Source organism: Epinephelus fuscoguttatus, linkage group LG19 (assembly GCF_011397635.1).
Source record: "Epinephelus fuscoguttatus linkage group LG19, E.fuscoguttatus.final_Chr_v1".
NCBI lineage: Eukaryota > Metazoa > Chordata > Actinopteri > Perciformes > Serranidae > Epinephelus > Epinephelus fuscoguttatus.
The window spans coordinates 2,540,243-2,682,139 of NC_064770.1; the positions used below are offsets into that span (position 1 = coordinate 2,540,243).

General features: G+C 42.8%; 2 protein-coding genes across 2 annotated transcripts; one reads left to right on the forward strand and one right to left on the reverse strand.

Annotated features, from left to right (window-relative positions):
• Positions 1-49,041: 49,041 nt before the first annotated feature.
• On the reverse strand, positions 49,042-53,926 carry timm29 (translocase of inner mitochondrial membrane 29). The gene is made up of 2 exons (XM_049560334.1): positions 53,728-53,926; positions 49,042-50,976 (listed from the first exon to the last, which is right to left on the reverse strand). Exons 1-2 carry the CDS (start codon positions 53,831-53,833, stop codon positions 50,315-50,317), a joined length of 768 nt encoding a protein of 255 aa, XP_049416291.1. The 5' UTR covers positions 53,834-53,926; the 3' UTR covers positions 49,042-50,314.
• Positions 53,927-54,181: 255 nt separating this feature from the next.
• Positions 54,182-111,910, forward strand: yipf2 (Yip1 domain family, member 2). The gene is made up of 9 exons (XM_049560309.1): positions 54,182-54,423; positions 69,227-69,292; positions 71,065-71,240; positions 71,337-71,417; positions 71,592-71,679; positions 97,721-97,837; positions 97,930-98,096; positions 110,686-110,868; positions 110,956-111,910. Exons 2-9 carry the CDS (start codon positions 69,262-69,264, stop codon positions 111,043-111,045), a joined length of 933 nt encoding a protein of 310 aa, XP_049416266.1. The 5' UTR covers positions 54,182-54,423; positions 69,227-69,261; the 3' UTR covers positions 111,046-111,910.
• Positions 111,911-141,897: the final 29,987 nt, after the last annotated feature.

The following is a 141,897-nucleotide window of genomic DNA, read 5'->3' on the forward strand; positions in this document are numbered from 1 at the left end:
GAGATACTCAAAAGCATATACGTGGTTACCACTGCCGAAACTCGCCAGCACTCCTTTTAGCCTGTAGGGGCGGGGGTGTTGAAGCCAGCTGGCAGGTTTGCGCGGGCGTAATGCTAAGCAAATCCGCGGATACCGCTGATGGCTTGCCTAGTACACCTTTAAGCCTATAAAAGGAGGGTGTGTCTATAGGAGACATCAGGACTGCATAGGCGGTTTGCTGTAAGAATAAAAGGCCTAAAAAGCTTCTGTGGATACCGCTGTTTTGGGGAAAGTGACCTCCCAGCCAAGAAGGAGGGGGAGTCACCGTAGACAAAACGGGACTGAACGGGCAGAAAGCTATAAGTGAAGTTAAAAAGCTTCTGTGGATACCGCTGTTTTGAGGAAAGTGACCTCCCAGCCAAGAAGGAGGGGGAGTCACCGTAGACAAAACGGGACTGAACGGGCAGAACGCTGAAAACGTTGCAACCAAAGAGATAAAGGAAAAGAGAAAAAGACAAAAAAGAAGACAAAACAGTTAACAGATCGAAAAAAAAATCTAACTGTAAGCTATAAAGTTGTTGTACATACATTGTAGTATATCTAGAAGTAAGTTGTAGTAAACACAATATAATCTATTCAAAGTAATGCATGAAGCATTGTATAAAGTGTTGTAAATACAGTAAAGTGTTAAATAAAATGTAACTGTAAAAAGACTGACAATTCATTGGGAGACTGACTTAACAGAGAGTACAAAGGGTGGGGGTGAGGAATGCAGCCAGCACAGAGTGAGGAACACAGCCAACAGAAGTGGGCTTATACAAAAAGCAAAGCTTTGTTAAAATTTGATATTTTGGTTCTGACCTCTATTGGGTTAAAGGTCATTACAAAGAAAAAAAAAGACATTTTGGGGCCTGAATGTTTTATCATAATCCGGTATCTGTGTGTTTGTTTTATGTGATTTGTTTCAAAGTTTTGTTACATGAGGTAGTTATTAACAGTGTCTCAGTGAAACAAAACCAGACAAGGGTAACCTAACGGTGTCAACAAATTGTCTGGGGACTGGAAACCTAACGGTGCCAACAAAAGGTCCATGTTTCACTGATTGAACCAGTTGCTCGGGTGAACTCCATACAAACTGGTTGGCTGTTAAGGGGAGAATAAAAAATAAATATCTATTACTTTAATTTAATAGATAAATAAAATAAGTTATAAGTATAGTTTCATAAATAAATAGAATAAGTAATAAAATTAGAAATAAAATAAGTGATAAGTATAGTTTTATAATAAATAAAATAAGTAATAAAATAAAGAAAAAAGAAGTTGAGATCAAGCTGTTAAGAGCTGGGTGGAAGAAGATGACAGCAGTAGTGATGAAAATTGGGCTGAGCAACATTGTGTGACTGATGGTATAGTAGATACCAGCGGCATAAAGAACACATTTCGGGTTAGAAAGAACCTACATAGACAACGACGGTGAGAAGCAGTGGCAAGACGAGCAAGACATTTGCTAAAACTTTGGATAATTAGTAAATTTATCAATTGAAACAAGTGAAGGACGAATTTCAGGTATACAGTGGGAGACGATTTTAAATAATTTGTGGACTCCCCACTCTTTAGATCCACTGCTGCAATATTTGTGTGATGATTATAAAAACAGACCTGTAGCTTCACTTCCTCTGAACCAGATAATATTTCAAGATTTAGAGAACAGAGTGGAATTTAATCCAAGATTGCAGATTGTTGTCGTGCCCAGAAAAGCTAATTTGGGAGGAGATTGGTCACATAAATTAGAACATAACCTCTGAAGAAAAATAATACAAAACTGCCTTCACAGTAGGGAAATTACTAGCACTGATACATACAAAAGAAACAGACGAGCAACCACAAAATTCCAAGAGTGAGTAAAGTTAAACAAGGCTTCATGGGAGCCAACCAAGGACAGATGGAAAAAGGGTTTCTGACACCCATAGAGATAGTGATGACATAACACCCAAGGTAGGAGAAACTGAATCCAACGCTGTGTGACTAAATGGCACAAAAGAACATCTGAAAATAGGAAAAGGAAAAAGACGCACCGACGGATGTGATACCCACAGCCCCACCCCTGCCAGCATCACCACCACCATATCCACAAGACACATCACCATCAGAGACGGCACAATACCCACTACGTTCAGTAGGGGAGGCAAGAGCAGCAACAACAATGGACGGCCAAGTGGAGGGAAGGTTCACAGTGACCTTGGCCAGGGATACGAAGACCGAGAGCAGATGAAAGAAGACGCTCTCCTCACGCAGAACACTGCCAATGCAATGCCTCACATTACCACTACTGTTATCCAGAATGAGCAGGTGGAAACAACGATAGCCAGAGGCCCCGAAGGGGCGGGGTCGAGGCGAACCTAGGGGAGGACCAGCAGGCCGAGGAGGATGGAGAAGGGGACCGAACTTTCCTCCAGGACCCTAGCCACCACAACAGCAAACCTATCAGCGAGCCGCACCCTATCAGCAATCAGGCTCCCAGGAAGTGTCCGGTCAACCCATGGGAAGGTCCAGCAGAAAATTGGCTGAAAACGAGACAGGGTGCCCATGATAGGGTTGCCCGGAGAAGCCTGAAGGGGAAGTAATGTCACCAGTCATTTCATTACAGCCACACGACGAACCAGCTATACCTGTTGTCATCCATGAACAAGCATATCCCTTTATGTTGGACACAGGGGCTATATATTCATGTATTGGAAAAGAAGACTCTACACACCCCCTCTCTAAGTCATCCATCAAGACCATAGGCTTCTCTGGGAAAACACAAGTCATACCAATGACAGAGCTTGTTTCAATGCTCATCGCTGGTAAAGTCATCTTTGCACCCCTACTCTACTCAACTCATACGCCAGTGAACCTTCTAGGCAGAGATATATTGTGCCCTCTCAAAACTAAGATCATGAGTACTCAATATGGACTATATTTAGACTTCTCTGATGACCCCCCCACAAAGCATGATACCACAGCTGCCCGGGAACGCCACAGAGACATCACAGGCGTTGGTCTACTGGCTCCAGCTGACATCAGAAGAGTCTCACCTCAAACAGACATGGACTCAGTGGGAACCATGGGTCAGGTTACATTTTGACACAGCACATACTCCCAATCTGCCACTGCATTGCACGCTCATGTATGACGCGGACCAGACTCATGTAGATTGTAAAGAATGCAGGGACACAGTGCTCAAAAAAAAATAAATAAATAAAAATAAAATAAAAAAAGAAAATAAAAACCATGCCTGATCATTAGTGAAGACATGTATTCAGTACCTCAAGGTGTGGCGGCAGCTGTCTGCCTCCCAGAAGAATTAGCACGATGGTCTCAGGTGCCAAATTCTGCACCACACGTTACATTGATGATAGCAGAAAGTTATGAGTCTCATCATCTGGGTCCAATGGTCAGATGTGCACTGCAGGTGCGAGAGTGGTTACCTACCAAGAACAAATACATCCACATTTCAGATGACAAACAATACATCAGAATCTCAACTAAGACAGGTGATGAAACAGTCGCAGACAAGGTACATGTAGATGGTACTACTCCCACACAGACAGCAGTCACAGAAGAACACGCACAGTTGTTGAGTAAAGTTCCACCACATCTATGGACAGCACATAAAACTGATATAGGATAAGATCAGCGCAACCTGTTCGCATCACACTAAAACCACATAATAACCTATCATACCAGAGGCAGTATCCTCTCCAGCAGCATGCCATTGACGGTATCCAACCCACAATTGAAGGCTTGGTAAAGGCTGGAGTTCTGGTCAAAACTAGAAGTCCGTGCAAAATGCTCATTTTTCCAATCAAGAAACCAACTTCTTCAGAATAGTAGCTAATGCAGTGGTGGAAACAGAGACGCCGCATGTGCCAGATTCACACACGTTGCTTTCAGACATACCACCCAACACACAGTGGCATACAGTCATTTATTTATGTTCTGTTTCTTTTCAGTGTACCGCTACACCCAGACTCTCAATATTTGTTTGCGTTCACTTATGAATGTCAGCATTATGACCTAGCTAATTTGAACGTGCCAAGCACTGTATTACAATATGCAGATGATTTGTTTGTCTGTTGCCCTTCAAAAGAATAATGTCAAAAGATTCCATTGCAGTGCTCATAGCATTAGCAGAGGGGGGACACAAGGTTAGTAAAGACAAATTGCAGTTCTGCCAGCAGTCTGTAGAGTACTTGGGCAGACAGTTGAGTGGGGATAAAAAGTGCATTGCCCCATCTCAGATAGAGGCAGTAAGTAAGGCTTCTCAACCGCAGACGGTGGGCCAAATGCTGTCTTTTCTCGGCATGACAGGATACAGTCGGCCATGGATTTGTGACTATGCTATAAAAACTGCTCCACTCGGAGCTTTAGTAAGAGCAGCAGGACAGACAAACAACACAGCACAGCTGTCCTGGACGGAGGAAGCAGAAGGTGCGTTCCAAGCCTTAAAAATAGACATGCAGTCCGCTCCAGCGTTAGGCACTCCTAACTACTCCAAACCTCTTCATCTCTACGTAGCAGAGAAATCTGGGTTTGCGCGTGTCGTCCCAATGCAAGACACACCCACAGGTAAATAACCACTAGCATATTATAGCACTAAGCTCGATAACATAGAGGCTGGTTTGCCTCCCTGTTATTAGGGGCTAGCCGCAGCTGTCTTTGCATTTCAAAAAGCATCCTTGTTAACAATGGGACATCCTGTAACTTTGTACACCTCTCACCAGCTTCAGGCCCTGCTGACAAGTCCCAGATTCATTTTGACACAGGCCAGACGCACAGGATATGAGGTTATCCTGTCCACTCCTGAGCTCGACATTCAACGTTGTACCATCATTAATCCAGCCACCAAAATGGTTCTACCCACAGAAGGTACACCATGACTGTCTTCATGGCACAGACAAATTTATGCACGCGAAGATTTACATAATCAGCCCATTTTAACTGACCTCACGTTGCTCGTTGATGGCTCCTGTTTTCAGGACGCCACAGGTAGTCATGCAGGCTATGGAATTGTACAGCTCAATAACGATCAGAATTTTGTGACTATACAATCATGTCATGATCAACTTACTCAGCCCTGCTCTGCCCAGCTTGCAGAGATAAAAGCTCTAACAGCAGCATGTAGATTAGCAAAGGGAAAGTCACTGAATGTATATACAGATTCAGCATATGCATATGGAGTGTGCCACATCCACGCAAACATTTGGAAACAGAGAGGGTTTCGTAGAGCAGACGGCACCCCAGCTACACATGGGGAGGTCATTGTTGACTTGTGGGAGGCTATGCTCCTCACCAAAGCCCTAGCTATAATCAAATGTCCAGCCCACCAAATGACTGATTCATTGGTAGCCAAAGATAATAACCTAGCTGATAGCTAGCAAGATAGCAGCCAAACAGGCAGCAATGGGTGCAGTAATGGCACCCATGTTAACCATCCAAGATTGTGAAACCCTCACTACCATGCCTTCTCTTGTAGCCGCGCAAAACAGAGTAAGTGAAGCTGAAAAACGACTGTGGATCAAGCGTGGCGCTATCAGAACACAAGCACGGGGGCCAACAAATGGTCTCTGGCGAGACAGTCATGGCAATTTTGTACTCCCTTGTTGCTGCGACATGCTATAATTTGGGCACATGGTAATGACCATTGCGCAAGGGGGAGATCCTATGGAAATTGCGAGCAACATGGTGGTCACCATTCATGGCAGCCGACCAGATCATAGAACATTTGCAAACTTCCTCTGCCGAGAAGTCTTCCTGAGATTTGCGATGCCGGATACCATATCATCAGATAACGGAAAACACTTTGTATCTAATGTAATACGGAAAACACTTTGTATCTAATGTAATACAAGAAACACTGAAACAACTAGGCATCAAACAAAAGTTTGGCTGTGTGTACCACCCTCAATCACAGGGGGCAGTAGAAAGAGCAAATGGGATTCTGAAAACAAAAATAACAAAAATAGTAGTAGATAGTGGGGACAAGCTTAACTGGGTGGATGCTTTACCGCTTGCACTAATGTCAATGCGCTCACAAGCTAGCAGAATCACGCATCTAACACTGCATGAAAACCTTACGGGTTCACCCATGCCAATACCATATTTGAGGGGTCCCTAGGAAGGGCCCCCATTGGAGCAACTGCAAAATGAAATGTTTGACTATTTACGAAGTCTAACCCGTATCCATAGGGCTATCTTCCAGCAGGTGAAAGGCACCACCGAGGACAGAAGGGTCAAAATCCCAGAAGACCTTCAACGCATACTTCCTGGAGAGTGGGTGTACGTCAAGGTGTTCAAAAGGAAGTGGGACCAGCCACGCAGAGAAGGTCCATACAAGGTCATATTAGCTACACCAACTGCCTTGAAAGTTGAAGGTAAGGACGTTTGGTTCCATCTTAACCACTGCTGCAGAGCTAACAACCCAAAGAGGGTGTCGACAGAGAGCACCTCAGAGGAAAACACCCCATCCTCAGTGGCTGACGATGAACCTCATGAGTCGCCACCTGGTAGCCGCAGGGCTGATGATGAGGGCCCAAGCGCAGAGAGAACAGAGAGAGAAGAGAGAGCAGAGGCAGAAAGAGAGCAGGGAGAAGAAAGCAGCAGCACAGAAAGGTCAGACGCAGACACAGGAGACTCAGACCCCAGAGAAGGAACAGCCCAGGGAACAGCCCCCCAATAGACCAGCACAGGGAAAGGTTGAGAACACAGGCAACATGGGGGGAGGAATTAAAGTGGGAATAATAATACTACTAACCCTATTGCTTATCCTGGTAGGAGTAGAACAGAGTGAAGGGGCAGAACCAGACAGACAAGGCCAGGCACAACTAGGCAAGTGTGCAGTAGCACGAGGGACCATGGCCGCAAAACAGGGCAAGATACCTTACAGAGAGATCATAAAGTTAACTTACTACAAGTCGCATGCTTGTGACCACGTACTGGTGGAGGGCACAGGAAATGTTAGGTTGCATGGCCGGTCTATAGGACCACAATGTAGTGTAGAAGGGATGGTGACAGCAAGAGTCTGGTGTGATAATGAAAAATGTGCCAATGTAGACACCTGGCACACAGTACCCGTAGAACTAGCTCAGCAATGGCTCAAACTAAAACCGAAACCGCCATAGAAGAATCAGAAATACGCTGGTACAAGACACCGAACTAATTAGAAGTACCACATGGAGATCTAATATGTTTTATCAGTGGTTAGAGTACTCCGTCAAGCAGGTAACTAACAGCTCGTGCATAGCCTGCCACAGAAAATTAGGCCTACCTAGAGTTAGGCCCCTCCCCATGAATACAGGCGAAGACGACAACCTGACTTGAGCTTTAGAAAACATACGTAGATTAGGAGACCAACAGGTACAACACTCTAATTGGAACACTAAAACCTCATCAATTCTTGACTGGTTAGAAAAGTTCTCTGTTGGAAAAATCTTATGGACTATAGGAGTAATATTTGGACTTGTTCTATTGACTATTCTTTTGATAATCTGTTGCGTCCTTCCCCTAGTACAGATCCTGATAAGAAGGGCCATGAGAACGGCCACGGGACAATTTGTTATGCTGATACAACAGCAGGAAAAGCTCCCCGAGAAAGGCGAATTGTGGAAACTAGATAAACTGTGGGTAAGATCCTATGCACCCAAAAGATTGAACAACGATTTATATGAAACCATGACTGACAATATGGACGTATGTGAGAATATGGCTGACAGTATAAACTTATATGAGCCAATGAAGGGGAACCTGGAAGGGGAATACGAGGTTGTATAGAGGGAGAGCCGATTCAGGGTAAGAAATAACCAAATAATTGGCAATAGATTCAGGAAAAACCTTGCTGTTACCAAACCCATACTAACAATCGGCTGATTAACATATATAGGTTATCTATACCACAGGTGAATTAGGAGGAAAAGGAGGGAAGTGAATTGAACTAAACAATGTCCTTTCCAACACATAGATAGGTGCAGAGCATGGCCAGCAGTTGGAGATCCCTGTATCCAAAGCGGCAGAATCCAGGGTTGGCCTACCAAGAGCGCCCAGCCATGTCAGAGGACCAGCCCCATTTGAGCCCAGGCTAGGGATGACCTACAGCGACAACTGGTCAACCACCATGAGCTGCAACAGGAGATCGAGATGCTAAGGGACCAGGTGGCGTCCTACCGGCGCCTGCGGATGACTGGCACATCCACCTATGAGCCCGACAGATAGTAACTAGGCGGCATTAACAGCAAAGATAACTATGTACCTTGCTTACTGTGACCTGTATATGAGAAAGTTATTGTAATTAATCATGCATGCAATGGAAAATGACAGCAAAAGCACCCAGTATAACTCTTGTATCCAAACACCACTACATTAATAACATTTAGAGCAATCAGATTACGGGAATTATTACCGAGACTGTTTTATGTGTGATGTATACTGATGATGGATCTGTATAGTATGGGACTTTTCAAGTCCCACAGGAGGGAATATATATTTTTTCCTCTGTTGCTGATTCGTGTAGATTATAGTATGGGACCTTCTGGTCCCAAAGGGGGGAATATATATTTTTCTCCCTCAGTATTTAGTGGGACTATATAGCCCCAAAGGGGTAATGTAGTGTAAGATTTAACCACTAATCAGGTAAATGTTTCATTTTGCATAAGTTGATTAAGGTTGGAGTTCATGTAACCATGTTTTATGTATCCATGTATGGCAAAGCACTTTTACACAAGTTTGCGTATTCATATATTGAAAACACACACATACCATACCATGTATTGCCTGGAAGTGTAATAGTAGACAGTAGTAGTAGGCCGGGAGAAAAAGATTACACCATTAGGACATGCCTGGGCATGTCTGGGCATGTCCAGACGTGTCTGAACAAAGGCAAAAAGGCCTGCCACTAGAGGGGGAAAGACTAAAAAGTGCTGAGTCAGCAGAAATGTGACACCAATATGGTGGGAAGGACTAAAACTCAGCAGAAATGTGACACCTTTATGATCAGTGCCCAGTGGAAAAGTTTAAAGAAAAGAGATGACTCAGCAGAAATTCTACGATAAAAGAGCGAGCGCAAACAAAGAAATTTCAGTCTTGCTCCGGAGCTTGACTCATTGAGTTGTGATGTGTTTGTTGCCTGCGAGCACATTAAACTCAGTTGCATCTGATTCTACGTGTCTCCAGTGATTTTTTGACCTCTGAGTATTTGAGTTTTTGATATCTAATAGAAGACAAAGAAAGTCCGTTTGAGAAGAGAAGAGCGAGGTCGCGAGCTTTCTGGCACGGCTCGGGACCTTGACTTTTTTGCTTCGACATAACTCAACCCAGGGTTGCTTTATCAAGAGCCGTGAACGCGCACGCAGCGGACCAATCACAATCATGAGAGAAGCGCAGCGAAGCGTTTTAGTTTAGATTAGTTTATTTGTGCATAATGTTAAAAACAGACAGTATAACATTTACAAGATTAAAAAAAAGAAAAGTGCCACTTAAAGCTTATCAAAGAAATTCCCCTGTCAAAACATCAACGAAATCACATAATAGAGAAGAGAGAAAAAAAAAACGGGTCAGGAAGGAAGAAATAGAGGAGGATAGAGAGAAAAATCAAGACAAAACAAGGTAGCAAATAAAATGATGTGTAGGTTAAATTACTCATCACTGGTTCAAGTAGCTACAGTACCTGTACCTGTACATCTGACACTGATCACACCCTTGAATCCCATGAAATCAATGCTGCGCAGATGAATTGCGTGTATTACAATTATCGTCTAACATCATTGCGTCTGATAAATTGGTCTTCTTTGTCATAACGTTATATAGCCTATGCTACAATAAAGCCTAAAGCTGACGCCACAATTAAATCATATCAACACCAAATTGATAGTCTGAATAAAATCATCCTGATATTGAGCTGTGTTAGAAATTAACAGCTGCGCAAAAATATACCTGGTCTCCCTCTTTAAAAAACAAAAAGGAAAATCCCTCAAACACCATAAAGTGTAGACATGATAGGCTACTTTCCACATTTCCAGCAGCAAAGCTGTCAATTAGGCCCATTATCTTTAACAGGGATCAATTCCTCCAACAACAAAAAAATGTTGGCACTAATTAATGGTGCTATTAAGTGTCCGCAAATGATCAGTTTCTTTCTTTTGAAGGGGTGGGATGAAATTTCGACTTCTTTCCACTCCTGTTTGAACAATCTTTTCATTGTCCGTTGTTGTTGCTTTCTTTTCTTTTTTAATGTTCAAAATAAACTTTCAAATCAAAATCAATCAAATGAATTAAACTTCCCGTCAAGACTGGGCTGCATTTCTGTCAGCAGAGTCATTTTTTTCTGAACAGCTGATTGGCCAGTGGGTGGTGCTTTTTATAGGATCAGATTCAACCCTGAACTTACCCTGCTCCGGAGCAGGATAGCCATTCAGAGTAAGTTACCATGGTGATCTACCCCAGTAAGAACTGAACCGGCTTCGTGAGACCGAAAACCCAGGGTTAACCCTGAAGTTAACTTGCTAAGACATTAATCCTGCTTCGTGATACAGGCCCCCGGAAGAGGGAGATTATTTAAGTGTGGGAGTGGCCTATTTGAATCCATTTTGTTTGAGGCCATGCGGCAAGGTGAGTGTGTTTGCTGATCCTGTAAGTTCATTTAGCTCCTTTAACTTTAGCTTATATTGTAGTTATGCTATGTAGCGTGTGAAATAGAGTATGATGAATGTGCTAGGAAAGGTAGTATCAGCCCTGTTTCTACCTGGAGCTCGCATGTACGGAGCCTGGGTTTGGTTGAAGGTGGCAGTGCTGTTTGGGCTGAGACAGCCATGTGTAAGTAAGGTAAAGGAGGTTATTGGGTTGGTGCGGGGAGCAGTGAGACCTGGCATTAGGGGAGTGTCTCTGGGACGCCAGAGATCACTGTCTAGCTTCCTGGAGGTGTCGTGGGACCAACTAGACGAAACACTGGTGAAAGGACCAAAGACATGCTAGTTATCACTGCTCACTGGTTTGTATAGTTAAGCCTTGCCATATTAGCTTATCATAGGGCTTAGGTAATTCACTGAGTGTTGATCCTTTCACTAGAGCACAAACTTCTTGTGTTTATTTGAACTCATAAGTTCTTATGACAACTTATGCTAGCCTACAGTCTTGTTGGCAGCTTGTTTGCAGTTTGTTAGTCTACGCAAGGGCAATGGTTTTGAGTCATCATGGTTAGCCAGGGCAGGCCAAGCCAGAAAAGTCAGCTTTTAAATCAATCACCAACCTGAAATAGTGTTCGGCAGATCACTGGATGCATCAGCTGCTAACGACACGACAGATGGTGTTTTCTTGAAAATCTTTCTGATGTCCATGATGTGCAATCACTAGATGAAAAGGATAGAACGGTGACTGACTTATGACAGCAGGCTGACGTTAGGCGCCCCTGCCAGGCTATATTGTTTTCAATGTCAGGCAACCTGTTGGCGGTTTGATTTTGCTCATATTTAACTGATTGATCTGGTTTTCTTTATAATAGGGGGTATGCACAGATTGATGGATAGTGTAACGGACAGGGTGATGTGATTTTATGGGAAGTGATTCTGTTACTTAAGTGTGTTCAGCTACAGCAAAAAGTCTGTTACGGTAGTTACTGAGTTTTCCATAATGTCAGTGAACATCTCACTCCCAGCGGAGTTAAGTGTTTTAGACGCTGTGAAGCCTGTCAGTCAATACTGGCACCTATGACAGTGACCTGTGTGAGATACTAAACTGACTGGCAGAGGGTTGCTGTTATGCCTGTTTTGTGTGTGTGTGTGTGTGTGTGTGTGTGTGTGTGTGTGTGTGTGTGTGTGTGTGTGTATGCTAGGAGAGGGAGTTGTCAGCAGACAGGTTTGGTATTTTGGCGTTGGTTACAGCCCACAGTAACCTGTGTAAGTTTTAAGAAATAAAGAACCAGCAAAGAAGCTCATGCCTCGTAGCATCATTGTTAAGGGTCGCTACAATATTTTCCCTGTAATAGGCTTGGCTATGTGTTCCTGAGACATTAATCTCTCCGAGGGTAATGTTGTTAAAAAAAAAAAAAAGGAAAAAAGTAAAGCTGAAAAAAGATCCATGGCTTTTGACGAAAGATCCGAGGCTCAAGTCCTAAGAGCCCAGCCCTCCAGCTGCCTATGCTTATGCGTAGAGGGTGTCTTTGCTTCATTTATACAACTACAGTGGAAATATGGACTGGAGAATAATAACTGTTTTTGCTACCTACAAGTTTGAGATTATATACGGAAACACAATCAAAAATAGATGATTGTCTGAAACTGTCATCAAATGAAAGTAAGTTGCTTTCTCACATTTACAATACTCTCATATCAATAAATTCTCCCTCGTCCGAAAATTTAAAGCAGAAGTGGGAAGGGGAATTTGGTGAACCAATTCCAGATGATTTATGGGAAAAGAGCCCTGAGAATATACATACTCATTCAAATAATGCAAAACATAGCCTCATCCAATTTAAAATTATACAGAGGCTTCACTATTCAAAGGAGAAACTACATAATATATACCCAGAGGTGTTGCCTACATGTGACAAATGTTGATCTTTGAGCATAATGTCTGAGGTTATGAACACTAGGCTTAAGCCAGAACCTCTGCTCATTATTCTTATATCCGAGATTTGCAACTGCAAATCTGGCACAACAGTCCAACCCCAGCACACACTGTACTATAACTGAAATGACTTATGAGTGATGGTTCTCTGTGGGTGGAGGGAGGTGGGAGGAGTGGAGAAGTGATGTGGGTATGAGAAATGTTGGCCGTCAGCTGTAGTCTTTGCGGTGTGTTAATGTGCAACTTTTAAGGTGCAGACAAACCAAACTGACATCAAAGAATTAGCGGCGACGAAAGCCAACTGCTGCGTCGTCTATGTCGCCCGCCTCACGTCGCCCTGTGTCAGTTGCATTTGAACACACTACACAAACTACATCCGACGGCCAAGTGGCACGTACGTTCTGCGCCTGTGTGAGAGAGAGCGGAGTGACAGAGTGGTACATCCTGACAGCCGAGGTGTTACCTATCTGTGTAGCCCAGCACCTCCACTGGCTATTACATTCAGATGGTCCTGGTGTTTCCTCTGCATGCTACACTTCACTCAGCTTAACCTGAATAACAAACCAGGGCTCGGTTCTCTGGTTGGATCCAGATTGCTGTATTTTTGTTGTTAAAATATTATGTTTTAACCAAGTACTGTATGGTTTTGACACTTTTCTAGCTTGTTAAAAAAAAAAGGACATACAGTAAAAAAAAATAATAATAAAAAAAAATCTCTCAATCAATCTCACCCCCAAAAATGGGCTAGAGACGTCTTTGACCAGAACCATGCCATAAACAAAAGGCACTGCAGCTTACAAATTAGGACTGCAATCTGAAAACATGGACAACAATAACGCAGAAGACCACAAGCTAAGAGGGGCAAAAAAGAATAAAGGTGAGTACATTCCAGGTCTGAAATATCACAGTTATCACAATCACAACATCACACTTGACTACAACATTGTACAATCACGTGAAATATTTGAAAATCATGTGAATTCATCACATTTCCCATGAGGTTTAATGTGATGGAATAGGAGGAAATGTAAAATGATGTAAAATATGTGTAAGTTTCTGGATATTACATCCTCTCTCCCCGTCTGCCAAGCCCTTAGGTAATGTTAGAGCTGTCCTTAGGCAATATTAACCCAATGAGGAGTGAGTGAATGAGAATGTAACAATGTTGTAGATACTAATGAGAATGATATGATAAAGGTATACGTAATATTCCGTAGTTGAAAGACTATGGAGAAATCCCAAATGCTGTCTCTCCTCTCTCCCCTCCTCTCTGTTCTGCTATCTGTGCTCATCCTCTCTGGATTCTTTCTTCTCCTCTCTGTGCACTCGGTTCTCCTCTTGGTTCTGCTGTCCGTGCTCTCTCTCCTCCTGTGTGTGCTCATCCTTTCTGGATTCTTTCTTCTCCTCTCTGTGCACTCGGTTCTCCTCTGGGTTCTCCGCCCTGTTATCTCCGTTCTCCTTTCTGTCCTCCCTGTCCACTTAGTTCTCCACTCTGCCCTATCCCTTCTTCTCTCCATTCTCCACTCTGTGCAGTTCCACAATCCTTTCTATCCTCTTCTCTCTTCTGTCCATTCTCATCCTCTCTGTCCTCATTGTCACATGGCTTAGGTTTTTTTTAACAAATGAATCTAATGTATTCTGGAGAAAACACATCTTTCTTTCCCTCTTCTGTCACTTTCTGACTTTCTGACGTTTTTTTTCTGTAGGGGGGGATCAAGGAGGTTGATTAAACCCTATTAATTATATGACATTATAATGCTTGAAGATAATTTGGAATGAAGGGTTTGAATTATTGCATGTGATTATTATCAAATTCTAGGCTAGTAAGAGTAATGCAACAACAACAAATAAATAGTAGATGACACAAAAAAAATGTAACAACATTATTTGATGTGGTTTAAAGCCACAGTGTGTAGGAATTTCTCCCATCTAACGTTGAAATCATATATTGTATTCAAACAGATGGCGCACTCTAGCGCCTCACTGTTTCAAACACGTATTACAACAACTGTAGCCGCTGTGTACCAAAAAGCTATGATAACACTGATGAAACCATGTCATCCGATACTACATGGAGTATTCAGTCAGGCTCACAGACACACGCGACGCGAGTTAACAAACCCCCTCCTCACCATGCTGGCTGTGTTTACAACGTAGGACTGTTGGAGCGGATGTAAATTGAAACAAACCAATCACGTCTTGTCTTTTGACAACTGACAAGTGGCTCAACCTCACACATCTCATCCCTCTCCTCGCATTACTGCACCGCTAAGAGCTGTTAGTGGCCAGCGGCACTACTGCCGTATAACAAAGTCCCACTCTTTGAGCATAATGCAGGATCATGTATCAGCCATGTATCCATGTATGAATCCTCATCGCCAAGAAAGTGCAAAAGGGAATCAAAAAGGCAGCGTGACCGGCGAATTAAAAAAACAAGGGTCAGCATTGGGGTTGCCTTTCCCAGGTGGAGAGAGCTGCTGAAGGAGGAAGGTAATACAATCACAGGCCAGCGCTAACAGCGGCTAACAGCGGCGCAGTGATGTGAGGAGAGGGATGAGGCTGTTAGCGACCGGCGAATTAAAAAAACAAAGGCCCACATCGGGGTTGCCTTTCCCAGGTAGAGAGAGCTGCTAAGGGAGAATGGTAATGCAATCACAGGCTGTTGGCTGTTAGCCGCTGTTAGCGGCCAGTCGCTAACAGCCTCATCCCTCTCTTCGCATCACTGCACCGCTGTTAGCCGCTGTTAGCCATAGCTATATATACGTAGATGCCGCATTCAACGGTGCTTCTCATTGGAGCGATACGTCAACGCGGCTGCCATCTTGCCCAGGTGGAGCCGCGCTGCCTAATGCATGTACCGTAAATTACCAAATAATAGCTGGGGCGTTTATTTGTTTCAATCACTTAACAGACCAGGCGTTTATTTGGGACCAGGCGGCAATTTGGAACAGGCGTTTAATTCCTTCCTCACCAAAATCTTGCTCAGAAAAACTGGGAAAATATGGTAATTTATTCAAATTCTGTTCATTAAACCAGAATGACTTTAACTTTTACATGTTTTAAGAGTAAGATTACAGTACTGTAGTTAAACTTTTTTCTTCTTTTGTCAGCACAACACTCTCACAACACTTTCAGGAAGGTAGACAATATAAGGCCAAATACTGAACAACAATGGCCAGATCCTGTCTGTAGCTATATCAGCAACTTGTTTTCTGAAACACACAGAAAAAATAACATGTACTGGTACATGAATTTAAAAGAAACATGAAAGAAGGCAACCTGAGTAAGACAACAAGAAAACTAGTTCAACAGCCTGTTGTAAGACCAAGTCCATGTCCATCCTCTCACTCCTCCTCCTCCTCCTCATCATCATCATCATCATCATCCTCATCCTCAACTACCAGTTCGTTTTCAAACTCTTCACCCTCATCTTCCTCCTGCTGCTCAGCTTCTCCATCATCCTCCTGCTCTCCTTGTCTGGCCTGAGCCAACATCTCTCTCTCTGCAGCACATGGCTCTCCTTTGAAGCAGTGGATCAAATGGTCCTCACTGCCATCACTTGCCACTGTCAGGCCACACACCTTAAAGCACAATATTCCAAAAACGTATATTAAAATAATTATAACATTTACTGTTATAATAAATAAATAAATATATATATATAGGCGACACGGTGGTGTGGTGGTTAGCACTCTCGCCTCACAGCAAGAGGGTTGCCGGTTCGATCCCGGGTGTGGGGGCCCTTCTGTGTGGAGTTTGCATGTTCTCCCTGTGTCAGCGTGGGTTCTCTCCAAAGACTAGGTTAATCGATAACTCTAAATTGTCCGTAGGTGTGAATGTGAGTGTGAATGGTTGTTTGTCTCTATGTGTCAGCCCTGCGATAGTCTGGCGACCTGTCCAGGGTGTACCCTGCCTCTCGCCCGATGTCAGCTGGGATAGGCTCCAGCCCCCCCGCGACCCTCAAGAGGAGATATACATATACATATATATATATGTATATATATATATGTACTGTTACTTTCTCACACACACAAACAGACTCTCTCTCTCTCTCGCCCACACACACACACAAACAGACTCTCTCTCTCTCTCTCTCTCTTGAAGGATTTTTTCACCACCTCCGTGTCCAACTCCTCCCAAGCTTTAAGCACCCAGGCGACAAGTAGGCGGCGAGCTGGGGCTCTCATGTTTCCTCCAGCGGTGTAGGTTTTGTCCGCGTCACCAGCCATCCAGCTGTCATATGATTCATGCAGACTGGCTTTGAACGGCTGATTCCAAACAACTTCAGCTGCCTGGATGTATTTTGTACATCCTCTCGGTATCACAGCCATAGTTATCTTGTAGCCCCGCTTGAGCTCCTCTTTAGTGGCCTGGCTGATGTGGCATAGGTAGGAATCCCAGACGAGGAGACGAGAGCCAACTTCCCCACAACTTTCTGCAGCCAATCTGCAGTGAGGTCGTCATTCATCCAGCTGTTTTTAGAGGATGCTATCACCACTCCACCAATACTTTGCATCGCCTTGACTTCCCTGACACCTCCTTTGAAAACCACAAAAGGTTTCAGTTTGGTCCTGTCCGTTTTTGCTGCCAGAACAACAGTCAAGTGGCTCTTCTCGTGGCCTGTAGTTTTCAAAGGGACACTGCGGGCCCCGCGTGTCTCCACAGTAGTGGACCCAACCATGTCAAACCACACCGCAGTTTCATCCATAGCTATGATGTCTCTGTCCGGTATCTTCTTTGTTTCAATCATCCGGGATGAAAATGTCACAAACTTCACCAGCTTCTCGGTGAATTCTCTGGCATCCTTTTGGGCCATAGTTGTACGTCTTCTGCAAGTGAAGTCGTTGCGGCGGAGGAAATGAGCACTGGTGGCAAACTCCTCATCTCTGCTGTCACTCACGGTGGCGTACATTTGTTTCGCCATCGCCCGGATAATTTTACGGGACACTCTCTCGTGGCGTGCCCGTTTGCCGATAACCCATTCCCGCATGTTTATCTCAAGCTCCTCGGAAGCTTTCTTCCTACCTCCACCAGGCAGCCTGGCCCTTTTGCTGTCCTCCTCGGACAGACGCTGAAGCTCAGTTTTATTTTTTCGCCAATCTCTCACTCTCTTGGGATCGACAGAGAAACGTCTAGCGACGGCTTCTCCCGAGTTTTCCTCTGCATATTTTATGACAGAAAGTTTGAATTTCACGTCGTACTTTTTGATTTTTTTTTGCTGCACCGGAGCCATGGCAATCATTGATGTGATATTGACAGAAAGCAAGCACAATAGCCTTCCTGAAAAAAGCGCGAAGAAGAAAAACGTGCAGTGTCAGTGGTCAACGTCTTCTTCTTTGTTTTAAAAAATAAATAGCCTAAATTAGACCTGGCGTTTATTTGGAACCGGCGGTTATTTATCAAAATATACACCTGCACCTGGTGTTTAAAGGGGACCCTGCGGTTATTTGAAACCCGGCTATTATTTGGTAATTTACGATATGTCTATTGAGGCAGGAGACTATTTATGATTAAAATCATCATTACTCGCTGAATTCTCAACCAATTTTCATGCGGTTTGGTTTGTTACAATTGTCAGACATGTAGTTATGATACAGGATACTTGGTTAAATTAAAAATGCAGCTTTTCATACCAAAATATTTGATCTTATGTAGATAAAGTAACAGTAATAGTTCTACAACACATTTAAACTAAACTTTCCCCATGTAAATATTCCTTTTTTTTACTAGATGTCATTTAATTATTAATTTTGACTATAAATGTTTATTCACATTTCACGCAATGTGCAAAAAAATAGTGTATCAGCAGGGTTGTGCCGAGCTGCAGTGCAGATTCTGATTAACAAATGTTGGTTTTGTACAAGTGAAAATAAATTACTTAGAGCTGCATGTTTACACAAAATTTTGCTTTAATCTCATATGTATAACACCACAGTGCTCATGGGAGCCTGGACACAGAACTGTTTACATTAGCCTATTAGGTCATATTTACAAAAAATACAGTGTACAATAGCTAGTATTATTTTTAAGAGTCTGCCCAGTCCTGTCGAAGTCCTCACGTCTGAAGTGACAGCTGCAGATGACTGAGGAGTCACTCAGGACAAAGTCCTTTCTCCTCACTGCTGCTACCCATGCCCGTCTCCTATCTGTGTTTTTTGGGAAACTACACACAAAATAAGTGTGTCAGAAAAACACAGTTCCACATAATTTGTAGTTACAATTCAGGCCACAAGTTAACTACTAACGTTATGCTGCGTTATGTCACGTTGGTGCCATGAAACAGTTGACAATTTGGAATAACACATACACCGACATAGCTGTTTGACAAAGCATCATAATTTTATAAGTAATAACGTTATTATATAAAGGTTAACCTTTTTTCTTTAAGTTGTGTGACATAGCGTTAGCTTAATTTGGGATTAGGACCAGATCAGGACAGTTACTTTATTGATTAGCTTAAAAGAAGGATCACTTTTTGAGATATATATCTCATTAAACATGTTCGTAACAGTAAAATATTGTAAAACAACTTCTTACCTGTGGAATGTTATTCCCTTCTGCTTGGTTTTAACACTTTTCTCATTCGTACACCCAAATGCAGAGCAAAAATGTGGCATTTTTGCCGAGACTGACATGGGTCTGAACCGGTCAGAGCACCTAGGCAAGATGGCGGTGGTATTGACGCATCCCACAAGCCAGGGTGCGGCATCTATGTACATATATCTATGGCTGTTAGCGGCCAGTCACTAACAGCCTCGTCCCTCTCCTCGCATCACTGCGCCGCTGTTAGCCGCTGTTAGCGCTGGCCTGTGATTGCATTACCATTTTCCCTCAGCAGCTCTCGCTACCTGGGAAAGGCTACCCCGATGTGGGCCTTCGTTTTTTTAATTCGCCGGTCATGCTGCCTTTTCTATTCCCTTTTGCGCTTTCTTGGCGACAAGGATTCCGTCTCCCATGATGCTGCATATGCATGATCCTGCATTATGCTCAAAGAGTGGGACTTTGTTTCAAATTTGCCAGGGTAGTAGCGAAGCGCCTCTTGCTCCTCTCCTTTGGCTCCTCAGTCACACAGTGCTGGCCTGGCTCTCAAAGAAAACGCAGAAGGAGGTGCTGTATGTCCCTTGCTGGTGGGTGTATTCTCAAGATGGCGAAACGTAATGGAACCCCACAGACGACTTACCCGCACAATGTACAAACAAATCCGAAATTCTCCTTTTACGAGAATAAGTCAGATTATTGGTGGAGGTAATAGTACACCAGTGATGACATATTTATGAATGCAGACATCAATTTTTGCTAATAAACAACTGAAAATGTTACACAATGTCCCTTTAAGGCTTCAAGCCACTTAAAGGACAACTTCGGTATTTTTCAACCTGGGCTCTATTTCCCCATGTGTATGTGTGTATGATTCATGGGTACCACTTGTTCTAAAATTGGTTCAGTATTGAGCCGCGAAACGAGCTAAAACGGTAATGGGGGCAAATGCGTCCCGTATAAAAGTGCTTTTTTTCGCCACTGACCGGTTCAGATCACCAGTGTTATCTCTGTAGATAGCATATTGTAGAGGCCCTGGGGAAGTGGTGACTTTGAATGAGTGGAGTCAGCTGTCAGTCAGTGTTGGAGCAGAGAGGCGGAGGGCGGCCCTACTCGGTACTGTAAATGAGTATGTGTGTGTGAAGCGTGTGTTTTTTCGCCACTGACCGGTTCAGATCACCAGTGTTATCTCTGTAGATAGCATATTGTAGTGGCCCTGGGGCAGTGGTGACTTTGAATGTGTGGAGTCAGCTGTCAGTCAGTGTTGGAGCAGAGAGGCGGAGGGCGGCCCCACTCGGTACTGTAAATGAGTATGTGTGTGTGAAGTGTGTGTTTTTTGCCACTGACCGGTTCAGATCGCCAGTGCTATCTCTGTAAATAGCATACTAACTTAGCCTTTTTTTAGCCTTACCTCCGGGCTGTGTGATGTCACGAGCTTTGCTCCACTGTGTCTGTAGCTCTCTACTCGTGGGACAGCTGTTTTCTTGAGGAAGAGGTATTTGGGGATTGGATGTCTTCTCTTGTTCAGCTGGCAGTAGTCATCTTGGGAGAAGTGAGCACTGCAGACCCAATGGTCTGCAAGGCGCAGTGTGACATGAATCATACGCACACATACACGTGGGGAAATAGAGCCCAGGTTGAAAAATACCGAAGTTGTCCTTTAATAATGTTCAAATAGACAGAAGTTCAATATTTTTATATCTAAATATATACAGTACAGGCCAAAAGTTTGGACACACTTTGTCATTCAATGCGTTTTCTTTATTTTCATGACTATTTACATTGTAGATTCTCACTGAAGGCATCAAAACTATGAATGAACACATGTGGAGTTATGTACTTAACAAAAAAAGGTGAAATAACTGAAAACATGTTTTATATTCTAGTTTCTTCAAAATAGCCACCCTTTGCTCTGATTACTGCTTTGCACACTCTTGGCATTCTCTCCATGAGCTTCAAGAGGTAGTCACCTGAAATGGTTTTCCAACAGTCTTGAAGGAGTTCCCAGAGGTGTTCAGCACTTGTTGGCCCCTTTGCCTTCACTCTGCGGTCCAGCTCACCCCAAACCATCTCGATTGGGTTCAGGTCCGGTGACTGTGGAGGCCAGGTCATCTGCCGCAGCACTCCATCACTCTCCTTCTTGGTCAAATAGCCCTTACACAGCCTGGAGGTGTGTTTGGGGTCATTGTCCTGTTGAAAAATAAATGATGGTCCAACTAAACGCAAACCGGATGGGATGGCATGTCGCTGCAGGATGCTGTGGTAGCCATGCTGGTTCAGTGTGCCTTCAATTTTGAATAAATCCCCAGCAGTGTCACCAGCAAAACACCCCCACACCATCACACCTCCTCCTCCATGCTTCACAGTGGGAACCAGGCATGTGGAATCCATCCGTTCACCTTTTCTGCGTCTCACAAAGACACGGCGGTTGGAACCAAAGATCTCAAATTTGGACTCATCAGACCAAAGCACAGATTTCCACTGGTCTAATGTCCATTCCTTGTGTTTCTTGGCCCAAACAAATCTCTTCTGCTTGTTGCCTCTCCTTAGCAGTGGTTTCCTAGCAGCTATTTGACCATGAAGGCCTGATTCGCGCAGTCTCCTCTTAACAGTTGTTCTAGAGATGGGTCTGCTGCTAGAACTCTGTGTGGCATTCATCTGGTCTCTGATCTGAGCTGCTGTTAACTTGCCATTTCTGAGGCTGGTGACTCGGATGAACTTATCCTCAGAAGCAGAGGTGACTCTTGGTCTTCCTTTCCTGGGTCGGTCCTCATGTGTGCCAGTTTCATTGTAGCGCTTGATGGTTTTTGCGACTCCACTTGGGGACACATTTAAAGTTTTTGCAATTTTCCGGACTGACTGACCTTCATTTCTTAAAGTAATGATGGCCACTCGTTTTCTTTAGTTAGCTGATTGGTTCTTGCCATAATATGAATTTTAACAGTTGTCCAATAGGGCTGTCGGCTGTGTATTAACCTGACTTCTGCACAACACAACCGATGGTCCCAACCCCATTGATAAAGCAAGAAATTCCACTAATTAACCCTGATAAGGCACACCTGTGAAGTGGAAACCATTTCAGGTGACTACCTCTTGAAGCTCATGAAGAGAATGCCAAGAGTGTGCAAAGCAGTAATCAGAGCAAAGGGTGGCTGTTTTGAAGAAACTAGAATATAAAACATGTTTTCAGTTATTTCACCTTTTTTTGTTAAGTACATAACTCCACATGTGTTCATTCATAGTTTTGATGCCTTCAGTGAGAATCTACAATGTAAATAGTCATGAAAATAAAGAAAACGCATTGAATGAGAAGGTGTGTCCAAACTTTTGGCCTGTACTATATATATATATATATATATATATATATATATATATATGTATGTATGTATGTATGTATAGAGAGAGAGTAAGAGAGAGAGAGAGATTTATATGTACATATAGATAAATACATATTCATACATATAAATATAAAAGAAAAGTAAGGCACTAAATTGAATTACTGTACACACAAGACTATTTACAATATATACACAGTATAATAAAGATATGGGATATGGGATATTGCACAGAGTATGTAAATTGCACAGGGTCTTAGCAGGGATGGTATAAACATTGTTATGCAGCAGATGTGACAGTGCTACGTTACATCAGATGTTGCTGTTAAAGAGTCTGCTGCTGAATGGGCTGCTCAGTGCATGGACATGCTCATGTAGGGGGTGAGAGGTGTTGTCCATGATTGATATCGGCTTGGCTAACATCCTCCCCTCGCCCACCTCCTTGATGGTCTCCAGGGGACAGTCCAGGACAGAGCCAGCCCTCCTGACCAGCTTGTTCAGTCTTTTCCTGTCCCTCTCCGTGCTTCCACAGCTCTAGCAGACCACTGCATAGAAGATGACAGATGCTACCATAGTGTCATAAAAAGTCCTTAGCAGTGTCCTGCATACTCCAAAGGACCTCAGCCTCCTCAGCAGGTGGAGATGACTTTGGCCCTTCTTGTACAGGACGCTGGTGTTCGAGGACCAGTCCAGTTTATTGTTGAGGTGAACACCCAGGTATTTGTACTCCTCCACGACCTCAATTTCCAAACCCTGGATGTTCACTGGAGTAGTCTAGGGTGTGATGAAGCAGAATTCAGGGCCTGGTGGGTCCCGACCTCGTCTTCAACTTTTAGACTACTTTTGCTCTTGTCCAGTGCTGGACTGGCCATTGAGCATACCGGGCATTTGCCCGGTGGGCTGATGGTAATTTTGGGCTGGGCCGTTTTTTTTTTTTTAGTCATGTCATGATACCTATTGGTACACAAAACTGGTAGATCGGCCCATTAGTCATGATTGATTCTGGGCTGGACCAATTACAGCCGATGGCCGATGCCCCCTCCCACTTGAGCCTCGGCTGCCAGTCAATCAATCATATATAGAGAGAGAGGAGATTGACAAAATTGAGAAGAAACTCAAAGGAGGTGTGGAAAAAATAAGAAAAAGAGACAAGCCCTTTAGGAAGATGCTGCCAAATGTGTTAAAATAACACAGATGTTTGCTGGCTATGACGGAGCTTCTTCAGCGGCAGCATCAGTGACCGCACCCGCACTGGCATCCAAAGCAGCCGCAGCAGGTAATGATAGCGGAGGTGGCCGTCAGCAGGTGGATGAGGCGAAGGGGAGGCAGGAGGAGGAGGAGACCCGTGGCCGCCGCATTATATGACGACGGCACAGTTGGTGCGACTGGAGGGGAATTTGAACTTCAGGTAAGAAGTAATGAACAGCAGTCTACCTGGGTCAGATATGAATCAAGTTTGGTTGATAGTTTATTTTCGTTGTGCTTGCTAACTCTTAACACAGCATAGTTATGAGTAGGCCATTTAACAATTTATCTGGCTGTTGAGCAGCATGACGGGGTTTCTCTACTGCTGGGCTGTTTCTATGATGTTATACTAGTGATGGTGATCTTAGTGCTTCAGTAACTTTTTATTTTATTCATTTAGTTAAGTATAGTCTTTATTAGTTAGGTAGTAAAATATTTCAATGTCTATTAATTGATATAAGTGCACTATGCAGTAATTCTTTACTCTGAAACAGCTAAAGCTCAACAGAGCAAAAATATTCATGTAAAACCAAATGATTAGGCTAGTATTCATCATAAACCCACTTGCAAATATAATTTAGATTGAATCAAATGAGATGTGATGCTGCTCATTAACATAAAAGTGGCTTGGAGTTAAAAGTAACTACTTAAATGTATTTGTCTTTTATACATAAATATCCTCTTTATTCTAGATATGTTGTGTTTTTATCTTATTGTTTTTTTTTACTGACATGTAACAGCAAACTCTTGTGGACAATAATTACCTGTATTTTGTTTTATTGTGGGCATGTTTCCATTCAATTTAAAATATCCCTTCACTTTTTAAAGGTTGCCATGTTTGGGGAAGTATTATGTGTTGCTGTGCTGTTTATTGATATGGTGAGTACATAGTCTATGAAAATATTACTAAATCTGTCATTTATTAATTTTAATATTCATCAATGATCATGTCTCACCTCTGTTCCTCACTGTCCAATTTTCAGGATCCCATCATACGTTCATTGTTCAGGAGGTTCACTAGACCAAGCAGCCTTTTGGGTTCCTTTAAGTAAGTACTGTATAGAATAATGGGACTGGGAGGATGGTGTAGGTTTAAATTTATTAGACCAGTACATGTACACCAACAAGACAGTGTACAAGTGGTGTCACAAGAAAGTTTTGTGTGTATTCATTCATAGGCTTCATTGTCTTTCCATCAATACCTGGTGGGCTGGACTAGGCTCAAAATGCCGGGGTCGATTTTTTGTCCCAGTCCAGCCCTGCTCTTGTCCAAAAATAAGTATCTTTAAAACCAAATTCTCAGCAGTCAAGTAATCACTGGAGACATGTAGAATCGAGTGCAACTGAGTTTAATGTGTTCGCAGTCAACAACACATACAACTCAATGAGTCAAGCTCTGGAGCAGGACTGAAGTTTTGCTTTCTGTGTGCTCTCTTTTATGCTCTTCTCTTTAGTCCTTCCCACATAAGCCCGACCATAATGGTGTTATACATGGACATCAAATCCTATCAGATCGAACATAAGGGTGTCATACATGCACATCAAATGCTATCAGATCCTAGGTACTTTCCACTTTCGTCCTTGAACATCAGATACTATCAGATCCTGCATCCAATACAATACACCAATGTGTGTGTGTGTGTGTGTGTGTGTATGTGTGTGTGTGTGTGTGTGTGTGTGTGTGCACATTATGTGGATACTTGAAACAATAAACCATGGTGTGACTGGTTATGATCAAGCAGAGTATACTGCCTGGACATGTATTTTTAAAGGTCAACTGATACTAAAGCATAAGACTAAACAGGTACATTACACTACATTCCCCCCTTTGGGGCTAACAAGTCCCACTACATGGTGGGGGAGAAGATATATATTCCCCCCTCTGGGACTGAAAAGTCCCATTCTACATTCTACATTCTACACAAAGTCAGCAAGCTAGCAGAGGAAAAATATATATTCCCTCCTCTGGGACTGCAAAGTCAATCAATCAATCAATCAATCAATCAATCAATCAATCAATTTTATTTATACAGCCCAAATATCACAAATCACAATTTGCCTCACAGGGCTTTACAGCATATGACATCCCTCTGTCCTTATGACCCTCGCAGCGGATAAGGAAAAAATCTCCAAAAAAAAACCTTTAATGGGGGGGGGGGGGGCGGTAGAAACCTCAGGAAGAACAGATCAGCATAACAAATTAACAGTAATCCACATGACACAATGAGACAGAGAGAGAGAGAGAGAGAGAGAGAGAGAGAGAGAGAGATGCAGGTAATGACAGTAGCTTACAACAACATTGTTGAAAGTAATAATATTATAGTTATAGTTCTGGCTACTGTGGTACAATATGTTGAAAATATGTATTGATATCTGGCAGTATACATGTGTGACAATAGTCATATGTGTATAATAACAGTAGGAGTATGACTAATGACTAATGATGGCAGCAGCAGCAGAGGCATCTGGCAGGATCACGGCAGGACCACGGCAGCAGCACAACCACACACGTCATGCTGTCCAGGCACCGTTGCAATATGAGTTAATCTGAGAGACAGTGGAGCACAAAGGCTCCGGAGAAGAAGCCGAGTTAGTGACATCCAGAATGGCCGAGTTAGCAAGATGCAGTAATAGAATACGAGAGAGAGAGAGAGAGAGAAGGTGCCCGGTGTATTATAGGGGGGTCCTCCGGCAGACTAGGCCTAAGTCAGCCTAACTAGGGGCTGGTACAGGGCAAGCCTGAGCCAGCCCTAACTATAAGCTTTATCAAAGAGGAAAGTCTTAAGTCTAGTCTTAAATGTGGAGACAGTGTCTGCCTCCCGGACTGTAACAGGAAGATGATTCCACAGGAGAGGAGCCTGATAGCTGAAGGCTCTGGCTCCTGATCTACTTTTGGAGGCTTTAGGGACCACGAGTAACCCTGTGTTCTCAGAGCGCAGTGTTCTGGTGGGATTTTACAATTCTGGATTTTACAGGGAGCCAGTGCAGAGAAGCTAAAACAGGAGAAATATGATCACGTTTCTTAGTTCCTGTTAGTACACGTACTGCTGCATTCTGAATTAGCTGGAGAGTTTTTAAGGACTTACTAGAGCTACCTGATAATAGAGAGTTACAGTAATCCAGCCTAGAGGTAACAAACAAAGTCCCATTCTACTCAAGCAGTTGGCTAGGCATCACACGTGATTCAACTCTACTGGTTATAATTTATCTAGGCACGACAAGGGTAAGGCACACAATCAGTAGTGACACTATCACAGTGCTTGATCAGAAAATTACAAAGGTGAATAGTGCAACACATGAGATAATTCACAGTGGGATATATTAACACTCCAGTGTATTCATAGTGATATAACAATTATATGAGTAGGGCACTTCAGTGGCCCCGCAACTGTTGATATAGCACAGTCACTGTTCAGGGGAGACATACGCCGATGTCCCGGCCATACGCTGACAACGGTAGGCTGCAACTTGGTCCTTCAGCAGCTCGATCTCATGCTCCAACTCTCGATAGGTTGCCAGCTGCTTCTGCAGGTCACGGTTATCTCTCGTCAGGATGTTGAGCGCGCAGATTTACCTTCTCCTGTTGGTCCTGCTCGCACTGTGACTTCAGGGCCCAGTGTCTTTCTATCACCCAGGCCTTGTGGATGTCGTAGTATGTGGATGCGCAGTCCTGGGCGCAACTCCAGGGGGAGGCTACTGTTAGGAGTGATAGGGGGATTATAGTTCCTCTTTTCTTTCCTTTTCCTTTTCCTTTCATTTACATTTTGGACTGGTTTCCGCTGAGAAATAAAGGTATGGTTGAGCTGTGTGTTTGTGGACGTCACATCATTGAGGTGCGCACGCACCCTCTGGAGTTAGTTAATGAGGTGACAAGATTCAGGTGTGTGAGAGCGGCAGAGGAAAATGTTTGCTTCCATGTCATGAGGAGTCCCGCCATTTTTGTTGAAAGTGCCGCTGAAGAGGACGACAGCTACACCCACCCAGCCAAGCCACAGACTTTGTGAGAGTGAAACCAGTTTATGTTTGTTTTCGGATCCATTTTAACTACAAAAAAACCTGAACTATTGGGAAGAGCCAGGACGGAGCTCGCTGCTCACTGGGAGCCGCGGCCAGAGCTGGCGGTGCCTGGACTGACTGACCAGCCTCTGAATGCAACTAGCCTGCGGACCTGGTAAGCTGGCCTACCTGTATTATTTCTCGTGCCTGGCAAACCAGTCCGCTGTTTCGTTCTTTCCTCCATTTGTTTCCTTCAATCACACTCCAGGTTAGGGCTAGCCTCTCATTTGAGCTGTTGACATCCTTAGACTTGACTAGTCCGTAACATAATGTGGGGGCTCGTCCGGGATCCTATTCGAAGATTAATGTCTTAATGTTCGATAAAGCCTATTTAGCGATTATACTGTAGTCAGTGAGTTACATCCAAGCATTCTGTTTGCGAGAAGAAGCACAACGGAGTTGTATTCAGCTCGTTAAAAGCCATATGTTGCAAGGTTTAGCTGTAGGCCACGGACACACGGCTACGGGCAGATAAGCTGCACGGTGTTAACTTCTCGCTTAAAACAGATGGTTGTGCATGTAAGCAATACTTAGTTAGCTAAAAGGAAAAATGTTGTGTTGTGTGTGTGCCAAGGTTAAAACGGGGATATATCCTTACAGGATGATGATAGCATGTCGGTTGGCTGGTTAGCTGAAATTTCTATGCTAAATTGTGGTTGGTGTTTTCTGGCGTGCTGTAAACAGTGTATCGGTTTGTGGCTGGTTTGTGAGTTACGTAAACCTTGTCATGAGCGCTGTTTGTGGCTTATGTTTGCATCTACCTCTGGTAAAAGTTACTTCTTATTTGCAGGTTATACGTTTTGTCGTTAAGGCTATTTTGCTAATAGTTACCTTAGAGGTAATTTTGTGAGAGGTTTGTCTCTTTTGATTAGCCTGTTTGGTGAGTAGTTAACGGTAACCATGGCAACGTTCTCGGTAGAGGAGTTTTGCGGAAGTGATTTTGGGTGCAATGAGTTGCGCAAGCTTAAGAAGGAAGATTTGATTGCAGTAGCTCAGTATTGTGAGGTGGATATCATCCCAGAGACAAAAAAGCCAGAGATTGTGGAAACCCTCATTTCGGTGTTACATCTGCACGATCCTATACAGGAGAGGGAGCGAGCAGAGAGGGAGAGAGAGAGAGCGGAGCGAGAGAAAGGGAGAGTAGCCCGCGAGAGAGAGGGGGAGCGGGTGTTTCAACTTGAGTTGGCAAAGGTGGCAGCAAGAGAGCAGGAGCATAAGCTAGAGCTAGCAAGATTGGCACTTGAGCAGGAGAAGCTTAAAGTGACCAATAATGCATTACAACATAAGCACGAAGCTCGTTTTGATATTTCCAGTTGTTTAAGACTCATGCCAAAATTTAATAATGATGATGTGGGTTCTTTTTTCGATTCTTTTGAGAAAATTGCCAAAGAGCTAGAATGGCCTGAGGATAAGTGGGCACTGCTCATTCAGAGTGTACTTGAGGGTAGAGCCCAGGAAGTGTATGCAGCGTTAGGTGTTTGCGATAGTAGAGACTATGAAGCTGTGAGGAAAGTGGTTCTGGCAGCTTATGAGGTGGTGCCTGAAGCCTACCGACAGAAGTTTCGGTCTCTGCAACGAAAACCAAGTGAGACATTTCTTGATCTGGCTAGGCAACAGGAGGTTGTGTTTGATAGGTGGCTAACTAGTACAGATACCCACACCTTTCAAGAGTTGAGACAGCTGATGCTGGTGGAACAGTTTAAAACTAGTTTACCCCGGCATATGGAAATACATGTAAACGAGTTGGGTGTGACTGAGTTAAGAAAAGCCGCTATGGCAGCGGATTCTTATGAGTTAACTCACAGAGAAGCGCCTTTAAAAGGAAAGTTAACCAGACAGGACAGGAGGCAGGCAGTAACTGACAGGCCCACAGAAGCTGTCATAATGAACTCTCCTTCCCCTTCCGTTCAGTCTCAAGGGCCAGGGAAAAGATATGAGAAGCCTTATTTCCCTCGAAATGATGTCATCTGCCACTATTGCAGAAAGCCTGGCCATATGAAGTCTAGTTGTCCCAGTCTTAAGAGGAAGAATGGAGATGGGAAAGTAGTGGGGTTGATTAACACGCAGACTCAGGTTGGTTCCTGTGAAGTAGATAGTTTGAATGCGTCCTCCTGCCCAGTAGCAAAGGGATATGAAGGTTTTGTATCCCAAGGGGCAGTGGCTGGTGCACCGGATGGTGAAATGGTCCCGATATCAATCTTGAGGGACACAGGGGCCAACCAGTCCCTACTGGCTCGAGGTGTCATAGATTTACCATCTGCCACCTATTTAAAAGCCTCTACCCCAGTGAAGGGTGTGGGAGGTGGTTTTATTAGTGCTCCTTTACATAGGGTGTTTCTGGCATCTAATATTGTAAATGGGCCGGTAGTTGTGGCCGTTGTCCCCTCTTTGCCGATTGATGGAGTCGCCTTTGTGCTGGGAAATGACTTGGCTGGTAGGCGTGTTTGTGTGACACCGGTAGTGAGTGAAGAACCTTGTGAGGTCTCTGAGACCATGGTCCTGGAAAGGGAACACCCTGAAGTGTTTACTGCATGTGTGGTGACACGGGCTCAGACCCTTGCAGCGGAAAAGGGAAATTCCAGCGAGCGGGATGAACTGTCTGTTGACTTGGCTGATACCTTTTTTGCTAGGCTAGCTGAGGGGTCTCCCTGCTCCCAGTTTTCTCGGGAAGCCCTTATATCAGAGCAAGAAAAGGATCCGTCTGTTGCTCCGTTAAGACAGGCAGCTGCTAGTGCTGAGGACCTGAAAGACGTAGCTGAAGGTTTCTTTCTCCAAGATGGAGTCTTGTTGAGAAAATGGCGGCCTCGGGATCGCCCTGCGGATGAGTCGTGGACTGTTATGACTCAAATTGTGCTGCCTGAAAGTTTCAGAAGGGAAGTGCTGCATTTAGCACATGAAGTGTCCATGGCTGGTCATTTGGGCATCCGGAAAACCCAAGAGAAAATTAGTAGACATTTCTACTGGCCTAAGATGCACAAGGATGTGGTTTCGTACTGCCGTAGCTGTCATGCTTGTCAGGTTGTGGGTAAGCCCAACCAGACAATTCCAGTTGCTCCTCTCTGCCCTCTACCTGTAATGGAGGAACCCTTCTCTAGAGTACTGCTTGATTGTGTTGGCCCTCTGCCAAAAACCAAGAAAGGGAATGAGTATCTCCTGACCATTATGGATGTTTCCACCAGATTTCCGGAGGCTGTGCCATTGAGATCTATTAAGACCAAGGTCATAGTGGAAGCTCTGCTCCATTTCTTTTCTAGGGTAGGTTTACCACTAGAGGTCCAACATGATCATGGGTCTAACTTCACCTCTGGAGTCTTCCAGGAAGTGATGCATGAGCTTGGGGTTAAACAAATTATGTCATCTGCCTATCATCCCCAGTCCCAAGGTGCAATCGAGAGGTACCATCAGACTTTGAAGTCTATGATTAAGACTTATTGTGTTGGTTACTCTAATGACTGGGATGTGGCTATGCCATTTCTATTGTTTGCTATCAGAGACTCTGTGAATGAGGCTACAGGTTTTAGACCCTTTGAGTTGGTTTACGGACATCAAGTGAGAGGGCCATTGAAGATGGTGAAAGAACAGCTGTTGCAGTCAGCTTTGCAGACAGAAGCGCCAAGTGGGGTTCTGCAGTATGTGGCATCCTTTAAGGACCGACTGCATACGGCATGTGATTTGGCCAGGAGTAATTTGGAAGCAGCTAAGGGAAAGATGAAGGCTCAGTATGACAGGAAGGCGGTGAAGCGTACCTTTAATGCAGGAGACCAGGTTTTAGTTCTGTTGCCCATGGGTGGAGACAAGCTGGGGGTGAAATTTTATGGACCCTATAAGGTGGCCAAGAAAGTGGGTGATTGCAACTATGTCATTGAGACACCCGATCGGAGGCAGAAGTCACGACTATGTCACGTCAATCTTGTGAAGCCGTATTTTGCTCGTGATGCTTCATCTATTGTGTGTGTAACATCTCAGGTTGCTGTGGAAGGGGAGGAGAGTGAAGATGATGAGTTTGGGTCAGTTGAGCCAGTTACTGCTAGGCTTAAGAACTCCAGCGCCCTAGCCAATCTCAGAGATTCACTGAGTCATCTCACCACAGAGCAAAGAGAGGATGTATTGCATCTTGTGGACCAGTTTAGTCCCTTGTTTAAAGATACCCCTGGCTTGACAAACTTAATAACCCATGACGTAGACACTGGCGAGGCAACCCCCATTAAACAACATCCGTACCGGATTAACCCCCAAAAATGGGCTCAGGTGAAACCGGAGTTGCTTTATATGGAAGAAATCGGTGTGATTGAACAAGGCTTAAGTGAATGGAGTTCTCCCTTAGTTCCTGTTCCCAAGCCCGATTTAACTGTGCGGCCTTGCATCGATTACCGAAAGGTAAATAACGTGACTAAAACGGATGCATATCCTATACCCAGGCTGGAGGACTGTATTGATAAGATCGGAAATGCACAGTATGTGTCAAAATTTGACCTGTTAAAGGGCTACTGGCAGGTGCCGCTAACAGATAGAGCAAAAGATGTGTCTGCGTTTATGACGCCAGAGTGTTTGTATCGCTGTCAGGTTCTTCCTTTTGGCATGAAGAATGCGCCTGCAACCTTTCAGAGATTAATGAATTTGGTAACCGCTGGTTTGCAGAACACAGTAACATATTTAGATGATGTGGTTTGCTATAGTTCTTCGTGGTCTGATCACATGACACATATGAAACAGCTGTTTGAGCGTCTGAGGCAAGCGGGGTTGGTGATCAACTTGCCCAAATGTGAGATTGGAAAGGGGCAGGTTACATACCTGGGGCACCAGGTAGGCCAAGGTTCTGTGAGACCAAGGACTGCCAAGGTACAGGCCATTTTAGACCTGCCTGTTCCAAAAACAAAACGCCAACTAATGCGCCTGTTGGGCATGTGCGGCTTCTACAGACGGTTTGTTCCCAATTTTGCAGCTGTGACCACACCACTAACAAATCTGTTGAAAAAGGGAGTAAAGTTTAGGTGGTCCGCAGATTGTCAGAAAGCTCTGGAAATGGTTAAAGCCATCCTAGCCAGTGAACCAGTGCTGGTTGCTCCAGACTTCACACTCCCATTCAAGCTTGCAGTGGACGCGTGTGATGTGGGAGTGGGGGCGGTGTTATTACAGACTGATGTGTCAGGAGTAGATCGGCCTGTTGCATACTTCTCAAAGAAACTGAACCGCCATCAGAAGCGATATTCTACCATTGAAAAGGAGGCCCTGGCTCTGGTCCTGGCAGTCCAACACTTTGAGGTTTATGTTTCTAGTGCTGGAGGTGATCTGGTGGTCCTCACTGATCACAACCCACTTACATTTATGTCAAAGTTTAAAACATCCAGTCAGAGAGTGTTCCGGTGGAGTCTTATTTTGCAGCCCTATAACCTGACGGTTGTGCATTTGCCAGGCAAAGAAAATGTTATTGCCGACACGCTGTCAAGGGGATGAACCTGGATTGTGCTTGGGGACAAGTTGGAGTGCATTGTTGGTGTACAGAAATAAATGGAGTCAAAAGACTGATTAGATCATATTTGCATAATCGTTCAAATTGTCAGTCATGACTCATGACATGTTATTAAGAGGACGTTTATATTGTTGTTTTTTTAAGAAAGGAGAAAATAATATAAAAATGATAAAAACAAAAAGAAAAAAAAACAAATAGGTTGGATCCAGATGTGTTTTTTTTTTGTTGGAAGGGGGGAGGAATGTTAGGAGTGATAGGGGGATTATAGTTCCTCTTTTCTTTCCTTTTCCTTTTCCTTTCATTTACGTTTTGGACTGGTTTCCGCTGAGAAATAAAGGTATGGTTGAGCTGTGTGTTTGTGGACGTCACATCATTGAGGTGCGCACGCACCCTCTGGAGTTAGTTAATGAGGTGACAAGATTCAGGTGTGTGAGAGCGGCAGAGGAAAATGTTTGCTTCCATGTCATGAGGAGTCCCGCCATTTTTGTTGAAAGTGCCGCTGAAGAGGACGACAGCTACACCCACCCAGCCAAGCCACAGACTTTGTGAGAGCGAAACCAGTTTATGTTTGTTTTCAGATCCATTTTAACTACAAAAAAAACCTGAACTATTGGGAAGAGCCAGGACGGAGCTCGCTGCTCACCGGGAGCCGCGGCCAGAGCTGGCAGTGCCTGGACTGACTGACCAGCCTCTGAATGCAACTAGCCTGCGGACCTGGTAAGCTGGCCTACCTGTATTATTTCTCGTGCCTGGCAAACCAGTCCGCTGTTTCGTTCTTTCCTCCATTTGTTTCCTTCAATCACACTCCAGGTTAGGGCTAGCCTCTCATTTGAGCTGTTGACATCCTTAGACTTGACTAGTCCGTAACACTACTCACTAGATGACGGTAGGGTTTCGAGGGAACGTTGTGGAGCAGGGTTCGCAGATGGTCCATGAGCAGCTTGTATCTCTTTGTCATGGGTTTCTCTGTCTGTAGCTGACAAAGATGCCTCTCTACCTCTTCAGGACACACCTTGTAATCCTGCTGCAGCCAAGCTCTGATAGATCGGGACATTGGCATCTGGGGTAGGGGCTTATTTGTGTTCACTGACACCGGTTGCGGTGGGTCTGGCTTTGTCTGGGGCTCATTGACAGGTGGGCTGGTTGGAAAGTAGGACATGAGTGGGGGTAATGGCCCCTCTGCATCTGTTTCTGGCACTTCTTCTGAGGATGAGCCCATCTCAGAGGATGGACAGGACAGTGGTGCCATCCACCGCTTGTCCTCAGTGCAGTCCCTCTGCAGTGGCTGTGACATCATGGGGGTTGGTTGAGGCTCAGGCACTTTCGGCGTCATGTATTGAGATGGGGGAGGTGCCACGTTGCCTGGGTGTCCCTCCCAAAGATTTTTTACTTGGCTTGGTCCTGGCTGGTTTTATCATACAGGTTGATGTTGCTGGGGGGTTGATTGTAGGTTTCTTGGCCTGCCATCTCCCCAGTCATGGTCAATCCCCATTCTCTTGTGGCCATCCCTGGGCCGGGGGTTTCGAACAGGGGCTGAGAACCTGGCAGGGCACGTTATGAGTTGTCCGTAGAGTTGAAGAGGGGTTGGCTCAGATTGAGCATCAGTGGCGGCTGCAGAACTGGAGGCGTGTAGGTCAACGATGACGTCCCAGTGGTACCAGTGGGCCTCGATGGGGGCTTCTCATTGCAGCACATATGGGGGTGGTGGTGTGTTGATCATCGCAGGAGCCGGGTAGGGATGGTCTGCGTGATACTGCACGGCTGAGAGCTCTTGGTAGCTCGGCCCGGGGTGGCACCCTGGGCTCTGCGGGTATGGGTAGTGGGTTCTCCACTGGTTGGCCATACTCTGCACTTATCTATGTGTTGTAAGGGGACATTTTTAGTTCAAGTCATTTTTCTCTTTTCCCCTTGCCTTCTCCCTTTCCTTCCCACCACTCAGTGTTAGAGAGAAACTTTATAGGTTAGTAGAAAGGTTGTTAGTATTTTTGGGTCTGGTGACAGCAAGGGCTACCTGGGTGCTGTGTGTCTGACCATCACACCAGACTCTTGCTGTCACCTTCCCGTCAGCGCTACATTGTGGTCCTATAGACCGGCCATGCAACTTGATGTTTTCTGGGGCCTCCACCAGTACGTCGTCATACGCATGCGATTTGTAGTAGGTTAGTTGCACTATTTCTCTCTTAGGTATCTGTCTGTGCTCTGTGGCCATAGATCCTAATGCAAGTAGACATCTGTCTATCTGCCCCCGATTCTGTCTGCTGTGTTCTGTTCCTTCACCTGGTTTTACTCCTGAGGCAAGTAGTAGTGTTAGTAGCACTGCCGCTATTATTCCTGCCTGGATCCCTCCACCTATTCTGCCCTGGCCTCCTGCATTGACTAGGGGCCCGTCACTAAGGGGTCTGCTAGGGTGCTGGTCCCTGTCCTGAGTCTGAGTCTCCTGTGTCTGCATCTGCTAGGTCTGTGTTTCCTGTGTCTGCTTCTGTACTTTCTTGGCCTTCTGCTTCGCCTTCCTCTGTGCTGCCTCTTTCTTCCTCTTCTTCCACTGCAACTTCCTCAACCTCCTCTGTTCCTGCTGTCCCTGCACCCTCATCATCATCCCTGCGGCTGTCAGGTGTCGACTTATGAGACTCATCGCTAGCCACTGTGGAGGAGGTGCTCCCCTCCGTGGTACTGTCTGATGACACCCTCTCGGGTAATGACTCGCTGCTGTCACTCTGGACGTCGCTCTGGCCCCGCCTGGCTGCCAAGCGTGAGGAGCGCCTTGTCCCCTGACTCTGTGGGGAGGCATCACCTTCCCCTCCCGGATGACCCCCTAGACCCCTTGGGGCGGCCTCGTCTTCCCCTTGTGGCTCAGAGGGAGGTGCTCTCCGTCTGGTCCTGGGTCGGGGTATAGGTCTCTCCGGGTTGTTAGCTCGGCAGCAGTGGTTAAGATGAAACCAGACGTCCTTACCGTCAACTTTCAAGGATGTTGGGGTTGTTACTATAACCTTGAATGGACCCTCCCTTCTTGGTTGGTCCCACTTTCTTTTGAACACCTTGACGTACACCCACTCTCCCGGGAGTATTCTTTGAAAGTCCTCTGGGATTTCGACCCACCTGTCTTCTGTGGCCCCTTTCACCTGCTGGAAGATGGCCCTGTGAATACGAGTTAAACTTCGTAAATAGTCAAACATTTCATTTTGCAGCTGCTCCAATGAGGGCCCTTCATAGGGCCCCCTCAAATAAGGTATTGGCATGGGTTGACCCGTGAGCATTTCATGCAGTGTTAGATGTGTGATTCTGCTGGCTTGTGAGCGCATGGACATTAGTGCAAGCAGTAAAGTGTCTATCCAGTTAAGTTTGTCCCTGCTGTCTGCTACTATCTTGGCTATTTTTGTTTTTAGAATCCCATTTGCTCTTTCTACTGCTCCCTGTGATTGAGGGTGGTAGATGCTGCCAAACTTGTGTTTGATGCCCAGTTGCTTCAGTGTTTCTTGTATTACATAAGATACAAAGTGTTTACCGTTATCTGATGATATGGTGTCTGGCATCCCAAATCTCGGGAAAACTTCTCGGCAGAGGAATTTTGCAACTGTCCTGTGATCCGATCGGGCTGTGGCTGTTGCTTCCACCCATCGGCTGTATCTGCATATGACTACCAAAACGTATCTCATTCCTCTTACTCTGGATTGTGCTCCCATGTCTATGTAGTCTAACATGAGGTGTCTGAAAGGACCGTCTGGGGGTGGTATGTGCATCAGTGGGGCTGTGAAAACTTTCCTGATGTTGTACCTTGCGCAAGTTTCGCATTCGCTTAGTACTCTATCTACCGTGGCTGCCATGAATGGTGGCCACCATGTTGGTTGCAATTTCCAGAGGATCTCCCCCCTTGCGCAATGGTCACTACCATGCGCCCAAATTATAGCATGTCGTAGCAACAGGGTAGGTAGTACAAAATTGCCATGACTATCTCGCCAGAGACCATTTGCTGGCCCCTGTGATTGTGTTCTGATGGCGCCACGCTTGATCCACAGTCGTTTTTCAGCCTCACTTACTCTGTTTTGCGCGGCTACGAGAGAAGGCATGGTAGTGAGGGGTTCACAGTCTTGTATGGTTAGTATGGGTGGCATTACTGTATCTACTGCTGCCTGTTTGGCTGCTACATCAGCTAGATTATTACCCTTGGCTATCAAAGAATCAGTCTTTTGATGGGCTGGACATTTGATTATGGCTAGGGCTGTGGGGAGGAGCATGGCCTCTAACAAGTCGACAATGGCCTCCCCATGTGTGACTGGGGTGCCGTCTGCTCTGCGAAACCCTCTCTGCTTCCAAATGTTTGCGTGGATGTGGCACACTCCATATGCATATGCTGAATCTGTATATACATTTAGTTACTTTCCCTTTGCTAATCTACACACTGCTGTTAGAGCTTTTATCTCTGCAAACTGGGCTGAGCAGGGCTGAGCAAGTTTACATGATGAAATAGTCACAAAGTCTTGATCGTTGTTATTGAGCTGTACAACTTCGTAGCCTGCATGACTACCTGTGGTGTCCCAAAAGCAGGAGCCATCAACAAACAATGTGAGGTCAGCCGGAATGGGCTGATTGTGCAAATCTTCTCAAGCATGCATTAATTTGTCTGTGTCATGAAGACAGTCATGTGGTGTACCTTCTATGGGTAGATCCATTTTGGTAGCCGGATTAATGATGGTACATCGTTGAATGTTGAGTTCAGGAGCGGACAGGATGACCTCGTATCCTGTGCATCTGGCTTGTGTCAAAACGAATCTGGGACTCGTTAACAGGGCGTGAAGCTGGTGAGAAGTATACAGAGTTACTGAGTGTCCCATTGTTACCGAAGATGCTTTCTGAAACGCAAAAACAGCGGCTGCAAGCCCTAGATAACAGGGAGGCAAACCTGCCTCTATGTTATTGAGTTTGGTGCTATAATATGCTAGCGGTTGTTTCCCTGTGGGTGTGTCTTGCATTAGGACAGCGCAAGCAAATCCAGATTTCTCTGCCACATAGAGATGGAAAGGCTTAGTGTAGTTAGGGGTGCTTAATGCTGGGGTGGACTGCATGTCTATTTTTAGAGCTTGAAATGCACCTTCTGCTTCCTCCGTCCAGGCCAGCTGTTCTGTATTATTTGTCTGTCCTGCTGCTCTTACTAACGCTCTGAGTGGAGCAGTTTTTATGGCATAGTCACAAATCCATGGTCGACTGTATCCTGTCATGCCGAGAAAAGACAGCATTTGCCCCACTGTACAAGGTTGAGGAACCTTACTTACTGCCTCTACCTGTGATGGGGCAATACATCTTTTATCCCCACTCAACTGTCTGCCCAAGTACTCTACAGGCTCCTTAGAGGAGCTACAAACAAGCAAATCATCTGCATATTGTAGTACAGTGCTCGGCACGGCCAAATTGGCTAGATCCTGTGCCAACACTCGGTTAAAGATCAAAGGGGAATCCAAGAATCACTGCATGAGACGCAAATACGTATATTGCTGACCTTCGTAGGTGAACGCAAACAGATAACTGTGTACCACCAAGCATCTGGCGGTATGTTCGAAAGCAACGTGTGTGGGTCTGGCCGTCTCTACCACTGCGTTAACTGCTCTCCGATCGTGCACCAGACGATAGTCTGAGGAATTTGGTTTCTTGATAGGAAAAATGGGCGTGTTGCAGGGGCTCCTGGTTTTGATCAGTACCCCCGCTTTCACCAAGCCCTCGATTGTGGGTCTGATACCGTCAATGGCATGTTGTGGGAGAGGATACTGTGTCTGGTATGGTAGGTTAACATGTGGTTTTAGTGTAACGTGGACGGGTTGTGCTTATTTTATCAAGTCTACGTCTGTCTTATGTGCTGTCCATAACTGCGATGGAACTTCTCTCAGTAACTGTGCATGCTCGTCGGTGACTGCCATCTGTGTGTGTGTGTGTGTGTGTGTGTGTGTGTGATACCATCAACCAGCACTTTGTCTGCGGTTGCCTCATCGCCTGTTTTAGTTGAAATTCTGATGTATTGTTTGTCTTCTGAAATGTGAATGTATTTGTTTTTGGAGGGTAACCACTCTCGCACCTGCAGTGCACGTCTGACCATAGGACCCAGATGGTGAGACTCATAACCCTCCGCTATCAACAATGTAACATGTGGTGTAGAATTTGGCACGTGAAACCACCCAGCTAATTCTTCTGGGAGGTGAACGGCCGCTGCCACGCCTTGCGGTCCCAAATACATGTCTTCACTTGTGATTAGACATGGTTTCTTATTGAGTATGGCATCCCAACATTATTGGTAATCTGCATGAGTCTGATCTACGTCGTACATGAGCATGCAGTGCAGTGGCAAGGTGGGCGTATGTGCTGTGTCAAAGTGTAACCTGACCCATGGTTCCCACTCAGTCCATGTCTGTTTGAGGTGAGACTCTTCTGGTGTCAGTTGGAGCCAGTAGACCAACGCCTGTGGTGTCTCTGTTTCGTCCAAGGGCAGTTGTGGCATCATGTTTTGTGAGGGGACTTCAAGGAAGTCTAAATATAGTCCATCCTGAGTACACATGATCTTAGCTTTGAGAGGGCATAGGGCATCTCTACCTAATAAATTCACTGGGGTGTGAGCTGAATAGAGTAGGGGTGCAAATATGACTTTACCTGCGATGAGTATTGGAACAGGCTCTGTCAATGGTATGACTTGTGATTTCCCAGCGAAGCCTACGGTCTTGATGGATGACTTAGAGAGGGGGAGTTTAGAGCCTTATTTTCCAATGCATGAATATGTAGCCCAGGTGTCCACCATAAAAGGGCGTGCTTGTTCGTGGATGACAAGAGGTATAGTTGGTTCGTCGTGTGGCTGTAACGAAATGACTGGTGACATTACTTCCCCCTCAGGCTTCTCTGGACAGCCCTACCATGGGCACCCTGTCTCTGTTAGGCCAATTTTCTGCTGGACATTCCCATGGATTGACCGGACAGTCCCTGCGTCGGTGGCTGGGCTGGTTACAACCCCAGCACAAGTTATCAGGTGCAGCAGGAGTTGCTCCTGGATAGCCTGTGTTCATTTCTTGGGGGCCTGATTGCTGATAGGGTGCAGCTTGCTGATAGGTTTGCTGTTGAGGTGGCTGGGGTCCTGGAGGAAAGTTCGGTCCCCCTCTCCATCCTCCTCGGCCTGCTGGTCCCCCCTTGGTCTGCCCCGATCCCGCCCCCTTGGGGGCCTCTGGTTACTGTTGTTTCCACCTGCCTGTTGTGGATAGTAGTAGTAGTGGTGATGTGTGGTATTGGCAGGCTTATACCCCCTGGCCTTGGGGTCTGTGGGGGGCATTTGTTCAGCCATCTGAGGTGCTGGCAGGGGTTGGGCAGCTTGTGGCGTTGCCTGATTGGCAATGACAACAGGAGCCTGGATCTTTGTTTTCTCTTTTTCTTTTTTAGCTAGTTTACTCAGCTCCCCCAACTGTAACTGCGTCAGCCTAGTGGCTAGCTATTTGTTGTCCTCTTCCTGGTTTTTCTTCTCCTTCCTGTAGTGCTCCACATGATGGGCGATATGTTCTGAGAACATAAGCCAGTCCATCTTCATCAACCCTACGACGCCATCCAAGTGCCGCTGCACCTCTTCTGGCATGGCCTTTTTGACCATAGTTTTCAACAGACTTTGGGTGGTTTGGTTAGCGTTCCATGCTTCTCCTGTCTCCTTCTTCCACCTTCATTGGAAACTATGCAGGAAACTGGAGGGACACTCATCCTCGGACAGGGTCTCTCCTTCCAGTTTAGTAGGATCTCTTTTTTTGAGGTACTGTTTTTGCAGTTGCTGCCACAACCTGTTGCGGTGTTTTCCGAAGTCTCTGTCATTATAGGTGTTGCTAGTTACTGCAAGGCCCAAATGAGCATCGCTGAACATCTCATGGGTGGTTTGTTTACCTGCCACATATGTAAGTAGAGCTTTAATGTCTCCCAATGCCAGATATAGGCCAGCGGTGGTCTCTTCCAGGGCCATTATCCATTTGTCGGCCCCATCTGTGAGGGCCGGCAGTCGCTCCACCAGACCTATCATATGCTTGAACTGCCATGGTTCATATTGGGTTCACCCTGAGGCTCTTGTCACTAGGGGGCACATGAACTCTGACTCTGGGTCACTATCATTCTCCTTCTGAACCAGCCCTTTAGTTGTCTTTCCTCCCCTTAGGATCATCCCAGAGGCTCCGTCACTCTGGTATCCCTTGTTTCTTTTGCCATCACGCCCCTGTTGGTGGGCTTTTTTCGCCTGCTGGCTCTGCTTTGCTTGTCTCTACGGTGCCTTGAAGTTGCACTACAATGTGGTTTTTGGAAGCGTCTGTAGGGAGCTCACTTGCCCCTTGTTGGGAGGCTCTGGAGCTGTTTGGTTGTGCCTCCAGTAGGGTCGTGCCTTGACTTATCTGTTGTATTTTCTGCTCATGTCTGCTCACGACCTCATCCCACTTCCGTAGTATGTCCTTATCCTGCCCTTTTGCCTCTGCTAACCTAGCGGGGGTTGGGATTCCCTGGTGCCGGTCCCTCCCGTTGATTTGTGTGGCATCCATCAGCTGAGGCCTCTCTAGTAAGGGTGGGGTGAGGAGCTCAGTGCGGGTCGCTTGTGCCTCCATGTGCTCCAGCAATCTCAATTGTTCAAGGTCGGCCATTTTCTGTTGCCTCTTTATTTCACTTTCCTCCCTTTCTCTGTTATACAGCTCTTGCCAGTTCCATGTCTCTGTCCTCGGGGTGCTGGTGGCTCTACTTGGTTGGGAGGCTTCGCTTTTGGCCTTCAGAGATTGCCTCAACTGTCTATTATTCCAGGGGAGGCTTTTCCCCATTTCCCAGCTGTGATTTGGCTCTGTTTCCCCTGTCCTCTGGGTCTGTGTCCTCTGCCTCTGTATGGGGCCCAGAGTGACTCCTGTGTCCTTGGTCTGAGTCCCCTGAATGCCGTCCGCGTTGTACTTCCTCATCTGAGCCTCCTGTCTCTTCTGCAGAGGCGTCTTCGCTGTCAGCTGAACACCATCCTTCTTCTAGGTCTTCGTCAGTGCAGTGAGGTGACTGCATTGGCAGGGTTTTGCATGATGATGACACTCCTCGTCTTTTACTTATAAGTTTAGCTGTCGTGTCTTTAGCCAGGGTCATGGTAAATCTTCCCTCTAACTGACCCTTCATCCTTGTGGCTATCTCCGCTTTCCCTCTCTGACACACAGCATACTGTCCTGCCTCCAACTGAGGTGTGTCTTGTGGGTATGGGGGTGGTGCTGTTGGCAGGGGTGGTGCTGTGGGTACAACACCCTCTTGTGTTGATTGTTCCTGGGGGTGCTGGCTATGCTCTATCTGCACCATCTGCTTTCTACCTCCCACCTGTCTAAACCATCCCAACACTTCCCTTTCCTTAGTCCTCTTGTTCTTTTTCTTGTAGCTAGCTTTGGTGTCCCTTGCCTCCATGTATCTCAATTCTGTTTCCACCTCATCACAGCATGACAGGTTGAAGGTACCATCTTTAGGCCAACGATTTTTCCCTGATGTTCTTTTGTGCCACTTGGTCACACATCGTTGGATTCGGTTCTTTCTGCTCGGGTGTTGCTGCATCACTATCTCCACGGGGGTCAGAACCCCTTTCTCCATTTTTCCTTGGTTGGCTCCCATGAAGCCCTGTTTAACGTCGTTGGCTCTTGGAATCTGTGGTTGTTCGTCTGTTTCTTTTGTGCGTATTAACACTAGTATTTTCCCTACTGTGATGGCAGTGTTGTATTTCTTTTTTTTCTCTCCAGGGGTCATATTCTAATTTATATGACCCGTCGCCTTGGGGGACTTTGGTTAAGCAGCAAAATCTTCTTGTCTCCCACTCAACTTTTCTAGGCACGACAACAATCTGCAGCCGTGGATTAAAATCCACTCCGTTCTCTCAGTCCTGGAATACCACTTGGCTCAGAGGAAGCGAAGCTACTGGTCCGCCCCTATAATTGTCACACAAATATTGCAATAGTGGATCTAATGAGTAGTGCGTCCACAAATCACTCAGAATCGTCTCCCACTGTACACTTGGAAATTCCTCCTGTACTTGTTTTAAATTAGTGAATTTAGTGATCAGCCAAAGTTTTTAGTCGGATTTCTTGCTCGTCCTGCCACTGCTCCTTTCCCTCGTTATCTATGTAGGTTCTTTCTAACCAAAAATGTGTTCTTATTCCTCTGGTATCTAGTGAACTCTCTGTCATGCAATATTCCTCAGTCCAAATTTCATTTCCACTACTGTCACCTTCTTCCACCTAATTTTAGCAGCCTTTCTTTAACTTTTTCTTTTTATTTTATTCTTACGTTTTTGTTTTTTATTTTTATTTTTTATCTATTATTATTATTTATTTTATTTATTTATAAAGCTAAATAAAGATAATAAAAAAATTATTTTTTATTCTCCCCTTAACAGCCAACCAGTTTGTATGGAGTTCACCCGAGCAACTGGTCCGATCAGTGAAATATATGGACTTTTGTTGACACCGTTAGGTTTCCGGTCCCCAGACAATTTGTTGACACTGTGAGGTTACCCTTGTCTGGTTTTATTTCCCTGAGACACTGTCAATAACTACCACATCTAACAAAACTTTAAAGCAAATCACATAAAACAAATACACTGATACCAAATTATGATGAACACAAACAAACACACAAATACTAAGTTGTGATTTTGTCGGAGTCCCAGACTCCCCAGTATTATTTATCAAGTCCCTGACTTAGATTTAACTCTTTAATGATTAAGATTAATCATCTCCTACCCTTTTAATCGGGTCCATCGGTCCGTCTCTCTCTTTGGTTGACCCTGTCACTGTCTCCTCTCCCAGCCGGTCCTGGCCTCCTCTTGCCAAAACGGGGTTTTAAGAACTCCACGATGGAGGTCTTTGGTTGTTCTTGAAAGGCCTTTAACAGGTCCGTTGCCTTTTGAGGAGATCAGTTATTGGGGTCCCTGTTCGGGCACCAAAATGTCAAAAGAATTTCTTTGTAATGACCTTTAAAGCAATAGAGATCGGAGCCGAAGTATCAAAGTTTAACAAAGCTTTATTTTCTTGTACAAGAAGGAGCATTTCACAGTGCAACACACAAGAGGAGGTTATTTTGTTCTTATGTGCCTACTTCTGTTGGCTGTGTGCACTCTTTTTATCTACCTCCTACGCACCTCTTCTTAGTCTAGTCGTTAGTCTTACTGTATTTACAACAACTCCTGTCTTCTTCTATAATATTTACAATTTTTACATTTTGATCAGCAGTCCTATCGGCTCCTAGCGACTCTTATTTCTTTTACTATCTCAGTCCTTTAAGGCTCCGAGCAATTTATTTTTCCTTTACTATCGCAGTCTTTTAAGGCTCCTAGTGATTTATTTTTCCTTTACTATTGCAGTCCTTTAAGGCACCTAGCGATTTATTTCTCCTTTCCTATCGCAGTTCTTTAAGGCTCCCAGCGATTTATTTTTTTGTCAGCGTTCTGCCCATGCAGACCTGTTTTCTAACGCGGCACCCCTGCTTTTGAAGTTGAGGTGCTGCGAGATTAACAGCGGTATCCACAGAATGCTTTTATGTATTATCTCTTCTCACGTGATTTATGTTCTGCTGTACTGTACTTGGCACTCCTTTTATGTCTTTAACACACACACTCATTCCCTCTCTCCACACCAAGGTCATGCTTATTGCACTAGATTACACACACACTCTCATTCACTCTTTCCGCACCAAGGTCATGCTTATTGCACTACATTCAGTTGTCTCCAGCAATAAATCAGCTATGTCCCAATGTTGTGTTATCAATTAGCAACTATCACATCACACTTTAGGTTCTTTAGGAGAGGAATTTGTCAAATACCTCTGACCTGGGTGGCTCCCAACACTGCACCTCAGACGCACACCGGTCCGGTTTTAGGCAGAAAAAGGCTCTGCTTACGTTATCTGGTGGCCACCTGTACGTCTGGTGTGCAGCCCAGTGCCCCCGGTCTCAGGAGCTGACCTCTTTGCCCTCCTGGCTGGCTCACCACATGATGAAACAGAATTCGGGGCCCAGAATTAGGCCTGGTGGTTCCTGACCTCGTCTTCAACTTTTAGACTACTAGATACTGCTCAGATCCTAGGTACTTTCCACTTTCGTCCTTGAACATCAGATCCTATCAGATCCTGCATCCAATACAATACACCAATGAGTGTGTGTGTGCGCACATCGTCCTTGAACATCAGATCCTGCATCCAATACAATACACCAATGAGTGTGTGTGTGTGTGTGTGTGTGTGTGTGTGTGTGTGCACATTATGTGGATACATGAAACAATAAACCATGGTGTGACTGGTTATGATCAAGCAGAGTATACTGCCTGGATATGTATTTTTAAAGGTCAACTGATACTAAAGCATAAGACTAAACAGTTACATCACACTACAGGTGCTTTCCTGCGGAAGTCAGTCACTAACTCCTTTGTCTTGCTGGCATTGATGTGAAGACGGTTGACCTCACACCAGTTGACAAAGTCTGTGGTGACCCCCCTGTACTCCAGATCATTCCCCTCTGAGACACGCCCAACAATGGCTGTATTGTAATAAACCTATTTTGATACAAGAAGTAGGCACCTGCATGGGAGTGTAAAGTGCACAGACAGAAAGAGGGGCCCACGAAGGTAAGTCAAAAAAACAATCAATCTTTATTTCATAGCATTAAATTCATTTAAGGAACAGCTCCACTAGCAGATGAGATCCTGAATGAACCCTAGGCTTCTCCTGAGAACCACCTGTGGACCAGTAACATGCACGTATACAGGCACAAGCCAACAACCCCCATAAGGCACTGCAAAACTGTCACTGCACTGAAACTCAGTAAACACACTGCAACTCACACTGAGGATAAACCCCCGCAGAGCACGTCACCATATTGCAATACAAAACACATCAAATCACACTGTGGGCTATGGGCCCCCTAAGGCAACTCTGGATACGCCTGTGGCATGCTCGGCTCTCCCTAAGAGTGAAATGCTGCTCTGATTAAAACCACTAACAATAACACACACAAGAAAACACTTTAACATACAGACAAATGATGATTAAAAAGCTACTTATCTCTCCCAGGGTTTGAGACCCTTCCCCCGGGGTCTGAGCTTCAGCGCGGGATGGCCACTGGCAGTAACTGTGATGGGGGGAACCGGCCAGTCCAGTGCAGCGAGGCAACTCCACAGGCTACAGGAGAGCCTCTACACACAGCTGGAGAGCGGACAGAAGCACTCCTATGGTCCCCACTATCCTCCTCGTGTCCCTGTCGGATTCAGGAACCTCTCCCTGCTCCCCACTGACTATCTTCGCCTCCGGCAGCTCTAAACAGCGTGCAAACGTGCAAACGGCACCCTCCCCCGGAGATCGAGTGCACAATAACCACTGTTTGGCTGGGCTTTAGCCCGGTAACGCTCACCAAGCTCTGCTCCCCAGACACAACTGCCGCCCCTCTCTCCCCCTCTTTTCACTCTTACCACCCACACTCACAGCTGCAATCACTTGGCTCATCACCCTCAGTGCCAACACACTCTTCCCGAGCAACGCACCCAGTTCCTAGCAACGTCACTCACTACAGTATCATCAGAGAACTTCTGGAGGTGGCAGCTGTCCGTGTTGTATCTGAAGTCCGATGTGTACAGGGTGAAGAGGAAGGGGGCGCGGACTGTCCCCTGTGGAGCCCCCGTGCTGCAGACTACCACATCAGACACACAGTCACGAAGCCTCACATACTGTAATCTGTTGGTGAGGTAGTTGATGGTCCACGCAGCCAGGTAGCGGTCAACTCCAGCTCCTTCCAGCTGCCCCCTGAGCAGAGATGGTTGTATTGTATTGAAAGCGCTGGAAAAGTTAAAAAAAAAAAAAAAAAAAAAAAGCATGACTCTCACAGCACTTTCAGTGTTCTCCAGGTGAGACAGTGATCAGTGGAGCAGGTAGATGACTGTGTCATCCACCCCAATGCCTGTCTGATATGCGAACTGCAGTTGGTCCAGTTCTGTTCTAACCAGGGGTCGGAGGTAGTTGAGTATAATCCTCTCCATGGTCTTTATCAGGTGGGAGGTCAGGGCTACAGGTCTGAGGTGGTTGGGCTCCCTGGGGTGTGCAGTCTTTGGTACAGGAACCACGCAGGAAGTCTTCCACAGGACAGGAACCTTCTCCAGACTGAGGCTGAGGTTGAAGATGTGAAGAACCAGTGAAACCCTGAGTTCACCCTGTCTCCTCCCTACTGCCGAGCCTGAAGCAAGCTGTCAGACATGGGTTGTTCATATGTAGGAAATCTGATCGATATTGAGGCAGAATTAATTCACAATGATTTATGCCTTAGATGTGCTGTCATTTCCCAATGAATATCTGTTTGAACAGTACCGTTTTTCATTAGACTCACATGCCACACATATCAAATCTGACACATCGCAGATGTGCACTCTCATCAGAGCACGTGTTTTTGCGAATGGTAGCTTTTTATATGATATTGGTGATGTTTTGCGGCCTCTGCCTTCTTTCTGTAGGCTGAGTAGAACTCATATGTTACTAAGCAGGATATTAGGCAAGAGGACATATAAGTTGAAACAGTATTTTTTTGGTGGGGGGTTAAATTACTAAGACAAACAAAACAACCTGGAGCTCAACCCCTTAATATAGTTTTCCCCATCACCCTGTGTGATTCCCCAGCCAATGCTGTGGGGTCTTTCCTCTGACTCCTTCATTACTCAGGACCTCAAGTTGGAGCTGAACATCAGCTCCCTCACCAAGAAGAGGATACTCAGTAGAGGATGTGAGGATCCTGACTCTGATTCTGGCTCTGATTCCTCTGGTAATTAAGTTTTCCCATTGTATGCTTCTTTATACTTCTGTAATGCACCACTGTGGTTCAAAGTAAATAATTATACTTCTCAGGCTGAAAACATATGAGCTTATATTATACAACCATTGGTTCTCAGCCTTTTTGGCTTGTGACCCCCCAGAAAAAAACTGTGTGTAGTTGGGACCCCTCGTCATGTTTTAAAAGTCAGCGAGTTGTTGTATGTATGTGTAGACACACATATGATTGATGATTTGTCAAATAATGATTATGTATTTATTGATTCTGAATGTGCAAAGTAGTGATACATTCAGTGAGTTAAAAAATGAGTAAATATTTCCCACAGGGCCCAGGCCAGCTTTTCTACATTCACAGTATTCTGTAAGTTGTAGTGGCCTATTTCCACTGTGGAGAAAATAGTGTACATCTAGAAATTAAAAAAGAAATAAAATGAATGGTGTAAGTTTGTGTTACTGATAATATAGTTTTACTGACAAACTACTAACTGTAGCTCAGGAAGCACCTGCCAACATGACACACACTGACCTGACAAAAGTGTTTACCGACACAGTACCCTGTTTCTACACTCCAAAGGCCTGGGCCCTGTTTCAAAAAGCAGGTTTAGTGAAAACTCTGAGTTACTTAACCCTGGGATGAGGGAAACCCTGAGTTTCTCTGTCTCCTCACTCTGAAAAAGCCAGACATGCCATTTCATTTCCTCATTGATTCAGTCCATATTAAAGCATGTATCAAAGTGCATTAATTAGTGGACTTTTACTGTCCGTTAGAATCAAAACCCTGTTTGGATCTTAGTTTGTTATGAAGGACCATCTAAACTTACCACTTTTGTGGTAACACTGTCAGTCGTTTCTTTGAACAGCAGTTTTCACCCTCACATTAAAGTATTACACAGGATTAAGTCACCCCAAATCTCTATACACAGATATCAGCATATGTAGCCTGCTTGAGTACTCACAACAACAAAAAAATCAAACAAATGAACAGGAATATAAATTGGTCTACAATGGGAAATAAGTGCAATTCGAATCTGAATGATTAAACAGCAAGGCTTTAATTATCCTATTAAACCATACATTCAGAGTTAACATAAGAAAAATCAGCAATTTTTCTGTCTCTGTCATTAGGTTAGATGCAGCACTGCAGGACTGTCACCAGGGTCCAGAGCCACTTCCCTCCTAGTCAGTTTAACATCTGGCCAGTTATCATGAGCTAACACAAAAGCAGCTATCATTAGACACTGTGCCCATTAACATCCCATTGAACTTACACCAACACCAAAACGACTCAACTCTGTTGATAAACCTGTTAATAACCATGAGATAACTTTAGACTTTTGATGCTAAGAGTTAGCCCTGTCACTGTGTGCATGTGTGTGTGCAGGCGGACTATCAACTGTTCCCCGGCATGGAGCTCACACTTCTGCAGCAGTAGTCTCATATTAAATATAAAAAAGCAACAGCTAGACATGGAGGCGCTAAGCCAAGCAATACACTGCACACAGCTTTCCTGAAATTGGATTTGACCCATTTTAAAGAGTGAAAAATACAAAAGTCATGTTCACATGAAGAAGATTTGGCAGTAATTACTCAAAACATTGAACAAATGCTGATGTCCAAATCAAGTACTAGAGTACTTATTTGCGCATCCCTAATTGATTTACTGTATTTAAAAGATCAGAGGCAAAAGCCAGGTTTGGTGTCAGCGGCTCAGACTTTAAGAGAAGAGAGGATGCTTCCTAGAGACAAACATTTTCACACTCACAGCGCCAGAAAGTAAAGAAAAGGACAGTAAATGAAAATGTGTGAAAATCCTAAATTAAATAAAAGACAACAAGGCAAGGCAGGTTGATGGGATGGGGACAAACAGACATCACACATTGAAAATGCTATCTTAAAACAGCTGGTGGTCTGTATAAATATGTTAGAGTTGGGAGACAAGTGAGATAAAACAAAAGTAAGATATCTAGAAATAATTGACAGATTTATTGATACATGGTTCAAAGGATAAATGATTGCATTACTTTCTGTGATACAAAAACAGGCTGGAATAAATAAAACTAAAGACTTTGAAGAGGGCTGCTTTTACTATGATGAGGAAGCTGTGGATGTTTCCTCATTCCTTGGCCACTTGTGGTGGCAGTAAATAGTTTGGACAATTCATAACTGAAAAATGAGTTCTAAAAGTGTTTTTTTTTTTAAATCCAGTACTGTAACAAAAAAAAGAGTAACTACCCTTGTATAGTTCTGTATTCAGCATGTTTTTTCCTTGCAGCGTGAAATGTCTCCACAGCACTTCAGCTTGTTACTCTTTCAGTGTTGCTATTTGGCTCTCTTCACTGACACTCTCCTCCTTTATGTTCACAACATTTGTTTCTTCCCCCTCTTCCTCCATAGTCAGTACTAACCAGGACTCTTTGTGCAACCTCTCATTCCTTTCCACCTCCCTAACACTGGGTGGCAATGTCACCTGCATGTGTGCTGGAAGGTGCTTGAACTCTTCCTCGTTCACATCACAGTCCTTCATCTTTAAGTCCAGCACCCACCAGCGGCCAATGAAGCCCACATCTAGCATCCGCTCAGGGAGCTCCCTCCAGGGTACCGACAGATTGGAGCACTGGGCTTCATACAGTGTGGTGTCAGGGTCGTAGTCGGCACAGTACACCAGAGAGAGAAGACCCAGGCTGGCATGACGGAGCCGGCCCTCGTTACGAAGCTTTACTAGACTCTGTACGTGGCTGTCAGAGGTCCCGTTGCGTATCCACGGGGAAAGCAGGCCCAGCTGGTTGGAGCACTCCAGCAGGGTGGCTTCAAAGGACGAGCAGTCAGGTTTAGTGTAGAAGCAGGCCCATGTCCCAGCAAGCAGTGAGGCATATACAGACGCTTTGACCGGACGCTCCCATAAACCAGCAACCACCTCCCAGGATGCATCTTTGTAGTCAGAGAACAGGCTGCGACACCACACACCTACAGACAGAAGGAAGGATGCAGCACAACAAAGGACACTTAGTCCTGTGCGGTGTCTTTAACACACACAATTCAAAGCAATTTCAAGAGAGTGGTTGTACAGTTTGGTGGTGAAAACCCAGTTTCTTTGTCCTATTTAATATTTAGCTATTTCCTGGACAATATTTTTCAATTTCATGGCATTAAATCGATCCTCAGACTGAGCAGCACAGTCTCACAGATTCCATTCTCCTCTCTGACTTTAAGGGAACTAAATATGCTGTTGATAAAAAAATAAAGACTGGACACCAATTGTTTCTGTAGGTAAGCAATATTACAGGAGAGGGTGTGCTTTAACGTTATTTGTTGTACGACTGATGTGGTCAGGACCAAGGCACCCAAGGTGCTGTATTTATGTTGAGGGGCTCTCAAAATAAAAAACTTTTTGTGACTGTTTTCTCCATTTCCATGGTGTCTATCCTTTCAAAAACAACTTTTTCCACTGTGGTTACACTGTGACTGTCTGCACTCCAGCGGAGCACCTGCACTGACAAATAGCACCATCAATTATATTCCTTAAAGAAAGTTGATTTAATAAAAAATAAGACTAACTCATTTAGTTCGACAAATTACAAAGCCTAAATAACTATGTTGGTGAATTTCCGCAAATGCAGTGTTCAGTTCAAGTTCTGAAATGGTTTTATTAAAGTTAATTGTTTTATAAATGGGTTCCTGTAACAGCTGCAACAGCCACAAACATCAGAAGCATTTGTTAGTAGGGATGCACCAATATATATTTTTTTTCAATTGATACCGATAACCAATCGTCTAGTCACCTGCTTCTCATGGCCTATAACTGATAATTTCACATTTTTGTATTTTACAAAGTGTATATTCTGTAGCTGATGTACACCCGAGGGTAAGAAAGGCTAAGATGTGGTGAGAAAATATGGATGATTTAATATTCCATAGGCCTGACCTAACCACATTAAAATGACATCACTATTGCTAACACAACAAAAACAAAGAACAGTTCTGACTCTCCCAAACCTGCCAACATCTGGCTGTGAAAAAGAGGGAGATTTTCTGGGGTACTGTCAAATACTCTCAATGTCCCTGCCCCCATATAACCCTACACTACAGATGAACTTGAGGATGTGAATGTAAAATGACTTTTAATCAGAGAAAGAGAGGGAAATGATGAAGCCCAGTGTTACTGTGCAATTCTCTGTTGTATCAGTAAAGTGTATAAACTAAACTGCAGAACTGAGTCTCTACTAACAGACACAAACAGTGACAGGTGACTCATATGAACAGGTTGAATGCACAACAGCAGGTCCTCTTTACATCTGGCATGAAATGAAAACATGAAATGTTTATATCATCACGCTGCATTTTTATAAACACACCCAGACCCCATCTCAATGTCCCATGATAGATTAGCCTACAGCTACCAAGTAGAATAGCGATGTGCTATTGATTCACCTCACACATTAACACTCAACTCAGACAAACAAGCTGCTGTGTCTCGAACACACACGCAGCCAGAGAGAGAGATGTGCTCCAGACTGAGTTGCCAGGTATCAATACAAATAATCATTAATTGTAGCATCATATGGCTAGCAGTTTTTCACAAGTTTAACAAATGTCAAGTCTTTTAAAAGCTTGTTGTTGGATACAAGCATGCTGCATTTGTTGTTCTTCTACTCAGTGTTTACTGGTGGCTTGCAAACTAGGTTTGAAGGTATATGTACCACCTACTGTGCTGGGTGTGTAGATGCTGCTCTTGTTAAGTCAATGAAAGCAGTCTGGCTTTGTATTACTTGCGCTATTTATTGCTTATAATTTTAATTATCGGAATGTTGCATAATTATAAAAAATACCCCATTATTGGCCGATAATTTATCGGCCCAATATATATTGTGCATCCCTATATGTTTATAAGATATCCTGACAACCCATTTTTGGAAGCTTTCTGCTAATCCTCATTTCAGCTCATTTGAAATAAAGAACAGAATGGTTCAGATTAAAAATTTAATTAAATTGATTGATTAATTAGTTTCATAAATGTTAACTTCTATTGGGCTTATAAATATTTGTTTACATATTAGGCTTCAAGTTTTCCAGATTGTGATGAGTTTTACAATAGATTTTCACCCATATACATGAAAAACATGCGAAGCATATGTTCTCAGTATGTACGAAAGCAACAACAGCAGCAGCAGCAGCAAGATGTACTGACGAAGTAATACTTTCACCACAGCAGGCGAAATAGATTCACAATCACTTGTGGGCAGATTGATATCTCTGAAGTTTAACTGACTTGGTGTTATACTGTAAGTTAACCATCAAGTGTTCACTTATTTTTTGGTGACAGTGTAACAGGTGCAGGAGCGAGTGTCAGGAGACGTTATCAAACAGATTCATGATACACAGGACTGAAGTTATACAGGCCTGTATCAGCTGCTGCCATTAGTAAGTGTTATGAAAAAAAACCTTGACCTGATTGATAACAACTACACTAATGCTTTTATAGCAAAAATACAAAGGGAACATAGTCACACATATTTGTGCCAATATTTGCAACATGTACACTGGAACGTTTTTATGAAAATACGTAATCATATTTTCCTCTACAAACATTATAATACCTGTGGATGGTGCAGCAGGATTAACTATTGTTTACTTTGACATCATATCGAAAGCTACGTTGGCTTGTAGTGTCCCTGTAACCTTCCACAAACCCTAACGTCAGCTGACTCTGTTTCTCACCCGCCTTGCTGTTTTTCAACCTTTCCCATCTGCTGCCTGTGACCGGAGCTGCAGCTCTGTCTGCTGCCGTGCAGAACATCCTCCTTATTGCCCACAACGAAGCCATTTCACCTGGTTTTATTCACCGGTGCGGTCACCTCCACGCTGAAGAAACATCCGGAACTCACCTCACATGGAGCCAAAATGGCAACCGAAAAGCGACTCATTTTTTATCTTCCGACAGAAAGCAATACCTCGCAAACGTTCCACATACGGGCACTTGAACACAAAGCGTATTAGTAACAAAGAATACATGAAGTTAAGTTTTTTGTAAATTGGAAATGCATCCGATGTGTCGCTTAACTGTAGATCACACAGTACACACTGTATTTTAGTAAAAATAAATAAAAACTAATTTTTAAAAGAAGATCGTTCAAGTGACAGCTTTGTTTACGTGGTGACGTGTACCGGAAGACATGATAACCTGACCTGCGTGACAGACAGCAGCTGCGATAGTTATGAACTACAGTTGAGAGCAGTCTACAAATTTTTTTTGTGTGAGTTTATTAACACTACATGGGCTGTGGTGTTTTATATTTACGTCACCTACCTACACATCTTCAAACAGATGAGAAACAAGAGTGGTAGCGTCAGATTAGCATAGCTATTACCGTCACGCATCATCATCTCCAGGGACATCCTGCTGTACAAGAACAGGTTGGTTTTTATTTTTTTCTGATCAAGACGCAGAGGCAGAGTATCAACGTTAGAGCAGAACTGTAGGGTAAGATGGTAAGATGTCCTCACCCCATTAATTCCTCTCCTATCCAAAAAATGGCACAAAATCTGCTCTGAACAACTGCGGTCCATTGAGCCGTCATTTGTCAGCCGTCGTCAAGCCAGCCGCGACACGGATTTTTAATGCGTGTCTATTCATGGTATTACGGTAGGGATGGTGGAAACATCATGAGACGCCTGGCTGTTTCCACCATCCCTACCGTAATACCATGAGCAGCAACGCATTCTCCCTTGTTTGTCCCTTTGATATACCAGATATACAGTGCATTGTCTTGCACATTATATGAATTTCAATTACAAAGTGTCAGAAGTTTTTCTGCTGTACTGTAGAGCTCTAAATTAAAAATATCGACAAACTTTTTTTCCTGTCACTAAATAAAATGCTTATTATATTATTCGTTTTATTAATCCACTCCTATTCTGGGTGACCCCTACAATGGTCATATCATAATTTTCATGCAATTTTACTATGGAGTTTATGAGAAATTTAAAAGGTAAAATCTGCTCAAAATAAAACAAAAATGTAATCAAAGCTTCCTAATATTAAATATTAATTAAAAAAAAAATCCTAATGTCCTCATATTAAATATATTTTTTAAAATAAATCCCTAATAGGTTACATAAATCTTTAAATGGATTGTTGTTGTTGTAGGTGACCCCCACTACATCCAGATTAATTTTCATGCAATTTTATGAGAAATTTAAAAGGTAAAGTCTGCTCAAATTGCAACTGAATATTTAATAATTTCCTCTGTAGCTGTCTTGCTACATTCGTGAGTTTTCCCCAGCACAAACTCACAGATCCTCCGTCAGGTTTACAGACTTTTATACCCATTGTCTGCTCCAAACAATAATCATTAGCCTACAACAAATAATAAACACGTGTGCTCGCAGCTGCCCGGCTCCTGCAGTACGTGTTCTTCCATACACTGAGAGGCCGTTTACACGTTGCCGGCTATTTTCATAAACGGACATTTCACCGTCTCCGTTTTCAAAAAGATCTTGGTTTACACTTACCCGTGTATATATACACAAGAGCATGCCAAACCTGTAGGTGGCAGTGTAACGAGAGGCGCAAGCCTTCCATGTATCCATTGTCACCATAGCAACATAGGCCGCACTTTTGACACAGGCGCAAGTTACGGCGCATACTGTGACGTCGGCTGCCTATAACTCCGTTTATCTCAGTTTATATGCAAACGCGCAACCGGAGTTTTCCAAAATCTCCACTCTGGCCGGAGTTTTTAGAAAGACTCGTTTTCAGAGGAGAAATCTACGTTTGCGTGTAAACGAAGGGCACAAACGAAGGAAGATGTCTCCGTTTATCAAAATCACCGTGTACGTGTAAACGGCCTCTAACTGAAACACACACAGGCAGAAATTCCCTCTCTGTAGAGAGCAGATGTCTCTCTCCAGGATCAGCACAATACTGCATAAAAAAGGGGAGAAAGAGCAGTCAGATTAATCAGCAGCAGCTGTCCCCATCAACTCACCTGCCACTACTCTCCTGAGCCATCCCCCCCACCTCTCTCTCTCTCTCTCTCTTGCAGCCGACTGGTAACCACGCCCCCCTTCACATCCTCATATTCAAATTTTTTTTTTTTTTAATTTTTTAATTCAATTTTATATACTTTATTAATCCCCGAGGGGAAATTCAATTTTTCAATTTTACACTATGTTTGTCAATTACACACAGGTCCGAACACACACGTGCACAAACTGGACCTATACATGCACTAAGTGGAGAGATGTCAGAGTGGGCTGCCCATGACAGGCGCTCCGAGCGGTTGGGGGGTTCGGTGCCTTGCTCAGAGGCACCTCGGCAGTGCCCAGGAGGCGAACTGGCACCTCTCCAGCTACCAGTCCACGCTCCATATTTTGGTCCAGATGGGGACTTGAACAAGCGACCCTCCGGTTCCCGACCCAAGTCCCTATGGACTGAGCTACTGCCGCCCCAAATATATTAATATATTATTATTATTATTATTGTTGTTTTTATATATAATATTAATTTAAAAAAAAAGATCCTTAATAGGTTACATAAATCTTTTAATGCATTCTTGTTGTAGGTGACCCCCACTTTGACCAGACCAATTTTCATTCAGTTTTACTGTAGAGTTTATGAAAAATTTAAAGAGAAATTTAAAAAGAAAGTTTGCTGTGCACTGTCTACAGTGCATTTAGAAAGTATTCAGACCCTCTTCACTTTTTTCACTTTTGTTATGCTACAATCATTTAAATTCTTTTTTTTTTCACATTAATCTACACTCAGAACCCCATAATGACAAATTGAAAATATAATAATAATGGAGAAACTCCAAATGACAAAAAATATTGCCGTAAAAAGTGTAATTTGCGTCACAACAATATAAATGATAGAGAAAAATATGAAACAATAGACATTTTTCTCTCGTCACACGACATATATATCGTCATATCGCACAGCCCAATAAAACGATTATGCACTTCTTGTCAGTTTACTCTTGTTATCTTGTGTTGCAAATCAAATGCACCCGGAAGCTGCGCATGCGCAATACTGCAATACTTTTGGGATGGTGAGCAGGTGATGAGCTGTGCCTTGTTTCCTCCAGACATAAGGCTTAGAATTGAGGCCAAACTGTTTTATTTTGGTTTCATCAGACCAGAGAATCTTGTTTCTCACAGTCTGAGAGTCCTTCAGGTGCTCCTTTGCAAACTCCAAGCGGGTTTTCATGTGTTTTGCACTGAGGAGAGGCTTCTGTCTAGCCACTCTGCCCAGATTGATGGAGGGCTGCAGTGATGGTTGTCCTTCTGGAACTTTGTCCCATCTTCACACAGATCTCTGGAGCTCAGTCAGAGTGACCATCGGGTTCTTGGTCACCTCTCTTACTAAAGCCCTTCTCCCCCGATTACTCAGTTTCGCCAGATGAGCAGCTCTTGGTAGAGTCCTGGTTGTGTCAAACTTAGTCCATTTAAGAATTATGGAGACCAGTCAATCAATCAATTTTATTTATACAGCCCAATATCACAAATCCGTATGACACAATGAGACAGAGAGACAGAGACAGAGAGAGAGAGAGAGAGAGAGAGAGAGAGAGAGAGAGAGAGAGAAGAAGAGAAGGTGCCCGGTGTATTGTAGGGGGTCCTCTGGCAGACTAGGCCTAAGTCAGCCTTATAGCCTAACTATAAGCTTTATCAAAGAGGAAAGTCTTAAGTCTAGTCTTAAATGTGGAGACAGTGTCTGCCTCCCGGACCGTAACAGGAAGATGATTCCACAGGAGAGGAGCCTGATAGCTAAAGGCTCTGGCTCCTGATCTACTTTTGGAGACTTTAGGGACCACGAGTAACCCTGCGTTGTCAGAGCGCAGTGTTCTGGTGGGATAATAAGGCACTATGAGCTCTCTAAGATATGACGGAGCTTGACCATTTAGAACTTTATAAGTTAACAGTAGGATTTTAAATTCAATTCTGGATTTTACAGGGAGCCAGTGCAGAGAAGCTAAAACAGGAGAGATATGATCGCGTTTATTAGTTCCTGTTAGTACACGTGCTGCTGCATTCTGAATTAGCTGGAGAGTTTTTAAGGACTTACTAGAGCTACCTGATAATAGAGAGTTACAGTAATCCAGCCTAGAGGTAACAAAAGCGTGGACCAATTTTTCTGCATCTTTTCGGGTCAGGATAGGCCTAATTTTCACAATATTACGCAGATGAAAAATGCAGTCCATGAGGTTTGTTTTAAATGAGAATTAAAAGACAAATCTTGATCAAATATTACTCCGAGGTTTCTTACGGTAGTGCTAGAGGCCAGAGCAATGCCATCAAGAGAAACTATGTCATCAGATAAAGAGTCTCTGAGTTGTTTGGGGCCAAGAACAATAACTTCAGTTTTGTCTGAATTTAACATCAGGAAATTGGTGCTCATCCAAGTTTTTATGTCCTTAAGGCAATTATGGAGTTTAGTTAATGATTAGTTTCTTCCTGGCTTCATCGACAAATACAACTGAGTATCATCCATAACAATGGAAATTTATAGAGTGATTTCTAATGATGTTACCTAAAGGAAGCATATATAGAGTAAATAGGATTGGTCCGAGCACAGAACTCATGGAACTCCAAAACAAACTTTAGTACGTAAGGACGATTCATTATGAACGTGAACAAACTGAAAACGATCAGATAAATAAGATTTAAACCAGCTTAGTGCAGAACCTTTTAGGCCAATTAAGTGATCCAGTCTCTGCAGTAGAATTTGATGGTCAATTGTGTCAAACGCCGCACTAAGATCTAATAAAACAAGTACAGAGACAAGTCCTTTGTCTGAAGCAATCAGAAGGTCATTTGTAATTTTAACTAGTGCTGTCTCAGTGCTATGATGCACTCTAAATCCTGACTGAAATTCCTCAAATAAATTATTATCATGGAGAAAATCACACAGCTGGTTCATGACTACTTTCTCAAGGATCTTTGACATAAAGGGAAGATTAGATATTGGTCTATAGTTGGCTAACACCTCTGGATCCAGGGTGGGCTTTTTTAGTAGAGGTTTAATTACAGCTACCTTAAAAGACTGTGGTACATAGCCTGTTAATAAGGATATATTGATCATATCTAATACATGAGTGTTAACTAAAGGAAAGACCTCCTTAAGTAACCTAGTTGGGATGGGGTCTAAGAGACACGTTGATGATTTGGATGAAGAAATCACTACAGTCAATTCTTGAAGAGAAATTGGGGAGAAGCAATCTAAATATATATTAGGTTTTACAGCTGTGTTTGAGGTTAGATAGGTACTATCTGAGGACAGGAGGTCATGAATTTTGCCTCTAATAGTTAGAATTTTGTCATTAAAAAAGCTCATAAAATCATTACTACTAAGGGCTAAAGGAATACAAGGCTCAATAGAGCTTTGACTCTCAGTCAGCCTGGCTACAGTGCTGAAAAGAAACCTGGGGTTGTTCTTATTGTCTTCTATTAAAGCTGAGTAATAGTTTGCTCTGGCATTGCGGAGGCCCCTCTTATAACTTTTGAGACTGTCTGTCCAGATTAAATGAGATTCTTCCAGTTTGGTTAATCGGCAATTCCTTTCAAACTTTCGTGATATTTGTTTTAACTTACGGGTTTGAGAGTTATACCAAGGAGCGAATTTTCTTTGCTTTTTTAACTTCTTTTTAAGAGGAGCTACAGAGTCAAGTGTTGTTTGCAGCGAGCCTACGGCGCTATCGACAAAATGATCAAAGTCGGTACGGGAAACCTCTGTTACTGAGGGACTTGGTATTGAATTTAATGACGGAGTAATCTTTTCCTTAAATTTTGTGACAGCACTATCTGATAAACATCTAGTATAGTAACTGTTGCTGAGTGGCGTGTGATCGAGTCACAAGAAATCAAAAGTAATCAGATAATGATCCGATAGCGAGGGATTCTGTGGAAAGACTTTTAGGTTATCAATTTCAATTCCATACATCAGAACTAGATCGAGGGTATGGTTAAAACAGTGAGTGGGTTCATGTACACCCTGACTGAAGCCAATGGAGTCTAATAATGAGATAAACGCGGTAGCCAGGGAGTCATTATCAACGTCGACATGAATGTTAAAATCACCTACACTAATAACTTTATCTGATTTAAGAACTAAACTGGATAAAAACTCTGAGAATTCAGATACAAATACAGAATACGGGCCAGGAGCACGGTACACTATAACAAATAAAAGTGGCTGCGAGGTTTTCCAGGTCGGATGTAAAAGACTAAGAACAAGGCTTTCAAATGAATTATAATAATAATCTAGCTTAGGTTTAGGGCTGATTAACAGACTAGAGTTAAAAATGGCTGCAACTCCCCCTCCTCGGCCGCTGCCTCGAGGAATGTGGGTATTACTATGACTGGGAGGAGTGGATTCATTTAGACTGACATATTCATCTTGACACAACCAGGTTTCAGTGAGACTGAGTAAATCAATATGATTATCTGATATTAATTCGTTTACTAACACTGCTTTAGACGATAGATACCTGATATTTAACATATAATTCTCCTGTTTTGTCTTTCTGTCACAGAAGAGGTTTTAATTTTTATGAGGTTGTTATGCACAACTCCTCTTTGTTTAATTTTAGATTTAAATGATTTAGGTGGTCGGGGGACAGACACCATTTGTATAAAACTATGAAAACTATGGCTGGGTAACTGAACTAGAAGCTCAGAGAAGCGTGTAGGACTGCGTCTCCGAGTCCTGGTCTCAACTCTGGGTTGTCAGGGATTTAAATTACTAATAAAGTTTGCCAGGTTCCTAGAAATGAGAGCAGCTCCATCCAAAGTGGGATGAATGCCGTCTCTCCTCATGAGACCAGGTTTTCCCCAGAAAGGTTGCCAATTATTAACGAAACCCACATCGTTTGCTGGACACCACCTGGACAGCCAGCGATTAAATGATGACATGCGGCTAAACATGTCATCACTGGTCAGATTTGGGAGGGGTCCAGAGAAAACTACGGAGTCCGACATCGTTTTTGCATATTCACACACCGAGGCAATATTAATTTTAGTGACCTCCGATTGGCGTAACCGGGTGTCATTGCCGCCGACGTGAATAACAATCTTACTGAATCTACGTTTAGCTTTAGCCAGCAGTTTTAAATTTGATTCAGTGTCGCCCGCTCTGGCCCCAGGGATACATTTGACTATGGTCGCTGGTGTTGCTAACTTCACGTTCCTCAGAATAGAGCTGCCAATAACCAGAGTTTTATCCTCAGCGGGTGTGTCGCTGAGTGGGGAAAAGCGGTTGGAAACGTGAACAGGCTGGTGGTGAGCCGTGGGCTTCGGCTTGGAACTGTGCTTCTGGCGAACTGTAACCCAACCTCCCGGCTGAACGGGAGTTACCGGAGGACAGTTAGCAGAGGCTAAGGCTATGCTATGTGGCTCCGCACCGGCTACAACAGCTAAGAGATTAGCGAGAAAGTCGTAGAAAGGAGGAGAGCTATAACGTTAAGTGCTTAAACAGAACCAGTGTGGGTTAAGACTTGAAGTAGACGTTAAAGCAACGTTAAAGCAACTGAAGTGAGAAAGCAGGCTAGTAGAATCCACCAGAGCAGTACAGAGACGCTGTCACAGAAACACCGGAAATGACACAACTCGCTTACCGCAATACGTCAGCACGACCAGTGTGCTCTTGGAAACGTTCAGTGCAGCAGAATTTTTTTGTAGCCTTCCCCAGATTTGTGCCTTGCAACAATTCTGTCTCTGAGCTCTGCAGGCAGTTCTTTTGTCCTCATGGCTTGGTTTTTGCTCTGATATGCATTGTCACCTGTGAGGCCTTTTTATAGAGAGGTGTGTGCCTTCCAAATCATGTCCAATCAATTTGATTTGCCACAGGTGGAGTCCAGTCAAGGTGTAGAAACATCTTGGCAATGGTCAAGGGGAATGAGAGGCACCTGAGCGGAATTTCAAGTGTTGCTGCAAAGGGTCTGAATACTTATGCAAATGTGATATTTCAGTTTGTCCTTCTTAATAAATTTGCAAAAAATTCTAATATTCTGTTTTCACTTTGTCATTATGGGGCACTGAGTGTAGATTAAAGTGGAAAAAAAAAAGAATTTAAATGATTGTAGCATCAGGCTGCAACGTAACAGAAGTGACAAAATTGAAGGGGGTCTGAATACTTTCTGAATGCACTGTATATAAATTAAAGGTTCAACTTTTCAGAGCAAAAACAAGTGTTCTCTTACACCTCCTTTTACATTATAGTTTTGTGGATTTCTTTCTTTTTTCCAAACACAACCTACTTTTGTCTACAGGAGGACAGCATTTCAGTCATTGTATTATACCCTCTAACATCAGACTGCTCAACACCCTTGAAACACCCTGGAAATTTTTAAATTTATGCATGTGCATTACTTTTAGTAAAAAAATTACAACTATTGATCTGTCGACCATCTGACTATCTGATGTTAGTGGGTACAATACAACAACTGAAGTGCTGTACTCTTGCAGACAAAAGTAGGTTGTGTCTGGAAAAAAGAAAGAAATCTACAAAACTATGTAAAAGGAAGCACAAGAGAACAAATGCGACAGAAAACTTAAAAACCTAAAGCAGTACAATATAAAATATGAAGTTCACATAGGCTGAAAGACTTTGATGTTATTGTCTTTGTTTTTGACAGTGTTATTAAAAGTATTCTACAGAAAGATTGCTAAAAAAAAAACCCTCAACATTACTTAATTGAGGACAGGGAAGACATGCTAGCATAACATTGGATTTCATTCAGATTTAGATTATGAACATGACAGGTTATATGCTCTCAAAAATGGAACTTTACTTTCACAGAAAATTAGGTATATAAACAGTGCACAGCAAGCCGAAAAGGAAATTTATGGGTCAGTGACAAATAAGGGTTGGCAAGATGAGCAATTCAGAAATATCTTCAAAAATAGTTTTCAAAGCATGCATCAGATTTGTTAAAATGTGCATTCTGTATTTTTCTTGGTTTTATGTCATTTGAAATGACATTTGCACCATTTTTTATGAAAAGTAAGACTGAATGCTCCTGAAAATGTCAAATGGTGTAACCACGAAAGAATGATAAATATTAAATATTTTATCCACCTACAGTAGATTTAAGTGTACTTATAAAAAATATCTTTATTTGAAAAGCATTAAATTGAAATAAGATATTTTTGGAGTATTTCTATATTTAAATTTTAATGCATTTTGGCAATACTGAGCAGGACATTTCCTAGAAACACCCCTTTTTTCTAAATAACGTGTGACAAATTATGTAAAATTTGTTAAAAAACACAGTGTTACACTACAGAGGTGGATTACATTTATTCCACATTTTACTCCACATTTATTTTCCTGTATATAATCATATTTTTATGAAAAAATACCAGTTACACCAAATGACACTGGGTTGTGTCAATTGGTGTAACTGGTATTTTTCATAAAAATATGATACACTGCCTGACCATGTTCCTTCTACAGTCAAACACCACTGTTTGGTGAAGGAATTGACACTGAAAATCAAATATGACAGTCAACAAGGTTAAGTGAACTTGTTTTTTTCATGTTATTTCAGTTCAGAAAAAAGAACATCTGACAACAGTGAGCTAATTTCTTCTACTGTCAGTTCTTTGCTGAAAATACATTTTACAATCATGTTTCATTTTAAAATTTAACTCATGTTTTGTAACTTAAGTTCTGTTAAGAAAAAAGTCACCTGATAACAACTCATAAGGGTGAACTGGTCTACTATTGTGAATATGGTTGATAAAAATTTAATGAGAGAGAAAGTTCAGAAAAAAGAACAGCTGACAACAATTAACTAATTTCTTCTACTGTAAATTCTTTGCTAACAACAATCATTTAATTTTAAAATTTAACTCATGTTTCATGTTTTGTATTTTAAATTCTGATAAGGGAAAAAGTCACCTGACAACAACAACTCTTAAGGACGTAATTGGCCCTTGCTGCAGCATTAGCATTCATTAGCATTCATTTGCATTAGCACTCTATGACAAGCCACTTTTTCCTTGTTTGAAACTGGCATCTAATGGGGAAAAATGATTTTATTTATTTAGTTTGATTACTTTAGTTTTCTATAAATGTATCATATATTGTAATGAAATAGCAGAAATGTAAATAATTGTATTTTACAGACAGAAATTTTAATGTTTGAGTAACACTTCTACTTTAAATGAATTATTGGATTTTTAGGTATTTTAAAGCTACTGTACAAGATCAAAAGTAGGGTTTTTTTATAATACATCTTTAATCAGCATCATAAACTACTGATATCTAACAAATTACCATCATAAACTGCCAATATTTGACATAATTACCTATAACAGAAGGCTCTTAATAGGAGTCAAATGGTGTAACCAGTTACACCATTTGACATTTCATTTTAAAATCAAATTTGACAGGCATTACCATGGACACCTGTGTAAGCACATGGCCTTGGTGGCAATATTTCAAACATATTTTTTAAAGTAAATATTCATTTTAATGATTTTTATGAATTATTAATGTTTTTCTAGGGTCATACCATTTGACATGTAAACTTACCAAACCTGACCAGAGTCTAAAAACGTCAATTTATTAGTAATTTTAAGAGATTCTAACCTTTTCATGCAGCAGTTGTGATCATCAGGGGTCCTTCTCTGTAATACCATTTCCTGTTACATGGCCTTCTTTACAATATTAACAAAATGGCCTCTTAAACGGTGGTTACACCACTTGACACTTCATGTAGTTTACTTGACTTTCATGATTCCCCAAATTAAATTTCATATTTAGAACAAATGTATTCCATTACCTTTACTGAATATAAAAAAAGTAATAATTTAATGCAAGTTTAATTATTTGGTGCAAATTTTTATGGTTACACCACTTAGACATTTTTGCCATTATCCTCTATTATATTCTCTCAAAATATATTAAAAGCAGAAATTTCATACTGGATCCACTCAAAATTAAAGTTTGTAAGTTAATCATACATTTATTTTCAAATTTTAACCCTTTTAAATTTGACTAAACCATATGGACACAAAAAAAATAGCATCACGTCATGTGTTTGAGAAAGTTCATTCATTCATCTTCTAACCGCTTCATCCTCTTGAGGGTCGCGGGGGGGCTGGAGCCTATCCCAGCTACATCGGGCGAGAGGCAGGGTACACCCTGGACAGGTCGCCAGTCTATCGCAGGGCTGACACATAGAGACAGACAACCATTCACGCTCACATTCACACCTATGGACAATTTAGAGTTATCAATTAACCTAGTCCCCAATCTGCATGTCTTTGGACTGTGGGAGGAAGCCGGAGTGCCCGGAGAGAACCCACGCTGACACAGGGAGAACATGCAAACTCCACACAGAAGGGCTTGAGTTTTCTCTTGAAATTTCTCATAAACTCTACAGTAAAATTACATGAAAGTTGATATGGTCATAGTGAGGGTAACCTTAAACAAGAATCATTTTAAAGATATATGTAACCTATTTAGGATTTTTTGGAAAATTAATATGTAAAATGATGAAGCTTTGATCAGATTATGTTGCATTTTGAGCAGACTTTATCTTTAAATTTCTCATATATTCTACAGTAAAATTGCATGAAAATTGTCTTGAATGTAGTGGTAGTGATCTACAACAAGAATCAATTAAAAGATTGATGTAACCTATGAAGGATTTTTAAAAAATTAATATTTAATATGATGAAGCTTTGATTACATTTTGTTGTATTTTGAGCAGGCTTTACCTTTATTGTTTTTTTATTTTTTTTCAGGAAATTATGATTATACTTTAGGGTATTTTTTTTTTTTTTTTTTTTTAGCAGATTATACCCTTAAATTTCTCATAAACTTTACAGTAAAACTGCATGAAAATAGTTTTGGATGTAGTGAAGGTCACCTACAACAAGAATCCATTGAAAGCTTTATTTAACCTATTAGGGATTTTGTTTTAATTATATTTAATATGAGGAAATTATGATTATACTTTAGGTTATGTTTTTTTTTTGTTTTGTTTTTTTTGTTAGCAAATTTTACCTTTAAATTTCTCACAAATTCTACAGCAAAATTGTATGAAAATTAATCTGGATGTAGTGGGGGTCACCTACAACAAGAATCCATTGAAGGATTTATGTAACCTATGGAGGGTTTCTTTAAATCAATATTTAATATTAGGAAACTTTGATTACATTTTGTTTTGTTTTGAGCAGACTTAACTTTTAAATTTCTCATAAACTCTACAGTAAAATTGCATGAAAATTATGATATGACCATTGTAGGGGTCATCCAGAATAGGAATGCATTAATAAAATGTATAACATAATAAACATTTTATTTAGTGACAGGAGAAAAAAAATTGTCAATATTTTTAATTTAGAGTTCCTTTTAAAAAACAGTGCAGTAAAAAACTTCTGATACTTTGTAATTGAAATTCATACAATGTGCAAGAAGATGCACTGAATATTTGGTATATCAAAGAGAGAAACAGTGGAGAATGCATTGCTGAAAAACAGGCGTCTCTGTCAGGTCTGGCTGTTTCCACCATCCCTACCGTAATACCACGAATAGGCACGCATTAAAAATCCGTGTCGCGGCTGGCTTGACGACGGCTCACAAATTATGGCTCACTTGACTGCAGTTCTTAACACGTGTATTTAATAGATATGCTGGAGTGAATGTTGACATTTCATCTGAATTGGCGCATTCTTGAGATTTATTCCACTAGAACCATTTTGGGCTAAACCCATCAATTTTTTTGTCCTTGGAAATAGTACTTTCCTCCCTGTCATACTATAAGACCTGTCTTAATTGAGGAAAAGCTGCTAATTAAGTTTCGCTAATTTTGTAATAAACCTATTTTAATTCTTATATAGTCTTAAAAATAAAAGCCCCCCCGTTATTTTGCTTTGTAAAAACTTATTGTGAAGCAGCAAAATAAGGAAATGTTGAATTTTCTAGCAGCAACTTCACAAAACTTCTAATACGGCTGATAGCGAACATGAAAAAGTAAAATAAAGCAGATATGTAAAGTACAAACAGGATGCAGGAGAGAAACTGAACTCCAAACCACAGAGATTCAGTTAGAAGCTACAAAAGCACTGAGAGCTGAACACACAGAGGGCTCTAGTTTCCCGGCGCAGCGCAGTTTGGCGAACCCGCGCAGAGCTAGTTTAGAGCAGCGCAACCTGAGGCGCGCTCAGTTTGGTAGTTTGGCAGACCGAGGTGCACTGAGATGGGTGTAGTGGCGCAGCAGGGGGAGGTGTCGACAGATCCAGCTTGGCGCAGTGACAGTTTCGTGCCAAAAGGCTTCGCCGAAGGTGCGCTAAATGCTTGCCAGCTGAAACCACATCTACTGTCAGCGCAGGGGGAGCGCAGCTGGTGTAAGCCGAAATTTGGCTGACCAGCGGACAGTGCGCACACGTCACCAAAACCTCACAGGCAGGTTTCCAGAATATCAGGCACATTAACAATGCAATAAATACCCAAAAAACACTATTCAATGCAACTATCTGCAATCAGCACATAAATGTATCTCTATATCGACTGTCCCGTCACATCTGATGTCAGATCAAAGGGGATTGGCACCGTTTGGCATGCGTAATGGAAACCCAGCCTGCAAACTAATGAGTTCACATCCCTCTCAGCCAACCACAAACAGCCACAGCATCAGATAGGGAGTATATATTCAGCATCTGTCATCTTAGAAAAGTCAAAAGAAAAGAAACAGAGTGAGACTGCGAGAGAGAAAGAGAGAGCGCGCGCACGAGAGAAACGCAACATTGATTTACAGTTGTGGTGACCTCCTCCCTGGCTACGACCTCCCGTGGAGGTCTGCTCGCAGTTCCGTATATTCGGACACTGCGAGCTTGGACCTCCCGGACCAAAACATCAGTTTCCTCCTGGGAGAAGTCTGGCCCTCTGATGCTGCTGCTCTCTTCTGCCATGGCGAATTTAGTAAACTCTCATTACGCCTTCACGTGGCGCATTTAAGGGCGAGGAGAGGGGCTCATTTGATTGGTGTGATGTGTGTAAAACCCACTCCATGCCTTCTCTCCTCCCTCTTTCCGACTTGCGCAGGTAGGAGGGACGGAGGTGGGACAGACGAGTAGCTGCGCCAGCGCGCACAGTGTGCCAAACTTGCAAAATCGGCCTGGCCACACCCAGTTGGCGAAGCGCAGGTGCGCTGCACCCCCGCCTCTCCCGGTCTGCGAAACTAGAGCCCAAAGACTTTTAAAAATGCCTTTCTCACTGGTCTCCTGCAGACAGAGGTGAGTAGAGTCCCACAACACATGGTTAGTTTGAGGGGGAATAACAGGTCGGGCGGGGGATCGGCTGCAGTCGGTGAGACGTGACCGCTACCCCCTTGAGTGCGGGCGGCCCGGCTTTTGGACCTACTTTGGAGAACGAGTAGGTGCGCAGCTCGACGTGGCACCGCGCACCTAAACCGATAACAGAAACACAAATCAGTGCTTGACTGGACGCGGTTAAAAGTTACAGAGTAAAAGGCCCACAGTATTGTACCTGTGCTGCAGCAGTAACTTCATTCGCAGACTGATTTAGCATAGCTCCTGCACCATAAAGACCAATGTCACACTGTAGACTAATTAACAGACAGATTAAACAGAGGAGCAGCTCTGTGTCTCTGAGTGTTGATGGAGAACATGTGAGTGAATGTACGTGACTTAAGTGATAATGTTCATTAATGTGCACTGTCCCGTTCTAAATTAAATAAAATTTAAAAAAAAAAAAAAGTGCTACAACAACAATATTAGCTGCTCTATCAATTTAATTCTCCCAACAGTCTCCCACCATGGCTAGTGGATTCCAAAATCTACCAACCAGACAATTATTATGTTTTTGGTTGGTGAGTGAGGCAAATTTGCAGCCACTTGCATATTTTACCAGCATTTGGCCGGTGGCTGGTGCCTGCACACGCTAAAATCCTAACCAGATCTCTTTTTAATTTAACAGTAAATTGACTTTGTTCTTTGTCTGGATGACTTATGAGATTACTGAACATTTAATTGTCAAAGAACTTGATATGTGAGCTTTGCTGCTGCAAAGAGATGACCTAACTTTATCATTTCAGTAACATAGACTTTATAAAAGTATAGCTAAATTCATAGCCTACAATCTATCAGTTGACCAATAAACTCTGCCCAGCGTGCAGGGAACCCTAGTATGTGAAAACTGCTGTCAGTGCTCATCTGTATCCATCCATCCATTATCTTCTCCTAGGTCTTGCATGAGGTTGCTGTTTGATCACTGAAGCAATGGCCAGTCCTAATGATCTACAGTTCCAAGGTAAAGATTGTGTAATTCAACCTTAATCCATCAGTTTATTTTTTTGCATGAAATTATACAGGATACATGCATCCATCCATCCATTTTCATCTGCTTATCCGGGCCGAGTTGCAGGGGCAGCAGGACAAACAAAGCATCCCAGACATCCCTCTCCTCAGCAACACTTTCAAGCTCCTCCTGGGGGACCTCAAGACGTTCCCAGGCCAGATGACATATGTAATCCCTCCAGCATGTTCTGGGTATGCCCTAGGGCCTCCTAACATTGGGACATGCCCGAAACACCTCCAATGGGAGGCACGATGCTCGAACCACCTAAACTGACCCCTTTCGATGCAAAGGAGCAGCGGCTCTCCTCCAAGCTCCCTCCAGATGTCCAAGCTTCTTACCTCATCTCTAAAGCTGAGCCCAGCCCCCCCCCCCCCCCCCCAACAGAGAAACTCATTTTAGCAGCTTCTATCTGTGATCACATTCTTTCGGGCAGTACCCAGAGCTCATGACCATAGATGAGGGTTGGAACATAGGTGAACCAGTAAATCGAAAGCTCTGCCTTGCGGCTCAGCTCCCTCTTCACCACGATGGTCTGGCGCAGTGCCCGCATCACTGCAGAAGCCGCACCAAATAGCAAATCCATCTCACGCTCCATTCTACCCTCACTCTTGATCAAGACCTCGAGACATTTTCTGACAAAGGGTGATCTTGCTTCTTTGAACAGTAAGGGGTGAAATGAGACATCCCTTAAGATGGTGACCAGATCAATTTCTGGGTTACCAGTGGAGCAAGGAGCAGCACTGAGTGTCACTTTTTTATTTCTGTAGGACAGGGCACCTGGGTTCAGACAAAAGTGAAAGTGCAGGTTAATCTTCTCAGGGCAGCTGTTCTAAAATTCAATCCAGATCAGAATGATCCAGATTTGGAAATTCCATTTTTTGCTATTCAGAATCGCCTAATCCACTTTAATTTTTAATTTGGGTGATTATTATATTTTATGAATGTTTGACCAAATTCAAACCTGTGTTACATTATGTTCCTGAAATCCACCCTGAATCAAACCTTCTGCTGGGATCAGGATAATCCAGATTTTTTGCATCAGAGGTATCCCAATCCTAATAAAAAGTTTTCAACAACACCTACTGAAGGTTTTATTCAGATCAAAACCAAGACTGGATTACATGATCTAGGGATTTCAAAATCCTTTTTTCTTTTGAACTGCCCATTTCCAAGATTTGATCAATTTGATAGCTGAAATCCGATCAGATTACATTTTAAACAACTGGGCCTTGAGGAAACAGCAGTAGGGTTTAAGAGAGACCGTACCGTTTGTTCCAGGTTTTTGTTGATGTTTTCAAAAATACTGATAACCAATATTTATATGATGAGTTGGCTGTTAAGGAGCTCATTTTTGAATGCTAAAAATTAGCAAAATTATGTGACCCTTTTTTGGGAATAATTTTGCGTATTGTTTGTATTTCAGATGAGATTTTCTGTCAATGGATCCCCTCAGAAAATCAGACTGTCCTGTTATAAGCCCTCTGTTAATGTTTCTGTCCAATCAGCCAATAGAAAATAAGTGGAAAATTTGATAGGGGTTAGTTTACCACACTAAATACATATTGACCATTAAAATGCATATTAATTGTGCGAAGTGAGAGAGCCGGACTGAGTTGAACTGGCTTCAGGTACTGGCCTGAATGTGTATATATATGTACACAACCAGGCTTGTAGTAACACAGCCACTTTACTGTCTCCCTGTGTTTCTCAATGCATGTCTTAAGAGTTTGAGGAAGCAGCAGAGCTGTTGTCTGCAGACCCGGGAGCCTCTACACTCAGTATGTCTGCCTCAAACACCAGCACGACAGCAGCAGGAGGAGTAGGAGGAGAAAGAGAAAGAGGGGAGGATGTTAAACTAGACCTCTCAGAGGATGAGGAGGGTCAGGAGGAGAGTTCAGAGGTGTGTAAAGTATCTGTGTTGACTCATCATGACACAGTTTCTAAGAGAGTCTCGATGTTTTGAATGAACACAGCTGAAAGATGTGTGTGCTTCCAGCTGTTAGGAGGACAGAAACCAACTGGTGGCTTCTGGACCTTTGGGTATTATCAATCTTTCTTCAATGTGGACACAGTGCAGGTATGAGCCACTCCCTCTCTACAAATACACTTTTTATACAACGGCAGGTGTGACTGAACAATGGATACATGTGATTTTTTTTTTCATGATAAACCTAGCTCAAAGAATATATGAGTTTCTTTTAATGTGTTTTTTTTTTTTTTTTGTTGCTTGACATTCCTTTATGTGATGCAGGTATTGGACAGAGTTAAGGGGTCAGTGATGCCATTACCTGGAAGAAACTTTATTAAACACCACCTAAGGAGTAACCCTGATCTCTATGGTAAGACAATGGAGTTAGGTTTGGTTAAATATATCATATTATACATTCCCTTGTGTTTTTCTTTATTTTCTCTAGATGAAAGACCTTATGGTTAGATGTTTTATGTGATATTAACAGTCTAGTGTTGAGGATTTAGTGGCATCTAGTGGTGAGGTTGCAAACAGCAACCAACTGAAACTTCTGTGGCCAGCTCAAAAATGTTAAATGCAAGTGGCCCTATTTAGAGCCAGTGTCTGATATGTCAGTTCTTGGCTACTGTAGAATAACATGACGGACTCTGTGGATGAGGACTCACTCTGTGTGTAGTAGTTCCAAGGTAACAAAACACAACAATTCTTAGTTTTAACATATCCCCGTAAATCCTACACTGTGGAGCTTTAAAGCTAGATTTACAGTTGTGTGTGGGATATACATATATATGGGACATACACACGTCTGCGTAGGGTCCAGTGTTTGCATAGACTACTGTAATATTTCCCCTGTAACAGTATGCAATTCACATTCCATTCAATAATATATGGTCCGCATCCTTTTTATTTTAAAAAGTTGACTGCATTGATGAATTAATTACTTATCTGAAAGCACCTTATAGTCTCCTGTGTGTAGTGTAGAAGAATAACATGAGGAAGGAGTGCTCCGCCGCAGCCACTGTGTTGTTATTTAGGTTATGCCAGCAGAGGAGCTGCGAGTAGCCTCTCTCTCCGTTAGTTCCGGTGAAAGCCAAGATACTGGGCAGGCCAGGCACAGGATTTTAAAAGACTGAGCAAAGAGTTATTTTCTGCACTACAGAGGTGTTTTAATTTGGTTAATACTGCAGCATGTGTTGGTCACTGATCACTGCTCCTTTCATTATTGTTAGTCTCTGGGTAATGGTGTAAGTAAGTATTCACAATATACAATATGCCTCGCAAATGTAATTACTTAGTGAATTAACACAAGCTTGCAACTGCTGTCTTTTGTGAAGATGAAATACAACAAGTTAACTTTAGCTGGGGCCTGTATCACGAAGCAGGATTAATGTCTTAGCGAGGTAACTTCAGGGTTAACCCTGGGTTTTCGGTCTCACGAAGCCGGTTCAGTTCTTATCGGGGTAGATCACCATGGTAACTTACTCTGAATGGCTATCCTGCTCCGGAGCAGGGTAAGTTCAGGGTTGAATCTGATCCTATAAAAAGCACCACCCACTGGCCAATCAGCTGTTCGGAAAAAATGCAGCCCAGTCATGACGGGAAGTTTAATTAATTTGATTGATTTTGATTTGAAAGTTTATTTTGAACATTAAAAAAGAAAAGAAAGCCACAACTACAGACAATGAAAAGATTGTTCAAAAAGGAGTGGAAAGAAGTCGAAATTTCATCCCACCCCTTCATAAGAAAGAAACTGATCATTTGTGGACACTTAATAGCACCATTAATTAGTGCCAACACTTTGTTTTGTTGGAGGAAATGATCCCTGTTAAAGATAATGGGCCTAATTGACAGCTTTGCTGCTGGAAATGTGGAAAGTAGCCTATCATGTCTACACTTCATGGTGTTTGAGGGATTTTCCTTTTTGTTTTTTAAAGAGGGAGACTAGGTATATTTTTGCGCAGCTGTTAATTTCTAACACAGCTCAATATCAGGATGATTTTATTCAGACCATCAATTTGGTGTTGATATGATTTAATTGTGGCGTCAGCTTTAAGCTTTATTGTAGCATATATAACGTTATGACAAAGAAGAGCAATTTATCAGACGCAATGATGTTATTACGATAATTGTAATACACGCAATTCATCTGCGCAGCATTGATTTCATGGGATTCAAGGGTGTGATCCGTGTCAGATGTACAGGTACAGGTGCTGTAGCTACTTGAACCAGTGATGAGTAATTTAACCTACACATAGTTTTATTTGCTACCTTGCTTTGTCTTGATTTTTCCCTCTCTCCTCCTCTATTTCTTCTTTCCTTACCCATTTTTTTTCTTCTCTATTATGTGATTTCATTGATGTTTTGACAGGGGAATTTCTTTGATAAGCTTTTAGAGTGGCTTCTAACCTCTCCGGCAATTTTCTTTTTTTAATCTTGTAAATTTTATACTGTCTGTTTTTAACATTATGTGCAAATAAACTAATCTAAACTAAAACTAAACATTATTTATCCTGTTATGCGTTGCCACCAGGGCCATAACCAGGATTAGAGCAAAAAAATTTTGAGCACTTATTTATGAATAAAAAGTAAAATAAATAGTGTTTTAAACTGTGCAATTACACACATACACAATCACATAATGTTGTTGACTGGATTCTTTATTTTTTCTTACTTTTGGCACTCTCAGATATAGATATATAGGCTATTATTGACCTTTTGGAGGGCTGGCTGGATCCTGTCTCCAGAGGGTTCAACTCACTGAAAGTACATAAAAAGGACAGACAGACAGACAGACTTATGATCAGTTAATGCAAATGTGACAAATAATACTGTTTTTTTTTTTTCATCTCAATTTTAACCAGGTAAGCATTTGAGAACAAATTCTTATTTACAAAGGCTGTCTAACAGTATTACCTTTCGGAAGGCCAGGTGGATTCTCCTGTGTCCAGAGGCATCCCACCGCCTGAGTACGCTTTCCTTGTTGATCTTGATGTTGTTGTGAACATGCATGAGAGCTGTTTTTGCTCCCATTTTTCATGATCTGAACTCAAAGATCTAAAACATTTTCTATATACACAAAAGACCTATTTCTCTCAAATATTGTTCACAAATCTGTCTAAATCTGTGTTAGTGAGCACTCATTTTCTTAGAACATGGCTCTCTTGAATACTCGATTCTGATTGGTCAATCACCAATATTCTGCGGTGTCTATTTCTCGACAGACCACTGCTGCTCCGTGGAGCAGACCGTTGCTAGGGACTCCATAGCAACGGCCGTTTATTAAGCTCGTCTCGGTGGCGAATCCATGACACAGACGCGCCTTTCTTTTTGTTTCAACAAAACTATTATCATGACAGATACGCGAGCTGGCGAGTAGCCTATGTTCGTAGTTCGTTCCTTACCTCTCATTTAGGTCTCAGCACATGCGGAGAATCTCTTCTTCTTCACCCCAAAACATGTCTAGTCAGTGCCAGTACATGTGACGTGCTGCGGCGTGACTTGTAAGGCTAAAGGTTACGAGACCTCATAGGCAGAAACACAACTCCTTTTTTTTTTTTTTTTTAAGAAACACAACTCCTGATTGTCGGCTGTAGCGGTTAATATAATTTGTGATCTTTCTATGAATTTGATTTTCATATGTTTTTTGTAAAATGTATATGTTTCTAAAAAATCCCAGGAAATAGTAACCAAGGAATTTACCTCGGGTACCTCATAGCTAGTTACGGCCATGGTTGCCACGCATGTTTCCTCCTCCTGCAGCTGCCACGGTGTTGGCCTTTTCTGTAATGTTGCTTTTCTCCTCCTCATATTTTAGTAGAATTCATCTCTGATCCTCACGAGAAATACTTTTTTTCCCCCTCACATACGGCGCTCTGTGAGGGCGCTCAGTGATGCTCAGTGATGCTCAGTGACGCTGCGCTTCTCTCATGATTGTGATTGGTCCGCTGCGTGCGTGTTCACGGCTCTTGATAAAGCAACCCTGGGTTGAGTTACCGAGTTGATATCCAGCGTCGTGATACCGATTATCCTGATTCCCATTGTTAGGGTTAGTCAACCCAGGATAGGTCTGGGTAACCCAGGAAAGGTTGATCTCGCTCGTGATACAGGCCCCAGGTCCACATTGTAGACTGTCCTGGTGCTACACTGACTTCGCAGTTGAGTTCGGCCTCTTTTGTTTCGTCAACATCATGTTATGAACAAATATTTACAAAATTAACTTGTCATTTGTGAATCGATGCCGACTCGTCCACATTGCGATGCAGTTAAGAATCAACGCCCCCAGCCCCGGCGTTAGGGGGTTAATTAGGGGGGCAATGCCCCCCCGGCCCTGCCTCCTTGCCCACCCACTGGCTGTCAGAGGGGTAAGGAGTTTTTTTCCTCCTGAAAATAATTTAGACTAGTTATAACTTGTTTTGTGTGTCAAATTGTATTAATTCATATTCAGTTAATCAGTAAAATTTAAAATACAAAAATATTTTAATTTTATTTAATTTGATACATCTCGGCTTGTGTCACGTGACACGTGCGACATGCGTACTGCTGCAGTTGGTGCTGATGTAAGTATGTTTACGTTCACATTTTTCTACCGTCTATGAGCGAGAGGAGATGTGTGATTAAAAACGGAACGTAACTATGGATATAAGGAAATTCTTCCGACCACCAGGACCTGAGGAACAAGCGACAGTGGAGCAGGATCACTTTATCCCCGCGGAGAAGGAGAAAGCAGCTAGCAACGTTAGCTACACAGAGGCACAAGCCCCCCCAGCGGAGCCGGAGCACAAGCAAGCAGATTATAGCGCCAAACCCAGTGATAATGACCGGTGTCCTTTGCCATCACCAGGCCCAAGCTGCAGCGGACTTTCTAAAACACAAGGTCATGGTGGCCCTCCGGATGATCTAGGTGAGGACAAGCCCGCTCAGGTCATTTTGAATAAGTTTCCCTCTCGCCTTTTCAAAGGTCAGAAACATTCATTTGTTGCCCTGTGGTGCAACCGTAGAGACTGGTTAGAGTACAGTGTTAAAGCTGACGCGGCATTTTGTTTTGTATGCCGAAAGTTTGGGACCATAGATTCTGTGTTCACGAAAACTGGCTATTGTGACTGGAAACACGCAGCAGAGAGAGAATTGCGCAAGCATGCGGAGTGTAAAGAACACATGGAAAGTGCAGCAAAGTGGCGAGAGAGAGAAGAGGGCTGATTCAGGACAGGAGGTTTCCACCCTTGTGAATGAAGGCCAACTAGCTAGAAATCGGTATTACATCGATGCTATTATCGACATGTTACAATTCCTGGCCATAAACCAATTGCCTCTCAGAGGGAGTGTGGAAGCATTTGATTCTCAAGGTGATTCAAGCTGTGGACTTTTTTTGTCACTGTTTGAGTACACAGTGAGAAAAGACCCAGAGCTTGAGAAAATACTGCAAACAATCCCACAAAATGCCAGATATACATCTCATGATATACAAAACGAACTACTCAAGATAATGTGTGATATTTTAACTCAAGAAATTGTACGTGAAGTCAGTGATTCATGGTTTACCATTAAAGTTGATGGCACCCGAGACCCCACTGGCTGTGAAAACATTTCTATCGTGATCCGCTTTGTAGCAGAAGATTTGGAAGTTAGGGAGCGTTTTCTAACTATTGCTACTGCAGATGGGGGAGATGCCAAAACCCTTGCAAACACTATAATCACAGAGCTGCGAAGAGTTGGTTTAAGTACATCTAAAATCCTCAGTCAGGTGTATGACGGAGCATTGGTCATGTCCGGGAAGCATTGGGGTGTTCAGAAGATACTGCAGGACACGCTCGCCAGAGAGATACCCTATGTAAAGATAAGATAAACTTTATTGTCCCGCAAGGGAAATTTGTCTTGGGCAGTATAGTGCAAACAGCTGCAATATTCACATACATACATACATACATACAATCAATCAATACGGACAAGTTGCCAACATAGTGCGCTGACTGTGTTACAGTTGCAGACTACTGTTGCAAGAGTAGTGCAACCGTTTCCCTTGTTTGTAGGGTTACAAACAAGGGAACTACAGGTATTGCACTGGCCTATCACAAAGTGCAAGTGAGTGCATATAAAACAGATAAATACAGGGGTCAAATAAAAACACCAGTAAACCAATTAAAATTATATTAAATCAGTTGTGGGACCATAGTGCAAATAAGAACAATACTAGATGAGAACAACAAAAACCAGACCATTTAGGCATAAATAGCCCTGCACACATACGGCTCAACCAGGGGGGCATCGCAGGTCCAGCAGGTGAGCAGGCAACCACCTATTAGCATAATTGAGGAGAATTCAGTTATATGCAATAGTAAACAGTGATTAACGGTGAATTGACGGTGAATTTGACGGGCAGGGGATCAGCAGCCATAAGCCTCCCCCCTGCCCACATTATATGTTCCATATAGAATTACCAGAATGGAGGTGGGTCCACCACAGTGAGCCCTCCCCACCATCTGACCGAGGTCAGGTGATGGGATGGAGGGGGGGCTAGGCAGGAACGCTGAAGAGCTGGAGCTGTCAGTTCTGATAGGCGCTGACTGCTACTGGAAATTGGTGTCTGGCAGAGTAGAAAGACTATCAGAGTCCCTGGTTGCCTAGAAACCATATTCGGCTGGACAGTGCAGGGACCAGTGTCCATGTCCAGCATGAGTGACGCGTCCTGCATGAAGATTGGCATCGAGGAAGCCACACAGGTTTCAAACCAGCTACGAGCATTCTGGGAAATAGAGTCGCTAGGCATTTCCAGCAAAGGTGAGGAACAAGCTGATGACGTGGAAGCTCAGCAAAACTTTGACAGGTCAGTCAGATACACTCAAGGGAGATATGAAGTGAAATTGCCATGGTGACAGGATGCCCCAGAACTCCCAGACAGTCTGAGAATTGCCAGGAAAAGATTTGAAGGGCTGAAAAGAAAACTAAAAACTGACGTGACGCTATTCAAAAGATACAGTGATGTGATTAAGGACTGTCTTCAGCAAGGAATATGTTAAGATGTTCCAGACACCAGACACACAGCAGGCACTGAGAACAACAATGTCAAGTACTACCTACCTCACCATGCTGTAATTAGAGAGGACAGGGCATCACTCAAGCCTTCCTGCAAATATCTGTTGCTGATGAGGACAGAGATGCTTTGAGGTTCCTGTGGCTCACTGGACCCCTCGATGCTGAGGACACCAAATCACGCACACTGAGAATGACTCGCATGGTGTTTGGAGTGTCATCGAGCCCATTCTTGCTTGCAGCTACAGTCCGGAACCACTTGAAAGGGTACCAAACAAGTCACCCACATGCGGTTAACACTCTGAAAGACTCCCTGTATGTTGATAACTTTATCACCAGCTCAAGTGATGTTGAAGGCGCTTTTGCACTAACCACACAGGCAAGAGAAATCCTGTCCACCGCTGGCATGAACCTCTGTAAGTGGACCACAAACTCCTCGGAGCTGAAAGCTAAGTGGCTGCAAGGGGATTTCGACTTCACTCTAGAACCTGAAGCACATGGCTGTGTGTTAAAGGTGCTCGGCCTAGTATGGAGACCAGAGACTGATGACTTTGTTTTCAACCTCAAACATCTCATGGACAGTTTCAAAGACAGAGTGAACACAAAGAGGAGTGTCCTGCAGTCGTCAGCTAAGATATTTGACCCCATGGGAGTTCTGACGCCATTTACAATAAGAGTGAAATGTCTCTTCCAGGATATGTGGCAAAGGGGCATCAGCTGGGACCAGGAGCTGCCAGATGACCTCACTCAAGGGTGGCAGCAATGGTGTATGGAGCTGCTCCAGCTGCATCAGATAGCCATTCCCAGGTGGTATGGAACTGACGAACTGCAGAATGGACGTGGCCTTCATGTGTTCAGTGACGCAAGTGAGAGGGCCTACGGCGCAGTAGAATATCTCCAAGGACAAACAGCTGAGGGAAACACTGTGAGCAGACTTAACATATCCAAGTCAAGAGTTGCACCCATTAAGAAACTCACCCTTCCACGCCTTGAGTTAATGGGAGCTCTGGTTACAGCAAGGATGGGAAACAACCTGTTAAAGGCAATGGACATGTACATGAGCCAAATACGCATGTGGTCAGACTCCATGATAGTCATCCAGTGGATTCGCAGCTCAGCGCAAAGATGGAAACAGTTTGTTGCAAATAGAGTTTGATACAGAGATACAGTCACTGACCCCGCCAGAAATCTGGTCACACTGCAGTGGGAAGCTTAACCCCGCTGATCTCACCACAAAGGGTCAGACTGCCTCAAACCTGAAAGAAGAACCCTGGTGGTCAGGACCCCCATTTCTGAGTTCAGTAATTCAGCCAGAGCTATCTACTGAAGAGCTCTGTGAAGAGGAAATAAAGGCTGAGCTCAAGTCAAACCATGTCACAGTCCATCTGAGTAAGTCAGAAAATACATCACCAGATCCCCTATTAAATCTGGAGAACTACAGCAAACTAAGAACTGTATTCAGAGTCACGGCCTGGATTAAACGATTCATCCACAACTCTCGCTCAAGAGAAAAAATACAAGGAGAGCTGACAGCCAAGGAGCTGGCTGAAGGACACTGGATATTGGAGGCACAAAATCAGAGTTTCCAGTGAGAGATAAGTGAAATGAAAGCAGGACAAGACATACACAAAGACTCAAAAATCAGAGACTTGAAGCCGTTTCTTGATGAAAATGGGTTAGTCTGTGTGGGAGGGAGACTGTAGCATTCAAACTTTAGCTTCAGTGAACAGCATCCGTGGATCTTGCCTTCCAATCACAGACTCTCTGAAATGCTGATCAAGCACAGTCATGACCAAGTGATGCACTCAGGTATGACTGGTCCGATCAGTAAAGACATGTCTGAGGAAAGTGATGGGAAGAGCTTCACTGAGCTTTGAGGAGCTATCATCCCTATTAGCAGAGGTAGAGGCGACAATTAATTCAAGACCACTCACCTTCATCTACAATGAACCAGAAGAACCTCAACCTCTGTCACCGGCTCACTTCCTGATTGGAAGGCGATTCTCCTCCTTGCCACCTAAGCCCTTTCATGCTGCCAAGCAAACCCTCAACTCCAGCCGAGAGAAACTGACTCAGAGATGGAAATATCGTTAGTGCCTTCTCAACGACTTCTGGACTCGCTGGAAAAGGGAGTATTTACTGGAGCTGAGATCCGCCCACACCAGAAACACTCCACGCTCTATACCTCTAAAGGAAGGAGATCTGGTGCGTATTGGAGATGACAAAATGCCACGTCAGATCTGGAAAACTGGGATGATCAATGAACTGTTCTCAGAAAGAGACGGACTTGTGAGATCCTGCGCTGTGCGCACATGAGAGAGGACAATATTAAGAAGACCAGTTAAACTCCTATATCCTTTAGAGACTGCTTAAACTGTCTTCATGAGGGGAGGATGTTGTATCTTTATTTCATTGATGGGTCAATGACGTGATGCTACTTTTTTTGTGTTCATATGGTTTAGTCAAATTTAAAAGGGTTAAAATTTGAAAATAAATGTATGATTAACTTACAAACTTTAATTTTGTGTGGATCCAGTATAAAATTTCTGCTTTTAATATATTTTGAGAGAATATATTAGAGGATAATGGCAAAAATGTCTAAGTGGTGTAACCATAAAAACTTGCACCAAATAATTAAACACTTAAAAACACTAAAATTCTCAATAAAAAAAACATTTCAACTAGTTTGGCATGATCTTTAAATTATTACTTTTTTATATTCAATAAAGGTAATGAAATACAATTGTTCTAAATATGAAATTTAATTTGGGGAATCATGAAAGTCAAGTAAACTACATGAAGTGTCAAGTGGTGTAACCACCATTTTAGAGGCCGTTTTGTTAATATTGTAAAGAAGGTCATGTAACAGGAAATGGTGTTACAGAGAAGGACCTCTGATGATCACAACTGCTGCATGACAAGGTTAGAATCTCTTAAAATTACTAATAAATTGATGTTTTTAGACTCTGGTCAGGTTTGGTAAGTTTACATGTCAAATGGTATGACCCTAGAAAAACATTAATAATTCATAAGAATCATTAAAATGAATATTTATTTTAAAATTGTGTTTGAAATCTTGAGACCAAGGCCATGTGCTTACTCAGGTGTCCATGGTAATGCCTGCCAAATTTGACTTTAAAATGAAATGTCAAATGGTGTAACCGGTTACACCATTTGACTCCTATTAAGACCTTTCTGTTATAGGCAATTATGTCAAATATCAGCAGTTTATGATAGTGATTTGGTTTCATTTTTGGCGATTTTTTGGGGCGATTTTTGTCATTTTATTTTGCTAAATTAATGGTCTGTCTCCACAGAATTCAACTCGGTACATATAGTCCATAATAACTATGTAGAGCACAATTCAAAGTGTGTGCGTATTGGAACTGGCAGCTTCACACTGATTTCCAACGAGTCTTTCACAAAACACGTCAGTGACTGCGGAGCTTAAAGTTACGGCTGGGGTACACCGGCAACGGGAGTGGCGCGACAAGTCTGCAGTGCGAGTCCCGTAGCAGCTAGCTAGCTAGCTGGCTAAGCAAACGGTAAACAAGACGCTTGACGTGATGCTTACGTTTGCAGCCGGTGGAACCCAGCCGTAACGTGAATTCATATGTGCATATGGTTAACAATGTTACCAGCCGTGCTAAACACCCTCTCTGATGGCGTGCTTGTCGCCAGTATGCACAGATATTTCCGTGCCATGTTGGACATGAGTGGGCTCGCAAAGCACGCTGCATTTTTTTGCTGCATTCATGTGGTGTCGGGAGATCCGAGTTGCCGAGTTGTTTTTCTGACATGAGGTGGCGTTCATGTGAATTATCCCATTCTGAAAGTCATTTTTCGATTCTTTCCGACATCACATGAATGCAACATCCCCCCTCTTCTTTTTTTCTCCGCCAAACGAATATATCAGCAACCGCCGGTTGATGGGCTGACGGTGGTGATTGGAAATTTTTAACATACCGCCCAACCCTAACAGTACCTTTAAAATAGCCTACCTAAAAATCCAATAATTCATTTAAAGTAGAAATGTTACACAAACATTAAAATTTATGTCTGTAAAATAAAATTATTATCATTTCTGCTATTTCATTACTAATGTATGATACATTTATAGAAAACTAAAATAATCAAATTAAATAAATAAAATCAGTTTTCCCCATTAGATGCCAGTTTCTAGGAGGGCCACCTGACAAGCCCTAAGGGTTTTCTTTTGGCTCCTCCTGCACACTTTTTTTTTTCTCTTTTAAGTCATCGTTTTTCATGCGTGTCAATACTGTATGTATTCTGTTTCTTCTTATTGACATTCTATACTCTTTTTCTTGTGTGCAAAAAAAACAAAAACAAAAAACAAGGAATAGCTGGCTCGTCATAGAGTGCTAATGCAAATGAATGCTAATGCTGCAGCAAGGGCCAATTATGTCCTTACAAGTTGTTGTTGTTGTTTTCAGGTGACTTTTTCCCTTATCAGAATTTAAAACACAAAACATGAAACATGAGTTAAATTTTAAAATTAAATGATTGTTGTTAGCAAAGAATTTACGGTAGAAGAAATTAGTTAATTGTTGTCAGCTGTTCCTTTTTCTGAACTTGGTCTCATTAAATTTTTATCAACCATATTCACAATAGTAGACCAGTTCACCCTTATGAGTTGTTATCAGGTGACTTTTTCTTATCAGGACTTAAGATACAAAACATGAGTTAAATTTTAAAATGAAACATGATTGTAAAATGTTTTTTTTCTGCAAAGAATTTACAGTAGAAGAAATTAGCTCACTGTTGTCAGATGTTCTTTTTTCTGAACTGAAATAACATGAAAAAAACAAGTTCACTTAACCTTGTTGACTGTCATATTTGATTTTCAGTGTCAATTCCTTCACCAAACAGTGGTGTTTGACTGTAGAAGGAACATGGTCAGACAGTGTATCATATTTTAATACCAATAAATAAAAAAATACCAGTTACACCAATTGACACAACCCAGTGTCATTTGGTGTAACTGGTATCTTTTCATAAAAAATATGATTATATACAGGAAGATAAATGTGGAGTAAAATGTGGAATAAATGTAATTTTTTAACAAATTTTACATAATTTGTCACACGTTATTTAGAAAAAAGGGGTGTTTCTAGGAAATGTCCTGCTCAGTATTGCCAAAATGCATTAAAATTTAAATATAGAAATACTCCAAAAATATCTTATTTCAATTTAATGCTTTTCAAAGACTTTTTTTTATAAGTACACTTAAATCTACTGTAGGTAGATAAAATATTTAATATATATCATTCTTATGTGGTTACACCATTTGACATTTTCAGGAGCATTCAGTCTTACTTTTCATAAAAAATGGTGCAAATGTCATTTCAAATGACATAAAACCAAGAAAAATACAGAATGCACATGTTAACAAATCTGATGCATGCTTTGAAAACTATTTTTGAAGATATTTCTGAATTGCTCATCTTGCCAACCCTTATTTGTCACTGACCCTTATACAGTAATGCATGTGATATTTATAGTTCATTAATGCAGTAATTCATATAGTTAAAAACGTACAGTTAAAAAGGGGTTAAAATATTACAAAGAAGTCATTAATTTAATTTGGTAGTAAAGATAGTAGTAAAGATTGGCCAACTCAGACAAGAGCTGAGGAACTAAGGAGCCAGTACAGAGAGGCGAGTGTGGAAGATAAGGTTGCCCTGGCAGACCTCAGAGGCGTGGTTAGGGAGCGGCTAACTACCATTCAGTGCACTGAATGGCACAGGAGGAGCAGCAAGGAGAAGGCTCATAAATACAGTGTCTTCATTTAGAATCCATTTAGATTCACTAAGAAGCTGCTGCGGCAGAAGTGCAGTGGGCACCTCACTTTTACTGAGGAGGAGGTCAACAGCTTCCTAAGTAACACCTACAGCAACAGCATGAGGGAGCTAGACCTTGGCCACTGCAAAGTCCTGATTTCGCCTTCTGAACCCAGCAACCTGCTCAACATCAAGGAACCCACACTTAAAGAGGTGGAGGAGGTAATCAAGTCAGCCAGAGCATCTTCGGCCCCAGGTCCAAGTGGAGTACTGTACAAGGTCTTCAAACAGTGCTCAAAGCTCATCAGTGGAGGTACGCAGAGGGTGTTTGGATCCAGAAAGTGAAGAATGCAAGCAACATGGAGCAATTCAGGATATTATCACTCCTCAGTGTGTAATGTAAGGCCTTCTTCAAGATCATTGCCAATCGCCTTATCGAGTATCTCCTGAAGAGCAACTTCTTAGACACCTCATTGCAGAAGGGAGGTGCCCCAAGGCCGCATGGAATTTACAGGTATGGTAACCCAACTCATCAGAGAGGCATGGGAGAGCAAGGGTGATCTGGCAGTGCAGTGGCTGGACCTTGCTAATGCCTATGGTTCGATCCAGCACAGGCTAGTCGGATTGGCCCTGACAAGGTACCATGTCCTGGAGAAGATCTGAAATCTTATCCTTGACTATTACAACAACTTAAAGGGATAGTGCACCCAAAAATGAAAATTCAGCCATTATCTACTCACCCATATGCCAACGGAGGCCCTGGTGAAGTTTTAGAATCCTCACCTCCCTTGCGGAGATCAGCGGGTGGAGCGGCTCGCACACCTAATGGTAGACGGTGCCCCAGACTAACGTCCAAGAACACAAAATTGAATCCACAGAGTACCTCCATACTGCTAATCCATAGTGATCCAAGTGTGCTGCAGCCGCGACATAAAAAGTTGTTTAGAAAAACGTCATATGAACTCTGCTTTTAGCCTCACTGTAGCCTGTAGCTCTGACTGTTTCTCTGTGCTCCACGCTCACGTGTGCGCGCCTGTGCAAGACCAGCGAAAGCATGAGCTTTGCTCACCCGTATTTACATCACTTGACACGTGCACCGCAGGGAGAGACAACAGTAACCACAGAGCTAAAAGATAATTTGCACTACAGTCTTTTAGCAAAGGACAGCCCAACATGTCTGAAGACTTTGAAATTGAGGAGGAACAGCATTTCTTTGTTGAGCCGTATTTGTTTGAGCCTGAGTATACGGACGGAACTCAGGCTACTGGATGAAGCAGCCGCCGCAGTTCATGAGCCTAACCCTCAGCCAGCCGCAGAATACTGGAGTCGAGCACTGGAAACCTGGTGGTGTAGTTGTTTCAAATACAAAGCAGTGCCAACGGATGAGGAAAGTCTGCTGCTCAGACTGGGAATTGGCGATGCCTACACTTGAGAATCTGGACATCAGTACTGACGAGACTACTGCTCTTCAGAGATCACCGATCACCCTGAGCGAGCGCACACGTGAACGCGGAGCAAAGAGAAACAGTCAGAGCTACAGGCTACAGTGAGGCTAAAAACAGAGTTCATATGACGTTTTTCAAAACAACTTTTTATGCAGCTGCAGCACACTTGGATCACTATGGATGAGCAGTATGGAGGTACTCTGTGGATTCAATTTTGTGTTCTTGGACGTTAGTCTGGGGCGCCGTCTACCATTAGGTATGCTAGCTGCTCCACCCGCTGATCTCCGCAAGGGATGTGAGGACTCTAAAACTTCACCAGGGCCTCCGTCGGCATATGGGTGAGTAGATAATGGCTGAATTTTCATTTTTGGGTGCACTATCCCTTTAAAGGGGCAATAAGCAAAATTCATCATTTCTAGATTGAAGGAATTAAAAAATCGCTATGCGGGGTGTAATTTCATCTGGAGTATAGCATGACCTCACACACCCTCTCTCTCTGTGATCTCCAGCCCCTTGTTTACAAGCCAGTCCGGCTGCGCGTTCATGTACGTTCATGTGAATCGCCGCCTCCTCCCTCCTCTCGGAGCCCTTGGCCCTCCCTCCCGCAGCATTAGCTCCCGGGAGCGTTAGTAGTTAGCACTAGTCGGCTGCTACCGGCTACTGGATTAACTTACAGCTATGGAGCGCTTCTACCAGCTCTTCTAACTTAGTCACTGAGCCTCGCCTACATCTCAGGAAATATATTACCTTTATTACAGGTACCATCATCATTGAAGTAGGCAGGGGAATAGCTAAACACAGCAGAGGCCAAGAGTGAGTGAAAGACATCGCTAACTGCTAAACTAATCCAAACTTAGTTGGCTGTTTAGATTTTATTCCCTCGCCCCTGTAGCAAGTGAATCTGCCTGTAGTGAAACCGGGGCTAACTGGTGCTTCCTCCTCATGCTCCACTTCACTCAGCTGCCTGACAGATCTGCTGCTTCTTCACACTTTAACCTGAATAACAAACCAGAGCTAGCTGGGAGCATGACCGGAGGGAAGCACAGTCAGTTAGCCTCTGCTAGCTAACCTAACGGTGAAACGATTTCACTTTTTGCCTCTAAGTCCGAGGCTATCCTCTGGGTCATTAACATCAGCATGGCATCATTTTGAGGAGGGCATCATCACTGGCTGTACAATTTCTGTGTCCCTGTTTGCACTAGCCATGACAAGGCTTGTTAAGTCTGCATAGGTGGGGTGTAGAGGCCCCTTGTCTGAATCTGGCACCCGACAACCCCTTATCAGAGCTTGTATGGATGACCTGACAGTTACCACAACATCAGTGCCTGGGTGTAGGTGGATCCTTCAAGGTCTTAAAAAGACTCTGACATGGGCAAGAATAAGCTTCAAACCTGCAAAATCCATGTCTCTGGTCCTCAGGAAGGACCAGTTCCATTACTTAAATGGAAAAATTCCACCAAAATTCCATCTGTGACTGAGAAGCCAGTCACAGCCATGGGTAAACTCTTCACCAGCAACCTGAAGGACACAGCAGCACACCAAGCGACCACTGATGACCTCAGCTCTTGGCTTTCCATTGTGGACAGGTCAGGACTTCCTGGTAAGTTCTAGGCCTGGATATATCAACATGGGTTTCTGCGTCGACTCCTCTGGCCACTGCTGATCTGTGAAGTTCCAGTTACCACTGTGGAGAGCTTTGAAAGGAAGATAAACATAAGCAGGTGGCTGCGCCTGCCGGGGAGTCTCAGCAGCATTGCCCTTTATGGGCATAACACCAAGCTGCAACTTCCATTCAGCAGTCTGGTGGAGGAGTTCAGGTCACTGGAGCCAGAGAAGTCCTGCTCTACGCATTGTTGATTATCTTATGAGGTCAAGAGATGTCTGAAAATTAAATTATCAAAGCTTAACATCTTGTATTTTGCAAGCAGATTGCAGTGGTGGTACTGTGGTGATCGATACCATCTTTTGAGATGCCACAGACTGTGTGCCCAATGAAGTTTGTGGAGGGTCCATTTGGCATCCTACATCATGGACTCTGGCTGTAGTGGAGAGGTGTTGGGCAACAGGGCCCTGCTGTGATGCACTCTAAAAGACAAAGGAAAATTAAGTAACTTAAACTGATATTGCACCAGATGAAAACAGTCAACATCTAAAATGGTAATCAGTGTTGTCCCCCTGTAAAATTGCCAGACCACACACACCTATTCAAACACATGTAGAGACAGACACACACATAACGTCCTTTCATTACATAAATACCTCCCCAGCTGTGTAATTCGAGACCAACTACACTGTTAGCAGCGGTAGAAATATTGTTAACGGCCTCCATGTAACAGAGCTCCAAAAAACACATTGTACTTAAAACTGTAACTTAAAACGTATATTAAAAGCTGATTCCCAATCAAACTCTGAGTGTGGCCACACATTTTGACAAATAAATGAGAAGAATCCATTTTTATGTCTGGAACCTCCCGTCTACAATGGGCTTGTGACGCACCCCAGTTTGAGGACTTAGCACAGATTCTGGAGTTACTCCTTAAGTAAAATGATCTTGTATGATTTGGCAAAATAACTTCTTGTCAATCAATCAATCAATCAATCAGTTTTATTTATAAAGCCCAATATCACAAGTCACAATTTGCCTCACAGGGCTTTACAGCATACGACACCCCTCTGTCCTTAGGACCCTCACAGCAGATAAGGAAGAACTCCCCCCAAAAAAACCTTTAACGGGGGAAAAAAAATGGTAGGTACTGAGGAGGGGTCCCTCTTCCAGGACGGACAGACGTGCAATAGGTGTCGTACAGAACAGATCAGCATAATAAATTAACAGTAATCCGTATGACACAATGAGACAGAGAGAGAGAGAGAGAGAGAGAGAGAGAGAAAGAGAATGACAGTAGCTTACAACAACATTAATGAAAGTAATAATATAATTATAGTTCTGGCTACTGTGGTACAATATGTTGAAAGTATATATTAATATGTTATAGTATACATATGTGACAATAATCATATGTGTATAATAACAGTAGTATGACAGTAGTATGAGTAGAAGTATGACTAATGATAACAGCAGCAGCAGGAGGCATCTGGCAGGACCACGGCAGCAGCACAACCAAGATCCTTGTGACCGCATGTCTTTGCTGATGTTGACTCCATCAAGATTTGAACTTTAAACTTTCCACATGGAAGACAAGTGCTCTAACTACTACATTACGGAGGCTCCCATTTTGACAAACAAATGCAGGTCTTAATTCAACCCCAGGTCTGACTGCTGTTGTGTTGTCGGCTAATTGCTTGAGCTAGCGTTAGTTAGCTGCTTAGATCAGGCATTATACATATAAATGTTGAAGCTTTTGTCAATGTGGACATGCTACACATTGTTAGCTCTGTTAGATTCTCCACAACTCAATCTTTCAGTTCATTTTACTGAGACCACCCAGCTGGCAGTGTAACTTACTGTAAGCTGAATAGCAAAAGCATTTCAAAACAGTAACTTTGGTAAGCAAGTTAGCCAAGGCACACAGTTATAATGCTATATGATACACTAAACAACAGGGAAAAACACATTAAGCATACCAGGTCCTCTTTTAAAGCTGTTTCTCAATTAAAGTCTGAGTGGCCACACATTTTGACAAATAAATGCAGGTCTTGTTTCGACCCCAGGTCTGAGTGCTGTCGTGTTGTCGGCTAACTGCTGGAGTTTAACTTATTACAAGCTGAGTAGCAAAAGCATTTCAAAACAGTAACTCTGGTTAGCCAAGGTCTACAGTACAGCTTAACATTTGCTCCTACAGCCATCTACTCCACACTTCAACACTTGGTCGTAGCTTCCTTGTTTGTTTTTAAATAACAACTTCACATCTCATAAAGCATTCTTACAGATTGTGATCCTTAATCTCCAGAACTGTACAATTAAGTTAACTACCACGTCTCTCAGGAGTAACTGCTGTGAAAATCCAGCTGTAAACTGTTGCCAGTTTGTGAAGCAGTCCTCAGGAAAATGGAGGGAACACAACAAAATGTCCAGGTTGTATTGTTGAGGAAAAGTGTTAAAAATAAATTCTAACATTTATTCTTCCTCTCTTCTTCCTTTGGCAGTCCAAACACAAGACTGATATAACTGAGTAAATGTGACATAACCCCTATACCTTAGAGACTTAGTTTTCCCAAACATACCTCCTAGAGCTCCACTTGCAGAATCTGCTAATACTGGTATCCCATGTAAAAATGACGTGTTCATCAAGGAATAGGCCAAGGTATTATCTGTGAATTTTTATGACCAAAAGTAAATTGAAATTCACTTCTTTTCTTACCAGGTTTTCTAAACTCTTTAACCTCTGTCTTTTTGGGATTGATAAAAAGACGCCACCTCTTGCACCATTTATCTGCACATATTAGCATCGTTTGCAAATCTTTGTTATTTTCTGCCAGCAATATTATATCATCTGCATAAAGCAGGATGCTCAGTTTATTTCTCCACATTACTCCCATTCCAACCTGTTTTATTTCTGTTACTAACTCATTGAGAAAAATAGCAAATAGAGTTGGGGATAAAGCATCATCTTGCCTCACCCCTGAAGGTGCAGGGAACCACTTAGTATAATATTCATTTAGCTTGACACAGGCAGCAGATGCATTATAGATTGATTGCATGGCATGATAAAATTTTCCTTGAATTTCTGTTTTAAGGTAGCCTGGAAACCCAGACCCAAATCTAGAAAGATTTAGGGTCTGGCCATGAGTAATGAAAATGGCCCAACTCGAGGGGTGGCACCAAGCATGCATTTGTAAATATCACTACACGCAACTGGATAACACTACAACCAGTCAGAACAATACACAGGGTAACGTATACGCTTAGCTACCAGCGGAGCTAACTGGTAGAGTAGACTCTTGCCGTATCCGGTCGGCAAAACAGCAAAAATGTCCTTCTTGCAAAGGAAAGACTCGAGCGCCGTCTTCTGTTCCTCTTTTCGAGAAAAAGCTAAGTCTAACTCGTTCATTGTAGCAGCCAAAGCCATTTCAAAAAACTGGTGTTCATCTGTAGGCATCTTGCAGTTTTAAATGACTGATCCCGGACTTCGTCGTTGTAGCGCTATCATCATCTGTTTAGCTCACCTCTGGCCCACCTATATCAGATACACCGATGTAATTGGTGCAGCTCGGTTTCATGGGCATAGGTAATGAGCATCATTACTGATTGCCAGAGTGACTCGCTGAAAATCAGTAAAACAAGCAAAAGTAGACCTATTTTAATTTTATAATTAAAAGTAGTAGTAGTAGTAGTAGTAATTTTATTTCTAATTACAGTACATACTGTATATATATATATATATATATATATATATATGTACGTATGTATGTATGTATGTATGTATGTATGTGTATATATACAGTACAGGCCAAAAGTTTGGACACACCTTCTCATTCAATGCGTTTTCTTTATTTTCATGACTATTTACATTGTAGATTCTCACTGAAGGCATCAAAACTATGAATGAACACATGTGGAGTTATGTACTTAACACAAAAAGGTGAAATAACTGAAAACATGTTTTATATTCTAGTTTCTTCAAAATAGCCACCCTTTGCTCTGATTACTGCTTTGCACACTCTTGGCATTCTCTCCATGAGCTTCAAGAGGTAGTCACCTGAAATGGTTTCCACTTCACAGGTGTGCCTTATCAGGGTTAATTAGTGGAATTTCTTGCTTTATCAATGGGGTTGGGACCATCAGTTGTGTTGTGCAGAAGTCAGGTTAATACACAGCCGACAGCCCTATTGGACAACTGTTAAAATTCATATTATGGCAAGAACCAATCAGCTAACTAAAGAAAAACGAGTGGCCATCATTACTTTAAGAAATGAAGGTCAGTCAGTCCGGAAAATTGCAAAAACTTTAAATGTGTCCCCAAGTGGAGTGGCAAAAACCATCAAGCGCTACAACGAAACTGGCACACATGAGGACCGACCCAGGAAAGGAAGACCAAGAGTCACCTCTGCTTCTGAGGATAAGTTCATCCGAGTCACCAGCCTCAGAAATCGCAAGTTAACAGCAGCTCAGATCAGAGACCAGATGAATGCCACACAGAGTTCTAGCAGCAGACCCATCTCTAGAACAACTGTTAAGAGGAGACTACATCAGGCCTTCATGGTCAAATAGCTGCTAGGAAAGCACTGCTAAGGAGAGGCAACAAGCAGAAGAGATTTGTTTGGGCCAAGAAACACAAGGAATGGACATTAGACCAGTGGAAATCTGTGCTTTGGTCTGATGAGTCCAAATTTGAGATCTTTGGTTCCAACCGCCGTGTCTTTGTGTGACGCAGAAAAGGTGAACGGATGGATTCCACATGCCTGGTTCCCACTGTGAAGCATGGAGGAGGAGGTGTGATGGTGTGGGGGTGTTTTGCTGGTGACACTGTTGGGGATTTATTCAAAATTGAAGGCACACTGAACCAGCATGGCTACCACAGCATCCTGCAGCGACATGCCATCCCATCCGGTTTGCGTTTAGTTGGACCATCATTTATTTTTCAACAGGACAATGACCCCAAACACACCTCCAGGCTGTGTAAGGGCTATTTGACCAAGAAGGAGAGTGATGGAGTGCTGCGGCAGATGACCTGGCCTCCACAGTCACCGGACCTGAACCCAATCGAGATGGTTTGGGGTGAGCTGGACCGCAGAGTGAAGGCAAAGGGGCCAACAAGTGCTAAACACCTCTGGGAACTCCTTCAAGACTGTTGGAAAACCATTTCAGGTGACTACCTCTTGAAGCTCATGGAGAGAATGCCAAGAGTGTGCAAAGCAGTAATCAGAGCAAAGGGTGGCTATTTTGAAGAAACTAGAATATAAAACATGTTTTCAGTTATTTCACCTTTTTTTGTTAAGTACATAACTCCACGTGTTCATTCATAGTTTTGATGCCTTCAGTGAGAATCTACAATGTAAATAGTCATGAAAATAAAGAAAACGCATTGAATGAGAAGGTGTGTCCAAACTTTTGGCCTGTACTGTATATATATATATATATATATATACACATATATATATATATATATTTATGATCAATACAGCCTCTGGCCTTGCGAAAATCATTTTGCTTGTCTTATAATAAGTGATTGCTCTCCAAGAATGCCATCAGTCTACAATTTGATACTGACGGATACAATTTATTAACTGTGCTAGGTGAACTAATGCTTCTAGTTTAATTGCACCCTTGGATATACAGTCACTTTTATTTGTGAAGATGAAAGTCAATATTGTTTTAGAAGAACTTGTTATTCTTGTTGGGTTTGTGATTACTTGGGTTAGGTGAAACTTTTTTGTGATGTTCTTCAACTTATTTAAATTGAAATCATCCATTAAGAGGATCTCTTTGTTGCCACCAGCCTTCAGAATCTCAGACAGATTGTCAAGAGACACGTCCTTTTCACTGGGTGGCCTATACATAACAATAATGTTGAATGACATTTCAGAAGAGAAAATTACAGTAACTTCAACACATTCTGGGGCGTTTTTGGGAAGATCAGTCTGTTTACATTGTATGTTGTTTTTGACAGAGAGTAGGAAAAACCCCGCCTTTGCAATGAGCATAGTCTCCTCTGAAGGTCTTGTATCCTGTAATGTTAAAAACGCCTGAGGGAATTGTTGGAGTCAGTCAAGTCTCAGATACTCCTAAGTGATCAAGATCTGAGTCAAACATTAACTTTTTAAGTTGTTCTGTTGTAGATATGGACATTAATGTGCGCACCAGACATCCCCTTTGGCTTAATTGTTGGGTCCCAAAAAACCCTAGCATGATTAACAGTCTGTAGCACTTAAGTTGTTTAAATATTGCCATGTTAACAGCAGATGGCACATTAGCAATAGAATTTTCCATGTCCCTTTATAAGTCAGCCTTACCATCGCTGCAGCTCTGAGACCTGTGCTGCCCACACTGGCCAGCTTGTGTGGCTAGTGGTGGCAGTGGTTGCTGCTGGTTTTTGGGCCATAGGTACTGTTGGGATTCACAGCACAATTTATTTGTCATTTGGTAAAATCTAAACTGGAGATTTAAAGGCTTTTTCCTCTGCTTGCTTTTTGTCTTTAAACAAAGAGAGCTATGTGACACCCATCTCCAGGAGGTCTCACCTCACACCTCAGTGAGACACAAGTCTCACAACTTGATTGGACAGGACTTTTAGGCCCTGTTTAGACGACGGTTTCTCTAAAAACAGAAAAGTCTGTCCTTTGCGTTTTAAAAAACTTCCGCGTTTATATGACGGCGTTATTGAAACGATCCCCGTTCACACGGAGCCGCAAAATCTACTGGAAATGCTGTAGTATGCATGCCAGGCCAGTGGGTGGCAGTGTAAATTTGCAAAGCAACACCACGGCATGACGCCATGCGCCTGCGTTGAAGCACCTTCCTCTACAACGCGGTGATTACAAACCAAATCAAAGAAGACACAATGACAAAAGCATGCACAGATAACTTTGTCTGGATGGACGACAAGGTGGAGATGCTACGGTAACAGATCTACACTTCACTTCAAATCAACAGCGAGCACAAGCAGAGCTCAGCATTGTTGTTGTGACGGTCGGCATGCCTAGTGACTTGACCCGTAATGCGCATGTGCGAAAAGTTCAGAGGAACTGCATATTGCAAGTTTACATGACAACAGAGATGCTGCCGTTTCCAAAACGTTGCACTCTGGAACCCGTTTTCACAACGTTGCATTTTCAGGCACCCAAAATGCCGCTATCGTGTAAACGATCGGCCAAAACGCAACTAAAGTTTACCATTTTCAGTTGAAATCGTTGTCGTATAAACAGGGCCTTACAGTGACATGTGACTCTAATGTCACACGCATCTGTAGAAGGTCTGCTCCCTTCAGACAAGCTCTCTTACTCAGGAACTGCAGAGCAGCCCACACCTTTTTCCTGCTGGGCCTGGACCAGCCCAGATGCTCAGACCCTTGCTCCTTGCCCTGAACCATCAAAGGTGGGGCAATTGATCACAGACTCTCTAACCTGAACCAGAAAGTTAGAGGTGCAAGCACAAGGTTTGCAACTAGCTTTCCAGCAACAAGGAACTAAGTGAGTTAGCGCCCAACATCTAACTTTGCAAGGACCCCGAGCAACTGGCTTCCTCTGATCAGAACCTTTGGAACAAGGACACAGCAAAGACTGCAGCTGGAACCACAGCTCTTCCCAGCCTTCTTCTGCCGCCTAACAAAGCAGCACACCACCAAGTGACTCTTTCTTTCATCCACTCAAGGACCAGTAATGTAACAATTGGGTATAGCTTCATCACAGATTTACAGGCTAAGCAAGACTGTTTAACTTGTTGTATGTGATTTAATGCTGTCATTGGGTTATTGTTGTGATTGTTTGCAGTTAGGTCATTGATTAGTTGGCTTTGCCAAAGCTAAGTGTTTAGTTTGCTAACACTGTTCACAAACAGATTCTTGCACACAACTAAACAATCTCTGCACTAATCCAGACTGTTTGCAGCACAAATCACATTGACATAGACTCATTAACAAATAGGCTTTCAACAGAGCTACACCCAACCAGGCATCTCAAAGTTCCCGCTTCTTTTCCTTTGTCTTTGTCCTGACCACACGGTCAGACAAACACCTCCCCCAACCGGAAGTCAGCTTTGATTTGGCCATTTGTAGTCCTCTGTTGTCAGCCATTTTGGTTTGTAGGCCAAATGGCTTTTTGATCACCACACCTGCCTTTGTCTTTCTTCTCTCTCTCTCGCACACACACACACACACACACACACACACCAAGCTTGTATATAGTTACAATTTGTGTGTTTTGGTTTGCTTTGCTAGTTTGTGAATAAATATAATTCTTTGGAATCATACCTGCTGCCTGTTTAATGTTGCATAAGAGTGAATGAATAGTCAACCTCTGCTGCGTCAAGAACTCCAAAATCCTTCAGGCGTTACAGTTAATTTTGGTTGTTGTCATTAATTTAATTATTAATCAAACTCCAAATTAATAGTTTAGCGTATTTTATGAGACTGATATCTTTAACTGGCTATCATTTTCCCTTTACGGGAATGGTGCCCCACGAGGTGATTTAATGTTAATTAAGTCACATTATTTAACATAATTATGAATTATTATTAATATTATTAATTATTTCTGATAACCAAATGACCCCAACATAATTGGTGCCTCTGTGTGATGCCCTAATATGTTGATCACAACATATTTGGTGCTGCCATGTGAGACCGAAAATTATGTTCCCAACATATTTGGTGCCTCCGTGTGAATCCCGAATTTAAATCCCTACATATTTGGTGCCCCTTGGTGAGGCCTAATATGTTGATCCCAACAGTACAGACCAGCTAATGTCTACCAGTGTTGAGGGTTTGCTGCAATGCTGGGGTGGATTCCCAATGTATTCCTCAGCTGCTGGGCCTTGGGCTGTAGGCACAGACCAACTGATGTCCACCAATGTTGAGGATCTGCTGTCACAAACTGGCTCAGTGAATGTGACAAGTAGGGAGTCCATACAAAAGATTTTGTTACAACAAATGTAATTAATTAAACTAAGATTAACTTAAATAAAAAATGGAGTGTGCATGTCAGCAAAGTCCGTAATGGAAGCCGTGCATGGATTTGTAGGTCAGGTACACAGTGGAGGTGTTGATGGTGCAAAATCAATCAATCAATTCAATCAATCAATTTTATTTATAAAGCCCAATATCACAAATCACAATTTGCCTCACAGGGCTTTACAGCATACGACATCCCTCTGTCCTTAAGACCCTCACAGCGGATAAGGAAAAACTCCCCCAAAAAAAACCCTTTAACGGGGAAAAAAAAACGGTAGAAACCTCAGGCAGAAAAAGCAATGATACAAGGTGGACGTCTGCTGTAGGAAGAGGGAGAGCGAGTGTAAACATGATGCAGCTTTTATAGCCTGGAAGGCCCAGCTCACCTTAAGGCAACGACCCCCCCCCCATGTTAGCTAACTACCTGATGAGTTTGGCCAGGACATCCGAGACAATGGGAGGGGTGTCACACCCACCCTCTTAAGATCAAGGTTCCACCTTAAACACAAATCATACTAAACAAAGTTTGAAACAATACAATATGTAGAGAAAGGAATAACATTTCCCCACTTTTGACTTGTAGTCTACCAACTGTCCCCCTTACACTGGACTGGCCATCATACAAACATACGTTCATATGAACATTGACCTAAATCTCCACCCACCACCAGCCATCTTATCAAATCCCTCACCCAGGAACTTTGGATCCAGAGGAGCAATTTAAGGATGAGGGTCCACCAGAGCATCCATGTGAAGGCTCTGGGATAGTGCTGTGCTTTGACACCTTTCTTCACCAAAGCCCACTCCCTTAGAGTTTGTGCAACATTGATGAGGTGCTGGGTAATTATCTGTTTCAGGTCAGGAGCTGTGTGTTTGTGGGGGAGACAGAACGCCCTTTACCTTTACCTCCCTGAACCTTTTTTTTTTTTTTTTTTTACTTAGCAGACCTTATAGAGGCAGAAAAATGCTGCTTAAAGGTCTCCTTTAATGGAAGGTGTTGTGTCTTCTCCTTGCAGGACATGTTAAACAGTAGTTTGAAGGTAGATCAGCACAGAAGAGAAAGAAGCACAGGTGTTACTGTTAATGTGAACATATAATTTAACATGTACTGCATATTCCTGTTGTAATGATGGCCATCGCTCAACCATTTTATTTTTTCTCTCTCACTGAAACACACACGCGCACACACACACACACACGGTGTGTGGTATATGGACCTGATCATACGGCTTAGTCAGTACCAGTAATATTAGTATTGGGATCTGCACTAAGAAGCAGGCACAAAATTCACGTCAAAATTTCTTGCAACATTTTCTAATTTCATATACAGTATGATAAATGATGTGGCAATGTTGTAGGAGAACAATTCCCCTGCAAAAAGCACAATTCTAACCATACAGGATCATTTGAACCTCTGTTTTTCAGTGCATCATCTCAGCAGTTTGAATACATCTTGGGTGTACACACATAATAACATGCATTTTTGTTTCTTCTGTCATTAAAGGGACAGTTTTAAAGGGTAGGTTGGTAAGAAAAGTCTGTGTATGTGTGTGTGTGTGTGTGTGTGTGTGTAGGTCCATTCTGGATCTGTGTGACACTGGTGTTCTCAGTAGCAATCAGTGGGAACTTGTCCACCTTCCTCAGTGAGATGGGAAACCCTTCCTACCACTACAGACCACAGTTCCACAGAGGTCAGTAATCCACATTATGCCAGAATAGTTTCTTAGGTGTTCTTAGTCTTGATGAGTCTGCTTTCTTTGTCCTTTTTTTTTCTTACCAACAGTCACGATAGCTGCAGTAGTGATCTTCATGTATGCCTGGCTCGTGCCAATTGGTTTATGGGGTTTCTTGACCTGGCGTCAAGGGGCTGAGAGACAGATTGGAGGCTATTCATTTCTGGAGACTGTGTGCGTCTATGGCTACTCCCTCTTCATTTATATTCCAACCTCGGTGAGTTCATCACTCCCTTTTGAGTTTTATTTATGGATGTCAGGGTCACCATAAGACAAAGACAGACAAACTATTTCAGTATAGAGCACCATGTGTATTGGCTTTAGTTTGAGTCTAAAGATGAAAAATGGGGAAAAGGAAAAAATCTGTCTAAATTATCCCAGCACCTTGCTGTCTTTCCACCTGGTAAAAATCAAGATCAGAACAGACTAGAAAATATGATAAGACTTTGTATGAATGTTGTTATTATTATGCATTATAAGGTCATTCACAAGACATAATGCATTTATAAGACTTTTAAAAACATGTATAAATCTTTGCATGACAGCTTATAACAAGGTTTATAAAGTATTATAAGTGTTGGACATAATTTCAATCAGGAGAGACTTGTTTTTTTTTATGGTAAAAGAATATTTATTAACGTGCACATGAGAATAAAAATGTGGACAGTCTTTGGCAATTAGACCCCGTAGAGATGGTATGATTTAAGGTGGGTGATGAATCCATAGTCGAATAGGGAACCTCCCCTGGGGTCTAGACCCTGGTGGTGGTAGAGGTGGTGAAGATGACATGAGAGGAAGATGGAGAAATGCTGATGATCTGGATGAGTAGAAGTATGAGCCTTTGTTGAGCTTGTCCTGGACTCTGGATACGATGGCTGGAGGTGAATTGGGTGGAGGAGGGCGTGAAGATTCTGCCTAAAACGACAGCAGCAGAAGACAGAGCAGTTTTAAAATTTTGTAGTGGCATCCTGATTGGCTGAGAGAGATTGTGGCAATGTTTGATTGGATAACTATAAGAATGAACACCCATAGTTAGCTGATTAGAGGGAGTAGTGGGAGTGGGATGGAGAGAATTGTGAATGGATGAGCACAAAAAAGTCTTCCTGATTGAACTTACGCTGAGCTTCATGTGTTATAAGTTTAGCATTCATAAAGCTTTAAACCTTCATACCAAAGTGACAATAGTGTTTGAAAGATGACTCCACGCACTGGGTTACACAGCACAGATATATTAACAGATTAGTAATTTAAAGTTACTGAAATGGAATAAACAGAATATTAATGTTATATTATAAACATTGACAATATGCTATACCATGACTTTGTAAGCATTAAGAAAAGTGACAGCACTGTATATATGTATTAGCAATTGTATGACACTACAACACAATTACTTGGACTCATGAGCAGCATTTGCTGGCTGCAAGTGTAAGACAAAAAATACAAATATAGTTGTGGTTCAAGTCAGCATGGACCTTTAAAACTTGAATCTGTGTAGGACCCAGACTTTTGACTGTTTTTGACACCTGCATTAAAAATAACTGGTTTATGATGATCAACATTCATTTATATCCAAATCTGTGCTGGGCCACACTCTTTGGAAAGATTTTTGCTTCCTATTGGTCAGTTGCAGAAACATTTTGGGAACATGTTTCAATGGCCTAGTTAAAAACATCCACTTAGTTTGGGGACATTTTTACAAGCTGTCATTGATTTATGGCTACATTTTTGTGAAAAGCCAATGGTGGTGCCCCCTAATGACCAATTTCAAATAATTTTACACATGTGGTTCAACATTATATATCTGATTCATAGTCTGATTTGTGCATTTATAGCGCCCCCCAAATGGTCAATTTGAATGACACTTTCAGGGTATGTTTAAGGCATTCTCAGAACCCATCGGCTGTATTCGGCTTCTGACTTCCGCTTGACGGTGATACAGCCTCTGGGGACAGACCACCAATTTTTTGGCATTGTGGTTTGATTTGGGCGGAGGAGGCAACTTTGGTTTATATATAAGTAAATATGCTGAACCATTGCGATGGATTCAGAGTTTGCAGTGACGCCAATTATGTTCCGCCTCGTTAGTTCACCGCACGGACGGTTTAACCTGGCAACAACTGCAGCCGGCTCAAACGTGATTGGTCAATATCATGCGGACTACAAACAGCCTACAAACGGAAACCAGGGCTCCTCCGCTCTTCTTCCGGAGGCAAGATTTCCGGGGGAGACTATGTTTAAGGTACTTAAGCGGATATCCCACAAGTTTCATGATGATAAGCCTAACTGTGCATTCACACCACAAGCGTCATGAGCGCCAGCGGTTGCTCAGGTCGCTGGCATCGCACTGCCTGGCAGCAGCGGCCAAAGGGACGGGGCCAGCTGCTGCAGATGTGTCCATCAAGGCTGACACGGCTGTTCACTTTACAAGAATGAACAAATATATCATTTATGTCTTCACTTTGTATTATCCATGACTTTCATTGCACAATTAAAATAACGCTAATAAACACAGTCAATATAGCCTTTATGAGTCCTTTATAATTATGATTTTACTCTCCTGTTGGCACGTAGGACCACTGAGAAATGTAATTCGTAATAAATAAGCGGGAGCTCATTAATCGCACTTTCGGAAGCCTCCTTTGTACTGCGTCGGCGTATTTGCTGAGGAAACACAGGGCCCAGAGCCATCGGGCCGTCTGGGTCCACAGAGTCCTGCAAACCCGGCAACTCCACTGTGAATTTCACCGGCTCGTACAGCTCCGGGAGAGCCCAGACCTCCGTACCCGAATCCTGGTCTGCAATTGGCTGCTGCTTCGGCAGCGGCGCTGCTCATTTGCATAAAGTTCAGCTTCTCTCAACTTCTACTTGACGCTCTGGTCGCTGGCATCGCGCCGCTCGCTGCAGCTGACGCCCCTGACGCCCTTCATAGCAAGCGTACATTGAAAATGAATGCCTGCCGGCCGCTTATGACGCTCATGACGCTTTTGGTGTGAATGCACAGTAAGTGTTGTGGAGTATGGTATATTTATGTGCTGAGCCAGGCCAAGTTCATTCAAGAATATTTCTTCAGAATGCAATGAGATATCAACAAGCTTTAATAACTTTTGATAAGCTTGGTCAAATAATGATCCACAGAAAATGTGATAAGAATCAGACCTGTGGTTTAGGAGATGCCAAAAATGCATTTTTCAACTTACGGTTTAGCGATTAATGGAGTAAGACAAGACTCTCTGGGCTCTTGCAGCAGTCTATAAAAATCCTTCTATAGACACACTTTTAATACTTTTTGGTGTAAGTTTTGCTCAGTACTTTTACTTTTGCCTCCCATGGATCAAAATGCCTTCAAAATCCAAAACTGGGAGTACTTAAACCACACAGCCACAACAGCCTTCTCTGCACGTTACACCGCCACCTGGTAGTGGTGACACTGCCCGCCCAGACGAAGCCGAGGGCGCCACAGTCACGCCATCAGATACTACGGCCCCCTCCGATTTCAAAGCCGGGCTGCTCCCTTCCCTTTGCACCGAGATGGCAGTAATCTTCAAGACCGAGCTTCAAGTGGCCTTGAACAAGAACCTATCAAACACATAGACTGTGTAAAAATATAGACATAGTCACCGTGACATCACCCATTGGTTTCTGAGGAGTGGGTTTGAAGCTCAAAGTAAGTGGCTCTGGCTGTAGCCATTTTGGCAGTGCCTGACTCCGCCCAACTCCCGGCCAATCAAAAATGGGCAAAGAGGCGGGCCAAATGAAGCCTGGTTGCTTAAACACACCCACCTCGCTTGAAGCTGCTAAGTTAGCTAAGGCTAACAAGCTACGCTACTTTGGCTAGCCCTGTGGTGTTGGCTGCTCCCACTCATGCTCCCACTTGGTGCCAGCTCCCTCACGAAACAAAATATCCAAAAGGCACAAACATGGCTGAGAGGTCAGGTTCAGTGACTTGCGAATTAGCTGAGATGACGCCTAGCAGAGAGCCAGCAGCCATCTCCACCTTGCACCTTGTATTTGGACTGTTCTGAGTGTTCAGGGTTTCTGTGTATGCACATGCTTCTTTGTTTTGTTTTGTTTTCCCTTCACATATAGTACAGGCCAAAAGTTTGGACACACCTTCTCATTCAATGTGTTTTCTTTATTTTCATGACTATTTACATTGTAGATTCTCACTGAAGGCATCAAAACTATGAATGAACACATGTGGAGTTATGTACTTAACAAAAAAAGGTGAAATAACTGAAAACATGTTTTATATTCTAGTTTCTTCAAAATAGCCACCCTTTGCTCTGATTACTGCTTTGCACACTCTTGGCATTCTCTCCATGAGCTTCAAGAGGTAGTCACCTGAAATGGTTTCCACTTCACAGGTGTGCTTTATCAGGGTTAATTAGTGGAATTTCTTGCTTTATCAATGGGGTTGGGACCATCAGTTGTGTTGTGCAGAAGTCAGGTTAATACACAGCCGACAGCCCTATTGGACAACTGTTAAAATTCATATTATGGCAAGAACCAATCAGCTAACTAAAGAAAAACGAGTGGCCATCATTACTTTAAGAAATGAAGGTCAGTCAGTCCGGAAAATTGCAAAAACTTTAAATGTGTCCCCAAGTGGAGTGGCAAAAACCATCAAGCGCTACAACGAAACTGGCACACATGAGGACCGACCCAGGAAAGGAAGACCAAGAGTCACCTCTGCTTCTGAGGATAAGTTCATCCGAGTCACTAGCTTCAGAAATCGCAAGTTAACAGCAGCTCAGATCAGAGACCAGATGAATGCCACACAGAGTTCTAGCAGCAGACCCATCTCTAGAACAACTGTTAAGAGGAGACTGCGCGAATCAGGCCTTCATGGTCAAATAGCTGCTAGGAAACCACTGCTAAGGAGAGGCAACAAGCAGAAGAGATTTGTTTGGGCCAAGAAACACAAGGAATGGACATTAGACCAGTGGAAATCTGTGCTTTGGTCTGATGAGTCCAAATTTGAGATCTTTGGTTCCAACCGCCGTGTCTTTGTGAGATGCAGAAAAGGTGAATGGATGGATTCCACATGCCTGGTTCCCACTGTGAAGCATGGAGGAGGAGGTGTGATGGTATGGGGGTGTTTTGCTGGTGACACTGTTTGGGATTTATTCAAAATTGAAGGCACACTGAACCAGCATGGTTACCACAGCATCCTGCAGCGACATGCCATCCCATCTGGTTTGCGTTTAGTTGGACCATCATTTATTTTTCAACAGGACAATGACCCCAAACACACCTCCAGGCTGTGTAAGGGCTATTTGACCAAGAAGGAGAGTGATGGAGTGCTGCGGCAGATGACCTGGCCTCCACAGTCACCGGACCTGAACCCAATCGAGATGGTTTGGGGTGAGCTGGACCGCAGAGTGAAGGCAAAGGGGCCAACAAGTGCTAAACACCTCTGGGAACTCCTTCAAGACTGTTGGAAAACCATTTCAGGTGACTACCTCTTGAAGCTCATGGAGAGAATGCCAAGAGTGTGCAAAGCAGTAATCAGAGCAAAGGGTGGCTATTTTGAAGAAACTAGAATATAAAACATGTTTTCAGTTATTTCACCTTTTTTTGTTAAGTACATAACTCCACATGTGTTCATAGTTTTGATGCCTTCAGTGAGAATCTACAATGTAAATAGTCATGAAAATAAAGAAAACGCATTGAATGAGAAGGTGTGTCCAAACTTTTGGCCTGTACTGTATATATTTTTTTTTTCTTTTCCTGGAGGGGTTCTGGCTCTAGGTTTCACCACTCTCTCGATATATACAGCCATTCAATAGATGGCCACTAATATTAGTAACTCAGGGATTTTAATTCTAAAGCCATAGGCGTTGCTATTCTAATTGGTATATTTTTAATTAAGTTAATTTAATTTAATTTTAATTTTATATACTTCATTAATCCCCCTGAGGGGAAATTCAATTTCAGTACATATATATTATTATCAGTACAGTTTTCACCCTCTAAAACTATATCTGATAAAAATGGCAGATATTTGTTGATTTGCAGACTGAATTTGATCTTGTCACAACCACGCACCTTTTTTTATGCTCGCGTTCCACACATTATGAGCACGCCAATAAGGCAAGCTGGCTCCTGGCGCACCAATTACGCCACCAGACAGCCTCACGTATGAAAAAAATAAATAAATTAAAAGATTCCTCAGGCACTTTACACACGGACCCAGCCACAATTATTTTTGTCTTCTGTTCATTTTCTTCTTTCTTACATCCGAAATGATAAAAAAAAAAAAGAAAAAAAGAATATTAAATCACAGTTTCCCATCTCAGGTATGTAGATTTTACTGATGTCACGCAATTATTTTCAATGTCCTGACTATAACACCAACTATTATAATCCAATGTGAAACAGAGCTCAAGCTTTTTACTTAGAACACTGGTGCTAGGAAGAGCATCGTGATTTCCATCAGAGTCTTCATCACTGCTGCTCCTGTTGTCAGTACTCTCACTACTGCTGCTTTCATCACCTGGTGGAGAAAAAAGAAATCACTATATAAGAGTGCAGACATTTTTATCTACATTATATACACATCTTGTACACATGGTTACATTCACAAACATATGGCCATGTGTAAACGACAAAAAACTGAAACTCTACACGAAATTATAGCATTATTACTGCTGTTTTTTTTTTTATAAGATTATCTATTTGGCCTGTTGCTTTAGGACAGCATGAAGCGGGGAAATAGAGAATGGGGGAATGACACGGACCGCAGGCCGGGATCGAGCCCATGACTGCTGCGGCGAGGCAGCGCCTCTGTGCATGGGGTCTATGCATGCTGCGTACAGACTACACTCCTAACCAGGTGATGAAAATGCCAGTAATAGGGGCATCGGTAGCTTCGCGGATAGTGTTGATGCCCCTATTACTGGCGTTTTCATCACCTGGTTAGGAGTGTAGTCTTCATCACTGTCAGTGAGACAGCTGTCGTCACTTTCGACTGGTGGAACCCTGGTTTGAAGTCCACCTTGTTGCTTCCCATAGAACATTGATGCATTCATTTTGTTCTGTGTTGTGAAAAAGCACAGAAATTGAATTTATATCCCAGCATGCTATTTTTATAATGTTTATAGAAATTAACTAGAGTGTCATTTCCCAAAGAAAATGCATGAGAGTGCTGAAATCCATCTAAATACAGCATTATTTATATGCTGCCATTATGGCCGAATGTAGCCGTTATGCCAATGTAGCCGAATTTGCGACAAACAGAAATCTTCAAATAACGTAAAATATATTCGCCACATGAAGTCTATTCCAATATGTCAGCTGTAGAAGCAAACAATAAGCTGGTATGTATTTTTACCTTAGCACAACTTACCTCATATTGGACAATTTCTCCAAATTTGCAGCCTCCACACACAGCGGTTATTAGCCAAAGCGTTAGCTTCCATGAACCGGATGTAGTTCTCACTCCGACTGGTCCTACAAGAAACCAGTGCTTGCAAAGGTTCCTAGGTACATATTGAATATGCACAAACTGGCATTGGGGGAATACATACACTATCTCGGCTGCAGTCTGAATGGAAGTGGTATGATGCGAATTCGCGACAATTTGTGTCATTCCATAAGTTGTAAAGAAAGCAAGGGAACAACATTTAATAAAGCCCTGGAGAGTGGGAGTGGATGAACCCGGTTAAAGAGTACCTGCCTGGACGGGATGCTCTTAAACTAAAGTGAGCGCGTCCACAAGGAGGCAGGGATCATTTCATTGGTCAACAGTAAACCTGGCGTTCTGTTGGTTTGGGGATTTTGATAGGGTTGTTACACAAAAAAATCCAAGAACAGGGCAGAAATCTGAGAGCAGAAATTCGGCAAGCGCACAGAAGCAGTTTGAGCGTGAGGAGAAAAGCCGAAGCTCGAGCAGGAAATCTGTGCAAGCAACATGGTATCTCAGTGCGAGCAACATGGTATCTGAATGCGAGCACACAGTTTGAGCAGAAACAGTCGATCTAAGCCCAAGCAGAGGCTATCTGAGTGCGAAGGCAGGGTTTTGAGGGACAATATTACAAAATCTGAACGTGAAATCAATAACTAATGCTCTCAAACTGATATACCACTCTCTTGAACAAAGATAGGGAAAAAGCTCCATACCTGCCTTGTAGCAATAATGCCTTCTAACGTAAAAAATGTTTTGAAAAGAAAACAGGGCAATGTCAATCGCTCTTTTCCTTTCTATTCAAAAATGAATCATTTTCCTAGTGATATAATAGTATTTAAATTGCTAGGACAGCAATTTCTTAATTCACCAAGCATTATTGTTTGAGGATACATGGTTAAAAATGTCAAACTTGATGCAAGCCATCTTTTCATAGTTGTCCAAAAAGTTGTCGCATGAGCATAGAACCAAAATAAATGGAACATATCTTCAATTTCAGATTTACAGAAACGACAGTTTCTGTTCCCTTCCATACCCCAACCAAAGAGCATTTTTCTTGTTGGCAGTATTTTGTATGATAAAATATTGTGACGTGGAATCTATAACAGCTTTATAAATTACATCACATACCTGTCTCCATGGCAATTGGATATCAAATATTTCCTTCCAGTACAACTGAAACTTTTCTGGCTTGTCATTTAAATCATATTCCCTAAAAAAAATGTACATTAAAGCACTGACCTTTTTTCTTTCAGGCTAATGACAGTTTATAATGGCAGGTTTTCACACCAAGTTTCCTTCCAGCATTTCTCACTTTTTTCTCCAAGCCAAAGGCACTGCAGCTACTAATTGATAATATTAGCATCCTGAACGGAATACTCCAAATGTTTCACAAAATATTTCATATGAATAGATATTACCATTCACATCTGTTATATCATTTATAAAAATAATGCCCTTTTGAACAAATTCTTCCCAAAACAAATGGAAAAAGTTTGTATTTAAATATTGGATGAATCTCACAAATTAGTTGTGAGGAACTCCACTCAAGGATTCCAATATATTGTCTTTAACCATGATGCTATTAACAGCAGCTTTAATACTTTAAGGTTATTTAACTTAACACCTCCTTCATCCAGACAATTATACAAATATTTATGGGGTTTTTTTTTCCATATAAAATCAAATACAACTTGATTATACCTTTTATAAAAAACTTCATCAGGAGATGAAAAAGACATCAACAGGTAAGTATACTGAGAAGTACACAATGAATTGACAAGGGTGATTTTACCAAACAAGAATACTGTTGTCTCTCCATTTTTTTAAGCTTGTGTTCAAAATTAGTTTTAATAAGTTCATCCATCTGTTTTGGAATATGAATACCAAGTATATGTACATGTATGCTTTGGTGTACTTTTACAGAGTTTTGCAATATGTATACCTGTATGTATCAAAATGTATAATTTTCAGCCGCTGCCGCGGTCGGAGGTATGAATGTTCAGATGCATTGTGTTTGTGTGTTTTTACATCTATTGTTGCTTTTAATTTGCAGCTATACTTTTAATGAAGCTGACATGTCATGACAGTCAAGCCAGATTGGCAAGCTGATCTGAGGTGCTCAATTTTCCGCCTCGTAGGTAGACATATTGGCTGAACCTTTTTGGTTTAAAAAGAACGAGGCACCCTTCCACCATGGGAGGGGCTGTTGATGACTTGTGGGAGGAGATGTTGATGACGCCGCACGTGCGACCCACTGGCGGTAGATAAACAGGAAACAGCTGATAGCAGGAATGAGCAGCTAGTAGCAAGAGGGAAATGCAAACCTGACGAGAAGTATTGCGCGCCCTCCTTGCTGTTACTGATACTTCTTTAGACAATTCCTACAAGTTTCATGATGATTGGCTCAACGGTTATGAAGTTAGGTCTATTTATGTGCTGAGCCATGCCCCCTCTAAAGTTTATTGGTCAATATCTTTAAAGCGCAGTTAGAAATCAACAAGCTTTTGATAACTTGAGAGGCTGGACCAATGAAGATCCACAGAAAGTTTGGTTCAATTTTGACCTATGGTTTAGATACAGATGTCTAAAATGTGTTTTTCAAAATATTCAAAATGACAGAACATTTTACCACTGTGACCTTAATGGTTCTTGTGTGTCTTTCATAGACCACATTGAGCTGCACTTGTGTGTCAAATTTCAAGTCAATCAGACTTGCGGTGTGAGGGGCCGGGATCACAGCACGCACATTTGGACAATCCGTGTCATATTTCTTAAGCAGCACTTGTACACAACTTCCAATCATTGGTGAAAATTTCATGTGTCTACAATGTATCATCTCATGGGAATTAGCGAAAACATTTCTGATTTAAAAAAAAAAAAAAAGATTTAAAAAAAAAATAAAATAAAAAATAATAGGGTCTCAGCCCTTCAGGTTTGAACTCCTAACAAATATCAAAGCCATGTTAAGCCCTTTATTTTCTAAAACACACAGTATTGGGCAATCAGCCAATCAAATGTAGTCACAATGTACAACAAAGAATGAAGTAGGGTGTTGCTGTAAGTGAGCATGTTAGCTCAGCCAACCTACACTGCAAAAAAAGTGTTTTAGTTCTAGCCATTATTTAACACCATATCTCAGGAACAAAGGAGAAGACATTTGGTCAGATACTTAACAGGTGACACTAATCTTGGGTGTTCACATCGAAACTGTGCTGATTGTATAGATCCTCTGTGCTGCCGGGGTAAATATGTATGTGAGGCACCCTTGTTTTAGAATATGTAGCTTCCTTGCAACAACATCCATATTTGAAGCATTGTCTACTGTCATGGCAAAATATCTGGACAGACATGGTTATAAACTAACTGCAATTGACTGCTTCACAGAAGGTGGTAATTCTAGTTTGTATCTGTAATTTATTCAGTCTGTCTTTGGAGCAATATTCATATGTGCTTGGACGGAGACGGATGGAATTTGTGGTGGCATGTCATTGAATCACACGGCAAAGTGGGAAAAAATTAGTGTGTCCACCCAGGTGTCATATTTCCATCACTACTGATCAGAAGCTGAAGCAGATAAATACCTGTAAATAAATACCTCTGCACAGTCATTTGTCCCAGGAATGAATGCTGATTGTTACCTTTGCCACTAAAGACAAAAGACAGATGGTAGTGGGTGTCTTTGTCCAGTGAGAAAGGGGCTTTAGGACGTTCTCATACCTATAGTTTAGATCATTTGATCCAAACCAAGGAAAATAATTTAGTTGTGCTAGGGCTTATGTTTACACAGACTTAAATGAATAGAGCTGTAAACATGTAGTCATGTGGACCGACAGGCAACTCAGTGATTGGATAGTTTTGGTGATGTCATTTAAGTGACTATGTTTGAGTCCAGTATGTAGTTGTTATAATGCATTCATGGAAATGCCCCCATGTTATCAATGGATCATCCATAGGCTATGCATTTCGCTATACATTGCTCCTACAGTGCATGTCAAGGTCTTCACAGTTAGCAGTCAGCAGGTGAATTTGTAGTTAAACTTCGGAATTCATACTAAAATCAGACTGGTCCGTTTCTTTAATACTACACCACAGTTGGATTGTAAGCTGACTGAGACCCTTCTGTAAAGGCGGACTTGGTCCAGTTGTTTAAAGGGATAGTGCACCCAAAAATGAAAATTCAGCCATTATCTACTCACCCATATGACGACGGAGGCCCTGGTGAAGTTTTAGAGTCTTCACATCCCTTGCGGAGATCAGCGGGTGGAGCGGCTAGCACACCTAATGGCAGACGGCGCCCCAGACTAACGTCCAAGAACACAAAATTGAATCCACAGAGTACCTCCATACTGCTCATCCATAGTGATCCAAGTGTGCTGCAGCCGCGACATAAAAAGTTGTTTCGAAAAACGTCATATGAACTCTGTTTTTAGCCTCGCTGTAGCCTGTAGCTCTGACTGTTTCTCTGTGCTCCGCGTTCACATGTGCACGCTCAGGGTGATTGGTGATGCACGGTCTCTGAAGAGCAGCAGTCTCGTCATTACTGATGTCCAGATTCTCAAGTGTAGGCAATCGCCAATTCCCAGTCTGAGCAGCAAAGACTTTCCTCACCCAATGGCATTGCTTTGCATTTGAAACAACTACACCACCAGGTTTCCAGTGCTCGACTCCGGGATTCTGCGGCTGGCTGAGGGTTAGGCTCATGAGCTGCGGCGGCTGCTTCGTCCAGTAGCCTGAGTTCCATGCGTATACTTGGGCTCAAACAAGCACGGCTCAACAAAGAAATGCTGTTCCTCCTCAATTTCAAAGTCTTCAGACATGTTGGGCTGTCCTTTGCTAAAAGACCGTAGTGCAAATTATCTTTTAGCTACTGTGGTTACTGTTGTCTCTCCCTGCGGTGCACGTGTCACGTGATGTAAACACGGGTGAGCAAAGCTCATGCTTTCGCTGGTCTTGCACAGGTGCGCACACGTGAGCGCGGAGCACAGAGAAGCAGTCAAAGCTACAGGCTACAGTGAGGCTAAAAACAGAGTTCATATGATGTTTTTCGAAACAACTTTTTATGTCGCGGCTGCAGCACACTTGCATCACTATGGATTAGCAGTATGGAGGTACTCTGTGGATTCAATTTTGTGTTCTTGGACGTTAGTCTGGGGCGTCGTCTACCATTAGGTGTGCTAGCTGCTCCACCCGCAGATCTCTGCAAGAGATGTGAGGACTCTAAAATTTCACCAGGGCCTCCGTCGGCATATGGGTGAGTAGATAATGGCTGAATTTTCATTTTTGGGTGCACTATCCCTTTAATCTGCAAAAGAGTTTGACTGAAATAAACTAAACATGTTAGGTCTGACAGCACCCTGAGATGTCAGTAACCAACATGTAACCTTTTCACCTCCAGGTATTGTGGATCATTCCATTTGAGTGGTTGCGCTGGACACTGATCCTGGTTGCCATGGTGATCTCTGGCTCCGTACTGGTCCTCACCTTCTGGCCTGTTGTCTGTGATGACACCAAGGTGATGGCAGTGGCAACAGTTGTGACCATAGTGGTTTTGCACACGCTGCTGGCTATTGGCTGTAAGGTTAGTGAGCCAGATGAATGGGGTCTCATATCAGTTGTACACTTTAACCTTGACAGAATAGTTAATCTTTTTTCTCTTTTCTTTCAGATGTACTTCTTCCAGACAGCATTTTATGTACCAACACCGCCCCCCACAACACCCCCATTTCACATAACAATGACAACCAAACACTACTGACCAATAGGAAGGAGGAAAAGTACTGGCCAGGATAAAGGAAATGAATGATGTTTCTGTAGTGTTTGGAATCACACGCATTTATAAAACCACATATAGACAAGCTGTTGGAGGCAATGTTGATTCTTGCCATTGTGTGATCAGTGCTTGCATGATGAAGTGCTGTAATGGGGTGTGTGTATTGTTGTTTATGTAATTTATCTTGATGGTGTTCCACTGTGACTGTAGTAGCATTTGTTCACTGCAATAATTGTACATTTTTACTGTGATGTTTCAGGATGTGGTGCATTGTATACGTCTAGCATGACTTTTTTTTTTTAAGTCTCTTTATTGAGTTTTTGAGGACAGATAATGTGCATATTCCAGAGGCAGCAATCTAAATGCCACACAAAGGCAACATTAAGTAATGTCCAGTGGAGACAAATATAGAGAACAATAAAGTGACAAACCATAAATATAAAAAACAAAACAAAAACAAACAAACAAAAAACAACACATACACACTTTGGCAACCGCAGTCTTATCTAAAAATGAGGATGTGATGCACCATGGATAGGCCCTAATCACCTCTAACGTCAAGCAAACAGGTTATGAGTCAATTCACTTCTGCTTGGTTGCAGACCATTTGTCGAGAAATGGTTTCCAGATTATCAGGAAGATTTTTTTCCTTGTTGGCAAGTTTATATCGAAGGCTTACTATATGAATCACATTGCCAAGTTCCCTTAGCCATTGGTAGCCATAAATCTCCAGTAGTGGCAATATTTTTGTCTTTCCAGAAATTGGATCAGCCAGACCTGGAGGAAAAGCATGGTTTTTGCAGATAGGGCTATCTATGTATACTGTGGATTAAATTCAGAAAGGACTCAATTTGCTTCCATATTCGTAACGTACTTAGAATAATCTGGCTAGTTAAAGTAATATAATGGTATATGGACAGGTAAGCACTGAAAGATGTACAAGAATCTGGGGAGCGAAACCATTTTTAGGGCATTGATGCGACTGACTAAAGAGATTGGCAGTGTATTCCAATATTCAATATTTCTCTTCAATTGTTAGGTCTTTTTTTCCCAATTGGACTTTAGGAGATCACCATATTTTCGGGTAGCAATAATACCCAGACTCTTAATTTGGTTATTTACAATTCTGAATGGCATTGTACTTAGAAACTGAGTCTACATTATCTGATATTGGAAGTAATTCACTCTTATCCCAGTTAATAGAGTACCCTGAAAAACCTCCAAAAGTTTCAATTAAACACAGAAGAGGAGGGAGAGACATTTTGGGGCGTGACATGAACAAAGTTATGTCATCTGCAAAAAGTGACAGATGATGTTTCGTTTCATGTATTTGAATAGGTTATAATCAGGGTTTGTTCTGATCTCACTGGCCCAGACTTCGATGCATAGATTAAATAAATGCAGAGAGCACGAGCAACCTTGTCGGACGCCTCTGTGTAGGTAAAATGGCTGTAATATCTCCCCATTGGTAATAATGGAAGCCTGCGGTTGGGTATAATGATCTTAATCCAATTTATGAACGAGTCACCAAATCCAAAGCGGTGTAGAGAAGACAGCATGAATTTCCATTCAGTATGGTCAAATGCCTTTTCCGCATCTAAGGCGTAGCATGGCTTTCTTAACACAGTGATTTCCCTTGTAGATTCAAATGCAAGTTCAAAAGAGGAAGATATTAAGAATTATTCATTAGTATAAGGGAAAAAACTGTAAGACTTCTACACCAAATACAATCATTAAACCGTGCTGCCACCAGTCATTCTTTCTTATGAGATATTAGCTGGACAGCAATGCTTAGAGACTTAAGACCAAGCTGTGGCATCACATCAGTACTTTTTAGTTGAGTAGAAATTCATTGTTGGTTTACAAAATAAAGGTGCTCATCAAAAAGTGATAAGCACACCTAGTTTGCGAAACTGTCTGGAGCTTACTAAAGATGTTGAAACTAACATTTTTGAGGACAGTAAAATTAGGGCTGCCACCATAATTGTCATTTTTTTCATTTGATAAAGCTGATGATTATTTATTTTTGATTGTTAAGTTTATGAAAGATCATCACGATTTCCTAAAGCCCAAGGCCCAAGCCCAACAGAGGATATTTTCAAATTTAGAATATATAATTTACAACTATATAATTAGGAACAGCAGACATTTTGACTTGTCAGAAAAGCACAGACAAAAGACCCTTCATGATGGATACAAACAAGGACACATGTACCCGGCCTGGAGGGTTACCGGGGCCCCGCCCTGGAGCCAGGCCTGGGGTTGGGGCCCGTGGGCGAGCGCCTGGTGGTCGGGCCTTCGCCCTTGGGGTCCGGCCAGGCCCAGCCCGAACCGGCTACATGGGCTCGTCCCCCTGCAACCCCACCACCCACAGAGGGATCCAGAAGGGTTCGGTGCAATGTGGATTGGGTAGCAGACCAAGGCGGGGGCCTTGGCGGTCCGATCCTCGGTTATAGAAGTTGGCTCTTGAGACATGGAATGTCACCTCTCTGGTGGGGAAGGAGCCGGACCTTGTGGAAGAGGTTGAGCGCTACCGGCTAGATATAGTCGGCCTCACCTCGACACATAGTTCCAGCTCTGGAACCCTAGTCCTTGAGAGGGGTTGGACTCTCTCCTTCGCTGGAGTTGCTCCGGGTGAGAGGCGGAGGGCCGGGGTGGACTTTCTGATAGCCCCCAGACTCTCTGCTTGTACGTTGGGGTTTACCCCAGTAGACGAAAGGGCCTTCGGGTCGGGGAATGGGTCCTGACTGTTGTCTGTGCATATGCGCCAAACAACAGTTCAGAGTACCCGCCCTTTTTGGAGTCCCTGGGATGGGTGCTGGACAGGGACTCCATTGTTCTGCTCGGGGACCTCAACGCTCATGTGGGCAATGACAGCGGGACCTGGAGGGGCATGATTGGGAGGAACGACCTGCCCGATCTGAACCTGAGTGGTGTTCAGTTATTGGACTTCTGTGCGGGTCGCAGTTTGGCCATAACTAACACCATGTTCAAACATAAGGATGTCCATCGGTGCACGTGGCACCAGGACAGCCTAGGTCGCAGGTCAGTGATCGACTTTATAGTCATATCATTTGACCTGCGGCCATATGTTCTGGACACTCGGGTGAAGAGAGGAGCAGAGCTGTCAACTGATCACCACCTTGTGGTGAGTTGGATCAGATGGTGGGGGAAGACGCCGCGCAGACCTGGCAGGCCCAAACGAACAGTGAGGGTTTGCTGGGAACGCCTGGCGGAAGAACCTGTCCAGATGATCTTCAACTCCCACCTCCGGGAGAGCTTCGACCGTGTCCCGAGAGCAGAGGGGGACATTGAGTCCGAATGGGCCTTGTTCCGCTCTGCCATTGTCGAGGTGCCGGTTGTGAGCTGTGGCCGCAAGGCCGCTGGGGGCAGTCGCGGCGGTAATCCCCAAGCCCGCTGGTGGACACCAGAGGTGAGGGGAGCCATCAGGCTGAAGAAGGAGGCCTACAGGGCATGGTTGGTCTGTGGGTCTCCGGAAGCAGCTGACGGGTACCGGCGGGCCAAGCGGAGCACAGTGGCGGCAGTCGTGGAGGCAAAAACTTGGGCGTGGGAGGAGTTCGGTGAGGCCATGGAGGAAGACTATCGATCGGCTCCAAAGAGGTTCTGGCAAACCGTCCGGCGCCTGAGGGGGGGGAAGGCGGCAACTTGCTCACACTGTTTACAGTGGGGGCGGGGGGCTGCTGACGTCAACTGGGGACATTGTCGGGCGGCGGAAGGAATACTTTGAGGAGCTCCTCAATCCAACCAACACGTATTCCAGTGAGGAAACAGAGACGGGGGTCTCGGGGGCGGGTCGTCCAATTTCTGGGGCAGAAGTTGCTGAGGTAGTGAAACAACTCCAAGGCGGCGGAGCCCCGGGGGTGGATGAGATTCGTCCTGGATATCTCAAGGCTCTGGATGTTGTAGGGCTGTCCTGGCTGACACACCTCTGCAACATTGCGTGGACATCGGGGGCAGTGCCTCTGGAGTGGCAGACCGGGGTGGTGGTCCCTATTTTCAAGCAAGGGGACCAGAGGGTGAGTTCCAACTACAGGGGGATCACACTCCTCAGCCTACCCGGTAAGGTCTACTCCAGGGTGCTGAAGAAGAGGGTCCGGTCGATAGTTGAACCCCAGATTGAGGAGGAGCAATGTGGTTTTCGTCCCGGACGCGGAACCGTGGACCAGCTCTTTACCCTCACTAGGGTGCTGGAGGGGGCATGGGAGTTCGGCCAGCCAGTTCACATGTGATTTGTGGATTTGGAGAAGGCTTACAACCGTGTCCCCAGGGGCATCCTGTGGGGGGTGCTCCGGGAGTATGGGGTTGGTGGCCCCTTGCTAAGGGCCATCCAGTCCCTGTACCGAAGGAGCATGAGTCTGGTTCGTGTGGCTGGCAGTAAGTCGGACCTGTTCCCGGTGAGGGTTGGACTCCGCCAGGGCTGCCCTTTGTCACCGGTTCTGTTCATAACTTTTATGGACAGAATTTCTAGGCACAGCCGAGTGGTGGAGGGTGTCAGGTTCGGTGATGGGAGGATCTCGTCCCTGCTTTTTGCGGATGACATGGTCCTCCTAGCTCCATCAAACAGTGACCTCCAGCTCTCGCTGGGACGGTTCGCAGCTGAGTGTGAAGCGGCTGGGATGAGAATCAGCACCTCCAAGTCTGAGGCCATGGTCCTCAGCCGGAAAAGGGTGGATAGCCTTAGGGATAGGGTGAGGAGCTCAGACATCCGGGAGGGACTCGGAGTAGAGCCGCTGCTCCTCCACATCGAGAGGAGCCAGTTGAGGTGGTTCGGGCATCTGGTAAGGATGCCTTCCAGACGCCTCCCTTGGGAGGTGTTTCGGGCGTGTCCAACCGGGAGGAGACCTCGGCGCCACCCCAGAACACGCTGGAGGGACTACATCACCCGGCTGGATTGGGAACACCTCGGGGTTCCCGCGGAAGAGCTGACGGAAGTGGTTGGGGAGAGCACTGTCTGGGCTTCTTTGCTGAGGCTGCTGCCCCCGCGACCCGGACCCGGATAAGCGGAGGACAACGAGTACGAGAAAAGCACAGGTGTTAATAATAACATGAAGGGGATTTTTTAAAATTAGGGTTGTATAAGGTGCTCATCTATAGTTACTGCATCACCTACAGGAGATGACAGTCAGCCCACTCAAGTTTGGAAAAACTATGCAATGTACTGCTATGGACCAGAGATATCATAGTTTTGATGACATCTCAAATTTGACTTTTATCACTCCAGTTTTTGACTTAGGTTGAGTAGTTGATCATATTTTCTAACATTTTTTGACTGTCTTAGACCATAGGAAAAACATGTATGAAGCTTGAAAATGGGTGTAGTTCTCCTTTAAGAAGTGCAGAATGGGGCCCTGATCACACAGAAAGTGTTTAAGCAGCTGGATGCTGCTTTTTGTAATTGATTTTAATGATAAAGAAGCTTTTTGCTCACTGTTTTTGCACTGCTATGTGCCTTGCATTTCTGTGCTCTAGGCGCCTAGTGTTTTTGCCAGACCACTCTAAACTCCTTGAGTTGAAAAAACTTCAACTCAGAGCGAAAAACAAGTACCCTCTGCCTGTCCATTTTAGGAACTAGCTACTACCTACTGTGAAAATAATTAGGTAGTTTTAGCTAGCCAAAATAAATGATAGATCGATTATACATGAAGCTTAGGTTAAAGAGGTGATGGCGTGGCTGCCTGGCAATGATAAAAAGGCACAGAAAAGTGTTTTTTACTTGTGACATTCAGTTCTTTAAAAAAGGCGGTGCAATTTGCCTTGCGCAACCTGCAAAATACTTTCTGTGTGATTTAGGCCTAAGTTTTGCAGTACAAACAAAATATTTTGTGGAGGCAACTGATTCAGTCATGTTGACATCCCAGTCATATGCAAATTTTTTTTTAGCAAATTGATAAAGACTAAAACAAAACCAATTTCCTTTTTATTTTTATTTCATTTTTGTTTGTTGTTAAGTATGCAATATTGTTTGTTAGTTTTCTGCTTTAAATAAAGTTTAATTTTTATTTTTCAGTTAACTTTAATGTTTTTATTCACACCTTTGTTTTATTTTTTATTTGTTTTAGTTAAAGAAGTGTTTTACTGCTGAAAGGATTTTCATAAAACCATGCTGTAGAAAGATCCAAATACATTTGAAAAATGGTGCCCAACAGTATTCACCCCTCCTTTTTTTCCTATTTTGTTGTGTTACAACCTGTAATTGAAAAGATTCTGATATGGACTTTTTGTAATGGACCTACACAAAGTTGTTGAAGTGAAATTTAAAAAAAAAATAAAAAATTAAACTTTAAAAGTTTTAAAAATTTTCAAAAACAAAAACAAAAATACATAAAAAGTGGCGTGTGTGTGTGTGTGTGTGTGTGTGTTCACCCCATTTGCTATGAAACTCCTAAAAAAGACCTGAGGGGTATTACAGAAAGCGGGTTATGTGAAAACTCAGAGTAAGTTAAGCCTGAGATGAGGGAAACTCTGAGTTGTCTGTTCCAGAAAGAGAGGTAACTGAAACTCGGAGTCAGTCACCATGGTAACAGACTCTGTGAACATAACCTGCTCGCTGACAGGTTTTCTTCAATAAACCCTGAGTTTTTCTCTGTCTCCTCCCTCTTACACGCTGTTTCATTTCCTCATTCATTCAGTCCGTGTCAAAGCTTGTATCGAACGCATTAATTAGCGGAGATTTACCGTCTGTCACAGTCTAAATTCTGCTGGATATTAGTTTGTTACTCAGGACTGTCTTAAGTTACTGAATTTATGCACATCAGTCATTTCTTTGGACATCGGTTTTTGTCTTTACATTCAAATATTACACAGCGAGAATTCATCCTCAGCTCAGAATCAAACCCCAGCAAGCATTTTTTGGTTTAAAAAATGTCTAATAGCCGTCTACATGAAGACCTGACATCTAGGCTAAATCACGGCTGAATTTGGGCTGTCAGTGAAAATTTGGTAGACGTCTAACCATAGCCAAAGTGCAGACGTCATCAATTATAGGGCTATGTAGAGACCATGTCCAAAAAATGGAGATAAACATATTTTAATTACTGTTGACTCTCCATACGTGATTGAATATCATACCGCACGCCATCTGCAATGGTGAAAATTACATTTAATCAATTTCAAAATAAAATCAGCTAGATTTGGGTTACATGTAGCTAGACTAAATTGGAGCTAAATATAGCCAATACGTTTAAATCATGACTATTGCTTGCTGGGCTCTGTCCTTCTTATATTAATTATTTTTTATAACACTGTGCACAAGGATCAGACTGTCAGTCTGTTAGAGCAGCTCTAACCAAACATATTATTACTGGGTCAGACTGTGAGTTTACAGTCATGTCTTTATGTCTTTGATCTATAGCCTAGCCTATGTGTTTTAAATCTTACTATTTTTCAGTTGCTGCCTCCTGTGTTTTCCCCATCAGATTAAATCTGAACAAATATATTATTATATATCATTAATATAATGTAATGTATCTACAGCCTGATAAATGATGAATAAACTTTTTTATTGACTTTATGGTTAACTTATTTACACTTTTCTCGCTCTGACTCAGGCTCTTCTTTCAAAGATAAACATCTACCATCTGCTACACATGCACTGATATCTCTACATCCACTGGATTAAAATGGAGGCACTGTCTTTTATTTACCTGTTGCCATGGTGAATTGTGGAGTCGGAGCTCCATTGATGATGGCTTTTTATTGTCGGTTTAACTCAGAGTGAACATACTCAGAGTTGACTGAACTAACTCAGATCAGCTGTTTTGGAACCGGATACTCAGAGTTTCCCATCTCAGGGTAAATCAACTCAGAGTTCAGGGTTAGACTCAGAGTCTGTTGAACCTCCTACCTGGAATACCACTCTGGTGCTACCAATTACCTTGAGAAGTCACATAATTAATTGAATTAAGTCCACCTGTGTCAGTGTCAAATCTCAGTATATATTGGGAGGTAACAGGGTAACCCAGGTTCTCTGAGTGGAGAGAGAACTGTCCCCGTACATACAGGGACCTCCGTTGCATCTCTGTCCTCTCAAAAAGTTAGAAACATAATGCAGACTGGGGTTTTAGCATAAGCTGAATAGAGACAGTTGAAGCCCAACTGGGGATATCACTAACATCCAGTGACCTCAGCAGGACAGTACACACTGTTTTGGGTGTGCTGGCAACTTTAATTTTTATCGTGGTCCCTTTTCCATTTCTTGTGCCACCTATGCATACAATCCACAACTGCCTGTTCCAACGGATTGTTACGGCTCTGGCCATATTTTGATGTGTCTTTCCCATGTTTGACTGTGAGAGTGAGTTCTCCTTTCTGCGTGAGGATCTTTGTATCTTAACCACAGATGTCTCCCGCTGATTGGCGTCACAACCATAGACATATATACATAGACGTTGCATCGACTGCCTGAGCACGTCCTCGCCGGCTGCCATCTTGGATGCGTCTTGCTTCGCCTCCACAGTGCATTCACTTCTATTGAGGAAGGAGCTGTATGCACAAGTAAAATAGAATAACTCACTGAATTTTCAACTGATTTTCACGAGGTTTGGTTTGTTACAAATGGCACACATGTAGTTATGATACAGGATGCTTTCGTACATTAAAAATGCGGGATTTCATGCTTTAATACTTTATGCAGATAGCAACAGCATGTTATTTAGGTCATAACACAGTTCTTTTATTCACCTCAACCCCAGAGTGGGATATATATATACATATATATATATATATAGATAGATATAGATATACACACACATATACTATGCTGCTGCTGTGGTCCTGCCAGATGCCTCCTGCTGCTGCTGCCATCATTAGTCATTAGTCATACATCTACTGTTATTATACACATATGATTATTATCACACATGTATACTGCCAGATATTAATATATACTCTCAACATATTGTACCACAGTAGCCAGAACTATAACTATAATATTATTACTTTCATTAATGTTGTTGTAAGCCACTGTCATTGTCGTCTGTCCTGCATCTCTGCAGCTTAGCAGAGCCTTCAGCTATCAGGCTCCTCTCCTGTGGAATCATCTTCCTGTTACGGTCCGGGAGGCAGACACCATCTCCACATTTAAGACTAGACTTAAGACTTTCCTCTTTGATAAAGCTTATAGTTAGGGCTGGCTCAGGCTTGCCTTGTACCAGCCCCTAGTTAGGCTGACTTAGGCCTAGTCTGCCGGAGGACCCCTCTATAATACACCGGGCACCTTCTCTCCTTCTCTCTCTCTCTCTCTCTCGTATCCTATTACTGCATCTAGCTAACCCGGCCATTCTGGATGTCACTAACTCGGCTTCTTCTCCGGAGCCTTTGTGCTCCACTGTCTCTCAGATTAACTCATATCACAGCGGTGCCTGGACAGCGTGACGTGTGTGGTTGTGCTGCTGCCGTGGTCCCGCCAGATGCCTCCTGCTGCTGCTGCCATCATTAGTCATTAGTCATACTTCTTCTGTTATTATACACATATGATTATTGTCACACATGTATACTGCCAGGTATTAATACATACTTTCAACATATTGTACCGCAGTAACCAGAACTATAACTATAATATTATTACTTTCAACAATGTTGTTGTAAGCTACTGTCATTACCTGAATCTCTCTCTCTCTCTCTCTCTCTCTCTCTCTCTCTCTCTCTCTCTCTCTCTCTCTCTGTCTCATTGTGTCATATGGATTACTGTTAATTTATTATGCTGATCTGTTCTGTACGACATCTATTGCACGTCTGTCCGTCCTGGAAGAGGGATCCCTCCTCAGTTGCTCTTCCTGAGGTTTCTACCGTTTTTTTTCCCCGTTAAAGGGTTTTTTGGGGAGTTTTTCCTTATCTGCTGTGAGGGTCCTAAGGACAGAGGGATGTCGTATGCTGTAAAGCCCTGTGAGGCAAATTGTGATTTGTGATATTGGGCTTTATAAATAAAATTGATTGATTGATTGATTGATTGATCTCTCTCTGTCTCTCTTTCTGTCTCATTGTGTCATACGGATTACTGTTAATTTATTATGCTGATCTGTTCTGTACGACATCTATTGCACGTCTGTCCGTCCTGGAAGAGGGATCCCTCCTCAGTTGCTCTTCCTGAGGTTTCTACCGTTTTTTCCCCCCCGTTAAAGGGTTTTTTGGGGGAGTTTTTCCTTATCCGCTGTGAGGGTCTTAAGGACAGAGGGATGTCGTATGCTGTAAAGCCCTGTGAGGCAAATTGTGATTTGTGATATTGGGATTTATAAATAAAATTGATTGATTGATTGATTGATCTCTCTCTGTCTCTCTCTGTCTCTCTTTCTGTCTCATTGTGTCATACGGATTACTGTTAATTTATTATGCTGATCTGTTCTGTACGACATCTATTGCACGTCTGTCCGTCCTGGAAGAGGGATCCCTCCTCAGTTGCTCTTCCTGAGGTTTCTACCGTTTTTTTTCCCCCCGTTAAAGGGTTTTTTTGGGGGGAGTTTTTCCTTATCTGCTGTGAGGGTCCAAAGGACAGAGGGATGTTGTATGCTGTAAAGCCCTGTGAGGCAAATTGTGATTTGTGATATTGGGCTTTATAAATAAAATTGATTGAATTGATTGATATACACACACACATATATATAAGCTATACTGTACTGTATAAACACAATATACACAATACAAAACATAGTATAGCATATTAATAAATTTATTAATATATTTTAATAAAGAAAAAGCTTGATTGTTGATTGACTTTATTTCTCACACACACTCTTTTATACCCACAGCCATCAGACTTAATAATTCTTTGTTAAATAGATGATCTTACAGACTTCTTTGAAATTTTCTTTTCGGGGATTAATAACGTTTTTCTTATTCTTATTACACTGACTGCTGTGATCCCTCAAAAGTAGTAAAAAACATTTTCAGTATTTACATAAACACTGAAATTAATTTTGGTATTGGTGTTATAACTATGAAAATGGGACTGTGGTCAAGATAATTTGAAACAAGATACAGAAGGATGAGCAGCAGGGGATATTTGCAGCACAGCTGGTGGAAAAGTGAATATGTGCACAAAGGTGTGCTATACATAATATGCTATACTGTGTTTTGTATTGTGTATATTGTGTTTATACCATATGTTTATACAGGCGAAGTGAGACCCATCCAAGATGGCGGCCGGCGAGGACGTCGGCTCTGATAGGCAGTGGCAGTCAATGCAGCGTCTATGTATATATGTCTATGGTCACAACCTGCCAGTTGACAGTCGACTGACAGCAGCAGCATTCCTGTCCTCAGCCTCCACACTTCCTGTATTGTGTATTTGTTAAATCTAGGGATTTGTTTTTCTGTAGTGTTTGATGGTGCCTCCTGTGGGCCATCATGGTGAGTGATACTATTATATTATCACTCACTATGATGTATTATATATTATAGTTTGTTGCACTAGTTTACATTTATTATTTTTAACTTAGCTTTGAAGCTGTAGGGGTGGGCTACCATTTTATTTTGTATACTTTTGTCATGTTTTCTGATGTGTCCTTGGGAGACAGGTTTAGTGAATGTATTTTTGTTTGTTTTTTCTCACATAGGTGTAGTTAGTATGTTTGAGGTTTAGATAGTCGTTTTGTTTGTTGTTTTGGCCTTGGCCCACCCTGAGTTATTTTTGCTTCACATTATTGTTAAACTAAGTTAATTTTCTCACAACAATAAATACCTTAACTTTGAACTGTAATTCCTGCAGTGAGCTGTCTGGTTTGGATACTTGGGAGGGAACAGCCTTATGCACTGTAATGTCGTGCTCCTATTCCCCTAGATAGGGGCATAACAATGATTAATGAATTTATTTATGATTTCCTCCAAGGCCTCAAACTATTGGTCCACTTATCCTCTGAGCCTCCCTTCTCTATTAATGGCACTTTCACTTGTTTTGAAGTCCTCCTCCAACTCCCTGACTTTGTCCTGAAAGTCAGGGAAACTGTTGGATACTGCAACTCCCTATTATCAGGTAGCTATGATAAGTCTTTGAAAACTCCCCAGCTAATCCAGATCGTGGCGGCATGTGTACTGACGGGAACTAAGAAACAAGATCACATTTCTCCTGTTTTAGCTTATCTGCGCTGGCTGGTAAAATCCAGAATTGGATTTAAAATCCTTCTTCTAAATCAAAAAGCTCTATATGGTCAGCCTCCGTCATATCTTAGAGAGCTCATAGTGCCATATTATCCCACCAGAACACTGCGCTCTGAGAATGCAGGGTTACTCGTGGTCCCTAAAGTCTAAGTCCAAAAGTAGATCAGGAGCCAGAGCCTTCAGCTATCAGGCTCCTCTCCTGTGGAATCATCTTCCTGTTACGGCCCGGGAGGCAGACACCGTCTCCACATTTAAGACTAGACTTAAAGCAACACAATGGAGTTTTTGAGCACTCACAATATATATCCAAGATCTTTGTGATTGTACATCGAGTCACAGTAGGTTGGATGACACCTCCGTCATTGCTTGAGAGTGTCTGTTTTGCTTGCAGTGGCACTATGCACTTTCAGGTTTCGGTTAGGAACCCAGACACAAAAAGGACTACAAAATTTGGCTGCTTTACGGCATACGTCATTAGCCTAGTGAAACCATCCTGATCTTGCGAACTCATATTCTGTTTCGCTCCGCAGATCAGTCTGGCCATGCAATCATTAAGGCACATACTGGCATCAGTTAAAGCTTACCAGGCCAGTCACAATCGTTTATTACTTTGGGGCGGGCACATCAATCAGAATAGGAGGGACAAAGAGTGGAGTGAATGCATTTCGTAAACAACCAACATGGCTACTGATTTTGAAACTGCGATGGTAAATGTGTTGAACGAACTGGAATGTTCATTTTCTATAAAAGCAGAACAAACAGCTGCACTGAAAGCTTTTATTGAAAAAAAGGATGTGTTTGCCGTCCTTCCTACGGGGTTTGGTAAAAGTTTAATTACCAACTGGCTCCGTTGATCGGGAAAAAGATGGGACTCAGTGAAAACCCAGCGGCTATTGTTGTTTGTCCGCTAGTTGCTCTCATGGAGGAGCAGGTCAGGGAAGTGACCAAGCTGGGAAATACAGCCATGCAACTCGGAGTCCACAGTGAGGAGGAAATCCGCAAAGACAGCAACACTCTTTCCCAGACATCATCACAGCTCATCTCCGCTGCAGCTTGCTGGTCTGTTTACAGTGGCGTTGTGCTAACCTACATCACACGTTTCGTTTACTCTGATTGGTTTTCCGTTTTTCCAATTGCATGAAGGGGACTTTGAGTGACAGCCGTTGATACCGCCCCTCGGGAATAGAGGAAATGTACACTCCATGTCCAGACCCATTCGCGTTTTGCGAATTGGGTCTGGCAAGCCAGGCTAATACGTCATATCCCCCTCCTCTTTTTAGAGTAGCGTAGCCGAACCGAGGTGAATGAAGTTAGACGTGGTTGGCAAGGCTGAAGCGACAAAGAAAAGGAAGAAGGTGAAGGTGTCGTCCCAGGGTTAGGAGACAAGAAAAGAAAACAGGAGAGCGATAAAACAAGAGCTCGAACAAAGATTAATATTGGCTCGGCTTTCACACGCTGGTGAGAGCTGGAAGAGGAGGAGGGATGCCTGACCGATGGTGACCTGGTGCTGTTACTGCTGTTACCCTCTACTTAGGAGACTCACTGTCTGCAGGTCAGCTGCCTCAGGTACATTTTAAGATACCTAAAGTGTTAGCCTACATACAGACAGCTTTCATTTTAATTTGTCTTTAATAGTTTGCTGTTAGCACCGCAAGCGCGATGTGCTTGTGACGACCGCAATCGTAAATCATAATAGCGGTGAATGAGAGACTGTGGACAAAGCAGATTGAAATATGGCTTTCTATATGCTGATCACATGTACTGATAAAGTATTGGCTTGGCTGGCAGAAGTTTTATCGCACTTACTTACAGTAACAAGCGTAGTTGTCGTCAACTAGAGTAATCTTGAAATTATATTCCCTTCATCTGCACCACAACCTCTCTGCTGTTGTCTGACTTCACTCTGTTGAGTTTGTGTGTGTGTGTGTGTGTGTGTGTGTACATGTGTGCCTGCTGTGAGGAGGAATGGAGTACCATACGTTTCTTTATACGTGCGCAGCAATCGACTGAACGTGTCACGCGTGTGCTTTGACGCCTGCGCAGCAAAACAACACCATGTAGTTTCCCCATTGACTTATAACTGTCACGCGTGATGACTGCTGCACGCCGCGTAATCACACGACGTGGAGTTAATACGTGCAACATTTAGGCGTTTTTTGCAAACACACACATGAAGATAATAGAACAGTTTTGTCACGCGCGCACACGCACGTGTACCAGGATGTGCACAAACTACATCACGCGCAACAAGAAGATGCGTACTGTACTTACAACGTGTGCACATCCGTCTGTCACCGTTGGAGAAATGTTGGCAAGAGTCCACACACGCGCATTCGCACATGTTGATTCTACGCAACCGGAAGTTTATCTGCATCGCACACACCAGTCCGGGTGCATGAACGCCTCACGTAGTTTTCTTTTTCATTTTTTTATGCTACACATATCTGGAACAAACTCCCTGAAAACTGCAGGTCTGCTGCAACTCTCAGTTCTTTTACATCAGGGCTGAAGACTTTTCTGTTTGCTACTGCCTTTGATTAAATCAAACCTGAGCCTTCTTCTCACACTGCACTGGAACTTTTATTTTGTTTTATCTGTCTTCTGTTTAGGTTTTATTTCTGTCTCCCATCTAGGTTTTAATTCTAACTTCATTGTAGTTACATTAATGTGATTAATGTCTTTTTATGTTGCCTATTGCTTTTACTTGCTGTATATTTTATGTAAAGCACTTTGAATTGCCTTGTTGTTGAAATGTGCTATACAAATAAACTTGCCTTGCCTAGTGAGCTTTATAAAAATATTTTATAATTTATTTCAGTAAAATATTTTCTTCCAAAATTGGCTGATATTGAAGAAAATACAAAATTAGGCTTCATACTTTCTGTTCTTATTTTGCAGTTTGATCGAATACATTGTTTTTAATACACACACAAAAAAAACCCATGGTAACAGTGGGATTCAATCCCATAATGTTTTGACTGTAATCCTAGCACTCATCCCAGTGAGCTAACTCTGCTCTCTGTGGTAATGGTACAATAAATATTTCATTCTGGATGTCACTAACTCGGCTTCTTCTGCTCCACTGTCTCTCAGATTAACTCATATCGCAGCGGTGCCTGGACAGCGTGACGTGTGTGGTTGTGCAGCTGCCGTGGTCCTGCCAGATGCCTCCTGCTGCTGCTGCCATCATTAGTCATTAGTCATACTTCTACTGTTATTATACACATATGATTATTGTCACACATGTATACTATCAGATATTAATACATACTCTCAACATATTGTACCACAGTAACCAGAACTATAACTATAATATTATTACTTTCAACAATGTTGTTGTAAGCTACTGTCATTACCTGCATCTCTCTCTCTCTCTCTCTGTGTCTCATTGTGTCATGTGGATTACTGTTATTATTATGCTGATCTGTTCTGTACGACATCTATTGCACGTCTGTCCGTCCTGGAAGAGGGATCCCTCCTCAGTTGCTCTTCCTGAGGTTTCTACCGTTTTTTTCCCCATTAAAGGGTTTTTTTGGGGAGTTTTTCCTTATCCGCTGCGAGGGTCATAAGGACAGAGGGATGTCGTATGCTGTAAAGCCCTGTGAGGCAAATTGTGATTTGTGATATTGGGCTTTATAAATAAAATTGATTGATTCACTTTCTTCCACAATACAAAAAAACTCCACTGTTCAAATAAACACAAGAAGTTTGTGCTCTAGAGAAAGGATCAACACTCAGTGAAAAACCTAAGCCCTATGATAAGCTAATATAGCAAGGCTTAACTATACAAACCAGTGAGCAGTGATAACTAGCATGTCTTTGGGGTCATTGGGTGGGAACCTCCTTTCATCAGTGTTTCGTCTAGTTGGTCCCACGACACCTCCAGGAGGCTAGACAGTGATCTCTAGCGTCCCAGAGACACTCCCCTAATGCCAGGTCTCACTGCTCTCCTCCCTGCACCAACCCAATAACCTCCTTTACCTTACTTACGCATGGCTTTCTCAGCCCAAACAGCACTGCCACCTTCAACCAAACCCAGGCTCCGTACATGCGAGCTCTAGTTAGAAGCAGGGCTGATGCTACCTTTCCTAGCACATTCACCATACTCTATTTCACACGCTACATAGCATAACTACAATATAAGCTAAAGTTAAAGGAGCTTAATGAACTTACAGGATCAGCAAGCACACTCACCTTGCCGCATGGCCTCAAACAAAAGGGATTCAAATAGGACACTCCCACACTTAAATACTTCCTCTTCCTCTTCCTGGATTTCCTCCTGAGAGGAAGTGGATCTCTTCACCTGATCTCAAGGAGTTATGTGCCCTGTTTATTAGTTCCCCCTGCTGGCCCCTGACATTATTTCTTCTCTTATAGATAAACTGGCTACATTTAATTGCCTCATCTGACATTTCCCTCACTGTCTTCCTCAAACTCTGTCCCCGCACTCCAAGTTCCCCGAGGGCGCGAGACAGCTGATCTTGCTATGAATCCCCTACACCCCACTTCCACTGGACAAATCCTAGTCTTCCATCCTCGCTGCTCAGCTTCTGCTCCTAAGTCTGCGTATCTAAGCTTTTTTCTTTCATAGGCTTCTTCCACTGAGTCTTCCCAAGGAACTGTCAGCTCAATGAAATAAACTATCCGTTGACTCACTGACCACAACACTAAATCAGGCCTCTGCCTGGTACAAACTATTTCCTGGGGAGCAACAAGCTTTCCCCCTAAATCTACTTGCATTTCCCAATCACAAGCACCTTCTAGGTGGCCACACCCTTGCCTCCTCACTAACTTATCTCTTCTGTGTTTCTCTCCCTCACTGACAAACTGAATTACTAAGCTCCTATCCTTAACACCTTCTGAATTCACCTGTCTTTGTTTCCCTTCGATGCCTGCAGCTAAACATTTCAACACCTGGTTATGTCGCCATGTATATCGGCCTTGTGACAAGCTAACTTTACAGCCTGACAAAATATGCTTTAAGGTTGCGGTACGTGAACACAATGGGCATGATGGGTCCTCATTTACCCACAGTTTTAGGTTCTGGGGGGTTGGTAACACATCGTATGTAGCCCCTACCAGGAATCTAATACGATTCTCCTCCATACTCCACAGGTCCCTCCAACTAAGCTTCCTCTTCTCTACACTTTCCCAATTCAACCACTGTCCCTGTTTAGCCTGGGCCACTACCTTTGCACCCCTTAGCATCTCTTCCTGTCTCCGTATCTGTTCTACAACCAGCTTTCTTTTATCTTTGAGACCTGCTTTATTCCATACTGGTTTGCCTGAGCCAAGCCCCAGGCCTCCCAGGCCAAACTGAACATTACCTACAATCTCTGCATGCCTAAGAGCTGCCTCTGCCTCCTGAACTGCCGATCTTGGGTTCCACTTCCTCCCCTTGGTTGGTTTGGAACCACACTCCTAACTACCATGTCCTTACTCCCAGATAACAACAGCTCTGTCCTGACCTTGGTACATTTAAATTCCTCTGTTAAACTAGATACTGGCAGCTGAAGAATCTCTTTTCCATACAATGCAACACTACTTAGACACCTAGGAGCACCCAACCACTTCCTAATATAGAAGCTAACCGACCTTTCAATTCTCTCCACTACGGATATTGGAATTTCATAAATTGACAATGGCCACATTAACCTAGGATATAGCCCAAATTGCAAACACCACAACTTCAACTTTCCAAGAAGTTCTGATTTATCTATTCTATCCAATCCTTCTACCACATCTTTCCTAAATTTCACCACCTGTTCCTCATCATTCAACTCCACACTGTACCACCTACCTAAGCTCTTTACTGGCTTTTCCCTAATTGTTGGGATTTCCTCATCATCTATGACAAACTTCCTATCAGTTAACTTCCCTCTACATATCGAGATGCTTCTAGATTTACTAGGCTTGATGTTCATGCTGGCCCACTCGAGGTTCTTATTTACCTTCTCTAGTAGCCTCTCTGTACATGGCATTGTTGTGGTCACCAGTGTCATGTCATCCATGTAAGCCCTAACTGGTGGAAAATGCAACCCATTCTGCCGTCTCTCCCCACCTACCACCCACCTACAAGCCCTGATGATTACTTCCCTTGCCATAGTAAATGCTAATGGAGAAATTGTACACCCTGTCATGATGGCTATTTCTAGCCTCTGCCAACCTGTTGTGAAACCTACTATACTTAGACACAACCTAATATCCTGAAAATATGCTTTCACTAAAGTTAACAACTAACTGTAGCACTTTGAAGTAGTCAGACGCACTCTAAATGAGGCTATGTGGTACTGAACCAAACGCATTTGCAAGATCTAAAAATACTACATGCAGGTCCCTTTTCTTAATCTTTGCTGTCTGAATCTGGTGCCAGATCATGCTAGTATGCTCTAAACACCCTGAAAACCTGGTATTCCTGCCTTCTGCACCATGGTAGCTATTAAGCTATTCCTTTCTAAGTTGCTAGCTAATCTCTGTGCAACTACACTAAAGAAAATCTTTCCCTCTACATTCAAGAGAGAAATCATCCGGAACTGGCTAAGGTCCACAGACTCCTTCTCCTTAGGAATGAGGACACCCCCTGCCCTACGCCATGCTCTTGGTATAATTTGCTTCTCCCAATTTATTCTTAGCTGTTTCCATAAAAATTTAAGGGTATCAGGCGCACTTTTATAAACCCGGTAGGGGACTCCATTAGGCCCTGGGGCCGAAGAAGCCTTTGCACGCCTGACCACCTCCTGAACTTCCTTCCACGTAGGTGGTCTGACATCCATCTCATGCTCTATCCCTTCTAATGGAGACTACTCATGGCTACTAACTTTGTGTCCGTGTTTTTCCAGTTACATCTAATAATAATAATACTTAAAAAAAAAAAACTATAATTATATATGTCTATATAGAGTGTATTATTGGCTCAATGGCACCATCTACTGGATGAAAATGGAACACAGACATAGAATGAAATGGAAAAGGAAACTACATGAGGCGTTCATGTACACGGACTGGTGCCCGCAATGTAGATAAACTTCCAGTTGCGTAGTATCAAAAAATGTGAACGTGCGTGTGTGGACACTTAACAACATTTCCCCAACAGTTACAGATGGACGTGCACATGCTCTAAGTACAGTACGCATTTCTTGTTATGCGTGAAATACAATCCGCATGTAATAACGCACGTGCGCATGCTCGCATACCAAAATTTACTATGTTAATCACGCATGCACACACACGTTGCTGCGTGTGTGTCTGCTTATTTTGATATGGTTAGGACTTCATAGAGGTCAGCCCTGACTTGCAGAGAGCAACTCATTTCTGACTTTAGAAAATGAATAAATAAATAAAGCAATTGGCCTAATCATGTATGTACAAAATGCTATAAGGCTACTTTACCTGCTCTGAAGACATGATGATCGCGCATTACACAGCCAGCTTCAAGAAGTTCACCGGTATCGTTGGCTTGTCAATAAATGCATGCACATAAAGATTTTTGCGACAGTTGTAACAGATAAATACTGTTTTGCATCTGTAGGGGGGACCCCATGAGGTAAAAAGTGAAATCCTCCATTGTGTTGCTTTAAGACTTTCCTTTTTGATAAAGCTCATAGTTAGGGCTGGCTCAGGCTTGTTTTGGACCAGTCCCTAGTTAGGCTGACATAGGCCTAGTCTGCTGGGGGACCTCCTATAATACACTTCCTATAATACACTAAGCACCTTCTCTCCTTCTCTCTCTTCTTTGCCAACAGAATGTCCTGTTACTGCATCTCGCTAACTCGGCTCTACTGCATGCCACTAACTCGGCTTCTTCGCCGGAGCCTTTGCGCTCCACTATCTGACAGGTTACCTCGTATCGCAGCTGTGCCTGGATCATGTGACGTGGTTGTGCTGCTGCCATGGTCCTGCCTAATGCCCCCTACTGCTGATGTTACTATTAGTCATACTTCTACTGTTATTATACATGTGATTATTACTGTCACATACATATACTATCATATATTCACATACTGTACTTACAACATATTGTACCACAATATCCGTAATTATTATTAGAATATTATTATTTTAATTATTGTTGTTGTAAGCTACTGTCATTACTGTCTGTCTTGCATCTCTCTCTGTCTCTGTCTCTCTTTATGTCTTATTTTGTCATATGGATTGCTGCAAATTTCTTATGTTGATCTCTTCTGTATGACATCTATTCGACATCTGAGGTTTCTACCAATTTTTTCCCTCTGTTAAAGGGTTTTTTTTTGGGGGGGGGGTGTCATGTGCTGTAAAGCCCTCTGAGGCAAATTGTGATTTGTGATTTTGGGCTCTATAAATAAAATTGACTTGACTTGACTTGACTAGCGAAGCCTCCCCAACCTGCTGTATGTGTTCCTATGGGCCACCTGATGGCGGCTAGACCTAACCAGGTCCTAGCTATTGACCGACTTTTCTGGAACCAGCACAGAATGTACAGGAACAGGTACTCATTATTGGACATGCTGTGATATGCTGCAGTGTCTAGGTGGCTTAAAGGGTTATTATCTGTCCAGACCCAAATCTTTTTGGTCTTTTTGGTCATAGCCCATTTCAAGGCAAGAAATTCCAGTTTCATGCAACTTGTTGGGACCTGACGTTGTAACAGGCCTCCAACTAAAGTATCAAAATGGATATCGGGAATAATTGATAATTATTGATAATAATTTGAATGCACAAATCGTAACTAACTATACACAAGCATGGGTGTGTATGATGTGTATTGGTGTGCGCATAAGCAAGAGAGAGAGAGAGAGAAAGAGACAAAAGGTGTGTGTGTCAAACAAAGGCCGTTTGGCCTACAAACAAAATGGCTGACAAAAGAAAACTACAAGATGGCTGAATCAAAGGTGGCTTCAGATTGGGGGAGGTTTGCCTCACTGTGTGGGCAGTTAGGACAAAGGACATGAAGCGACAACTTCTCCTCTTTGAGTGTAGCTATGTTGAAAGCCAAATTGCGAGTGAGTATATGTGTATGTGATGTGTATTGCAAAAGGGTCTGGGTTAGCACAAAGGATGTTTAGTTGTATGCAAAACTCTGTCTGTGTGACGCATTAGCAAGCTAACTTCATTTAGCTTCAGTGAAGCCTGTTAACCAAATAATCACAACATAACTCAATGACAGCATTAAATCACGATTGACAAAATTAAACAGCCTTGCTTAGCCTGTACAACTGCAATAATACTATGCCATTTGTTAGATTACCAATTTTTAAATGGAGGGAAGAGCTGCTTTGTGGTATGCTGCTTTTGTTAGCTGGCACATGTGGGCTGGAAAGAGCTGTGGTTCCAGAAGCGATCTTTGCTGTGTCCTTGTTCCAAAGGTTCAGATCCGAGACTGTTCGCCCGGTAACCTTGCAGAGTTAGAAGTTTGATGCTAACTCAACTTGGTTCTCCTTGTCACTGAAAGTTAGTTGCAAACCTCATGTTTCGCACACTAACTTGTCTGGTCATCAGGTTCTGTGTCTGCTGGGAGCAGGCCACATTCAGAGCAAAACTGCAGCTCCTGCTGTGAGCATGTAGAGGGGAGAAAACAGGGGAAGGGTGTGTCAGGTCCTCCTACCTCAGTCGAGGTCCAGGAGAAAAGAGTGAGATGAAGAGCAGAAAGTTCTCTTTAAGTTGGCTTGGTGACATCACAGTCACATGTCTCTGTAACAGTAGTGCCCAATCAAGTTTGAAGACTAGTCTCTCACATAGATGTGACAAAAATTGTTGGACTTGTGCTCAGGTTGAAGAGTGCACAAAAGCTTGTGTAGGGTCCTGTTGAATTGTACACATTGGCCATTGCTTTTGTGGTGTAACAGATATTACAAAAGAAAGTAGGCTAATAACAATTGTCTAATTGAATCAATAAACATAGAGTCTAATATAAATTACCCAGGAGTTGGAAGACATGCATGTGTGTAGCTTTTAAGTCAACCAACCCCCAGAAAACAAACCTCAAAACAAAACAGGAGAAAGAAATAAAGAATCAAAAGAAAACAAATAATACTGCTTACTGTAAATTAAATCAAATAAACAAAACAGCACAGGGCCACTAGAAGGTGGCTACCAAATATAGTCTCCTTGTCAATGAGATGAGAATAAAAAGACACCAGGTAATATTGTAAAACGGGAAGTTCTGAAAAGTCTGGTACAATCAGAACAATTCAGTAATAAATGACTCGGAGTAGACACACTCTGCACAAACCCCAAATCCAAAAGTCATTGGAGACAGAACAGCAGCCCGCGCCAGGTGGTGGAGGCTGATGGCTTGTGAAAAACAGGAGGCACTACACCGTAGCGCACAGCCTGGCCTTTAAGGGCCTGCAATGTAAATACCATAAAAAAACGAACATTACCAATTTGAAATTATGCTGAAATCAATAGTAATATGAACTCGAATATACATACCATCGGGCAGAGGGCGGTTTCCAACAGCGGAGCAGAGAGGAGGGGAGGATGCATGGCCGCTACGCACTCTGCCAACTGCTGACCAGAAACCACGGAAAGAGACAATTTATTCAGGTGAAGACCAGGCAGAGACTGGCCACAACTCAAAACTAATTTGAGCCAGCCTACCTCAACACCGAGTAGCGTAACAAGCTCGAAGCAGTAAACCGCAACTCCGGTCTGCACTCAAGAAGCCAAGGGAGGGAGAGACAGCCACACTGCAGAGTGAGGAAACTGGCAGGTAAAACACCAATTACGCACGCAGTAAGTGTGCGACACCAGGAATATTATGAGAGCCTACCTTATGCTCACAGCAGGACTGACACACCAAAAAGCCTCAGAAGGCAGACCAGCCACACCAGACTGCACAGACACCAGACTCTGGAGGTTAGGAAGAAGAACCAGAGCAGTATTGCCTCACCTAGATATAAAGGTGGGTGGCACCGCCCTGCAATCAGTGCTGATGGCTGATTGAATGCAGTCTGCTGCCCGTTGAGTGAAATGGAAGAAAGGAGAGGAGGAGGGAGGGGGAGAAACTCAATCTGCCACACTAGCAAGGACACTTGCTTAGGTTGTTTACCTATTTCCGTCTGCATTCTTGCGGGGATGGGAGTTCCAGTCAGAAACTGGCTAACTGAGGCTGCCTCAGCTGAGGCTGGTTGTCTGGACAGAGCATCAGCATTAATATTATTAGTATTAAGGTCCTGAGTGATATTTAAGAGTGAAGTCAAAATCAGCCAGAGCCTCAGCCCAACGTTGCTCTGTTGCCCCCAGCTTAGCAGTATCAAGATGGCTTAAGGGGTTGTTGCCTGTCCAGACTACACACTTATTACCTACCAAGTAATCACAAAATTTTTCAGTCATGAGCCATTTCAAGGCAAGAAATTCTGGTTTCATGGATACCCCCCCCTAGTGTTCAGATATGCCCAAAATGTCCCCCCAGTATATAACTGGAACTGAAAAACAACAACAAAGAAAACTTTTTTTTTCTTCTTCATTGCTATTCTACGATAGGCAACCACATACCACCATCCAAAATAATGGAATCATTATAATTATAACTAAACATAACAAATCCCCATTATTATTACTATCGGTTCAAGTATTGCAGTTCTGTGTGTGGTTTGTCCAAGTGGAGTTGCCATAGCAGAATGCCAAGGCTGGTTGCCATTAACGTTGTTGCCAGACTGCTGTATGGTTAACGTTCCAGGCAGGCAATGTAAATTTGTCTCTCTATTAATTACTAAATAAAAGTGGAAAACGAGATAATATGAGCATTATGTAGGCTATATTTGAACTGTTTATTGTGATTTTGTTAAGTGTTATGAAATTTTGATGTCATGAATGGTTATTGTTTTGCAATGTTGCACCAAATGTAACCACGTTATAATAGCTAGCTAACTAGCTAGCTAACAACAAGCCTTGAACTTGGAAGTGTCTCTCATAAAGTTAGCGCTGCATGTGTAATTTCACAGTGAGTCGTCATGAGCAGGAGGAAGGGTGGCAGAGACATTCGGCCTTTTTTTTTGGCAAGTCTCAGAAAAGAAACAAAGTTAAGTTAAGCACAGTGAGAAAAATGAGTAGCGTTACCCTATCAGTCGGATTATGGAAGTAATGTTAGTTATACGGTACTGTAGCATTAGTACAAAAAATGAGTCATGAGTTATTTCTTGATATAAGAATTATTGTCATTCAGATCAGAAATGGTTTGTAGGCTATCTGAGCAAGAGACACCATTTGTTATCTGATAATATTTCTTCCGTGTTTACTTTGGTGTGTTCAGAATAATGAGTGAAAAAATGTAAAGTGACAAGAGGTCAGAGAAGAGGAGATGACTTCAATTGAGCGGCAAGCAACTAGTGTGAGTCGTGAGTGTAAAATGAAAGGTAGGGATGTCCCGATCCGGCTGCCGATATATAAAAACATGCTTCGGCATCGGATTGGACTGCATGGAAAAATGCTGATCCAAGAACTCCAATTCAGTTTTTCATGGAGTCCGATCCAGGTTTTCCGACCAGCCCAGCGCTCCATAATTCAAGCAGTCCATTCCAGTGATCTGCTCCAGCTCTTACTATCAATCCACCAGGCCAGCATGCAGACGGCAGACACACATGGAGGGTAGGAAGAGTAGCGGTCAATTTAGTTAACTATTTGTTTTCTGCTCTGGTTTTTTGAGAGTGATATTTTTATTTGGTTTACACTCTTACTGTTTAAGTAAAGAGCACTGATGGCATTGTTTTGGGCACAATTAGTGAAACTGGAGCCATGGATGGACTATTGCTTGTTTAAACAGTTGTACAATATTGTGTGTGGTTTTTTTGTCCCCTCTGTTGGTCCCAGGAAACAGCAGCACCAGGCTTGCACTGACACTACTAAAATAACTGAAAAGGAAAAGCTGCACTGTTTGTTAAATGTCAACAATGTCTTGTGGTGTTAATCTATTTTTTTTTTATTTATTAGGGGGCCAAAGCACAAGTGTGTGGAGTCTTGCTGCTATTTTAATTTCAATATTATATTCAATAGACATTTTAAAGATTTCTTGTGTTGATTTATTTTCTATTTATTAAGGGACCAAAGCAGCCAAAGCAAACCAGCTATATTTTTTTATTTAATGTTAATGTTCAAGTTTAAAGTTTGTTTATTTAACCCTGTTAACAATAAACAGGTCAGCTTCTCATATCAACTGTTGTGGATCATTCTAACTAACCCGATTAAGTAGTTGTTCTTGTTAGAGTAATACCGCTTGATCAAACCTTTTCTAACACGACTGACAACAAAATAAGTGAATATGTATAATACGTGCTTGGATCGGATCGGTATCGGTATCGGCCAAAACTCAAGGCTGTAATATCGGTATCGGATCGGAAGTGGAAAAAGCTGGATCGGGACATCCCTAATAAAAGGGCAATAAATCAGATCTGTTTCTACTGAAATTGTGTGGCACAGACCTTCCTATGGATCAAAACACTTCAATATGATTATGGGTGAAGTTGTACTTTATTAATCCTTAATCCCTAGTCTAAGGCACTTAGACATTAAAAAAAAAAAAAACGTATCTCATGTGTTAGTGAATTTGTACATATTTTATTTTAGAATTTCAATGGCAGGAAGTAAGGGTGTGTGTGTGTGTTTGGGGGGGGGTGGGGGGGTGTGCAGATTTGGTCCCCCCCAATGTTGACTCCATGGCTACAGCCTTGCTTTGAAGACAGCACAGATGGATAAAGGGGCTTCAGTTACCTGTCCAAAGGGGCTGTCTGATGATATTCTAAATATAGTGTACCCTTAAACCGATATTGATATTTTTAGGTAGGCTTTTTTTTTGGCTAAATAACAATTTGCTGCTGCCCCTGTCCACAGCTACCCTGGAAATCCAGATTTCTTGCTAGAGCACAATTTGAATTTGCTCAGTGAGTCACTCTGGCAATCAGTAATGATGCTCATTACCCATGCCCTTGGAGCCGAGCTGCACCAATCACATCGGTGTATCTGATATAGGCGGGCCAGAGGCGAGCTAAACAGATGACGACAGCGCTGCAACGACGAAGTCGGGAATCAGTCAGTAAACATTGCAAGATGGCTACGGATGAACACCAGTTGTTTGAAACGGCGTTGGCCACTACAATGAACAAGTTAGACTTAGCTTTTTCTTTAAAAGAGGTTAGACTTAGCTTTTTCTCTAAAAGAGGAACAGAAGACGGTGCTTGAATCTTTCCTTTGCAAGAAGGACATTTTTGCTGTTTTGCCAACCGGATACGGCAAGCGTCTAATCTACCAGTTAGCTCTGCTGGTAGCACTCTGGATACATCACCCCGTGTTTTGTTCTGATTGGACGTAATGTTATCCAATTGCGTGCAGTAATATTTTCAAATACATGCTTGGTGCCTCCCCTCGAGTTGGGCCATTTGCGTTACTCATAGCCAGACCCTAAATCTTTCAAGATTTGGGTCTGGATTTCCATGCTAGTCCACAGCAGGACATTGGCTAGCTTTTGTAGCAGTGTGCCTGGCTGCCTCTCCAAACTGGGGGCGTGCCGACCTCCATCTTCTGTAGGTAGTACACTGAATATGCACATGTACTTCATACAAACCCACCTCAAAAAGTCCAAAATATCCCTTTAACAATGTCTTTGTTCAATGCAAATATCCCTGAGCCATGACAGTGTGAAAATGAGTAAGCATGCAATACTAGGACCCTGAACTTGAAGCAGCAAAATGGAATTCAGCCATCTTTCACTTTAAAACTAGAGTAGAATCAGTCAGGAAGGATAAGAAGACAGCAATTGTCTATGGCCACCACATGCAAAACCATTCCCTTTTTGGGGGTGGTCTTGCGTTTGCCTCTCCATTGCACCTGTTGTCACTTTAATTTGCACCAAAGCAGGTGAAACTGATTCACAATCACTTGCATTTCCTAAATGGACAGATTGATATCCTTGAAGTTTAACTGACTTGGTGTAATACTGTGACGATAAAGTGTTCTCTTAATTTTTTTTTTTTTTTGATCAGTGTAATACACTATTATCTTACCAGAACACTGCGCTCTGACAATGCAGTTACTTGTGGTTCCTAAGGTCTCCAAAAGTAAAAAAAAGAAAAAAAAAAAGAAGCCAGAGCCTTTAGCTGTCAGATTCCTCTTCTGTGGAACCATCCTCCTGTTTAGGTCCAGGAGGCAGACACCATCTCCACATTGAAGAGTAGACTTAAGACCTTCCTCTTTGAGAAAGCTTATAGTTAGGGCTGGCTCAGGCTTGCCTCAGACCACCCACTACTTAGGGTAATGTAGGCCTAGTCTGCTGGGGGACCCCCTGTGATACACTGAGCCCCTTCTCTTCTTTGCTATCTCTCTTCATTTGCTAACCTTCATGTCCTACTCTGCATAACACTAACTTGGCTTCTTTTCTCTCCTGGGCCTCTGTGTTCTACTGTCTTGTAGGTTCCCTCGAATTGCGGCTAACCTGGATCACGGGTCGTGGTTGCACTGCTGACATGGTCCTGGCTGATGCATACAACTATTATTACACACATATGATTATTATTGTCACATACCTTAACTATCATATATATATATATATATATATATATATATATATATATATAATATGAATTTTAACAGTTGTCCAATAGGGCTGTCAGCTGTGTATTAACCTGACTTCTGCACAACACAACCAATGGTCCCAACCCCATTGATAAAGCAAGAAATTCCACTAATTAACCCTGATAAGGCACACCTGTGAAGTGGAAACCATTTCAGGTGACTACCTCTTGAAGCTCATGGAGAGAATGCCAAGAGTGTGCAAAGCAGTAATCAGAGCAAAGGGTGGCTATTTTGAAGAAACTAGAATATAAAACATGTTTTCAGTTATTTCACCTTTTTTACACATAACTCCACATGTGTTCATTCATAGTTTTGATGCCTTCAGTGAGAATCTACAATGTAAATAGTCATGAAAATAAAGAAAACGCATTGAATGAGAAGGTGTGTCCAAACCTTTGGCCTGTACTGCATATATAAAAAACCATGAATGAAGTAATTCTTATGATATGAAATCAAACAGTGATACTTATTACCTGCACAAATGTTCTGTTTTAGGGGAAGCAAAAAGTTACATTCATCAGAAATGTGAAATGTAAGTTGATAGCCTATAACCTCATAACAGACTAGGTAGAAGTGGAAACACAGGAAAGGATTTCCAAATATTAAATGCTCAATTATTGATATTTAGTTGGAAAATGAAAAAAGTGCTTCTAATATGTCACATAAAACACTTAAGCGTGATTCCAGACTGCTTCTGCTCCTAAAGTAAAGAGTGGAAAAGTAGTTAATGACTAGTCTAGCCACCAGACAATCAGAGATCTCCGCCTTCTGATAGTCTGGGGACACTCCTTTCTAAAGTGTGTTTAACACACCGGCGAAAACGGCCGGCAACAAAGCAACGCCTCTTGCATTTTTGAAAAGGACACGCCTTCTCGGAAATGTGCGCTCCCCCTTTCCTTGTCCGCAAGGAAACAAACACACAGCTTGAAAATGGATGCCGAGAGATTAAACTCTGTTTTATCAAACGTGTGCTCATCCGTGAAGAAAATATTTTTTCCAGCGGATGTCTTAGTTACAATAGGGTGACCATATTTTGATTTCCAAAAAAGAGGACACTCGGCCAGCCACGACATAGCCAACTTAAATGATACTTGCAGTTTACTCAAAGATGCCTTATAATTTTAATATATTTAAAATTTATATGTATGGATAGAAAATTCAGTTATATTACAAAATAATATCTCTCAAAGACAGAAATTCAGATAGGCCCCAGTAGGGACACATACACACACTAGAGTGTGGCGATCCGAGCCCGACGGTACCCGACGGGTCGGGCGGGTTTGGTCAAAAATGTAGCTATAAATTGTATTCGGGCTCGGGTCGGATTCGGTCAGCTTTCAGTGAAAATGTAGAGTAAAAATAAATAAAATCCTATTGTCTGTCCTGTTTATTGCTTGGGCACTGTTATTTACATGACAACACCTGAGCATAACACACACAGACACACACTGGCTGTTTGTTTCTACCTCTTCCCTCGCTGGAAGTCTTGGACCTCCAGCCGCCCTCCTCCGCCTTGATTAAACGCTGAAAATAAAAGAGGGAGGCAGGTTTTTCCTATTTTATCTTATTTTGTTTTATTTCTCCCTGTCCTCTCGCTAGAAGCGTCGGACCTCCCGCCTCCCACTGGAGGTCTCCCTCTCCGCAGCTGAGCACCCACGGTGCACGCCCGGCCTGTTAAATAGCCTGTAACTGTAACAACTGTGTGACACAAACTCAGTGCTTTGGTCATTAAATAATAATCGGGCTCGGTTTGGGTTAGGACAGAAATATGCGGCCCGTGCCGCACTCTAACACACACACACACACACACACAAACACAAACACACGGAAAACCGGACATCATCAGTTTATAAAAAAAAACCCCGGATGCCCCGGACGGGACGTGAAAAGTGGACATGTCCGGGCAAAAGAGGACGTTTGGTCAGCCTAACTTACAACATGATTGAGCTAACTGGAGTAGTTTCATGTCGTATCTGACAATGGGAGGCTTTTAACAGATGACGTCCTGATGTTAGCTGTCCCTGAATAAATAAATAATGTAACTGAATAAATACCACACACAGCAACACAAAACTGCTTTGCTAGCTCAATCATGTTGTAACTAAGATATCCGCTGGAAAAGATATTTTTTTCACGGACCGTTTAATGAGTTATTACCTATTACAGACACCGCTAACGGCTAACAGGGCTAACAGCTAACGGTTAGCCCAGCTAAAGTAAACGTGGACACAGAAATAGTATGTTCAGTCATTGTGTTTATAGACTTTACAAACATCGGATTTGTCTAAACAGTGATGTGAAAAAAATGTGATATATATATATATATATATATATATATATATATAGATACAGCTAAAAGCTCTGCTGGTTTTCTACCCGGAAGATTTGTAAACAACAAGGCGATACCCTCTATAGTCCGGCCGGATGAGTCATGGCCTTGTAAAGGATTATGTTTGTTTCTTTTAGTTGGCGAGAATGTGTCACCGCAAACGCGACAAACATCCACTAACTTTGACAGCGTTTTCTGCGAGCACGCCTGAGCTATTTTGTACCGCTACACGTGTTCCTAGTGGGACTATGTTTACAAGCACAAGAGTTCAGCGAGCCACCGAAAGACCGCCCTGCAGATTTACTATTGATTCTGCAACGTAGGGAGTTTTTTTTAAACTCTGAAATTGTATCCGCCCATCTAAACACAAAATCAGGGAGAAAGTCATCAGTCTTTAGTTAAGTAAAGCGTCTAAAGACTGACTTGTGAGTCTAGTTAATGACTGATGAGGTCTATCTGACCAAAATTTAGTATTTAGAATCATGGGACTGTGTTTGGATAATCTTTCCAACTAGAATACCACCTCACAGTTCCACACCTTTGTGAACCAGTCAGAATTCTCTTAGTTTACATTCATGTCTGTGAAAACGTGGATGCTTCACACACATCTTCCCTTTGGTAGCACAGAAGATCTATACAATCAGCAGTTTCAAGGTGGGCACCCCACCTTGTTAAGTAATGGCCACAAAAGTTTTTTTTACATAACATTTTGATGTCACAGTGAAGTTGACCTTTGACCTTTTGGACATCACTATCATTTTACCTAATTAGACATTTATGTGACATTTCATCATGATCAGCATATGAAATCCTCATTTATGGCAAAAAAACCATGTTTGTAAGGTCACAGTGAC

Coding starts and splice junctions, on each gene's coding strand:
- timm29 (XM_049560334.1), bottom strand. CDS start 53,833: ATGGCTTCGTTGTGGGCAATAAGGAGGATGTTCTGCACGGCAGCAGAC. Junction 50,977..53,727: donor GTTGAAAAACAGCAAGGCGG/GTGAGAAACAGA, acceptor TTCTGTCTGTAG/GTGTGTGGTGTCGCAGCCTG.
- yipf2 (XM_049560309.1), top strand. CDS start 69,262: ATGGCCAGTCCTAATGATCTACAGTTCCAAG. Junction 71,241..71,336: donor GTCAGGAGGAGAGTTCAGAG/GTGTGTAAAGTA, acceptor GTGTGCTTCCAG/CTGTTAGGAGGACAGAAACC. Junction 97,838..97,929: donor CAGACCACAGTTCCACAGAG/GTCAGTAATCCA, acceptor TCTTACCAACAG/TCACGATAGCTGCAGTAGTG.